The sequence below is a fragment of the Colias eurytheme genome, chromosome 19 (genome assembly GCF_061535395.1).
Source record: "Colias eurytheme isolate Ceu_HAF_F1 chromosome 19, ilColEury1 Martin Lab GWU primary, whole genome shotgun sequence".
Classification (NCBI taxonomy): domain Eukaryota; kingdom Metazoa; phylum Arthropoda; class Insecta; order Lepidoptera; family Pieridae; genus Colias; species Colias eurytheme.
This window is the reverse complement of record NC_142998.1, coordinates 2,319,726-2,424,640: the sequence shown is the minus strand read 5'-3', so window position 1 is coordinate 2,424,640 and position 104,915 is coordinate 2,319,726. Positions and strand designations below refer to the sequence as shown.

At 33.3% G+C, this 104,915-nt stretch overlaps 6 protein-coding genes across 8 annotated transcripts; 3 read left to right on the top strand and 3 right to left on the bottom strand.

The window, feature by feature from the left end:
* Positions 1-5,474: 5,474 nt before the first annotated feature.
* On the bottom strand, positions 5,475-7,852 carry Prps (phosphoribosyl pyrophosphate synthetase). The gene has a single exon (XM_090113057.1). It carries the CDS (start codon positions 7,612-7,614, stop codon positions 6,586-6,588), a length of 1,029 nt encoding a protein of 342 aa, XP_089969183.1. The 5' UTR covers positions 7,615-7,852; the 3' UTR covers positions 5,475-6,585.
* A 312-nt stretch (positions 7,853-8,164) lies between these two features.
* On the top strand, positions 8,165-14,820 carry Hinfp (Histone H4 transcription factor). Its single transcript, XM_090112853.1, has 8 exons — positions 8,165-8,382; positions 8,531-8,770; positions 9,232-9,376; positions 10,281-10,522; positions 10,997-11,206; positions 11,461-11,681; positions 12,573-12,803; positions 13,381-14,820. Exons 2-8 carry the CDS (start codon positions 8,543-8,545, stop codon positions 13,955-13,957), a joined length of 1,854 nt encoding a protein of 617 aa, XP_089968979.1. The 5' UTR covers positions 8,165-8,382; positions 8,531-8,542; the 3' UTR covers positions 13,958-14,820.
* LOC149900020 (spermine oxidase-like) lies at positions 14,817-37,936 on the bottom strand. 2 transcript variants are annotated; one of them, XM_090112854.1, is made up of 7 exons: positions 37,818-37,936; positions 17,938-18,108; positions 17,388-17,600; positions 16,679-16,886; positions 16,144-16,328; positions 15,442-15,816; positions 14,817-15,172 (listed from the first exon to the last, which is right to left on the bottom strand). In XM_090112854.1, exons 2-7 carry the CDS (start codon positions 18,099-18,101, stop codon positions 14,935-14,937), a joined length of 1,383 nt encoding a protein of 460 aa, XP_089968980.1. In that variant the 5' UTR covers positions 18,102-18,108; positions 37,818-37,936; the 3' UTR covers positions 14,817-14,934. The 2 variants fall into 2 exon arrangements, with proteins under 2 accessions (XP_089968980.1, XP_089968981.1); XM_090112855.1 differs by lacking the exon at positions 37,818-37,936 and adding an exon at positions 19,726-19,780.
* Positions 23,178-52,154, top strand: LOC149900019 (uncharacterized). The gene is made up of 4 exons (XM_090112860.1): positions 23,178-23,902; positions 48,223-48,308; positions 51,061-51,367; positions 51,781-52,154. Exons 1-4 carry the CDS (start codon positions 23,358-23,360, stop codon positions 51,884-51,886), a joined length of 1,044 nt encoding a protein of 347 aa, XP_089968986.1. The 5' UTR covers positions 23,178-23,357; the 3' UTR covers positions 51,887-52,154.
* A 1,199-nt stretch (positions 52,155-53,353) lies between these two features.
* On the bottom strand, positions 53,354-63,053 carry Smn (survival motor neuron). Its single transcript, XM_090112862.1, has 7 exons — positions 62,896-63,053; positions 62,318-62,468; positions 59,878-60,048; positions 58,435-58,614; positions 56,693-56,805; positions 54,410-54,558; positions 53,354-53,508 (listed from the first exon to the last, which is right to left on the bottom strand). Exons 1-7 carry the CDS (start codon positions 62,935-62,937, stop codon positions 53,481-53,483), a joined length of 834 nt encoding a protein of 277 aa, XP_089968988.1. The 5' UTR covers positions 62,938-63,053; the 3' UTR covers positions 53,354-53,480.
* Positions 63,054-69,711: 6,658 nt separating this feature from the next.
* Positions 69,712-79,050, top strand: LOC149900017 (uncharacterized). 2 transcript variants are annotated; one of them, XR_016457816.1, is made up of 9 exons: positions 69,712-70,326; positions 70,588-70,738; positions 71,291-71,345; positions 71,636-71,774; positions 72,105-72,233; positions 72,992-73,921; positions 74,200-74,335; positions 74,696-74,803; positions 77,992-79,050. XR_016457816.1 is itself a non-coding variant. In XM_090113182.1 (8 exons), exons 1-8 carry the CDS (start codon positions 69,925-69,927, stop codon positions 74,737-74,739), a joined length of 1,986 nt encoding a protein of 661 aa, XP_089969308.1. In that variant the 5' UTR covers positions 69,712-69,924; the 3' UTR covers positions 74,740-74,896. The 2 variants fall into 2 exon arrangements, 1 of the variants encoding a protein (XP_089969308.1); XM_090113182.1 differs by lacking the exon at positions 77,992-79,050 and having other exon boundaries at positions 74,696-74,896.
* Positions 79,051-104,915: the final 25,865 nt, after the last annotated feature.

Genomic DNA, 104,915 nt, shown 5'->3' with positions numbered 1-104,915 from the left:
AAGATTGTAATTTTCAGTAAAAAAATTAGTAGGTAATGGTATTTTAATTGTTTATGATATGATACCTAACAGATGGCGCTATTTCTTCAAACAGCGATACAGATAAAAAGTAGTTAATTCGATAAAGCTGTTGCATGGCAATTGGCAACATTTGTCCACTTTTGAGTTCGCTTTCTTATTAATTGTTTGATATGATATTATATGGCGCTTAATGCTATAGTAATAAAAGCACCTAACATTTCATATGATCATTCATTTTTATTTTTTGAAAATAATCGTTAAATCAGGTTAAGGAGTTGCGTTCACAGATTACTACAGATATTCTAAAAATGAGATTAAAATTTATGCAATATTCACATTTTATTCTTTATAAAATAAAAGCATATTGGGTATAGCTATACGTCAATATTATTATTTAAGTATATTTCATTGAGATAATATTACTATACGTATGGAGGAGACACCACGAACAAAATCTGTGCGCCATTTTTTTGCTCTAAGTTTTAAAAATTATTATCTAGTTAGGTTCTTACCGATGAAAGTTATTCCTTTGCACATTTCCGTATTATTTGTGCAATATCGTAACACACACGAAGACATATTTGATGCGTTTCACTTTAAAACCATTAAAAAAATCCGCTCAACATACGCCACATACGGAACATAAGTGATGTAGGCGGTGTCGTCTCCATATATGTATATCTCAATGGTATATTTATACTGCTCAGGCTATTTTATAGTGGGCACTGGGTTGTGAAGTCTTATTAAAACACCTCACCTGTTTGGAGAACGAATGTTTTGTATTTGTATAATGATCTTGTATGAGTGCATTATAAAAATATTTTAAAATTTCAAAAAATGTTAGGCAAATATTAAATTCTACAATATTACATTAGCAATATTGTTACGAACCTATGTAAGTATATTGTTAACTGAAAGCAATAGGAAATCTAATTTCATTTTGTTAGAAGGTTTGATATAGGTATTGAAAAATGATAGTTTAGTAGTAGTGCAGTACCTATTTATAGTTTAATTATAAATAGTACATAATAATAAAAATACCACGATAGTAACAAAATTAAACTTTGTGTATCTAATCGAATAATGTTGTAGAGTTCTTTGTGTTATGTTTTGTGTCGGTCAAGGCCCTAACCCATAATAGCTAATAGCTTTATATAGTTCTGTAAATGACCGTTATTTCATGTGGCGCTGCAAGCATTATTGTATTTCTTAAAAATATGATGACCATCTAAAAAAATAGCAATAAGTAAACTTTCGTCCAGAAAAAGACCAGACAAAAGGCCACAATTCTAAAATAATATATATAATATGCATAGCCCCTCTGGTAATATCTACCTACTTACCTATACATATGTTTTATGCTACGATTATTAATAATATGCAATAATATCGGCTAATCGCAGTCATTGCCTTCAACTTCTATATAAAATTATCATTTTGAATTCAACGTCACGTAAACATGTTATTTTGTAAACAGTTTCTATTCTATCAATAATAAAATAATTGTTATTGTTGCTTGCAGAGGTCAAGTCGATATCTTTCACGTAAAATTGCGTCAAGTTATATTTTAAATTAGATCAAATACCTACCTAACTACTTACCTACTTTTGCATTTGTTACAAGTAATAAAAAAATATTACATACTAGCGGTCCGCCCCGGCTTCGCCCGTGGTACATATTTACGTTTTCTCTACATAAGAACCATCCTCGTACTTCAAGGAATATAATAGAAAAGAATAATCGAAATCGGTTCAGCCATTCACACGTGATGCCGTGACAACGCGAAACGGGTGCAGACCCGCCGCCTTTTTAATTTTTATAGCTCCCGCCGCGCAGCGCGTCGAACGCGGCAACTGATACACAAAAATAATCCTTATGGCATGATTCTGTATTCACGCGCGATGACTTATAACGTATTTCATGTATAACTTTGGTGTCTCTACACCGATTTACATGATTCTTTTACTATAACCTGCCCAGGAGTATGAAGAATAATTGTGCCAAATTTAGTTAAAATTCGTCGGGTAGTTTTTGTTTCTATAACGAATATACAGACAGACAGACAGACAGACAGACAGACAAAAATTTTACTGATTGCATTTTTGGCATCAGTAGCGATCCCTTATCACCCCTTCATAGTTTTTTTTTAAATATATTTCATGTACAGAATTGGCCTCTCTACAGATTTATTATAAGTATAGATTATGTAGATATTACGAGATAAATTAGGAAGTGGGTGTAATGTTTTAAGTTTATGTAGGTACTTAGTTATTTTAAAAATGGCAGGTAGCTAATGCAACAAGACTGAAAAACCTATATCATAATAATACTTAATATATTATTTCGTTTATAACTAATTAAATCTTAATGTATAAAGAAAACATGTTTATTATATACGCTTGCTTTTGTTTTGAATGATAAATATTATTTTATAATTTGAACTATCCATACGGCCATACCTATACGATAAAGCAATTATTATTATGTACATAGTACTTAGGTATAATCGAAAATAATGTTTATCAATTGATGAACAAAAAAATCAACAAATATACTAAAATGGAAGTAGGTCTTTATTGGCGGAATTAATTCAAAGCAATCAGCTTTGTTAGAAAGCGACATCCTTCCTTCAATCAATATTGCATAAATCACCACGCATTGTAAGCACACTATTAGGAACGTTTAATACTGCATATATTACTAATTAGTGTTAATGTATTTTACCGTTTACGTCATGCAAAGAACTGCAGCGATATCTGTTTATTGAGATATTATAAATAATTATCATCAACACGATAACTAACTGCGAAACTATTGACGTAGGTAAAATAATATTATGACAACTACTTATACCCCGCCTTCGCTTAAAGTGTAGATAGTTTACAAATCATTTTACGGAATTTAAAATAACCGTTAGGTAGATAGGTACCTACTAAACTTCGCTGCAGCTTTTTCGATTGTAAATAAAGCTAGTATAGTTGTTTTAAGTGTTAACTACTTAATCCTTATTAAAATTTTTGGAATGTATGCAGATGATTGAGTTTAGGAAAACTACCTACCTACATTTCTGTGGCATGTGAATACTTAAGTACGTAATTATTAGATTTGGTCGAGAAGGAATGCCCAGTGCCCACCAATACCCGTGCAGTTCGACGGAACCAGTTATAATAATGTACTCTGTGGACGGAACACTGGGATTTTAGTTGGTAGGTAGGTACTTATTTAAGAATCCCAACATGAGCCGTGGGTTAGCTCATTTTCCGGGGACCAATTAAAAATTTCTTCACTTATAAAAGAGATAATCATTAGATTTATGAAATTCAAATATCGGACTGGACTTTCTTCATTCATTCAGCAAAGCCAAAATATGTGTATTTATTACCTAATAAATAGAAATACATGTGGCACTCGAGGACTGCCGCGGTAAAGCTATTGCACTGCATCACACTGTGCCAGTTGGAGTTGGGTGTTAGGTTTTTTCGTTACAGAATTTTTACATTCGGTCACCTCTTTATATGTTCTATGGTCGCCGCGCTCAAAGTCTGAGATAAAAGCTATGCAATAGCTTATTAATGTTTACCTACTTTCGACTACGTAGGTATAACTCTATTAGTCCATGGTATAACGAAACCGACGGCACGACTCATTTATTGAACTTCAAAAGGAAAAAAGATTGAAAGAAAAGCTTATTATTTTATTCTATCAATAATTTGGATATTGATCAAATTATCTAGGTATAGAAGTTTCCAACTTATTCTTAAAGATTCGTATCAGTTACCACCCAAGCTCCTTCATTTGTAAAATGTACACCACTCTATTGAATGAAACTTTTAAGCTCCATTGCAACCTTCATAAAACTAAAGCGATGTTCTATTTTCTATACGTTTACAAAGAGAAAAGGTAATAATATTTTGAAGTTCTTAAACTTTGCCTTTGGAAACAAAAAAGCAGCAATCAATTGAACAAAGGCGAATTAACGGGACCCTCATCAATTTAGACGCACGGAATGTATAGTCACGATATGCCTAAATAAGATACTTATGTACACATAGGTAACAACAAATAATGTTGCAGGAATATCGCGGAATAAATATTCCGCGAATATAATATAATAGTACATATTATTAAATTTAATAGAGCCGTTGGTGCCGAATGCCGATAAACAATGCTAACGTCACATTGTCTTAGAATTTAGAACGACCTTTTTAGTTTTTTTTTATATCACACGCATGATCACACGTTACCCATGAAATAACAGCTTCATTGACCTCGTCAAATAATTCGAACACTACCGCGTTTTATAAATTATACTACGTAGTTCTATCAGATCCTCAGTCCTCATTCGTAATCAATTAAATGTGGACTTTGATCAGTTTCACGAGACTTTAGGATTCAAATGACAACTTTCCTTTAACATGTAATAAGAGTTGTAGAAATTCGAACTCACGACATAAACGCGGAGTTAAAGTAATACAATAATTGCATTGACATTTTATATGAAACTATAATTATTAATCTTAAATTATAAATCTCGTGTCACAATGTTTGTCCTCAATGGACTCCTAAACCACTTAACCGATTAGAATAAAATTCGCAGACCATGTGCAGTTCGATCCAACTTGAGAGATAGGATAGTTTAAACATGTAGGTACCACGGGCGAAGCCGGGGCGGACCGCTAGTAGTCTTATAATTATGCAGTAGCTATATAAAAGTTCAATAGTTTATATTGAAAAAGCTTATAATACCTACCTATTACCTAATGCAAAACTAGAAATTTTAAATCAAATTAAATATTTATTGATTGATGCATGCTAAAAGAATTTGTTCCATTATTATTTTTAGGCTCTTTGTTTTTTAGTATCATTGACATGTTGATTATATTGAAGCAATTTTCATATTAAAATTACAGATAATTGGATTTTGAAGAACTAGGCTACCCATTATCGCTAAAATTAAACATGAATCTTTACATGTAATTCTGGGCAACAGCTATCAAGCGATAACTTGAGCTGTGTCTTGAGTCTTGAAAGTTGAAATACACGCAAGCGTCTACGACTACGTACAATTTTGTCGTAAGCAAAGTGAGCGAACCAAGATGGATCACTTATTGATTATTTTACGTTTATAAATATGAAATACAAGATATCCAAGGCCACACAGTCATGTCGCTTTTTTGGCTTTACATAATTTATGCGTAGCACTTGGCATGGTATATAATAATAAAACTTATCCACATAACAACTTGTATTCAAATATAGTTGTTTCGGTAGTTGGCTGTAAGCATACACTTTGCATCATTTGAAACCGACCTCGGGTCAAGTAAACTGATATCAATATGATGAAACTGATTATTTTAACGAAAATATACGTATGTATGATAAGCTTGTTACGCTGATACTTGAGTCATAAAAATAGATTTTAAAGAAAACATTTGAGACTACATGGCTTAATAAAAATAAGACCAAATGAAAATTCACTTTTTATTTATATTGTAGTTCATGGACCAAATATACAGATTTAATCTATAAATTTAGAAAAATCTCATAATTTACAGTTATTCCAGGCAACTTTAAGCCATCTACCAATATTTATTAACAATTTATATACCTTTATATGCCACAAAAATAGTTTTAAATTTTTAGTTTAAACAACTAAACAAGATGTGAAATAATTTTCCCTTATACATATTCAAGGAAAAGTTTTTATATAACCTTTATTAATCTGTGCCAGTCAATACATACATAGTTCCAAATTGAAACAAATTACTTCATAGGTCTTTCCAAAAACTACACTTCGATTAAACTGAAACTTTTAATTGAAATTTATTGCTGTTGATTGGCACAGACTATAAATGATAAAAACGATAATGTCTTTTAAAATAATCAAATGAGAGAATGCCAATGAATATAGAATGAACATAACATGCATATGATTTCAAAGAATAGCCAATAATGCAGTAATGGTCACAATTTTTTTATGCACATTATTAAAAATATTTAATACTATAGCATAAATTTTATACGCAGAGCTTGGATAGCCCTATTCTTGATACATCTTATACTTAATCTAAATGAGATTACATCTAAAACTAATTAAATGGGCTCGACATTCTCGCATATTATTATCTTCAAATGAATGTTGCTTATCAAACAAAATAAACATCCCCTTGGATTATATTGACCTCAATATTATAAACTTTGAAATCCAATAAAATTTTAATCAGTTAGATTATTTCAAGTACAATTAATTTGACAGCAATAAACTGGCAGAATGATTTCAACCCATTGAGCCCCGAACGGCCCGATCGGTCCATGACACAATAGATTTTCTATTGTGTCTGTGATTCCGGGGCCTGAGTTATTTAAGCAACACTATTTAAATTATTATGTAAAATAATATTTCTTTAAATTTGTGTACATATGCAAATTTTATTTTCACTCCCTTTACAAGCCAATATAACTGTAGCAGTAAATCTAAATTCGCTCGTAACAAAAGCAACAATCATATTGAAGATGTCAAAGGCCTTAACCTAAGTATGGATAAAATAAAGGAAAAAAATTAAACTAGTATGGAACATTTGAGAAGAGGTACGAAACAGACTCTCCGTTGTGTGTTCGTCGAACAGCCTCCGCCAACATCATGGATACATCAATGCACTGGATTTTGGGACAGTCTTGCATGTGTTTCTCTTGCGGTATAGTGTTTGTTACGACAACAGCTTCCAGGCATGCATTGTTGATCCTGGATATAGCCGGACCAGAGAAAATACCATGCGTTAGGATAGCATACACTTTAGTAGCTCCAGCTTCAATTAGCTTCTCAGCGGCATGACAAATTGTTCCACAAGTATCGGCCATGTCATCTACCAAGATAGCTGTACGATCTTTCACATCACCAACTAGCACCATGGATGCCACTTCATTCGCTTTTTTCCTCTCTTTGTGGATAAGAGCAAACTCTACATTTAGTCTATCAGCAATGGATGTCACCCTTTTAGCACCACCAGCATCAGGGGACACTACGATGCTCGTCTTCCAGTCTGGAATATTCTCTTTAATCCATTTTAGAACAGCTGGTTCAGCGAATAGATTGTCCACAGGTATGTCAAAGAAACCTTGAATTTGCGAAGCATGGAGATCCATTGTTATGATATGGTCTGCGCCAGAGACAGATAGAATGTTGGCGACGAGCTTAGCAGTGATTGGGGCACGACTTTTATCTTTCTTGTCCTGTCTCGCATAGGGGAAGCAAGGAATAACTGCGGTCACTCGAGAGGCTGACGCGATTTTACACGCATTAATCATAATTAACAACTCCATCAGGTTATCATTAATTTCACCACTGCCACTTTGCACAATATAAACATCTTCACCACGAACGGATTCGCCGATCTCCACACATGTCTCCATGTTACTAAATTTTTTGGTTACAACTTTGCTCAATTCCCTGCCCAAGCGGTCGACGATCTTCTGCGCCAGGTCCTGGTGGGAGCTTCCGCTGAAAACTTTGATGTTCGGCATCCTGGATGTTAACGGTGACGGAAGATTATCTAATCTATTTACTACTTCTTCTAGGTTTATAGTTGATTTCATCAGCGCCGGAGAGAAATGACCTCCGGTCCGTCGCTCTCGGTATATACGACGGGAATAAACTCGAGAACTATTTATGTGTGACAGATTAATGATAAGAAATTTATATAATTACGCGGGGGGCTCGCGCTGTGCTGTAAATACGCCGCACTATACGCGCTAGGCACCTCGCACGCACGTTTTTCTAATTTATTGAATGAATATGTCAAGTCAAGACAAGAAACAGAGCAAGGGCAAATACCAGTGTGACCACTTAATTTTTTATAAGTTTTCAAGTAGGTTCTTAATTACTAATCAGTAATAGCTAAACCAGTGGCTACTTTCCCTCCTTTTATATTTATCTGGCACGTAATTTTAACACTACGTAATTATTGCAAGATTTTATTGTAAATTTGTGTTATTTGATTCTTTGTTTATGTATTGTTTACATTCAAAATACCTAATTGCGGATATAATGTTGCGTCAATATTAACCTTAACAAAATATTATTATAATCAGCTGATAAATCTGTGGCACGTTTTTGTTAGTTACCTGTATTATTTCATTGTAAATATTTTTCAATATGGCTAATGTCAAAGTCATTAGTTGTTTTCAAAAGTGAAGCAGTTTGTATTTTCTTCAATTCAAAGAAATATTAGTATGAAATGCCTCCAAGATAAATGTGTTGATAAATAGACAAAGTTAGATTGGTGCTATAATTATACTGCGTTACAGATACCAATTATAATCATGAAGTATAGTGTTTTGAAAAGTTAGAAATTTACACAGCAGGTAAATTTGGCGCCAGCATTAACTTAGTCAGAATATTAATAATTAATTATCCAACATGTGTCTTAATAAAATCCATGTGTTGTAAATACTATGTTTATTATGTTTATTTACTAAAATTTTTGTGTTATTACGCGTTACCAGCGGGCAGCGGCACACCAATATGGCTGAAAATAAACAACAGAGTCTTACAACCAAAGAACGAATTGCTCGATGTATAGAATGGCTAAAGACGCAGAATAATCCGAAAAAGCTATCTTTACAAAATAAAAATGATATTCAATTTATCATCGAGACAAATGCCCATCGAAAGAAGTTCTTTTTAACTGCTGAAGATGACGCGACTGTTCCGGCGGGAGTTGATGATATTGAGCTCGAACCTAGAAATGTGGTATGTAAATATATATTTCTAAGTAGCATACAGTTAAGAAAACTATTAGTTAAATGAGAGATCACATGAATTTTAAAGAACAACATTAAGTTTTAACAAAATAATAGTCTGTTGCATGTTGTGTGTTAATAAATTAATTTTATTGATAAAGAATATAACATATTATCTATATCTGGTTGTTATTTTGAAGATCATCATCAGTCCATGATATTTTATCTAAATGTTACATTGGAAGATGAAAAATAAGACTTTATATGTTTGCAAAATGTAAACAGTGTTCAGAATGTAATTTTTTAAATTATTGATACACTGATATACATGTTTCCTGTCTAATCTAAATATAAGCAACTATTAATAATATTAAATAAGGTTGTCTCTTAATGTATGTTACATTACATAAGATTATTGATAATTATTATTATGTATTCCCTATAACATTTTAGTAAATATTAATTTTACAGCCTGTAAGGGACTTACGCACACAACAGTTATGTTTGGAGTGTGAATGGCCGTCTTGCCAACTATTTTTCTCTAATTATATTGCATTTCAAGTTCATGTGACCAGCCATGTGGCAGATGTACATGTTATAGAGAAGGATGGAGAAAGTAAGTATACAATGTATTTTTACACTAATATTATAAAGAGGAAAACTTTGTTTGTTTGATTGTAATGAATAGGCTCATAAACGACTGGACCGATTTTAAAAATTCTTTCACCATTCCAAAGCTACATTATCCACGAGTAATATAGGCTATATATTATCACGCTAAGACCAACAGAAGCAGAGCCACACGGGTGAAACCGCGCGGCACAGCTAGTTGTTGATAAAATAGTTAAAAATTACACAAAAACGTCTCACAATTATTTACTTTAAAATATTTACTTGCTAATTCTTCATGTACTGACAATGTGAATGCTGTCTTGACATCATATTTTGGTGTTGTGTATTGCAATACAAGTTTTTTCTGTACTAAAATGGATATGGTAATTTGTACAATTGACTGTCATTGATGGTTTATGCTAAAGACATGCTAAGTTTCTGGAAAATAAGGTCAGACTTTTAGTTGATTATATAATATTAAATTATCAATTTTCTAGGATCAATTGTTTATTTTGCTACCTTTTAATTATCATGCATTCAATCTTTAATGCTATAGAGCAGGGGTTCCAGGGGTTCTGGTGCGCCGTAGAAAGGGGGCGCCGTGAGTCGATCTGCTTATATTCGCGAGTACCTTTTTTGACCTAAAATGATGTGGTCCTAAAATGATATACCTATAATTTCTATTCTTGTATTGTAGGTACCTATATCGACTGTTTCCTTTCCAAATAGCTAGGTTGGGTGGGTAGGGCGCCGTGACAAAAAAAAACATGAAACTGCGCCGCGATCTGAAAATGATTGAGAACCCCTGCTAATTAGAGATAAATAGGTTAGAATGTATTCTAACCTATTTAACATTTCTATGATATTTTGTGTATTCCTGTAATAATAAAACACTTTACAATTTGCAGTTGAATATGTATGTTTATGGGATGTCTGTGGGCACAAGACAACAGACAAATATGAGATTGTTCGTCACATAAACTATCATGCCTATCATGCTAAGCTATTAGCGATAGGATTTAATGCAAGAGCCACTTTAAAACTGGAGAGATGTAAGAAAGATTCAACAAAAAGAAATGTACTTCCGCCCTTGAAGGGTGACCATGTTTGCATGTGGTATGAATGTAAAGAATATTTCAATTCTATGCAGGTAATGATTTTTTTATGTAACATAATTTGTGTTTATATAGTATAGTAACTTTACTAGAAATTAAAACAATGTAAATTAGACTTATGGGAGAGATTCTTTCTTATGTATCTGTTTATTGATTAATTTTTCCATCTTATATTTTATTCTTACTAGTTGTAAAATAACATATTTCAGTGACTTGAAATTTTTATGTGAAAGCTACTGTAATAGAGTTCAATCAAAAGCAATTAATTTTTTTGAAGTGAAACTTCTTTATCGGGGTTGGACAAAAATTTTGTGTAACATTTTTGCGTTACGCCGTACGCGTGACATTTTTAAGGTCATAAAGAAGTTTCACTTCTTACGTGTGTACTCTAGTCCACGCATACATTTTTTTATCGTAGAAAAGCAAAGGAATCAGTGGACAAACTGATAAGTATCTATTTAACACTAGCAACACTTGGTTATATTTCAATACATTTATTTTAATTTCAGAACTTCCTCGACCATGTCAAAGAGCACATAAAGAGTTATGACATAAAGGAGATGGTTTGTTCATGGGCGGGGTGTGGAATGTCGTTCTATCACCGCGGCATGTTTGCTACACATGTACGATCACATACAGGGGAACGGTTGATCGCTTGCTATCATTGTGGACATCATTTTGCGCTGAATAGAAAGCTGTTGAATCATCTTTTGAGACAGGTGGGTTAAGTGTTGAATAAATTGTGTTGTTGCGGGTTTTTATTTTTATTTTTTTATTAATAAGTATTGTTCATATGAAATTAAATATTTCGCTGAAAATTGAAAGCGCTATGAAAGATTGTTTGTGTTTTTTTCACTTTCTGAAATTAAAAATAAAAATTTCCTGTCTTTAATGAAAATTTATTATATTAAATTACAACAAAAAATTTAAATTGCAACCAATAATTTATTATACTAAATTTTGTTTAATACAGAACGTGGACCCGTCGCTCGGGCAGCAGTGCTCGATATGCAAGCAGTACTACGCGACCGCGTACCTGCTGCGCGAGCACGTGCGCCAACACGTGTCGTGCTACGCGTGCTCCATGTGCGACATGTCCTCGCCCTCCAAGACCGGGCTCGCGCAGCACATCCGCTACCGGCACATGCGCGACGAGCACGTGCGCACGCACCAGTGTGCGCTGTGCGAGCACAGGTGAGAGCGGGCACAGGCACAGGTGAGAGCGGGCACAGGGAGCACATCCGCTACCGGCACATGCGCGACGAGCACGTGCGCACGCACCAGTGTGCGCTGTGCGAGCACAGGTGAGAGCGGGCACAGGCACAGGTGAGAGCGGGCACAGGGAGCACATCCGCTACCGGCACATGCGCGACGAGCACGTGCGCACGCACCAGTGTGCGCTGTGCGAGCACAGGTGAGAGCGGGCACAGGCACAGGTGAGAGCGGGCACAGGGAGCACATCCGCTACCGGCACATGCGCGACGAGCACGTGCGCACGCACCAGTGTGCGCTGTGCGAGCACAGGTGAGAGCGGGCACAGGCACAGGTGAGAGCGGGCACAGGGAGCACATCCGCTACCGGCACATGCGCGACGAGCACGTGCGCACGCACCAGTGTGCGCTGTGCGAGCACAGGTGAGAGCGGGCACAGGTGCACAGGTGAGAGCGGGCACAGGGGCACAGGGAGCACAGATATGCACAGGTGAAACAAACATGCACAGAAGAATACAGGTAAAACAAACACGCACAATTGATAAGCGATTAAACAAAGCGAATTGCAAATGTGTGCAGGTGAGACAACATGTGATACAGATTTTCGTTAATAAATGTCATAGGAACAAACAAACTCTGTATAACAAACAACTGCCTATATTTGTTTTATTTTTAAGCCGATAAATCCAGCTTGTAAAGTTACTGTTATAATATCTATTTAATTATAATACACTTATCTGAATCCGATAGTAATAAATTTTTACGAGCTCCTAATTTGTACATATCTATTTAAATTATTCCACACTTATCTGCTACTTATTTTCTTCCCATCAACAAATAGATCTAATTTTCCCTAACATTATCACTTTTACAGTGCGAAAACAAGCCACGACCTCAAAAAGCACATGGTGATCCACAAAACAAAAAACCCCGAAGACTCTGACGACTCAGATTATCCAAAGAAAAAGCCGCGTGAAAAAAGGCAATACATTTGCCATATGTGCCCAAGCAATAAGCGGGTTATATTCAGTAGGGGCACGAGGTTAACTACACATTTGGTGAAACAGCATGAAGCTAGATGGCCCTGTGGGCATAGCCGGTTTAGGTAAGTTATTAAAAGAATATAGAAATTTTTATTAAATACTAGCTTTCCGCCCGCGGCTTCGCCCGCGTTTTCAAAGGAAAACCCGCATAGTTCCCGTTCCCGTGGGATGTCCGGGATAAAACCTATCCTATGTGTTATTCTGATGTATAAGCTATATTGTGGTAAAGTTTCATTCAAATCCATTCAGTAGTTTTTACGTGAAAGAGTAACAAACATCCATACATCCATACTTACAAACTTTCGCCTTTATAATAGCAGTAGGATTGTAGCGAGACCTCGCTCTGAATCGCGTAAGCAAAATGATTTCGCTTCAGAGCATATATACAACTTTTCGACATCATTCATCGTGGCCTTATCACCCAGTGAGTCGACTAGACAGGTCGCAATCCTCCCTTTGTCGATGGAGGAATTCCACATTTCTTACTTTACAATTTTCACTTAGCAAACCTTTTCAATGCAAAATATATATATAATATATATATATATATATATATATATATATACTTAAAAATCTTCCATAAACAAAATACAACCTTTAAATTGCAAATATTTTACAAAGTTAAAGACATTATTTCAGGTACCAAAAAAGCGAAGACGGTTTCTACAGACTGACAACAACGAGATTTGAAGTTCTAGAAATTTCCAAGAAGATTGTCGATGGCTACCAAGGTCCTAAAGCAACACTTACTAACAAATTCAATTTTGATATCAAACCAGTTGCAGACGCAACTGCAAACACCCCCCAAAGATTTGAAATAACACTCAAAAATGCAGTTAACGAAGCTTCAGATGACGATTCTGATATAAGTGAAAATATTAAAAACAATGACGTAATTAAAGAAAATACAGACAAAGAAAAAAATAAATTAAAAGAAGAACAAACAGTTGTTACAGAAATTGAAAATCAAGACCCAAAAGGAGTTAAAAGAAAAAATGACAGAAGAGTAAAAGAAAAGAAAAGAGTTCCAAGTAAAAAGGTGAAAGTAAAAGAAGAAAAAGTGGATTTTGAAGAAGATTCGAAATCTACTATGCCAGAATTGCAAAGTCTTGCACAGAATAATTCTTTGGTCATAGAAATGTGTGACATGGATGATAAAGGGAATATTATTAAAACAGAAACTATTGAATCTAATATAATGTACAGTTATGACTGAAAACCTAGGGGAGAATGCTTGTTTTGAAAAATAAGGGGATTATGAAATAACATATTACGTGTATCATATTTATTACTTAGTTAATACTATTTTTTTTATTTAAGAATGTTTGTGTTTGTTTTGTTTCAATTTCGAAATTTCTTTCTTGAAAGCTAAAGATACTTTATTGAAAGTAATTTTCACGACTTGCTGACACCTTTTGACTTATATTTTCGTACATTATAATATGTTATTTTAACTGACAGATAAGCTGACTATGTTCTTTTAAATGTAATTTTGTCCTGGGATACAGAATTATTGGATTCATTAAGATAATTATTGCTGTTATTGTTAGACTATTTAAAGTCTGTAATTTGTATTTATGTACCTTTTAACATAAATGTGTGTGACTATATCTATTGCTAACTAAAAAAAATATAAGTTTATTCCAAGTTGCTAATTGAAAACTTCTTACCTGCATCAGGTTTTAATAAAAAAATATTATAATTCAATTATATTATTTTATTATTCATAAGTTTTAAGTTTTAACTTAACTGTGGTCGCCTAACTTTTATACTACGTGTTTAGTTACTTATATTGTAGGATTAATAATTTGTGTGGGTGATATTAAGATCCAATCGTTTTAAATTTAAAATATTTCTACTGTAAGTTCAACTTGGTGTGAAGTTAGAGCTCAATAACTAACTATATTTCATTTTCAGAAAATAAATGTATTTATTTCTTATATGTATTGTAATGAATTAAAAATGCTTGAATCAAAGTAATTGTTTTAAATACAATCGGTATTATAACAATTTAGAAATTGTAATTTTGTTTTATGATAATGTGATTTTGTTACTATTAAATAAAAAGCCAAACGTATATTTCTCAGTGTTTTATTTCAACAATAACAAATTTTATCCAAAACATATAGTGTAAAAAACATCACAACGAATATTTGATATAGTGTTGTCACTTGCCAGTAAGAGTAACAAAAATCATTTTTTAAAGCTGGCAATCAATCTGTCGGCTTCCCTAAATCCGGACTCTATGGCGCCGTGGGCCGCTGAGTGTCTATGGTGGGAAGTTGCTTCCCCAGCAAAGCAAACAATGGGGAAATTCTCCCCATAATACAAGGGTTCACTTAGAATTACTGCGCTGCCGCCTTTTTCTTCGGTGGCAACACTGCGGTACGAATACGAGCCTCTTGCGAACGGATTTGAAGCCCACTCCGTTCTGAAATATGATAAAGTTTAATTAATATAGTTAGTTCGTTTGAAAATATAATTTGGGATATGTACATTTTTTAAATGAAATAATTCAAAATTCAAATTATGCTATGATCATGAAAAGAGTAGGAAGATATCATATTATTTTTAAATTGTTGTTCTACTGAAGGTACGTAGTAAATTAACTCAAAATAACAAAAATCTTTAAACTCACAAGTTCACCTCACATATAATATCATCTCGCATATACTTAACATGTACACATTGTTACGTTACCTGGTAATAAATTTAACAGGCGAAACATCGAAACTCTTCTTGAACACCACATTCAATAGCTTCTCAACACCAAACTTTACTTCTTCCACGGTTAATTTCTCCATTTTTTCAGCGGCGCTTCCATAAATCCAAGCCAATAGTACATTAGGATGATATTCCACGGTATTAAAGCCAGATATCTCAGTAATCCATTGCTCGTCTTTAGTAAATTTAGCTTTGTCTTGTTCTTGCCAGAGAATAGAAAAGCTTGCCGGGGTCTCAGGCCACCAAGGCTTACTGAATTCAATGTAAATCTTGTCTAAAACACAGAGCTGCAGGTTGTTTATGGCATTAATTTTTTCAGCTGGCAATTGCGGGTTGAAGAGTTTGTTGTGCCTGAAAAAAAAAATACACATAATTAAACTGAGTAGTTTACGCGCCTAGTTGAGTTTCGTACTTCTTTTTACACTACAACGATTGCAGTATGTTTCATATACATAATTATGTTAGGTACTTAATTTCCCAATTGTTTTAATGATATACCTACTTGCAATTTTTTTTAAAGATATATGGATTTAAATCAATATTTTATTGTTAAAGTTTATAGCATTAAAATTGGACAAAGAAATTCGTACATTTTTTTTAAGAAATCTACGAATAAACTGAAACGAAAAATAGTCGTAATACCAAAGCAAATTTCTCACAAGTACTTAAATTATTTACCTCTCCTTCAGAACTCCCAAAGACACGGTAACAATGACGCTCTTAGCGGAGTACAAGCTACCATCCTTGCACTTGACGTGAACGAGGGGGTTCCCCGCTTGGCTCGAGCGCCATTTTATCGTTTCCACTTCCTTCTTGAAGTGGATTTGAATTGGCAACTCTTTGGATGGTTCAGGGTATTTGTTCTGGAAATGAGAAATGTTTGTTATTGAAGTGTGATATGTACATATTTCCGTGTTGAAAATTAATAACTTTAATTTGAACAGCAACAAGTTGTTGCAAATGGCTTGAAAAGCAAACAAACATTGGAGTATCAGATGTTGCCAATTTAATGTAAAGCATACTGTAATGCTAATCGGGATTGAAACTGGATCAATGCCGATCGATGCATAATCACCTGAAATTATAGTTGTAAAGATTTTATCACAATCATATTTTTAAGATACATATCAAGTGTTACCACAAGTGCATTTATATCGTAGACCTTATCGTAGTATCGTATCGTAAGTTAAATAAGGAATAGGTGGGTATTTACCAATAAAACATCCAAGATAGTCCTATAGCCCCTTCCTTTCCAGTTCAGCATGAATTCTCCCTCACAGCCCCAATTTTCTTCCAAACCCTTCAAGGACTTTCCTTTCAGAGGATCAGTTTGACCCCCGACGTGGTTGTTCTTTTCAAACCATTCTACAAAAGCCTGTGATAGTTTTGGGTCCTTTTTCAATGTAGGGTTGGATTTGGCTCTGTAACAGAATTGTATGTTTGTAATTCTTACTAATTAGTTAAAAATTTAGAAAAATAATGTTATAGGTGACCGGGCAAGTAATATTTTCATAAGCCGATTCAATAATCGAAGTTAACTTCGAAAACTACTTTTAGTAGGTAGGTAGCTACTAGACTAGAAAATCTTCACGCTGAAATGTTTTGCTTACTGATTGAAATAACTATAATTTTTCTCAGTGTTAACATAATATTTTGATTTCTGCTGCTATCACTATTAAAACAACCGTGTAAAAACATTCATCGCTATTTTTGCCTTGTGTATTGTAGTTAGATATTTCTGAAATACTTGCTTAGTTAGTTCGACATCATACAAATAAGTCGAGTTTTAGAACGAAGGATGAACCTTGAAAAGAAAAACGGTGAATGGTCATAAACACTTAAATCCTTTTACATCCTATAAGTAGGTATCCAAACATTTTTACTACGATTAAACCTTATATTATCGAAATAAAAAAACTTACGCCTTCCTAACACAGTCAGAGATGGATTGCTTCGTGTTCTTATTAGCTTTAGCCACCTCTCCGTCCAAAGCAGTAAGTATGCCTTCACTCACGTCAGAACGAAGCAGTTCCCCATTGGACAGAACGTACCATTTGTGGTCGGGTTTAGGACGCCCTAGCAGACCTAAGGGATTCGCTATTTCAAATACGATGTTGTCTTTTTCACCGTGACACCTAGAAATGTATAGAGGTGAAATTAAATGCGATTACTCAAATACATAAAGCCGTGTGTATCGTTGGAGGTAAGATGAAAAGAAGGTAAAGAACAAGCTACACAGAAATTAAAAAAAAATTCTCACGATCAAACGATGGGATCATAAAAAAATGATATAAGTAAGTAGGTACGGTCTAGGTATAGGTTACTCGAACAGAAAATTTTCGTAAAACATTTTCAAATGTATAATTAGTTACTACATATTTACTTCACACGTAGATATTCACATAAATAGGAACTGTCTTCGTTCCTAGAATTCTAGAGCATAACTAGTGTACGAAATATTTAATTTTTTACCACGCAGCACCAAGATCCAAGTAGCAGTCTCCATATTGAACAGTCTTAATCCTCCCTCCGATTCTGTCTTCAGCCTCCAGGCCCAGAACCTTCAGTCCTGCATCATGCAGCTTCCTCAGGGCAGCTATACCTGACGCTCCACATCCTATGACTATGACGTCCATTATTTGCCTGGAAAATAGAGCATAATATGATTGTAGGATTGAGGACAACCTTTATTAAAAGATTCCTTGATAGAGACAAAATATATTTTCGAACTTCAATAGTCGTATATCCCTACTAATATTATAAATGCGAAAGTAACTCTATCTGTCTGTCTGTTACTCAATCACGCCTGAACTACTGAACCAATTTGCATGAAATTTGGTATAGAGATATTTTGATACCCGAGAAAGGACATAGGCTACTTTTTACCCCGGGAAATAGGATAGGTTTTATCCCGGAAATCCCACGGCAACGGGAACTATGCGGGTTTTTCTTTGACTGCGCGGGCGAAGCTGCGGGTGAAAAGCTAGTCGTATATAATATAGTCGTACATCAAAATGATGAACATATTAGATTTTTTCGGACTATTCAGAGCTAATTACTGAGTTAGATATAAGAATGTCTGTTTAGTCAATACTCTGCAGTTAGTACATGGACCAATATATTATATCAAGGTATGATCTTTTGGCATGGAACTTCTATCATGGTGTATTCGAAATACATTTCTTTAATAAGTTATATGTACCACTAAGTTATACCACGGTTATATGTACATACCTAGTAATATAAACAAGCTACGACCATAAAGTATGTATGTACATAAAGAAAGTACTTTCTGTACCTTTGACAAGCCGATAGCTGATAAAAACTTTGTTATAAGGACTCAGGAACTAACTTGAAGTCATTTCAGTGGATTGAACTTAGCATAATGAGATATTAATGGCATTATAATTTTACATTCATTTACCTACTCTTACGTTAGTTATGTCATAATGAAATTATGCCGCATATAAATGATAATATGTATAAGTAGATAATTGCTTACTTACAAAAAGATGTAGGTTACTAGTTAAGTATCTAAAATTTGGCAGATATTTGCTCGATAGGTTAGTCAAACAAACATAACAGCTGTTAACACATTCGTTTATTATAATTAAATAAAGAACTAATAACGTTCAATTTAACATAAAAAACATAGCGTATTAATAATATTATTATGTACTAGCAGTCCGCCCCGGCTTCGCCCGTGGTACATATTTACGTTACTCTACGTAAGAACCATCCTTGTACTTCAAGGAATATACTTAATAAAAAAAGAATTAACGAAATCGGTTCAGCCGTTCTTGAGTTATGCGCTTACCAACACATTTTGCGATTCATTTTTATATATAAGATGTATATTAACTATGTACCTACCTACTTAATAAAATAAATGATATTTTTTAAGTGTATTGTATGTATTCCACGGTTTTACAAGCAGAAGTATAAAATATCTAGATATGTACACATTACACATTAATTTGCATTAATTATGTAGTTATGTACGAAACAGATATATCCAAGGTTGTGCATTAAATATGAAATAAAAAAAACTTAAATGATGAGTTTGTTCTTAGATATAAAAAAATTGTATAATATAAGTTTAACACCGGCATTACTCGTACATAGTGATAATAATATGTTGAGAACCCTGTAAACATTTTACTTAGTTGAATTTGGAATTTGCTCACAATTCTAAAAATACGTATAGAAAATTGTAAATCGAGTATTTATATCGATAAATTTAGAGTTATAATTACTTACGCCGCCATTTTTTTAGCTTAATCACTCACACAACCATTCCTTATTGTGAATAAACACAGAATCACATGTGAACGCGAGTTTATCTCACTGACCCCAGCTATTACGTAATTGATTATATTCTAATTATCTTGAGAAAAATACATACGTGTATTTTGTAAATACCGGTTTAGTGACGTGTGATTTTAATTGTAGTTCTTATGACCTTGTGATAGAGTTGGTTTTACTGAAGCGATGTTGGAAGCGTGTAAGTTGAGCTATTATTAAGTCTAGAATGAGTGCTTCTTTGTTAGTGTTATTAGAATTCTTTTATTGTATCAAGAAATACTATATTAGGAATAACATTTTAATCACGTGTCATAATACTAAGGCTTATAATAAATCTAAATGATAGAGAAGACAGATAAATTCGAAAAGAAAAAGAGCCAAGTACTAATTATTATATGTACTTTATTTGAGCAATAGTAGAATTTACTAAGTAATTTGTTGTAAATATTTAAAATCGTAAAACCGATACATCGCTACTAAGTATTTATGCTGTACAACTTATGTTGTATATAAAACTTTATTTTGTATGTTTTTTCAGGAAATTTTAATTTGATGATAGAGACAAATCTAAGAAATTTAATTCCCAGATAGAAGATACAAATTAATTATTCGTCTTCTCAATTAATCCATAATATTCATGAATCATGATGACGCTTAACGAAAAGAAATAAGATCACACGGGCCACTTTTTTGAAAAACAATGTTTGGTTTACCGCGACTTAAACTAGACCTACTGCATTCTTTCATACTTGCCTGTTTGCGAGTATATAGATGTTTAGGGTGTCTGTGGTTTACGTATTTCAATAGGACCATTACATACATAGTACATATAAAAACAAAGTAGCTTTCCGCTGTCTGTGTGTCTGTATGCTTAGATCTTTAAAAATATGCAATAGATTTTAATGGCGTTATTTTTAATAGACAGAGTGGTTCTTTAGAAAGGTTTAAGTATAAAATTTGTTAAGTTTTCTACAACGCGAGCGAAACCGTGGGCGGAAACCTAGTTTATGTATAATCCTATAAATCAAGGGTTTATATTTGGATAAAACGTAGGTAAGTATTATCTTCTTATATCTTTTCTATACATGGAAATTAAATTACATATTTTAGTAGCGTCAGTAACCTGATGTGATTGTGCACGGAACCAATCATTTGAATTTTGAAGTGAGTCTAGCGGCAAATAAAATTATTTACTAAAATCTGTTTGAATAAAAGGTTCAATGAATCGTATTTGGTGACAATTTTGCGCTTGTGAAATATACATACATATGGATAAATAAAAGGAAATAAGGAAGAAAATTTATGTATAGGCTCTAATCTCTACATACATAAATTTTCATGTATCCCAAATTTTCTTCAACCATGGTCACTTAGTATATGCAACGTTATATTGTACGGACAACGTCCTCTCAATGATGTGTAAGATTTATTACCTGAGGACATGGATTCGATTCCCGGCTGTAAATTAAATTTATGTACAGGCAATTACTATATTATTGATATCATTTTATCAGCGAGACCTCCTGAGGCTTATATTGATTTTAGTTAACGTTTTAAATATCATTAATTTACCTGAAAGTTTTATAATTAACTATGTAACAATGTGGCTTCACTTGTAAGGAAACCTGGAAAAACATCCATTCATCAATCTTCACATATTTTCACGTTTTATGTAAATTATTTTTAGCTATATATAATCTTTAGGTTATCTTTAGGTCATAAAATTATGATCCAAAAATGGTGTTGGCGCCATACCTATTAACTTCATACATAATGTTATGTTTTTTCTTAGAACCAGAGAGAAGTAAAGAGTAGTCTTGAAATCGAAAGTTGATTTCATAATATGTAGAACAAAAAAGAACCAATTGTTTACATAGATATTAAATTTTAGTTTTTCAATAACGAATTATAACTTAAATAAATATTCAGGCTTAGAATAATTATATTCAGGCATCATCAGGATCGTCGTATAATCTTAATTCCTATCTCGCTCGTTTTTTTGCCTGGCACCAACAGCTGTTATACAGGTGATGCACGCGTCTCGGCCGATTGCACAATAAACTTATATCTATCCTTTATTTATTAAGTTTTTTATTTGATGTATGTTTGCTTTAGAGCTGCCGATAGCACCTGTTAAATGAACGGCTAAGAACGGTACAGAGTTGGGAGATTTTAAAGAGGGAAGTACCAATTTGGTTTTGTTTTCTCGAAAATTGGCATAATAAGTGAGTAAAATAAATACCATTTTATCAGATAGATAGATAGAATTATAATTCTTACTATAAGTCTGGTTATTATAGCTATTCAACAAAGTTGATGGCAGGTATGTTCGTGGTATAGAGCTGCGGTAAAGGTAAATGTAGAGTCAACAAAAATAATAGATGGACCTAATTTCAGTATGATAAGAAGTGGAAGTGGAAAAGGGTATTACCACAGACTAATAATAATATACTAGGTATTACGGTGCATTTTGGTCAAACGAATATAGAGCTAGAGCAAGAGCAATCTTTCGTGATCTTTTTGTACAAACGAAAACTCGTATTAATTGTTGTTCAGTATTAGAACATTGCATAGAATCTTTTCGAATGCACTAAGAACAACGAAAGCATACTCTTCGCCTTTTTATACTAAAATAATTTGACATATTGGGGTAAGAACTAAGAACGAGCATTCGCTCGTTTGATCTACATGCACTGTTATATTATTGTCCGGTATGCAGCTGAAGAATTGTATAGTTCACTTAATTTTTCATACTGAAAACAATTTCTGTCAAAATTTTTAGTAGCTCTACATTTTTTTTTTCATTCCACATTTTAAGAAACGGGTCGACTTGGTATTGAGATGAACTCTTAAAAGGGAATTTACTTTGTATTTTTTCTTATTGATACATTGATATTTTCGATAGTAAAGCGCGGTAAAACTTATAGATTATAGAATAAATGGAGTGTTCAAATATTTCTCTTGCTGGAACGAAAACACACAATGCAGTTATCGGTAACGTGGTATCAAATTATTATCGATTTAATATTTTTTTGCCATAGAGATAAAACAAGGGGAGGGGTTACACTAAACAGACATGCGATAAATGTGGTACTAATAATTTATTCTAAAACCAAATTAAATTTAATGATTATTTAATCTTTGATATAAGCAATTATGAATAAAATGATATTAATTCGAACCGCTTAAATTAACCGTCGTTAAGGAACCCAATAAACAAGTTTACAAACATGTGATCTTGAAAATCGCATGACGTAAATGTTTAGGCTTTGCAATTCCTTTCTAATGTCAGTTTACAAACATTCTGCACGCCTCTATTCAAACAATCATTATTCTGTTGTTTGTATCAATGTAATGTTTTTATTTCATTCTTTGTATATTGTTGGGGTAACTCAAGTATTGTATGCACCCTGCACCGGTTTGATTGACATTATTACGGCAGGTAGAGCCGAGGGGGGAGCGTCGACTAGCGGCCACAGTTGAATCGCGTCCGTCGTGCTGTGCGGTCGTGTGGTGTATTGCAGAACCGGCCCGAATGCCGGGAAACCTGTCGGCGGGATGGCGGGCCACGGTGTAAGAGCTGCGCTATGTTGAAACATGCGACGCGGCCGCCGGCGGCTAACGATGCCGAACACCGCTATCAGAACATGCCGCGGCGGCCGCACCACCACATACCCCTGAACGTTTCCACCCTGGACTCTTCCAAGCACTCCGTCGGAGGCACCTCCGCCAGCGTCAGCCCGGGCGCGCAACCGACTGCGGCACCTATACCAGTGGTCGCCCCAATACCCGTTGCTTCCCCACCGAAACTTGCCAACGGCAATGCGACGGGAGCGCCAACATCTAGGCAGCCTAGAAGTCGCAGCAATAGAGCAGCCACAGAAGAAGCGCTGACCTCTCTAGCGTTGCTGTGTCTGATCAGCTTGCTGCTCGCGTTGTTGGCTCTGCTGTTTTTGCTCAAAATATCGGCGCCCGCGACGACTGCGCCGGAGGAATTTGCCGTAGTGTACGAAGTGACATTAGCTCTGTGTGCTCTGACATTATCGTTGAACCTTTGCTGTCTCTTGGTGTGTGCGATACAGTTCCTGTTCGCGGTGAAGCTGGTGCACTCCCCGTCAGCGCCGAACGGCCGGTGAGCGAATCAATCAATTTCTTGTATTTTCAGCTCGTTTCCGTTAAGAATACCTTGAAACCGGTCGCGCAGATTACGTTCCAGTACGTTAGGATAAAAGATACGTGTGCTTACGGCATAATTTAAATATTTAAGTTGGGACACGCTTTATCTCTAAAGCTTAATTCAGGTTATCGCAAACGCGTAACTGTAAGGTATTTTGATTTTAATTTCGAGAATCATAACTGTGTGCTAGATTCGATGATTTATGAACGTATCAGAATTCCGAATTAAAATTTCTGGTTTCTAATCGAATATAATATTCAGTTTTATCTTTGCATCTTTATCATATAGCTTGTGGCCTGTGTGACTAGGTAGGCAGTAGGCAGGTGTTAACGGTCTCCAGTGTCGGTTATTTGTGAATGGCGGGTGAAAAAAATGTTCCGCGTTCAACGGTTAATAATAATTCGCTCGCACGCGCTATTTTATTGTTCTGTTATCATTTATAATTAGCGTAACATTTGTTGTTGCATGCAGATTGCTTTGAAAGGTTTGTTTTATAAATTGAGTCGTCGGAAGATAAAATTTGAATGGATAACTGCTACCGAAGTAGAGCCCATCCGGTAGAGTTTTTTAGTTCTTTTGTTTTGATAAGATTACAAAAAAAAACTGTGTTGGAAGTTGTAGGTACCTTTTGAGAAAGTTTTGATTGTAGGGATAGGTAGTTTATAATTAAGACTGTTGGTAAAAAACGAATTCAAAGCAATCTTTATATTATAGTGTATATTATTTTGTGTTTAATTTTACGCGAGTAGATTAAATTAAACACAAAAAATAATACCTACACCACAGACTAATAATAATATACAGTACGTATACAACCTACACCTTATTAAACTTTTAGAATTTTTTATATGATATCACAATTTGAAAACCTTTTATTGAGTCGGATTTAAAACGAGATTTAGTAAAATTGACATTATTATATTTCGAACACTTTACAGCGAGCGTGGTCACACTATTTTAATATTTTTATTAATTCCAATTGACTCTATATCAAAGACTACTATGTATATACGGACACTCTATATTTATATTCAAATCTGATTTCAGTAGTCTATGATATTTTTACTTTTTAACTTTAAAATTTTATTCAATTGTAATATATTATATACCAACATATAAACTTATCCAATCTTATGTACAATTTTACTAAACTTCCTCTAGATAGATTCCCGTTACTATAAATGCCGATAAAAACTTGTATTGAGCAGAACCGGAGGCTTATATATGTACAGGTATAGGTAATAGGTATGTACCGGTAGTCTTGAGTTCTAGACTTCCGCGAGCTGTTTAGGTATTTGTGACCGCATAGCGATGGATGCACTAGATCACGGTTAGTGTTTAGGTTCACTCGTATGCCTTGACTGCGTGCTGTAGGTATATAAATATAACTGCGCTTCCCTGTTTCACCCGCGTGGTTCCACTGTTGTAGGTCTTAGCGTAATGATATAGCCTTCCTCGATAAATGGGCTAACTAACACCGAAAGAATTTTTCAAATCGGACCAGTAGTTCCTGAGATTAGCGCGTTCAAACAAACAAACAAACTCTTCAGATTTATATATTATAAATCTGAAGAGTTTGTTCACACACTGCACAGTATTACAATATTATATTGTAATACTGTGATATTAGTATAGATTTAGGTAGCCTAGGTTTGGCTTGCCCTTTCACGAGAATGTGGCAAAGAAATCGGTACCTAGGTGTGCAAAATTTAGAAGAAGATTGCATTCAAGAGAATAGCGCAAACTGATGGAGACTTATTTTTATACATATTACTTTTTATTGTTGACAGTAAGGAGGTACAATTTTTCTGGAAAATATATAATCAAAGCGAGCGCGTGCTCTTCTTGGAATTAAAATTGATTTATTTAAATTAATAGATGAATAATAACATATTACTTAAACACAATTTGCAGTAAAATTAAACTTTATTTAAAACAAATAAATAAATGATATCGCTGCCTATGCCATTTATAAACAATCTTGCTAAAATGTACCAAAAGTTTTGTATCTGCGTACTTCAACCTAAAAGCAATGAGACGAACTTTAAAAGACCCTTCACAACTCACGTCACACTTCATCAAAAGTGATAAAGTACTTTCGTTTTAATCCCGTGACAAATATTTGACACTTCCACTCGACTTTGCAAGTGACAGACAGACAGCTTTTTGTTTTGTGACTTTAAATACGAACAATCAAAAGAATATCTGATTACGGAATTATTATTTAGTGGAATATTTAAACTGTGTATTTGAAGAATGTTCCTTTTCTTCATTAAAAAAAAAATTATGCGTGTACTAGAGTACACACGTAAGAAGTGAAACTTCTTTATGACCTTAAAATGTCACGAGTATGGCGTAACGCAAAAAATGTCACGCGTACAGCGTAACGCAAAAATGTCACGCATACGGCGTAATGCAAAAATGTTACACTAAATTTTTGTCCACCTCCGATAAAGAAGTTTCACTTCAAAAATTGTATTCAGCCAGGAATATTTTTGAGTCCAAAGAGTATACATAAATGTATTATGTACATAAGAAATATATCAAACATCATTTAATATTGTTCTCTATATTATATTCATCTATGAATCTCTTAAAACCGAATCGACCTAATTTGCTGCATCATGACCGTATTTAAAGTAAGGGAATGCATTAGAAAGATAGGCGATAGGATTGTGCGTGATTGGTACATTTTTCAATGAATAGAACTTTTTCCTTACTTATCCATAGAGCTTTTTCTTAGAACGCTTGGAATGCTTTTTTTCTTTTAAACCTGCTACAGGATGCATTCATTTGTTTGACTACGTCAAACAATTGCTATCGATTATTTACAAATTACAAAACTATATTATTATTCAGTGATATTCGAAATTGTTTAAGTGGTAAGAAATTAGTACAGTGATAGGTAAGAAAGTAAATTTATGTATTTTTAGTTTTTTAGTTTTAAATTTGAATTAAATTTTATTTTAGTAATTAAAAAAAAACAAATTGATCTTCTACTCATTATAAACTGTAGAAAATTGTAAGTACAATCGACAATTAAACAATTTACTCTCATTATTATTGATCTCTCATTCCTATAATTAATTATGATTCGTGATGAAATAATGTAAATTATTTACCTACTTTTAAATTTTCCGTCATACGTAATTTAAAATTATAATGATCATATTGTTGAAAGGTTGTGCATAATTAAATATACTGGTTTATCATATAGTGAAGGGATCGGAACTGTTAAGGTTAATTTACATTTAAAGGTACTTAATATTATATGTTTCAATGATAATTATTCACTACCTACATAGTATAAAACAAAGTCGCTTTCTCTGTCCCTATGTCCGCCATCTTTAAAACCATGCAACCGATTTTGATGCAGTTTTTTTAATAGATAGAGTGATTCAAGCGGAAGGTTTTAGTATATAATTTAGGTATTAGTTTTTAAACAAAGCGAGCGAAGCCGAGGGCGGAAAGCATTAGCTTTCCGCCCTCGGCTTCGCTATACCTATTAAGGTACAAAGAAATTACTTTGAGCATTTTTGGTATTACACTGGTTTAGATACATATTTTTGGTGTAATAAGTAAATTAAGAATTATTGACCTGACTAGAGGTCCGCGCCGCAGTCCAAAAGCCCAGCGGCGGCGCGCCGGGTGCGGCACCCGGCGCGGCGCGGCGTCGCCGGCGTGGGCTAGTTATTTTTAAAGTTATTAGGGGGTGGGCGGGCAGTAGAAAAATCTCTCTTTAAGTTTAATAAAAAAATATTTTTATTAAAATCAAGTAGCTTAACTATTTAGTGATGAACATGATAATTATAAACATTGCCAATAATTTTATTGGCAATGTTATGTCAGAGCAAGCAAAGGAGCAGGTGGGCCACCTGATGTTAAGTGGTCACCACCGCCCATAAACACTTGTAACACTAGAAGTGTTACAAGTGCTTTGCCGGCCTTTTATGGACAAATAAGCTCTTTTCTTGAAGGCCCCAATGTCGTAGTTGTTCGGGAACACCGCAGGTGGCAAATCGTTCCATAGTTTCACCGTACGCGGAAGGAAGTTGCGGGTGAAGCGGACAGTGGTGGAGCGCCAACCATCCAGATGGTGCGGATGGAACTGGTTTTTACGGCGTGTGGTCCAGTGGTGGAACTGTGCGGCTGGTAAAAGGTGGAACAATTCCTCAGAGCACTCCCCATAGTAGATTCTGTACAGTATACAGAGAGACGCAACGTCTCTTCGCACTTACAGTGGATCGAGGAGCCTATCGGAAAGCCTACGGTCATCGACAATTCGAGCTGCTCGACGTTGGATGCGGTCAAGAGGAAGGAGTTGATACTGTGGGGCTCCGGCCCAGAGATCAGAACAGTACTCCATATGCGGTCGCACCTGAGCCTTGTACAGCTGAAGTCGGTGGGCCGGCTTGAAGTAGGTACTGTCTCGATCTACTGAGCACACCAAGTTTTTTCGAGGCTAATTTAGCCTTCGCTTCCAAATGACTGCGGAATTGAACGTCACTCGAGATATCAACTCCGAGGATTCCGATATACTAAGTAAGGGAGTATTTTTAAACCGATGTTCTACGACAAATGGGGTCTTTTTAGCGGTGAACGCGCAAACCTGTGTCTTTAGGGGATTGAACTCTACAAGATTAAGTTCGCCTCAATCCGAGACTTCTTGGAAAGAAGACTCGACTTCAGACACAAGTTTGTTTCGACTCTTATTGAGGTGGGATAATCGATATATCGATATAGTACATCGATATAGTAGACATCATTGTCTACTATATCGATGCGACGTTGCCGTGTTGTAGACAACAACGCGTGCGTGACACATGGTTCGCGCGCAAAATTTGAACTCGGCGCCAATTTTTCTGTGACCCGGCGGCGGCGGCGGCGCGCCGGGGTCTCTCGGCGGCGGCACGCCGGCGTGGCGCGGACCTCTAGACCTGACATTGATAATTGATTGAGTAAAAAGAATAAATAATCGTGAGAAATAAAAATCTTTAAATAAACCCGACTGGAATTTAAAACAGCGTAATAAAAACTACTGGGCACTTTTTATTCGCGAGGATATTCCATACAAACAAGAATTTATGAATAAAAACTAGAAACCTATCTATAATTCTTACATAAGTCTAGCAAGGTGAATGCACTTATCTGGTTTTTGCCTCTGTGGAATGCATATATGTATTTAGACGAATGTCAGTACCTACGTGTTTAAATTTTAAAATCACGATAGGTACATTGTACATTTTAGTAAATTGGCCAGCTAAATCTTTGCAGGTGCTTACTGTTTGAATATTTATTAAAAAGCGCAATACACATTGAGCCCGCCGGGCCGCCGACATATGTCGGCAACTTTTTGTCGGCGGTCTAGTTGGCGGCTTCACTTATTACAAGTCGGAAAATTTGGTCGGCGGCATGTCGGCGGCTTGAGATGAGAAATTTATTTGGCAGTCAGTGATTGCCGTGTGTCGATAAAGGTTGTGTGGTTTTGGATTCCACAATACCTCCTTCTCATGATAAAGATTAATTAACGTAAGACATTTTTCGTCGTCCCACTCCATGTCGTAAAAAATACAAGTCACTACAGGTCGAGCGTCGCCGGGACACTGAGCGCAGGCGTACCCAAGCCGCCAACATGTCGGCGGGCAACACGCGCGGGCGCATGTTGCCGACATGATTCTTTTCATACAGGCCGCCGGGTTGTGTCGCCGGGCTTTGTCGGCGGCCCGGCGGGCTCAATGTGTATTGCGCTTAAGAATATTGCCGGGTTCATAGGCTCTATCAAAATTGCTTAGAGAATACAAGCAGATAATATCCTAAAAAACCAAAGTACCTACTTATCTATTTTTGAAGATGAGTATATTTTCGTTAGTTACTATGCTTTTGTTCAACTATCCTATATTATAAATGCGAAAGTTTGTGAGGATGTGTGTGTGTGTGTGTGTGTGTTTGTTACTCTTTCACGCGAATATTACTGAACCGATTACAATGAAATTTAGCACACATATAGAGGGTAACTTTGATTAACACATAGGATAGGTTTTATCCCGTAAATCCCACGGGAACGGGAACTATGCGGATTTTTCTTTGAAAACGCGGGCGGAAAGCTAGTACGTTATGAAATAATGTTTTGGAATCATACATAATGTTAAATAAATTTTATTCGTAACAGTTTCTTTAACGGATGTTAACATTCGGCACCCATAGGAAGCAACTTGTAATGCAATATGAAAGTAACACTTCCTTATCGCAGAAAATGTAAACAACTGTTACAAAATGCGCCATAATTAGGTCAAACTTGCAATGGGGTTACCAGCGAGTAAAATCATTCTTGAAGATAATTTATGGACGTCATTTCGTAAACTAGATGTAATTTATTATCTGTATTTAAATGCTATTATTTAACTGTTCATTTAGAACATTTAAATACAATTGCAGTAAGTACTACAATAGGTATATTTATAGCTTTACAAGTGTTTTTATATCGCAGGAAAAATAGATTTAACTACTTATTATAAAATAATATATTTTAAATATTTTTAGCATTCAAATATTTTCATATATTTTTTTGTTTGTTTGATTTTTAGAGTTGATCAAACTGGCACCTATAACAAAAAAGAAATGTAGAAAATATTTTTCATGGGAAAGCTATGTAATGTTTGAAATTTAGCATTTTATTATTGCATAATAAACAACTAAAAATATAACCTTTAAAATATCTAAACGATATTAAGATAGCCAGAAACATAATTTATTAGACAGGACGGAATTTTTAATACGTTTAAAAGTTATGTATCAGTGTTGGAATTCGGTATGGTATTTTGATTTTATTTTACCGACTTCAAGAAAAAGTTAAAGAAACAAGTTTACCCCATTAAAACATCTATAAACTGCATAGCCGCTTAGGTACATTTAAAAACATGATTTTTGAAAATTTGTAGGTTGAATAGCAGACCAAAGAGCATATTGTATTGTAAAAACGTTTTACATGTGTAAAAGTAAAAATAACAAAAAAAAATACTGTACGTATATTAGTTCAATTTTGAATTTTTGATAAAGAAACTTTTTTTTGAGTTGAAAAGCTTTAATATTATGTACAATACATATGAGGTTGAGTGCCGTAACTATATCAACTTATAATATATGTATTATGTCCTCGAAGTAAAATCTGTAGCTGTGTACTGATTTCTCTTTTCAGTAAAAATCCGCCTTTCTACTTTATATTTTTATTATTACACTTGTATTATGCTCCACTTTATGAAAATAAATGATAATATTCAAGTTTACAATAATACGATTTTTTAACATGCTTAATGCTTATGCATAAGCTAAAAAAATCTTCCATTTTAAATTTATCGACAGAACTTAATTCAGGATTTGCTAGTCTTAATTGAAGTTATAGAGCACATCTACGCAAATAGATAAATAATATAAATAAAAACTCTTTATTTATATTCTTTGAGATACATAAAATGTTCCAACTATAATATGAATTTTGTTAGCAAATTCACATAACAATTACGTGTTTCAACATTCTTCAAATTCTCAAACTGCCCAAGATGAACCGGAAATAATCGGCCTTCTGACCTTGTACAAGGATCTTATGTTATCTTTGGAAACCTGTTTCAGAACGTTAGATCGGATGTGGAAGGGTTTTTAATCTGTTTCAAATTTAAGGTATGCGCATGGTATGCGTGTGTCGCTAATCAATTAGGAACTTTGAAATAATTTCTAGACTTTCTATGAAGAATACATAAGGCAGTTACATGCTCTAGGTAACATTTTTATAAATAAAAAAAAAATCTTTAATACTTATTTATGTCTCTTTTTTAACAATTATTGTATAAAATATATCAATCATAACCGAACTCGATATTTGAAATAATGTAAATATACCATCAATTTTTAGAACGTAGAGCACCTACATTGAACTTTTTCTACAGAAGTAGGTATATTTTTAAGTGAATAAATTTGTTTTCTCTTGAAGATACCCTTAAATAAATAAATGTTTGAGAGTAGTCACAGTCACGGTCAGGAATAGTGTCAAAGGATAGTATTACTGGCACGAAGCAGGGCAGAACGCGGATGGGGTACTATTGCTTAGTTATCATGTTTCTATTATATTTCTTAGTTCATGCAATGTTATTTATAATTAACACCAAAACAAGATTAAAAGGTAAATAGTTAACCATTTAAAAGTTAAAGCTACCTATACATGTCATTTTTAACTATATTAACAACAAGACAAAATAAGAAGTGGAAAACGGTATCTTACAAGAAGGTGTTATATTTTAGTTTTATTTTATTAAAAGTTTTTACCTAATATACACGCGTTTTTAAACGCATCATTTCCCGCCAATGCGATGCTATCCATCTGTCATCGGCACGTGCTATCGAATTTAGATTTGGATTAACACATTTTCCATTTTTGCAGCCGTAGTTTTACTGTTTGAAAAACATAGTAGTCCGGGATACATCGCCCATTTTTGCAAGTGATTACTATCAAGCTAATTTTTCGTGAGTAGCTTTATTTTGATGAGATGCCCAATAATTTCATGTACAAAACTCTCGATTGTGGTAGCTTACAGAGGTAACAAAGATAAAAATTTTTGATTTGACGGTTCTCAAATATTTATTACGCAATTTGTAGGACAATATGTCTGTTGAATTATATAAGTAGGGATGTAACGATACCGATACCGATACCGATATATCGGCCGATTAATCGGCAAGCCGATATATCGGTATCGCCGATAATAAAACAACCGATACCGATATCAAACAATTCAAAAAACCGCGCCCAATGAACGATGCGGGAGGCCGCCCACGCGTGCGCACTTTGTTTTCTGAAAGAACTCTACCAATAGTAAACTTTTATTAGGTACTGATTGTATGTGTATTACTTAAAGTTTCACTGAATTTGTAAAATAATAATACTAAAATAAATGGTTTTGTTGTTTTTTGATTTGGCATTTTTATTTAAAAGAATACGATTAACAGTTGAGTCTCTGTTAAATGCTGGTAACTTTTTATACATAATTCACTATTTATTTTTCTACCAAGCCATCGATATCGGTATCGCCGATACATTACTACAAATATCGGTATCGGTATCGTATCGGCAAAATCATGTATCGTTACATCCCTATATATAAGTATTAAATAAGTGAAAGTAAAAAAATCAGCTGGTTAGTAATCATTTATGATGACTTCGTTATCGATACATATTGGAAAGGGGGACTCTTTGATCAAACCATAGATTTTGTAGGACAAATATTTTTTCGAATAATTTAGATAATTATCTTGAGATTGAACAAAAAAAAACATTCAGTTAGTAATTAATATTTGAGAACCATCAAATCAAAATATTTTATCCTTGTTTCCTCTGGTAGCTACCACAATCGAGAGTTTCGTACATGAAATTATTGGGCATCTCATCAAAATAAAGCTACTCACGAAAAATTAGCTTGATAGTAATCACTTGCAAAAATGGGCGATGTATCCCGGACTATAGTTCTTTCAGCATCAATATTCATACAATCAATCATGACAACGTGTTAGTCTGTTGAAATATGTACTCCCTTAAAAGGGTAAAACAAATCCAAGTAATTCTAGTTTTGAAATAGTTAAAAAAGAGCGTGTGTGCCGAGCATTATACGTGTCAGAAGTGAAATTTCTTTGGCAAGATTCAAAGATACCAAAATCGTTGCCTTACTCGGACGTGACGGTATTGCCATGACGCGACCTTGCAATTTTACTCTCAACGCGCCTAAAAAAGTTTCACTTCAAAAAAAAGTATGCTTTTTAATAGATAATGTAGAAAATATAAAACGTGATGACATAATATATCACAATTTACTAAGTATGTTTAAAGAAGAAGCTGTAAATTGAATGTGCTCAAACATTAACGAGAAAGGCGTGGGCTAGCTAGTTTTGTTGTGACCTCGCGTAGTTGACACTGGCAGCGTCTAGTTTACGAATATTCATGGGTTTCCATAAAAAATATCCACGAAATATTGAGTTGTAATTGACCGTTATGTTTGAGGTTCATTCACGGTAAAATAAGACACAAAATTGAAGATTGAAGATGGTCATAAATATACTGCAATGTGGAAGAATCAAGTCCCAAATAATTTTCAAATTAATATTTCTAATACATAACATCATTAATGCTACAAAAAAAATTAAGAAAACCACAATAAATTATCAATGCAAATATCAATATCGATTACAAAATAGCTAATACAATAATAATAGTCATTTAAATATATTTAACGGGACTATCCAGTTTTTAAATTAGATCTAATTAGCTGTTTCAGATTCATTTAACAGTTCAGAAATGTATCGCTTTACATTATCTGTGGCTTTACTAAGGCACGGAAATACGAACGGGTTTGTAGACTACAGACTATATAAAAGGCTTCGCGCCGGAATTCCTGTGTGTCAAGTTACTTAGAGAGCAAGTCATTAAGGTGCAGATGATATACCTACGTTTAATGATTTTAAATTGAGCATAACGTCAAATATCTAGTCTTGATTCTTTGAAATAAAATATATGTTATACTTGACAATATTCTTCACAATTTGATATATTGTAGAAATGTGAAATTTTACAATAATATAGGTAGAGTAATTAATTTGTAATGTTTAACGCCAACAAAAAGCGATAATCATGCAAAAACTATCATGTGTGTGTGAGTGAAACTTTAACAATTTTATAGACAATTTAATAACCCATATCCATATTTAGTATATGGCGTTTACTAGTATTGTATTGGATTAATAGGTGTAGTTTTTTTTTCGAAAAAACTTGCTTGCGGATGGTAGTGATGTCGCCTTAATGTGAGAACCGATCGCGATGTAAGTATTAGAATATTAGGTACTAATTGGCCCTAGAATAGGCTTGTCTAGTGTCCAGTTACTACTTTATAGTTTTCAGGATATATTAAAAAAATAATATTGAAAATGATGCTTTACAAAATAAATTACTGAACTTCACGAGGGCTTTATTGTTAGTGTTTGAAATAACATTTTTTTTAGAGTGGTCCAAGACATAATAAATTATTTATAGATCAAAATCAATGAGTAGGTAACCAAATACCTCCATTGTTTTTGGAAACGTTGGCTAAAAATGATAGAGTAGGTTATTATTTCTATAGAAATAAGTAAATTTTGAAATAGAAGTGGGGAAGTATTTACTTGCCCTTGCTAAATAAGTATTGTAACAAACATTGCTAATAGTCCTAACTAACTAGAAGGATAGATAATATTGATATTACTACTGCATAATCTTGTTACCTGACCAATTATAAAGCATATTATTCATACCATATATCTTTATTATTGCATTTGTATTCTTTTACTAAAGAAGCCATGCAAACAACGCAAGGAATATCGCTAAACCTTTTAAAACGTAATGCCTAAGGGGATTAAGATCGAGCTAAATCAGCATGCATTTGCTGACTTGTGTGGAATGCGAATTATGCCATACGTTGTTTAGTTTATTTTTACGTAGGAATTATAGAATGAATACTCGAGATCTGTTAGTCATTTTAATTATAATGTTTGAATGTGTTTCTAGTTAATGGATCTTCTCAACAGCTTTAAATATTCACTTACATAATGGCAATTCTTTGCATATTAATAGAGATTAGAGAGTCGCAGGTAAGATTCATAAATTATACTACACTTACATTAGGCATACCTAATATTATGTTATATGTTGGATTTTGGCCTATAACACCTGATAAAGGATTTAAATTAAATCATAATATTGCATAGTAGGTATTCTGTACAAATTTAATGAATGAATTTCCCGTGGTTCGTTTTAAGTTAACCACATTAATTACGTGCAATGATATTTTATATAATAATTTCATGCGAGATAATAATAAAATGATGAACGTTATATTTATCTAGTGTTTCCATATAATGTGTATATTATGTACCAAAACATGTTCACAAAAGATGAGATTTCACACTCGATTTTGTATTAACGATTCATTTATTTGAGTCACTCAAGAAATTTAACGATCTCTTGGTCTTAGGACCCATCCCCAATTTGACAATACTGCAGTGTGCTAGAAGAACATTTTACATATTATGACATCATCATCAGCCCATATACCTTCCCACTGCTGGGACACGGGCCTACAATGAGGGTACAGGCCATATGTATTGACTATTGAATCTTTTTCACGAAACCCGATTTGTACTAGAGGGAACACTTTTATATGTGCTTGCTGTTACTAGAAGACCCTCTGCATATTAATAAAAATAAATTTCATTCTAAGACCGTGTGAAAATGTCTGATAAAATCTCTTTATCATCGTGTAATATTTAAGCAAATACCTACAACAAATTTGTTTGCATGTAACTATGCTCATTAAATAAATACTGATATGAATTTTTTTTTCAATATTTCAGTTATTAATGATTTTAGTAGTTAAAAAGGACTCGGTGCAATATAAACAGGTTTGAAGGAAGCATAGAAACCAAATTCCTTCGAAGCATCAACGAACATTCGTTTGGACTTTGTTACAAAATTACATAAAAATAATCTTCATAAATGTTAAAAATTTAATTATATTCAAAGATTTATTCATCACCGGAATTAGTTTTGCTTATTAGTTTAATACTAAAGTTGATTACTTTTTTGTTTCGTCTCATAGTGTGACCACAGATAGATAATATAAATATACGGTCTACTGTAATGATACATTCAGGTGACCATAAACAGAGCATTAATTATAAAATTACTCTATGAAAATATACGCAATTTCATATCCCTTTTTTAATTTATGATCCAATTTTATGTTTCCTCTAATTTTTATGACCTACACTATTGTAGTTAGAATGATGAGAAATATTCAAGTATGTAGGTACTCCAATAGGTGATTAGGATGAGAGCTTAAGATAATAGAAGCTTATCCGTTCGTTAATACTTTTACGACTCAAATTATAATTTTAAGTAGCCATTATAAGATGATTATGGCAATTCCTTCGGCCTTGGATGTTGCAGGTAGATGCGCGGTATACATTCATAGTTATTTTTGATTTTGCATTTTATAACTTAGGCAGTTGGAAAAGGATTTAATTTCGTATAAATATAACGCTAAAACCTTGAAAGAATGCGATGTTTGATAATAGGAGCGGCCTTTTGCAATTTTGTACAATGGGTGGGCAGGTTATTTTTTTATTGCCCGATTTAAATAGGTACACTTGCATAGTTTAGTATCTATTAGGAACTCGTAGAACCAACTACATATTTTTGTAAATTCTTGAAGAATAATGTGGTAAAAGAACTGTAGAAAACTGTTATACAATACCTACTATAACATCGTCTTTTGTTTCTATAACTTTTCAATTGTCATATTTCGTAAAATCTTGCCATACACGCGTGAAATTTCACAGTAGTAAGTTACCAACAATTGACGATCATTGACATTTTATAACACATTGATAAAACAAACACTAAACAGATCAATGTTGTCATAAGAGGTTTTGATTACCTTTATTGTGTCACATCTATCGAAAGTTGATAATGTAATAAAAAACAAACTATTAATGGATTCTATCCTATCAGTGAAAAAAAAAGACCATAATTTCAAAAATCAGGAGCATGACACAAAATGATAACTTACTGTCTAAAACTAATTAAGCAAAAATGAAACATGAATAAAATTGTAATTATTAATGATGCTTGAAAAAATACATTATTTCCGAACGAAATTCAACAATGGCGGCCGCGGCGTGACGCGGCAAACGCTTCCCGCCATTTCACCACAGATCATACACACGCACCAAAATAAAATCCCACGAGTCGAAACCGACGAGGAATGTTCGCGATTACTTTAGTATAAAACGTACGTACCTGTTACTTGGAATTTCTTGTAGATACTTAGAGTAGAACCGGTCGTCAGCTGACAGAAGTGAATTACAAATATGGCCGACCGTCGAGTGCACCAGCGTTGAACTGATAACACAATCTTGACTCATGAACATTTAAATTTTCATTTTATTTACCGATAATAACAATGATTAAGGATATTTAAACATCACTATCAGAGTAATAGATTAGCATAGATCTTAGGATATCTAAGCAGCTAGAAACAGGAAATGTAGTGGAGTAGTCCAGTTATTTTAGTTATTAATTTATTTATAGTATGGACTCGGTGGTATTTTAGATAGTAATTGTGCTATTTAACGCCTTAGACAAGTCTTGCTATAAATACTTAGGTGTACGGAAGATATTGTAATAAAATTTTTACTTTTTTTAACGATAAGATAACAGCTAACAAGTATTTAATGTTTATGTATAAATATTATGAGTAGTTATTTGATACTTTAGACGCTCTTGAAATAACTCTATATCTTACAAGTTACAAGCCAAGTACCTAACAAATTAACTGGTGATCTGTAAAAGGAATATTATATGAGACTAGCGGCCAGCCCCGGCTTCGCCCGTGGTACATATGAAAAATAGATGTTGGCCGATTCTCAGACTTACCCGATATGCACAGAAAATTTCATGAGAATCGGTCCACCCGTTTCGGAGGAGTATGCAGACTAACATTGTGACACGAGAATTTTATATATAAGATTATGTACGCTCTATGGGTAGCATAAATTATAGTAGAAGAGCATAAGACAAATAATAAAGGAAAGGAAATACATAGATAATATTATTATGAAGTTTAATAGATAGATTGATTGAGGACGTCTCTCCCGCATATTCGCAGCCTCCCTGATACATGCAGAGAAATTTACCAACTTTTGCTTATCTCGACTTGTTGAACCAGAAGACAAAGTCTTATTGAGATGGTCAGGAAAAGTAATGAATTACCATTAGTTAATACCTCATACCGCTACGATTCACCTGTGTGTTTGTATGTATAACTGATTACTTTTAGACTCGATTTTTATTTTTTATCCACTTTAACCGGACATATTTATCAAGATCGGTGACAATACAATAAAGTCAATACTGAATTCAGTTTATATTCTTAAAGTGTGTTTTTAATTCAGTAATTAACAATAAAATGATAGTAAAAACTATAAACGATGCGTATTTCTTCATTATATTATTAACATTATGATATCCAGTAAATTAACAAATGTCAAAAATGAAATACCTATGAGGAATTATAGAACGAAACATTATTTTAATTAAAAGTAACTAGTAAATAGTTACTTAAAAATAAATTTATAGTCATCTCCATACCTTTACAGTTCAACTATCATATGCAGTTTTAATTTACATAGATTATAAATAATCTATTGTTCTCCATAATCTGTTTCACATGCAGTTGTGTTATAATCAGAACATATAGGTCTATAAACGACATTGTATCTTATTATTATGTATCAAGGTCATTGGTACATACCATGTACATACCTACAACCCTCTTGAAAAATAATAAAGTTGACTAGCTGTTCCGTGCAAAGCTCATGTGTTATCCTGATACATTAGCTACAGCACTGCCAAGTATCATCAAAATCCGTTCTGTGATTTTTACGTGAAAGACTAACAAACATACATCCACAAACTTTTACGTTTATTATAATATTACTAGCGGTCCGCCCCGGCTTCGCCCGTGGTACATATGAAAAATAGATGTTGGCCGATTCTCAGACTTACCCGATATGCACAGAAAATTTCATGAGAATCGGTCCACCCGTTTCGGAGGAGTATGCAGACTAACATTGTGACACGAGAATTTTATATATAAGAAGAAAGAAGATACGTATGTAGTAGGAGACAGGAGTAGGATAGGATTAACAGCTGGACATCATGTGATATTAATGTGAAATACCTTCTTCAATGAATTAGCTTAACATCTCATTTGTAAGATCACTAAGACATATTGAAATCCAGCGATCTGTAAACGAAAGGATCCGCAAGATGACCCCAAATATTTCAGAACTAGCGGTCCGTCCGGCTTCGCCCGTGGTACATATTTCGCAATAAAAGGTAGTCTATGTTTTTTCTCAGGGTCTAAAGATTATCTGTGCCAAATTTCATCAAAATCGGTCCAGTAGTTTATGCGTGAAAAGTGAAAACCATACATACATAATTACAAACCTTTCCTCTAAGGCCTGAAATAAACTATCGTATAAGCCGAATTAGGTATATTTCCTTATAAGGTGTGGTAATAACCAATTAAAATAATAATTTTAATCAAGTATGACATACTTATTAATATTCAATTTACCTTGACATTTAATAGTTTTTAAAATAAATCTCACGAATTGGTTTATTAAATGCCTCTAATGTTATATGTAAATGTGTAGGCCTTTATCTCAAGAGCTACTGAAACCAGTTTCGATACAGCAATTACAGAGGTGTTTCCATTAGAAATATAACATTTTTAATGATGATAACCGCTCGTCGGTCGTCCGGCGAGTTACATTATCTTATAGAATAGAAGAGTCATGTAGAGCCACCATTTTTATTCTGTGGTAGAGTGAAGAGTAGAGAAGAGTGGTATTTTTACACGTATTCACAGACATTGAATTTATTAAATTTTCCGTAATACATAAATTTATCCAAAAACATTCGGTTTTTTTTTGTCTCGAGCCTAGTTAGTTTAGGTGCAGGTTCCACCTTTAGTATTGCTTTAATTTTAAATTTTTATAATTGCATATAAACCGCATTTCATTCCAATCTACCATTAAGGGCCGATTTTTCAATGCTTGGATAAAACTTATCCGTTCAATAAAGTATTACACGATAATATAAAAATGTCACGTAAACTGTCAAATACGGGTAATTAGAATACGTTTTTAAAATGGTTGTTTTATACATTACTAGCGACCCACCCCGGCTTCGCACGGGTGCAATGCTGATACTAAATACCTGTGCTAAATACACTACAGAAAAACTGTGAACGTTGTATATAAAAACATAGCGGCACGCTCCGGCTTCGCACGGGTATAAAAATATATGTCGGGCAGCCGGCCGGTACCGCCGCAAATGCTACGTCCCGCAATTTTTAAATCTGTAATATCTTCGAAAATATTCACTTAAATCATACGGTGTAAAGGGCCATATAAATCTATATTAAATGAACAATGTATTCGAGGTATTTAATTTGTTAAGGATTAATGCTGTATTGGTTAAAATCGCATCGAAAATTAGCCATTATATTTTGTCGTAAAAAGTAAATGACAAAAAAAAGTTATTGTGGCTTATCCATAAGAGATAGACATATACCATCGCGGACTTTTCTGTAGATCTTTTCAATGTGTATAATACTTAGTACATTATTTTGATAAAACTCGAAGGGTTCAGCCTGCGTTTGCAATGTAAGCGGAAAAAATGTAATTTTTTACGACATCACATTAGAAACCTCAAAAATAAAAGTACTTCTCCACTATTAAATGGATGTTATTATACATATAAACCTTCCTCTTGAATCACTCTATCTATTAAAAAAAACCGCATCAAAATCCGTTGCGTATTTTCAAAGATTAAAGCGTACAAAGGGACATAGGGACATAGGGACAGGGAAAGCGACTTTGCTTTATACATACTATGTAGTGATAGTGATGATGATAGTGATTCGACGAATAAGTTTTAGCCAAGCATTGAAAAATCAGCCCTTATAAGTATAGATAATACGAATACTATTACTGATTCTGTATCAGGTATCTGTTCAAAATAACCTTAGGTAAAAGTTAAACTTATAAGTAGGGATGTAACGATACCGATACCGATACCGATATACCGGCCGATATAATCGGCAAACCGATATATCGGTATCGCCGATTATAATACAACCGATACCGATATCAAACAATTCAAAAAACCGCGCCCAATGAACGACGCGGGAGGCCGCCCGCGCGTGCGCCTTTGTCTACCAATAGTAAACTTTTATTAGGAACTGATTGTATGTGTATAACTTAAAGTTTAACTGACTTTGCAAAATAATAATACTAAAATAAATGGTTTTCTTGTTTTTTGATTTGGCATTGTTATTTAAAAGAATACGATTTACAGTTGAGTCTCTGTTAAATGTTGGTAACTTTTATGCATAAATCACTATTTATTTTTCTACCAAGCCATCAATATCGGTATCTGTATCGGTATCGCCGATATTTTATTACAAATATCGGTATCGGTATCGTATCGGCAAAATCATGTATCGTTACATCCCTACTTATAAGTACTTTGTCGTCACAATACTTTAAAGAAAGGAAAACCAGCAACACCATCTGGTTACCGAGCGAGTCACTGATACGGATCAAAATTCATTTTAAGGACATCGGAAATTAGATTTTATATTTTCAAGGAAATATGAGAAAGGTAACCGCGGCTGTACACACTCGTCGAGAGCCTCTCGTCGAGAGCCTCGGCCGAAAAGACTCTCGTCGAGAGCATGCCTGTACACACTCGTTCTAACATTTGAACTGAAGACTTACACGAGAATGGACGTAGAAATAGCTGCTGCTATTTGTCTTTGTGCCGTGAGCTATTATAATTTTTTAAACATTTACTATAAAAAAAAATTCTCAAACCATGGAGAAAAAGAAGATGGTGGATGATTACTATGCACCGCAGTAGAAACAGGGAAATAAATATAAAAACTTCCTGAATAGTTAATGTATTTTATTGTATTTTTAAGGAATCAATAGAAACGCTTCTTTGTTTTAGAAGTAAAATGGAAAATCAATTAGCTGAGTTGGTGGCAGAACCTTCTGGCCAATCCATACTTATATTATAAATGCGAAAGTAACTCTGTCTGTCTGTCTGTTACTCGATCACGCCTTAACTACTGAACCAATTTGCATGAAATTTGGTATAGAGATATTTTGATACCCGAGAAAGGACATAGGATAGTTTTATCCCGGAAACCTACGGGAACCATGGGAACGGGTTTTTCTTTGAAAACGCGGGCGAAGCCGCGGGCGGAAAGCTAGTTTAAAATAAATCCATAAAAAATAAGTTCCATAAAAAAGGTTCTGTTTGATAGCACTCCAAAAACTGTAATTCTCGTTCATTAGACCACATAGTGAAACACGTGCATTCATAAATAACGTCAGCGAGCAACTATCTGAACGAGTGTGTACATGCTCGCTCTCGTTTTCCTCGCGAGACTCAACGAGACCCTTTGACTCGGGCGCAAAAAACCGACCAGCGACCGAGACAGCCGAGGCGAGACACGAGAGTGCGAGACAAGACGAATGCACCATGTACATACTCGTTCTCGGCCTGTCTCGGTGTGTCTCGGCGAGTGTGTACAGCCGGCATAAGACGTAGGGCGAGTGATTGCTTGATTGATCTTTATTCAGAGAGTAAAAAATAGAAAGAAAAATGTTATAATTTTACTATAGCTTTACACTCGCGGATTCGCCCGCTTATAGTGTATAACCTAATAAATTATATTATACTAAAACTACTAGTATGTGCTAAAACCTTCCTCTTCAAATTACTTTATTTATTTAAAATAACTCATCAAAATCCGTTGCGTAGATTGATATTAAATAATTGTATTCTTCTTAAAGCTATGATAAAATCTAATAATAAAATTATCCTAGCTTTACCTAGAAATGCTCTACTTACTCAAAACTCTCTTAAGCTAGGTCATAAAATAGGTCAGTCAATGTATTTCTAAGAACTAAGAAGTCTTCATTTATACGAATATTCAATATAATATTATCTAAACTCATGCTATAAAGAGCTTCCTCGAAAGTTTTTTCATCTTTTATTGAATTCCTACTTTCCGACTAATATCCTAACTAATATTATAAATACGATAATAGCTCTGTCCGTGTTTTCTTCACGGCTAAACCACTAAACCCATTTGGATAAAATATGGTACAGAGATAGTTTGAAACCTGAAAAAGGACAGATAGGGTTTTCCTTTGACTACGCAGGCGAAGCCGCGGGCGTAAAGATAGTAAGTACATATAAACAGATGTCGTAACGGTTATACCGCATGTCACGGTCTAGGGCTTATAAGAGGGTCTTATAACGTTTCTTTAGGGTTTAGATAAGCACTAGATTAAATAGATAAGCAATACAATGTGAAACTTTGTTTACGTGCAAATAAATTAGGTATTTAGTTTTATACTTTATTTTCGTGTATATGAATCTACTTCTACTAATACATATTATAAAGCTGAAGAGTTTGTTTGTTTGAACGATCGAGGAAGGCTATAGGCAATATTACATCACTAGCTGCTCCGCGCGGTTTCACCCCCGGGGCTCCACCCCTGTTGGTCGTAGCGTGATGATAATATATAGCCTATAACCTTCCTCGACAAATGGGCTATCTAACACCGAAAGAATTTTTCAAATCGAACCAGTAGTTCCCGAGATTAGCGCGTTCAAACAAACAAACAAACTCTTCAGCTTTATAATATTAGTATAGATAACGCTGAGACCAACAAGAGCGAATTAATGCGCGTAAAACCGCAGGGCACAGCTAGTCAAGAATAAACGTTGTTTTGTTCAATTTAGTTTCAAAGCTTATTTTTGTTATTAGCTACTTTGACAACTATTCATTTACACCGACTAAAAAGCATAATAAATTATAAAATATACATTGTTTTACTGTCCAATCTCATAAACCAATACCATTATGCTTAAGTGCTCTTTTGAGGAAGCAAAAATTAATTTATTCAGGCGTAGGTTGTAGCCGGCGCTAGTAGCCAACAAAAAATATTTAATCATAATTACTCGGACTTCAGACATAAAAGGTAATGTTACAAAACACCACGGGTTTGCCATAATGACAGTTATTATGTATCATACAGTGCGACACAAAAGAGATGAAAATAAATGAGGGCGCCACCGTCGCTCATATAGCAACACTGATACTGCGACGCAAGCGATCTTGATACTATAGAATAAAAATCCAAAAATCTATATAATATAATCTAAAATAAATACCGCGATTTAAACCGTTATAATTGTTTCATTGTAGCAATAGTGTAATTTAAGACAAAAATACATTAGTATTTTAATTGACCTACCTAGGTCAAATTTTACTTAAATGTATTTGGAATTAGTTATTTTATAAAAATCGGTCAAGTGTTTAGACTGCAGAGGCGCACATAGAATCAAACATACAAACAAACAAGCATACATGCAGCTCAAACACATTACCCTCTTTCTGGGTCCGTCGGGTAGAAAAAAACAAGGCGATTTGAAAACCACATATTTTTATTTTTTTTGTAGATAAATTTTGTACATTAATATAATTCATCAAAATCTAAATATTCTACTCCTTCAAAGGACTGATCATCACTCTGTTTCGAAGTACTGGCAAGAGGGTACGGGGCATCTTCAGTATCTGTAAATATGATACAGTAAATATGATTTTTTTTCTTATGGTTTGATTGATTAATAGATAGATAGCTGTATGAAAACAGTAATCACTATACTATGTAGTAAAATCTAAACTAGGTATTTTATTTGAGGCTGGTTGGATTGGATATAACTTCTTGACTCAAATTGTGCTGGTCGCACTATAAAAACTAGTTTTTGTTTACATACAAATAACCTCAAATTAAATTGCGAAAACGTAATAATCGCCATACATACATACATTAAACACTCGTTACTAATGGAATATTCTATTTTACGTAGTACTGAGCAAAAATAAATGGAATCTCACCGGTATATTCTGCTGTACGTTTGTAAACGTTTTCCAAATCAATCAATAAATTTCCAGCTTGAAATTCGGACAAACACCGAATAAAAACTTTATACACCACATCACGGACACCGCTACGTTTAACCTTTTTCATGATGTCTCCTTTTTTATTTAAATTTCTTGTTCTAAATAACAATTTTATCTCAATAATTCTCCACTTCACGAAAAAAACAACAAATTTTTATTCAACTTGACAGCTACATTGCCAATTCAGGGTTGCCAGGTAATGAAAAACGAATTAGTTCCAAAATAATTAATTTCATCTCTTTTATGTCGTACTATACATGAAATGTCACTGACTTGAGAACAAGTATAACCCGATTATATTGATTGTGTGTACCCACGTAGGAACTTGGCGGAACAAGAAGTGATTTAATTTGTCCGTGTTATGCTTAGGGTTGTTAGGGAGTTTTTGTATAATATTCAACTGGTTTTTCATCGTTTTTGCATTGATTTATCGTGGGAAGTGAAGATTGCGTAGGTGGGAATTGATTTTGCATGCGAGTTTGGAAAGGTTTACGCAGCGATAATTTGTAAATGGTCGTTAAAGTTGCAAAACCCATGTGTGATGTACATGGGATATTACCTAATCTGTAATTCTCTGTAATATTTGACCCACTTTCGTTTACGTGAATTTAAACAAAACTGTTAAATTGATTCTGACGGAAAATTGGATTGAAAATAAAAAGCTCTACATATTGAGAGGAGATAACCTTTTGTCGTTTTGCACATGTCGGATAAAGAAAGATTTTGAAATAATAATATACAGTGAAACCTGGTTAAGTGAGACATCAAGGGACCTGCAATGTCGTTTCACTTATAGAGGTATTCCACTTACCCAGTGTCTCAGATATACAGGTATAAATAAATATCTGTCTCATTTACAGAGGGGTGATAACGATTGTAGCTTTCGTTTTGACATTTTTCAAATAAACATCTGTATGATAGTAAAGCGAAACTAAAACTGAAGGTAATTGAAGCTCAAAATTTGTAATTACGTACTTGGGGAATTACGTGTGGAATTTGTGGGTTGAATAAGAATGAGTAAACAAAAAATGTTGTCTCAGTTACAGAGGTTTATGCATATAAAATTTACTCGCTGTCTCAGTTACAGAGGTAACTATGATGATAAATCGAAAGAACAAATCCCAGATATAGAGGTTTACCTCGGCCCACTAACAGAGGTAATTCAGTGCCAAAGTGTTGGGACCTCAGCATGAGTTCCAGTTATGGAGGTTTCTCACTTATCCAGGTCCCACTTAACCAAGTTTCACTGTATTTACGTTTAATATAGGTACTTGTTTGAAAGAAAGTCCTGTCGTAGTTACGAAATTTTTTATATTTTTTAACGTAAACTCATTTTTTTTTAAATTCTTACTCGCTTTTTGTAAAAAATGTATGTCAATTGCCATGAATATTAGCATGATAAGAATCTAATAGTTAGGTATTAGATTTTTTTATTTGCCTCTAATATTAAAAATTAGAGGAGAATTATTTTATTTAAAAAACAAGCATAATGAATCTCTGTTTTTTAAATCATATCCCACGCAGCTTTGGACTCCGGTGAGCTTAGAGGTTTTTCAGTTCGTACATGTTTCAACTTGCATACGTTTGTAAATCATTGGTTACTCACATACTTGATACGTAGGTAGGTACCTACTTTAACGAATGTAAAATTTCATTTAATTTTCATATGTGCCGACTGCCGAATTTTTCCATAGGTACCTACTTAGTTAAATAGAGATAAAGATTAAAATTAACATAGTTAACTAAGTAGGTAAATAAAAACAATTAAGTAATACTTTTACTTTTATTTCTGTTTAATTTTTATGGATTTAATAGAATTAAAATAAGATCATTCGTGTGTAGTCGCTTATACCTATGGCTGCATAGAGTAAATTTTAGATTAGAGTGGTAGAGTACTAACTACCCTACTTACTATACTAATGTAGACACCATTGGTAGAGCAGAGTACTAAAATTTGGTAGAGTAGTTGCTAGTAACGCGGGCAAGCTACTCTACCACTGTCTTTCTCCCACCCTGGCGTGCACTATAGGTACTCTACCAACTACTTGACCGATGTACTGGTTAGTATAGTAACGACTATGCTCTACCTACTCTACAGTTAACCCGTGTACAGCAGCCAAAGTATATTTTATGTTTCAAGTTATTAGTTAAGTTAAGTTATTTTGATATTTTAGTTTTATAGCATTTAAATGCGTGTTTTGAATTTTAATTTCTTATGTGAAATACCTAACTATAAGTTTTTAAAGAATTTCGAAAAAATTAGATCACGAGGTGGGTAAGTGGCGAAAGACGCGGGTTCGAATCAGGTCGTGTTAAGCTTTAGCAAACCTACATGAATCCTACAAATCTTCTTATATATAAAAATGAATCGCAAAATGTGTTGGTAAGCGCATAACTCGAGAACGGCTGAACCGATTTAGATATTTCTTTTTTTATTATATTCCTTGAAGTACGAGGATGGTTTTTATGTAGAGAAAATCTAAATATGTATGTACCATGGGCGAAGCCGGGGCGGACCGCTAGTTACGAATAAATATTAATAACTTGGCCACACATGATAAGTGAATAATAAGATAAATCTGTTTTCAGAACAAACAAGTACCTGCAGAAGTCGGCCATTACAAGAATATGCGCCGTTGGAGGCTTTTTTATATCAATACCTGTGTTTTTAACAGGTTGGTGGATGTTTTATTTATTTTTTGTGGTTAACTATGATGTATCGAATTATCAGAGCAAAAACCGTTCGATCTGATTTGTGTTAACTCTTACAAGAGTTATTTTATGAAAAATATTAAGTTATTGTTGATAATTATGACACGGCCGCGGCGCACGGGTGACTTTATATTTTACCTTATGTCGTATAGGTTCGATTCCTAAAAATGGAAAAATATTGTTTGAAAATGTTTTAATCTTTACCTAGATTTTTTATGTGCTAATTTATAGTTGAGCCCAAGAAGCTTATATCTTATACACTGGAGATTTCGGTATGAAAATTTGACGTGTAACAAGAAAATTGTTGTGTTTTATCACTTTCACACCTAACTTGGTATTGCCACTGTTAATACGAAGTTTTCCCAAGGCTACTATGTATGCTGTAATATTCTGTACAAAAGGTTAGTTTTTGTACATGAGTTTGTTGATAAATTGCCAACAACGTCATTCAGAAGCATTGTTGGATGAGACAATTATTATTTATGCTAAATAAAATAAGTATCTGAACCAATTATTAAAAAGCGATACTCCCTGATTATGGGTAGTTACCATAATACAATTGTAGCAACTCTCACTTTGACAATATGGCATAAGTGTCAAAAAAATTGCGTCGCTTCGAATATTTAAGTTAATATTGTTGCGTATTTAATAAATATTTTCCGAATATAAATAATGTATTGCATTGTGAAAAATTGCAGAAGTTTTTGGACACCAAATTCTGGCATAAAATTTCACAGGCAAGTGTATATTTACGCTATTTACAATATCCCTCAATACTCATGCATTTACCTGTTTAGAATCATTTTCATGGCAAAAATCGTCAATTTTATCATCAGTTTAGTAATCAATCATGCTAAATATCTTCTATCTATCTTCTTTTCCTAATAATTTCATCATTTTTCAATAAACCAATTTAACAAGTAAGGTAACCATGATGACGAGTTTTTACGGATAGCGAAGAGAAAATATTGTAATAGTTAACAAAATTATGATGAACATTTAGAACACCATTTCAAAGATTTTTATACTAGTAATGAAACAACGCACGACATCGATATTGCACTCACATGTGGTTTTATGTTTGTTCTTCTTTAACATAGAAATCAATAGTTCTTTTAACTTACCAAATTTTTTTTGTTTTACTGATTTCAGCTTTCCAAAAATGAAATAAAAAGAAATAAATGGCTGTCCATAGTGCCATCAAGGGTAAAATTTATCAACATGCCAGAATATGCAGTTTGCATTTTAAGCCTGAGGATTACGGTCCAGAAAAAAAATACCTTTTGAAAAGTGCTATACCTTTTTATTTACCACATTCTTGTTACTGCGTCTCAACTGTGGATAAAGTAATTATAATTATATTATAATTAACCACCATGAAACCATTAGTAACCGTAAGTACAGCTCCTGAAAGACTTAGAACTTCTGAGAACTGTAATATCGTTACCACACATCAACACTAGCGATGCAACTCTCCCTTTGGAATATTGAAAGGTTTTAGACTGAAGCTTGAGTAACCAAAACGATGTTTTAATGTAAGTAGCACTCATTTTAATTAAAAAATCGTAGTATGAGATCAAAAGTTATCAAGCGTTATTTAAAACTATCATTCTCTACCAATTAAAATGGTATGTACCTATAAAGATGATAATTATTCATGTAAGTTGACCAGTAATATTATAAAATAAATACATACTGTTAAAAATAAATGTCGTTATTATTCATAGACCATGATTTTTAGTTTTTTTTATTTCGTAAAATCTTGAATATACAAACCAGTGTGGTCACCCACAGAAAGAGACAAAAAACAACACTGACGTCATTCAAGGTTATATTTTCTTGTGACAAGTTAATGGTCATAGTGCAATCTCCAGTGTATTAGATATAAGCTTCTTGGTTGAGCCAATTTAATAGGCAACATTTGACGTCTATCAATTTTATCTTCATAGGGTGGTAACCTGCTTAAAAACATCGATTAAAGCGAATTAATCGATACGGACTTGAAACAATTGTCAATCGAACTTGAAACACATGTCAATAATTTATGATGATTTTTATTCCCAAGTAACCAATGCATTCGATTCTAGATGTCAGATTTCGATTTTTAGAGTAACGTCTCTGGTATTTATAAAGAAAAAAGGTTTATTGACACAAAATTGTAGCGACGTCAGTTCTTTAAATAAGAAAATGTTTATTATGTTTAGAATGGTTTATCAGTAAAATCAAATCTTAAAATTAGTTGCATCGGTCATTATTATTATAAATATGTAATCGTAATTGAAAAAAGTTAAGCAAATGTGCAGTTCTAACAAAACGAAATATCATGTTATTCTATGTCGTCGTTACTAGGTTACGTTGTTGAATTTTGTTGAACTGTCAAATGTTGCCTATTAAAATGGCTCTACTATAAGGTATTTCTAACAGTTGTTTATTATCCTTTAATAAAACCTATACCTACCTACCTATATTATCTGTGGTTTCCATAGCCATTACAGTTTGCTTAGTATTAAGTATATCAGACTAGATGGCGTTGTACGTCGACGAATTAATTTTTATTTCATATCAATTCACCAAATATTACAAACAATGTACTTAGTCTTATCAAAATCTCAAGTAATATTTTTCTCTTTCACCACTACCATTTAAACAATTGAAACAAAATTTAAAATTTCACTCACTCAGCATGATACTAAAAACATGTCCTTACCATTACAGGTATAATCCTATACACGTTCATCCAATTCCACTCAACGCCAGCAATAGTGACATCTGTGTTTATCGGCGTCGGGATAATCTTCTGCGGTTGTGCGATGGTCCACAACGTGTTTGTATGGCAGAAGGAAAAGACGAACTTGGTGAAGGCATTTCGAGCGCAAGAAGTTACAATGAATACATCGAACGGTGTGCTCATGAATGGGCATTTGAATAACACGGGAGCCGGCAATGTAAGCTTCCATAGCATGACTGCACCGTACACACATCCGATTACGCTCTTGCAGCAGGGAGGCCCCTATATTATCAGGTGATTATTTAAATACATAATATATTTATAAATTAGTAGAAAAGTTAAGTTTTTAGCATTATCAATTTATAGCTTTGCCTTTAATTTCATCAAATTTGTATAGGAACTATGTTCAGTTTTCCTATTATAATAATATACTCTTGCTTTATCGTCTTTGAACAACTACAAAATGTTCATGAACGTTGGTAGCACGTACCATCAGCGACTCGTCAACTCCTTTGCTGACTAATGTAATAAAAAAGTTTCAATACCGTTAACACAAAATAATATCCTAAATATCCCAACAATCAAATGCCAACTTTAAACATCCATGTACCTCTATATTTATTTAAATTTACCATGTACCTCTATATTTATTTTAATATTACATATGATATGTTTTGTATTTCTAATGTATTCCTATCTTATTCCAGACCACCAACCAGCACGCCGCCTGGTGAGGGAGCGGCTACACCAGGCGTTCCAGCTGCTACCATAGACCTTAGCCACGATACTCACGAACTTAGCACACTTGTATGAATACAGGATTAAATGTACCATGATAAGACATAGAAAGAGAGATTATACTATGTGATCCAATTGAGAATAGGAACGTTAATGATCTTTGCGTCAAATGTCAATTTGACACAAAGATCTAGAGAATAAAAAAAAAATGATTTGTTTTCCTGAAATTAAAAATTCTAATTACATTTGCAAGAATGTAGTTACAAATATAGGTGTAGCTCCTGATTGCCTGACTCTTACATAAAATTTTAATACAAAAGTTATTGCTTAACTTAATATATAAGAATATCAATAAATTAAAGCCATAAAATGGCGCTTAATCGTACCTATTCTTAGTTGGATCGCATAGTATGAGTCCAGGCTTTAATGTTACACAATTAAATTTTGGTCTCAACGTACGTCATACTGTTTAAATCAAGGGTCTGTTTATATTGTTCATTCAAACACTTCTTAAGGAAGAGCTTTTGAATCATTAACGGTTGTAAAGGGGTCAAGTAACAGTGGTCTATTGAAAATAATTTTTAGACGAAATACTAAACGAAATTTTGGACGAATTAAGTAATATCCTAAAAACTACGAAAATTGAGACACTGTTTAGAAATTTCACAAATTTTTAATCAAGTCCCTGATATCCTGTAAGTATAACATATTTTGGTAGAAAATGTCATTTCACCTGAAAGAAAAGCTAAATATTATCCAGAAGTAATATACAACTGGCCGCAAGTCTTATATCGATAATAACATCATGGTTCCACCTTAATAATGTTAAGTTATTGTTAATTGTAATATAACTGTAAATATTGTTTTATGAATAAATAATATAATAATTAGATTCGCCATTTCTAATTTAATTTAATACGGTAGGTATTTATTTATAATGACTTAGTTTATGCCTTATTTATAGATTTTTGTAGTGATACCCTTTTCAAGAATGGGCATCTTTATTTTTGATTATTTTATAATCTATGACCATAGACCAAGGAATATAATAGTTAGAAGAAGTATAAAAATCGCTTTGAAAACGTAGGACACTTCTATGTTTTAAAATATAATTTAAAACATTTAAGTACGTATACCTACACAACTATTATCTTCAATCTTCAATTCATTAGTGACAGAGTGCCATACCACAGACAACGAAAATAATTTTATTTTTAATTTTTTTTTTGGTGCCAGAAATTCGATTATTGACCATTCCTTGTCTATGGTCGTCGATCATAATTCTTCTGCATTATAATTTTGTTATGAACAAAAACCCAAATACTCTAAAAGACCAATATTTATATAATTATATTTTTGCGAACATACACATTTTGCATACAGCAACAAATAAAAATTTTCTTAATAAAGAAATGAAAATGTTCTTATAATTTTCAATTTGTAATATCCATATTTTGAGTGTAAAATTAACAGTGTAACAATGTTCTAATAATGATTATTATTATCAATGTTATAAACCCACCAATTGGTAAAAAAACTACATTTTGTATCCATACTGTATATTTGTACATAGTTATAAAACACAAATCTGGAGGCATAATTAATTTATTTAACAGGTTTTTAATGTTAGTTAAGACACTTAATAAAAGTGATTTTTAAAAAATGTCTATCATTTATCACCTCTGCTTTCCCTGGCCCTGTAAACAAACAGTTTCATTCAATTCAAATTTTGATTATAACTACATAAATTGTATAAAACGCATGAATTAACAAAAAAAAAAAAATTGAAGAATTGCCACGACGATTTCTAAACATTATTTCTTCGCTTCTCAAGCGATTACTTTTTGAAAACGTTAAAAATGTTAAATTTTATGATATTTCTATTTCTAAGAGCAAATATTTTAACGAGAAATTATCAACCTTTATTTATATTTATTCATTTATCAATCCTTTATTGCACTTAAAGAAAATAACAAAGAAATACAAACACTTAAGGATAGCTTAAACTAGGTACAAATTGCGTTCTTATCACTTTAATATTATTAATTGTATCAATTTGAAGATTCGGTTGGTTCTAATAATTGCCGGGCACAGTAAGTGCATTACCAAAATTCTTTGAAGTTCTATTTCCTTTTAAAAATAAAGGAATGCTTCCCTTCAGCAATATTTGCTGCTACACACTGGTTCAGGCATATCAGCCAACAGTTACCTGATACCACACCCCGGACACTCCATACAAAATTATCGTTTTGACAGTCAGTGTAGAGACTGCAAATGTGTGTGTTAACGCTTTATGGTTGGCACATTTGTGACTAGCGTAAAAAAAAAATTCGCGTTTTTCTGATAAAATACATCCGTAAACAGCACAATACCTAACCATTTTCTACGAAAAACGATAATCACAAATCCAAAATAATACTCAATTTGATAAGTGTTGTCAATCTTTGTTGCGTATCGTCCTTGCAGAAAAATGCGGACCATTTTTAGACTGATCGTGCGGGGTGAGGAAAGCGTTTAATTTTGGCGGGAGGCGGAGAGTGTCCGTTCTGTAGCGTTTAGCTACTATTATGTATTCTGTGCTGATACACACAAACTCACCGCTTCATGCCCTGGTACAGGCCGGTGTAGTAGCCGCTCATGTACCAGCTGAGCAACATGGAGGACACCGCTTGTTCCTCAGAGTCCACGTCACCATGGGACAGGTGTAATGGAGGGGGTGGGGGGAGCGGCATGTCCATTGAGTTTAGCTGGAATGTTTTTATTTATACATTAACTACCTTTCCACCCGCGGCTTCGCCCGCGCAGTCAAAGAAAAACCCGCATAGTTCCCGTTCCCGTGGGATTTCCGGGATAAAACCTATCCTATGCCCCGGGGTAAAAAGTAGCCTATGTCCTTTCTCGGGTATCAAAATATCTCTATACCAAATTTCATGCAAATTGGTTCAGTAGTTAAGGCGTGATTGAGTAACAGACAGACAGACAGAGTTACTTTTGCATTTATAATATTAGTATGGATTTACAATAAATAATTTTACTTATAGTCTAAGATCCCACTGCAGGATTAGTGCGTTCATCGGTTTTTTGCTGAAAATCGAATTTTTATGTATATTTATAATTAGGAGAATATATATCGACTAGGTTGCCAGTCAAAATTTGGCCGCAAGCATGTTTAATTAAAATTTTTCTAATCGATTTTTGGGAAAAAAATTCGTTCACTTGTTTTTTGAATAAAATGTAGTCTACATCACGTCAAATGATATAAAAATTCTAAAAAATCACGGTTGCCGCTTTTCACCTGGCCGCAACATCTTGGCAGCCTGGTGCAAACAGGTACGATTTCGATTCATTTTTACGTTCATAACGCACATTTATGAATCATATATCAAATTAAAGCTAATTTTTTTCTATTTATTATCATATATGGTTGCCTAATTAAATCCGGCAAAAAATAAGGGTTGCTGGCTTTTAAAAATTATAAATATAGGATTAGTGCGTTCATCGTTTTTTTTGCTGAAATCGAATTTTTATGTATATTTATAATTAGGTGAATATATATCGACTAGGTTGCCAGTCAAAATTTGGCCGCAAGCATGTTTACACTCAACCTTAAATATTCAACATCTTTAACAGCCGGCAACCCTTATATTATGTACATATCAGAGGCGGCTCGTGACAAAATTTTATGGGTGTTCACTTGAAATAAAACACTGAAAATACATGGTGTAAAGCAGTACAATTTATCAAAAAAATTACTTATAAAGAAAATGCATACGTGATACGTCTTTCTTTTTGGTGTGCAAAAATATCTATAACTTAAAGCGACAAGACCGATAGACGCCAATTGCAGTTCATTCAACAAATGGTACCGAGATTGTGAATGTTTTTTCATCTTGATTGAAAGATGAGCTAAGTCGTCAACGCACGTTTCAGTCCAAGCACTCTCACCTCCGCCGGCCGCGCCGGCTTTAAATAAAAGACACGGAAAACAAAATAGTTTGTTGCTTTCATCACAACCACACAACCACGGTGTTTTCACATATTGTTCAGATTTAAACACACGCGTATATGTTTTCGTTTTTGTCGTACATTTTTGCGTAAGATCAAGTTCAGGCCGTGGCGGTCCCTTAGCTTTACATTCAAGCTGAATTTGTAACGTTTTATCACACTTTTTAATGAACGCCACATTATAATTATTGTTCATTTTAACACTCACAAGTAATACTGATATAACTACAGGCTATTTCAACACGTATTTTATAATTTTAATTAGAAAATTGCATGAATCGCGCGCGTGCATTGAAGTTGACTCGAGTGTTTTGTTTATATTGTAGAAGTGGTAACTGGCAACCTCGCGCGCAATCGCTGTCCTGCCTGGCGGTAAAAACGAACCGGCAACGTTTGCGGGTGCGGCGCTCCGAATTTTGCTACTTTTCCATAGAAAATCTTTTGTTTCACGCGCAGGGCTCTGGCAAAACCCTCTCTTTCACTCCTATTGGATTTCGTATTAGGAAATGTACTAAATCTTTTTTCATTGGAGCGCAATCGTGAGCGCTCCGCTTCGCGCGTTACATAATACAGTAGGTATTATACAGGTGTATGGGATGATGGAATGATGGATATATTCATTGGTATTAACAGTAGTTTTAAAGATAACGATTGATTTTAAATAGTAATAATTAATGGTAATAATTAAATTAAGGACTATGATTTTATTATAATTATTTATGGGAGTTCACTGCACCAGCGCTCCTTAGGGCGAGCCGCCTCTGGTACATATAAGTGTATAATGTACATACATGTACATAATTTTTCAATTATTAGTCTAGTAAAAAAGCCTTTAAAAAAAGTTACAACAATATTAGAATTTAAAATATTACTCACATTTTTCAGCATAGACATATTTAGCATTGGTATGTCTGGTAAGTCGAATTTATTTGCAGGCTTTTGCTTATTCTTCTTTTTACCAGATTTTTTCTTATTTTGGCAGAATGTATCTGAAAATAGTACACCCTGTATAAATCAGATTTTTATGAAATATGAAATAAATGTAGAGAAAAATTTAGATTGGAATTGGATAGTTCTTATAAAATGTGTGTACTTATTTAATTATTAAAGACTAGCGGTCCGCCCCGGCTTCGCCCGTGGTACATATTTACGTTTTCTCTACATAAAAACCATCCTCGTACTTCAAGGAATATAATAGAAAAGAATTATCGAAATCGGTTCAGCCGTTCACACGTGATGCCATGACAACGCGAAACGGGTGCAGACCCGCCGCCTTTTTATAGCCGCCGCGGCCCGCGAAGCGCGTCGAACGCGGCAACTGATACACAAAAATAATCCTTATGGCTGCATGATTCTGTATTCACGCGCGATGACTTATAGCGTATTTCATGTATAACTTTGGTGTTTCTACACCGATTTACATGATTCTTTTACTATAACCTGCCCAGGAGTATGAAGAATAATTGTGCCAAATTTGGTTAAAATCCGTCGTGTAGTTTTTGTTTCTATAACGAATATACAGACAGACAGACAGACAGACAGACAGACAGACAAAAATTTTACTGATTGCATTTTTGGCATCAGTAGCGATCCCTTATCACCCCTTCATAGTTTTTTTTTAAATATATTTCATGTACAGAATTGGCCTCTCTACAGATTTATTATAAGTATAGATTATTAAATTATTTACAAGTTTGTTTTTTATACAATGAAGTGATATTTAAATAAATAAATAATTTAGTCAAGTTTTTCATTTATAATTCGATTTTTTTATTACTTACAATCAGTAGGTAATGAGACGCAAATATGAAAATTGTGAAAACTAGTTATTTATACATTATTGAAACGCAAATTCTTTGTTTATTGAATCAAAAACTTAACCTCAGAGCTAATACATTTAGGTGGTAATTGTATATTGATAGGTATAAAGCAATTAATGGTATGAGATGACATCTTTGCTAAGTTATCGAGTACAGTAATACCCTGACTTACACAATAGGTGAAGTCGAATTCACGTAAGAGTGGAGACTACATCTTCATTAAAAGATTCCTTTGTATGATCATATAAAGTCTGATATAGGTAGGTGAAATATCTTTGTCAATTCACAAATCTTTACATTCAGATATTGATAATAATTTAGTTTACATTCCAAATTTGTTATTTTTCATGTATTCTTAGATACAAATGCCTCGTTATTTTCCATTTGTATGATGCGAGGTGGTCAGCAAATAAAACCGCGTAACTCAGTATTCGCGTAAATGGGGTAGCGTAAGTCTGTATTGCATTTACTGTATTGCATATATATACATTGCAGGGTTTTATTGTAGACGAAGCGGTTGGCGCAGTGGTAAAGTAACTGCCTACTGAGCCGACGGTCCCGGGTTCGATCCCAGGTCAGGGCAAATATTTGTGTGATGAACTCAATTATTTGTTCTTGGGTCTGGGTGTTATTATCTATATATGTATTTATTAAATATTATATTTATCGTCGCCTAGTACAACACAAGCCTTAATTGAGCTTACTGTGGGACTAGGTCGAATTGTGTAATAATGTCCTATAAAAAATAAATAAAAGTAAAATTGTATTGCATTTATGCTAAACTTTCTACAATCTTACTTGTACTCTGTGGACTGGCTGCTCTATCGTTATACTCCATATCCTCAATATTCGGTGACTGACTCTCGAAGCCATCGTCAGCTCTGTCCAGTAATGCTTTCTCTACTTGTAATGTTTGTGCATGCCTGTCTAGCGATGGATTTAATGTGTTTACGAGGACCTTTTGTAAATTGTTGTAGCCTGGAATAATAGAAGTAACAAAATCTTTAAATAAAAAAACAATAATAGTATGGGCATATTAATGTTTTCATATAAAATAAGCAACATTTTGTATATAGACATCTTTATCAGATTAAAAATATTGATAAAAGTACTAGCAGAATATGGTTAGGCTCATTCATTATTCAGTAAAATCAATCTAAAAACACAGACCTATTGTCTACAAATCAATCAAAAGTAAAGAGGTGAAATATAATAATAGTCCGGGATACATCGCCCATTTTTGCAAGTGATTACTATCAAGCTAATTTTTCGTGAGTAGCTTTATTTTGATGAGATGCCCAATAATTTCATGTACGAAACTCTCGATTTTGGTAGCTTACAGAGGTAACAAGGATAAAAAATTTTGATTTGACGGTTCTCAAATATTTATTACGCAATTTGTAGGACAATATGTCTGTTGAATTATATAAGTATTAAATAAGTGAAAATAAAAAAATCAGCTGGTTAGTAATCATTTATGATGACTTCGTTATCGATACACATTGGAAAGGGGGACTCTTTGATCAAACCATAGATTTTGTAGGACAAATATTTTTTCGAATAATTTAGATAATTATCTTGAGATTGAACAAAAAAAAACATTCAGTTAGTAATTAATATTTGAGAACCATCAAATCAAAATATTTTATCCTTGTTTCCTCTGGTAGCTACCACAATCGAGAGTTTCGTACATGAAATTATTGGGCATCTCATCAAAATAAAGCTACTCACGAAAAATTAGCTTGATAGTAATCACTTGCAAAAATGGGCGATGTATCCCGGACTATAATTAATAATTGTGCAATGCTCCTACATTAAAGAAATCTCAATTCATCTAAGTTAAATCATTGGGTCAGTATTTTAAAACAAAATTGCACTAAGGCCTATTTAACCTCCATCCATATTTATTATTTTATAGCCCGTTATACTGGAGCCATTAAAGCATAAAAATCCTACTAGTATTATAAATGCAAAAGTTTGTGAGGATGTGTGTGTGTGTGTTTGTTACTCTTTCATGCAAATATGTACTTCTGAACCGATTACAATGATTTCATTGAATATCCTCATATTTTTCAAACAAGAATTTCACACATATAGAAGGTAATTTGGATTAACACATAGGATAGGTTTTATCCCAGAAATCCCATGGGAACGGGAACAATACGGGTTTTTCTTTGAAAATGTGGGCGAAGCCGCGGGCTGAAATCTAGTAATAATATAAATTATGACAATAATACTTACCTAAAAACTGTACAATACATTCCTTATCATTAACAATAGATAGTATAATAGCTTCATATTCTAAACCATCTTCTTCAAACACAGCTCTGCAAGGCATCCCTGCTTTCCAATTGGTTTTAGATGGCCTAAGTTTTTGTGGTTGAGGCTTTGTCGATTTATTTTTTGAGGTACCTGTAAATTATATTAACAAGATTTGAGTGGTTTAGGAATCAAGTTAAGATTGATTTTAATCTATTATTGTTTTAAATTCAAGTAGTGCAAACAGGTACAGTATGATTCAAACTTAATGGCGGGCCGGACCATTGAACAATCTGATCCACAGAAAACAATTTAAGATATTACCGGAAAGCAGCTGCAGGCTCACATTTTCATAAAAAGTATATTAGTAAAAGTATAGTAGTATTCCTTTGTATAATTTTTTAAAATTGGATATAGGTAGGTGAGATTTCTTTATCAATTCACAAATCTTTAATTTACATTCCGACTTTAATAATATTTAGTTTACATTTCAAATTGTGCATGCATTCGCAGCTCACTTTCGAACCGAAATTAAGTTTGAATCAAACTGTATCATATGAGGATACAGTCATGTATTAAATACACTTTTATCAGACTTTCAATGACATTTTCTATACTTAATTATTTACTTACAACAATTACAACATTTTACCATCTCTTTATACAGGGTGTACCAAAAAGTAGTGATGAACGGAAGCTGAGAGGTAGAGGACCTAGAGGGCTATCCGAATCACCCCCATGTATGTTATGCGATTTTTCGTATTTTCGGAGTTATGACGTTTTTTTTCAATTTTTCACCTATCGCCGAGTACGATGATATTTTCACTCATGCTGACGTCAATGATTGCGGAAGATGCTTGATTTTTTTTGTGTGCTAAGCTGAAAGATAGGCCAATTCAGTATGGTAACATTTACTATCGTTAGATCTTTGAATGGAATAAAAAAAAGAATTAAATGGCAAGAAAGATAAAATTACCCAATATGTTCACCACTTTAAGGGCCCGTAAAAAAATAAAATCACATAAAAAAAGTTTTCCGTTTGACTTTTAAAAACTTGCTCTATCTATCAGATAGCTACCCTGAAAATTTCATTTAATTATTCAGAAGGCTTCAATCGAAAAATTTAAATCTAAATGTGGTAAGTGCAAAAATTGAATTAACTTGATGATCATTAAAACCAATAAATAGGTGTTTAATTACCAGAATTTTTTAAAATAACCCCGCTGTTGCTCAATGCAAGTGCGACATCACCGTAAAAAGTTGTCTTTTAAATGTCTGAATGCCCTTTTATCATTTTTAATGGTTTCTTCTGCTACTATGAATTTCCGGGTTATTTCGTCCAAATTGTGGCATTTTCTCAAGTAGCCGAGGTCTTTTTAGTATTCCCATTGAAGCAAATCAATGGGGTTTAGGTCGAGGGACCGTGGAGGCCAGGCTTTAAGGCAGGCATCACCGGCGCATGCGCAGGCTGCAACGACCAATCCATCTTTCAGGGTATCTTTGCCCTTTAGCCTGGCCTGCACGGTCCCCGGACATAAACCCTATTGATTTTTTTCCTTGGGGATACTACAAAGACGAGAGACTGCCACAATTTGGACGAAATAACCCGGAAATTCATAGTAGCAGAAGAAACCATTAAAAATGATAAAAGGGCATTCAGACATTTAAAAGACAACTTTTTACGGTGATGTCGCACTTGCATTGAGCAACAGCGGGGTTAATTTAAAAATTTCTGGTAATTAAACACCTATTTATTGGTTTTAATGATCATCAAGTTAATTCAATTTTTGCACTTACCACATTTTGATTTAAATTTTTCGATTGAAGCTTTCTGAATAATTAAATGAAATTTTCAGGGTAGCTATCTGATAGATAGAGCAAGTTTTTAAAAGTCAAACGGAAAACTTTTTTTATGTGATTTTATTTTTTTACGGGCCCTTGAAGTGGTGAACATACTGGGTAATTTTATCTTTCTTGCCATTTAATTCTTTTTTTTATTCCATTCAAAGATCTAACGATAGTAAATGTTACCATACTGAATTGGCCTATCTTTCAGCTTAGCACACAAAAAAAATCAAGCATCTTCCGCAATCATTGACGTCAGCATGAGTGAAAATATCATCGTACTCGGCGATAGGTGAAAAATTGAAAAAAACGTCATAACTCCGAAAATACGAAAAATCGCATAACATACATGGGAGTGATTCGGATAGCCCTTTAGGTCCTCTACCTCTCAGCTTCCGTTCATCACTACTTTTTGGTACACCCTGTATGAAATTAGTAAGTTTACAATATTTATGAATAGTTTTTTCATTTTTGTATGTCTATGCATCATGTTATATACTTCTCTACTTCATACTACTATAAACTAACAAATAAAATCTCTATTCCAATCAGTTTTTAAATTATGTTTTTAACAAACCTTGCTTCACAGGATCACTATTTGACTGTGTATTTGTGGACATCGCAACCCGCTTAGCTACCTCTGCATTGGCTATTCTTATTGCTTTATCATATGCATCGTTAAGCTTGCGATCGTCCCACACATATTCCTCTTCTTCTTCCGATTCTGACTGAAATAAAAATATATTTAGAATTTAGAACTTTTTGACGTGACAACGTCTTATTCGATAGAGCCGGCTGCACGCACGAAAAAACATGACTCATGCGGCGTTACCTCGCTCTGAGGCGTTCCATGTAAGGCTTGAAGTGCAAGCTAGAGCGCGGAACGAGCGACAAAGAAGCACAATCGGACGTTGTCACGTTCAACTATCGCCAGTAAACCGACTTTACAGACAACCAATTTTTTTTGTTATTACTGTGACATATTATATTACATAAAATGCTATTAAGGTGTCGATAATTATTAAGAAACATTCTATAAATAATACTGAAAACTAGATCTAAAATATCACAACGGTTTAAATAGTAAAAAAAGAAAATATGATGCACTTCATGTTTTCAAAACTATCGTGATTGAAAATTTATGTTTGTACTCACCACATTCATTCCTTTAACGTACAATACCTCACTTTTAGACATGTTTGCTATTTTTATAATAATTTTTTCATGAAAAACTAAGACACGTTCAACTTTTAAAATTTACAAAAGTGTGTTTGTGAATTTTGTTTCAAAAATTTAACAATCCAAATGACAGGTCCCAGAGGTTTGAAGTTAAAGTTGACATTTGACATTACCGTACACTCAGAGCACCGTACATAAAACTGACATAATATGACTACACGCTTATTGCCATTTCCCAATTCCCGATTTATAAAGTTAATTTACACCATACGTAATCTTTAAAAAAATAATTATAAGACCAAGAACATCGAAATTAAAAGCTTATATCTAAAACACTGGAGATTGCACTATGAACATTTACTTGTAACAAGAAAATATGACGTTGAATGACGCCTGTATGTTTTTTTATCCCTTTCACACCTAACTTGGCAAGTTGGTGTGAAAGTACTTCTTGCGTACATCCATATACTTAGATCATTAATCCATACTAAATAAATCAACAGTAAAAAAACCGTGTATGCCGACTGCCGAGTGTACATGTCAGAATATTCTTTAACAAGATTTAAAGATACGATATCGTCACCTTACTCCATGACGTGACGGTATTGCCATGACGCGATCTTTTAATTTTATTTGAAGTTTCACTTCAAAAGAGTGATTTTCATTTAAATTAACCGACCCGAGCCCATTTTGCTAGGCGTAGGTACATTATGTTTGGCCTATGTTGTGTAGTTCTCTGTCTCAGTTTTTATGATCCGATCAGTACCACTCAGGACTTACGAAGATTGACTTAGAAACATGAAAAAATATATAATATTTTAAAAATATTAGTACTGAAGATAGGCACCTAGATTACATTAATTATTATAAACTGTTTTTTCTACTCTAAATGCACATCATCTGCAATATTAATTATGATTATCGCAGAAATATCGGCCCTGTGACTTTTTAATTATTGTGCAATAATTTAATATAATACCTAATTAGAATAGAATTCAGTAACGAACAGACAATAATTAATAATTATTATTATGCAAGTTACGGCCCTGCCTTCATACGAAACTTGATGAATACGCCGTTCGCACGGGAATAGAATGTGGGTCCTATTTCCCTGAGTTAGCATCCAAGCTTACGTCTTTATAATTATTAAAATGTATAAATTCATTCTTTAATTCCGGTCTGCATCGTGCAGACATGGGTGTAAAAGTCTCATTTTAGTAATTAAATATAGTTTCTAAGTATATCTGAGTTTCTTTTGGGGCCTCCGGCTGCGGGAAATGTAATTGGCGCAGTCGGTAGGATCCTCATAAAACGTGGCATAGATAGTAACCTTGCTATCGCTACGGAGCTGAGGATCCAGAATCTACGGTTCCTGCGGCCTGGAGGCTAAATCAAACATCGATCCCAAAAAGTAACCAGATTTGGTAAGTACATAGAATAGTTCTGTGTTGCTTCCTTTTACAGTTTATATTATTAGTCCTAATTTCCTTTCCATGATTTTCCATCCGTGAAAGTCTAATTCCCGAGAGCACTACATTGAGTTAGGCTGTTCGTGGACTAGTTTTAAATAATAGTAGAGATTTACTTTAAAATTATAACTAGGTATAATACTATATTATTAACTAGATTAGATACTTATTAACTAGATTATAAAGTTATATTATAAAGTTACTGCTGAAGGTAGTGAATAGCCTAATTTCTTAATCAATGATAAATTAAATAAAATAACATACCCAAAATTGAGTAGGTAGGCATTCAAAATTCATTAATAAATAATTTCAGGATCAAAAAGACAAAACCACTCTATATAATAATTTGGCATTTGCGACACAATAATAATTCTACAAGCTTTTATTTGCGGTTTATAGGAGGCCTTAGGTTCAAGAATTCAATGTTTGCGGCCGATTTCGATTGAAAAAGCGTTAAAAAATTGTGAAATATAAATTTTTCATTTCATTTCATTTAATATTTAGAATTTTTGTACGAAGAATAAATGCATCTTATTTACAGAATAAAAATAATTTTAATAATTAGTAAAAACTAAAAATGATAGAAAAGCATTTAAGTAATTCGAAACCCTTTAGAGGTTTACCTTTAACACAAAATTATTTGAAAATGCGTGAAATGAATATACACCAATTATATCCAACTGAGTACGGCCCTGACTTTTATTCCGAGAATTATTATTCGTATAGTGAATCGCCTTATCGGTATACATATGATCCGAACTTTACACACTATGTTGGTTAGCTTTACTGACTGTGAAGATTAGGATCGATCATATTACCGGTACATATTAATTTGGATTACAAAGATGCTATAAAATATGACAATTTCATTAAAGCTTTTTAAAAAAATCAGCATTCAATTTATATATATTCAACTATTGTAGTTAATGATATAAAACATCCATCATAGTATTCTTTCTCAGATAGTAGAAAATCAATAGAAAATTAATTTCATATTAATTCAATTTAAAAAAAAAATTAACTGACAATAACCTTATATACGTAAAATTAGCTTATCATCATTCAATGTCTAAATATGGAAACAGCTAGGAAGATGATTAAGAAATTAGGTAAGATTTATAATAAGAATCAAATATAAGAATTAAAAGATAGGGAATATTATAATATACTTAAGCCTGGATACTACTTTTCGAATAAGCAAATTGTAATAATTTTTAAATTTCCATTAGTTTCTACAGATATTCTTGATTTATTTCATTTAGCTATTTTTCCAAAAAAAGAATAGGCAGGCCCTCATCCCTTCCTATCCATATATAGCAACTAACAGTAACTCATTCTTGTACATAGAGGCTGAATGCCCGAAGTATATATATCTGGTATCTCTGAGAATCGAAAAACAATCAAATTCAGACGAAGCCGGACTGTATTCAGGACTTCATTCAGATTAAGAATCAAACCTCAAATAGTTCCTGCAGCTGCGAGACGACAGTTATTTCACTCTCAAAAGAAACGACGCAATTATTAGATGAACGACACATACTTAACTATCTTTGCCACGCTCATCTAAAATCTTACTATAAATGCAACAAGAGGACTTCGTGATACTCCAAGGTACATTCATGTTAACTATACCTACTGGATGTATGTTCGAGTCGGAGAATTTCAAGATCTATAATGTAAATGACAAAATTAAGGAACAGGCACTGAAGATAAAGATATCAAGGACATTAGAAATAAATAATATACAAGATACGCAATTCTCAACTCAGTTAATTAAGAAGATTTGTTCAAAATCCAATAGCAAGTTTTAATGCAAACCCCTATAGAAAAAGATCCTGTAATATTATATCAAACCACTATCCCTATAAACATAATTCTGGTTGGTGCAGTCTTAATTTTGGCCATTTGGAACACGATGTGTCGCAGATCGACACATACTTTATAGAGGACCACAGATGAGCAGATGAGCCCCAGCTTCCAGCAACATTTTTTCACAAAATTCAAAAATGGTCGCTGAACTTCGGCGGGAGGAGTTACGGCCCTGCCTTCATACGAAACTTGATGAATACGCCGTTCGCACGGGAATAGAATGTGGGTCCTATTTCCCTGAGTTAGCATCCAAGCTTACGTCTTTATAATTATTAAAATGTATAAATTCATTCTTTAACTCCGGTCTGCATCGTGCAGACATGGGTGTAAAAGTCTCATTTTAGTAATTAAATATAGTTTCTAAGTATATCTGAGTTTCTTTTGGGGCCTCCGGCTGCGGGAAATGTAATTTGCACTTCAAATGATAAATCAAACAGAATGCCTCAGTATACTTTTAAAAACACGCAATATTTTATAGCATTATAATAATCACTCTATAAACTACTGAACGACAATATATCACGTGACATCATTATTACACAAAAAACGCTTCCTATATTACCAAAGAGATAAAATTTCAGATTTATTCAGCGGTGAAATATTCAAATGGGGTCCTTATCATGTCGCGAAACGGTCGCTCATTACCTGGCAGATATTTTTTGTCGGATCCTGGCCATGACGGGTACAAATAGCCGCTGCCAGATTTTCCGATCCTTTAAATTCTTTTACATTTTTTGGGACATGACCTACTAAACCGATTATTCGTGGGAGCTTAAAGAGTAACGGAAATTATGTTTTTTACAGGATTTTTTTATTTATGTCTTATAATATTTTGTTGTTTCAAATATGTACCATATTTATGAGATTAGACTGAATGGAAGAAAGTTATGTGGCTTTTTAACTCATCTGGATTCTTAAAATTCGAATAAAAACATCTAGTTAACTACCTACATATTAAACAAAACACACTTTTGACATTTTCTTTTATTTTACAATAACATCGAGAATAAGGTCCATGTGTAGAATTTCGAAGAAAAGTCTGTAATAAGGAAATTTAAAATAAAAACACAATGCCAAAAATTTAATCCTTTCATACCAAAAAGTATAACGTAATCGCTGTTCTTGTGGAAAATTGAACAAAATTGGCTCACCTACGTACCCTTTTCAATTGAATTGAATAGCTGTCGCCTTTGTGCCTTTCGTATGTTGAAAATTTTACACGAGGAAAGAAAGGAACATTTCGTGGCCTCCTATGACCCATAATCGCGTATAGTACGCTATAAAGCCGGTCGGTAACCTAAATGAAACTGAGAAATACACTCCACGCGCATTGGAGCACTTGATTAATTAGTAATGGAGTTCTGGAATGTACTCTATATAATATTGAGTGGGGTACTGAAACGTAGTATTTTGTATTTCGTGCTATTATCTAGTTAGCTTTTTGTATTATGTAAGTATGTGAAATATCGTTTATCTGGTGACGTACGGGAAGCTCTATGTTACTTTTAATAGTTTTTCTTATGACATCGTTGAGTTTTACAGATAGATAACCATCTTCTTCTGATCCATTTATGATATAACAGCACCAAATTCGCATTATTCCATCAGGCCCCGGAATCACAGACACAATAGAAAATCTATTGTGTCGCGGTCGAATCTGGCCGTTCGGGGCTCAATGGGTTATATACATATTACATATAAAGTTTTTGGTGGTAATTACACTTGAAGCTACTTGAATAATATGAACTCAATACAATGGAAATTGGAAAGCATAAAAAGCAAAAAAAAAATATGTATATTTTGGATAATTTTGTCACGGTATCGTCCCTAATCATATTGTAAAGGAGGTGGTCACATTTTTATTACCCACACGATATTGTAATCTTTGCTCCAACTATTATTAGTTAACCCATCCATGTAACATTATCATTTTTTTTCTAAAATATTGTTACCCTTTACTGACAGCTTGATGGATGTTTTATGTATAGTGTAAGAGTTCTAATACCTTAACTAAAACTTGCTAGCTAGCAATTATGTTTTCAAGTTACGAATAAAATGTTATTCATGGATTTGAAATAATGTTCTAAAATGTTTGAAATCTGCTTGTCGCATTTCGTTATACCTACTGCTAAGTATGCATTTTATGCGGTTTCAACTTATTTAGGAAAAGTCTATAAGTAAGTATCTTCAGTTTATTTAAACCATTCCACGGACCACGACATTACGTTAATTATTTCAGAGTGGTGATTATTATTACCATGCAGAATTTATCTATACTAATATTATAAAGCTGAAGAGTTTGTTTGTTTGTTTGTTTGAACGCGCTAATCTCGGGAACTACTGGTCCGATTTGAAAAATTCTTTCGGTGTTAGATAGTTCATTTTATCGAGGAAGGCTATAGGCTATATATCATCACGCTAAGACCAACAGGAGCTGAGCCACGCGGATGAAACCGCGGGGCTCAGCTAGTACAAGATATAAATGTTCACGTGTACTTTTGAAGTTTCAATAAAATTTCCTTTCACTTTCCGGATATACCTAATTATTATTTTTAAGCTATTGCATAGCTTCTATCGCGGGCCTTGAGCGCGGGGACCGAATCCAGAAATTCCGTAACGAAAAAACCTCACGCTCCCCACTCCGACGGGCTCGGAGGTGTGGCTTGAAGGCATGCTATGCAATAGCTTTACCGCGGCAGTCCCCGAGTGCCACACGTCTTTTTTTACAATACTAATTAACGACCATAACGTGCGTATCTAAAGCATGTACATAATATAAGTATGGACAGAATAATGTGTCCCTTGCTTTTTCATATAACGACCCTTATTTAACATCTTCTACTGCGCTCCGGCATGTACTAAGCGCCCACAAGGGAGCGATATCGCATACATCGAGAAGCTATAGAATATGCGAGTGTTTGGTACTTACATTAATATATTACAACATGATGGGCCTATTAAAAAAAGTGTTCCTACACAAATGTCGGTCAACCCAATCTTAATTCGAAGTAAAGGAAACTGGAAACTTACAGAAGATATTAAACGCAGCTCATAGATTAGTGACGTGACTAGTGCGCTCTTTTTTCCATCACTCTCATTCTTAGATCATTAAGTAACTCTCATTACTCATTAGTCATTAATAGCATTTTATTTTCAAGCCGTGATCGGAAAATCGACAATAGAAACAAACCAAATTCAAAATAACATTTCATTATCCCGAAATGCATCTCCTTGACGTCGAAATATAAAAGCCAATAACATTTTTTGAGAACAATAATTTAAACTACTTCACCCCGTTAACAGTTATTATCCCAATGCCATTCCAATGCAGAAGACTGTGAAAAAGACCAATAAACAATAAAAACTGGCTACGCCGTCCCTAAATGAATTTACAAAAAATGGCAATACAGATCTTGATTTTCCATGATTTGACAGAATTGAATTGAAACTGACATTGACAGCTGACATTAAAAAACAAAACGGAATTCCTGTTTACAGCATTTAAATCTTCAAAATTTCAAATATTCCTATTAAACAATTATTGTTTAAATAAATCTATAAAAAATAAAACGCACATTTTTTTTAGTTACATTATTTTTTTCCAATAAGACTGTGACAAAGATTGCTTACATGACAAGCATACGAAGGTATATCGAAAACAAAACAAATGTCGGGTTCCCCAAAACAAGAAGATGTAAATATGGTGTCGGTAAAAGGAGAAAATGTATGCGATATGGGTGAATACCAGTCGATTTATGAAAAGTTGAAGAAGCTTCATGAGATAGCTAAAACAAATGAACCCTCTACTTCTAGTACAAATAGTAATGACAATAAATTGGCTCCAAAGCGCAAAACAGATTTTGAGGTTTTAAGCGACGATAGTGCGTTGAATGTTACAAATAAAACGAAACGCCGGCGATTTTCGGACACTCAAGATTATAGCGAAATTGGTGAATTTGATGTAAGGGATTTTTGCTCAAAGAATAACAACAAAATGTATGTTATATCCATATCCAATTTACCCGGCGAATGGACGTATGACAAAATTAAACAATATGTCACTGATGAGGTAAGTTTTTCCATTTAATGTATACTTTTATGCTTGCAAAAATGCAAAAAATAATTTATTGTAAGTATAATATTATCCATTACTATAAATGATGTATTATTGAACTCACAACTTAACATTTTTTAATAAACCTGGTTGTATACACCAGATTCCTGTTGTTTATTCAATGTTAACTCATAATTATTGCTTATCGGCACTTGTTTATATACATTTATATGTGACAATGACTCCCAAAATTCATGTATTTTCTGTACACATTAGTGCGGTGTGAATGTGGTAAAAATGACTGATTCAAGAACAGACAGGTCAGATTATCAGTTGCGATTAAGGTTCACAAGTGAAGACCAGTATAAAAGTGTTCTCAGTAAATTAAAATCAAAGGAAGTTGAGGGAAAACTCAAAGTGGATGTTGGTAAGTGATAGAAATAATTTTAATGAACTAGCTGTTCACCCGCATTGCTCTGCTCCTGTTGGTGTTAGGGTGATGATATATAGCCTATAGCCTTCCTCGATAAATAGGCTATCTAACACCAAAAGAATTTTTCAAATCGGACCAGTAGTTCCTGAGATTAGCGTGTTCAAACAAACTCTTCAGCTTTATAATATTAGTAATGCATAACTCAAAGAAAGAAGAATTTTTATCATGCTGTCATATCATGCAGTAAAATGAATTTGGTATCTTTGAATCTTGCCAAAGAATATTCACTTCTAAATTGTGTGCTCGTTCAACACACTGTTTTTTTTTGGAATTTTTAATAGCAAGGTTGTTCTGATAAGATTTATTAGTAAGGGTATGTAGATATATTATGAAATAGTTTTATTTATTATGAAGTGGTTGTTTTAACTAAATAATAATAAATAAAAATAATTCATCTCTCATTGTATTCACTATAATCACTACTATCCCAATTTGAAAACGGTCCTTTTTGGAACAGTTGGTTAAAAATGTTTGAAATCTTTTTAGATGAGGATGATAGTGACAGCGACTCTTCAGAAACAACTTTTATTATTGAAAAGAGGTGAGTACATAGTTGTTATTAGTTTTGAAGTTTTAAACAATAATGGATGCTTTGAAAATTGCAAAAAAATAAATTATATACATTAAAATAATAACCTTTCTCTTGAATCACTCTGTCTATTAAAAAAAGACCAATCAAAATCGGATGCGTAGTTTTAAAGATTTAAGCATATAAAGGGACATAGGGATAGAGAAAGCGACTTTCCTTTATACTATATAGTGATAGTGATAGGAAAGAAGTATAATTATATTAATTTGTCCATGTTTAATTATATTAAGTATTTTTGCCAGCGATATAAAAACGGAGGATAAACCATGGAAACTGGATGAAAGCGAGTGGGAGCCAGAAGGTCTCTATGGGCTGAAACCAGAGTTTCTACAGAGTTTAAATATAAAACCACCACTCACTAAATGGATTCATGTGACAAATGTGAGATTTTTTAATTTATTTACTCGTTCCTGAAAGGAATAAGATAGGAGTCAGTAAAAAAATCTAATTTTTTCTCAGTTAATAAATCATGAAGTTGATAATTATAGACCTATAATGCGTTTTTTCATAGCTTTGCTCATGTACATTTCATTTTATCACATCATTAAAGTGGTTTCTACATTTCTTTTTAGTTTTAAAAAGCACCTTCAATTCATCGTAATTTATCTTTTGGTAAATTTTATGAAAAACAGCTCTGCAATTTTGCCGTGAAAATGGGATGTATATACATAAATATTTTCCTCAGTTAATAAATCTATATCTTTTCAATAGTTTAGATGTGACAAAACGGAATTGAGAGATGTGTTTGAAATGGCTGGTCGGGTTATAAGCTGTGTAGTGGTGAATACTATAAATAAATACGCCAAGATTATGTTCAGCCATCCTCTTGAAGCAGTTCAGGTAAGTTTTAATTTTTCTACAAACAAATAAAAAACTGAAATCTCGATTTTGTAAAAGCTAGACTACACGGCGCGTTGCGTAGACGAAATGCGAATATTTTAATGCTATTGGTCTCGTCAACACAGTCACAGGTGATGTCCCCTCGCAGTATTATTTAAACGCAGCCATAACGCTCCGTCGTCGCAGCGGTGACAGTTGCTGCGTTTTGTGAAATAAATCAAGTCAATTTCTTCAATGGTACTCATTATACTCTGCAAATAAAACTAAATATAAAATACTTAAAAATAATCATCGGCGGCGTCGTAATTAATACATCACGCCCGCTTCATCTTGGGGTCTGCACCATCGTGCGTGCATTGCGTCAACGTAGCGCACCGTGTGTATATATTATGATTAATAGTACATAAAAAAACGCAGCGGTAGCGTTGCGTCGACGCAACGCAGCCGCAATGCGTAGTGTGGACTTGCCCTAACTTGTTATTTGTACAACTGACGCAATGTATATATGATTCTTAAAACATTGAAATCTTTTCAAACTTCTAGCATTTCTATGACGATACATTTATTAATATCGTTAAAAAATATAGGCAGCAATAATAGATCCTGTTTCCATTTTTGTGAGGTTCTAAAGTTCATGTTTGTAACAAATGTAATATATTTCATAACTACAATTTAAAATAACTATTACATTATACAGTTACATCTACCCAAAAACGAACATACATCACACCGTACTCATAACTTTTAACTTGTTCCAGGCAATTTCAATGTTAAACGACCAAATTTTTTATGGCCAAAGTTTGAAAGTGTCATTAGATCCGTACGCGGAGATCGCTCTGCCGCTGCCCAAGGGCCTGTTAAACTATGGCCTTGGTTTCGGGGAATCGGGAAAACCCCTACGCGATATTGTTTCGGAATACGAACAATTTGTCATGGGGCAACCTTCAAATATTAACCCCTCCCTATTTAGCCAGGAACGGAAAAAGTCCCCGGAACCTTATGTTCCCGTTAAACTTAGCGATAGCTCTGAAAATCTGGGTCAATTTGGCCCGATTGGACAAAGGAAAACAACGAGTACAGATGACAGTAGAGTGAATAATTCGAAACAAGCAACTTATCCGTTCGCGAATAGTACAATGCCTGGAAGTAGTATTACATATGTGCCAAGGCCTATAAATGGGCCAATGCCTGGCGCAAATATTCGACCAGTATTGCCAGCTCAGAATATGGGGATACGATTACCGGCACCGAACGTGCCAGTTCCAACGGGTTGCAATCCTGGTACTAATATACAACAATTTCACGGTCAAAATTACGCAGTTCCATTTGGTCCTAACCAAGGGATACCTATGCAAGGTCATAATATACCGATGTATGCTCCTGGACCTAATTTCGTCGGTTCAAATTTTCAAAGTCTTCCTCGACCAATTGGTCCCAACTTTCCTCATGCACAAGGAGGTTCCAATTTCCAAAATTCTGGGCAATTTCCTAATCGATTGCCTCTAAATAACGGTCAAGGGCCGACAACTAATGTGAATGGCCAGAGAATGCTTCAACCGGGACAAAATCCATCTATGGTGCCACGACCTGTTGCTCCAAATACTTCAGGGGTCAGAGATCCCAGAATACCAGAAAAAGGTGTATTGGTGCTTAAAACAAATGATTCTACGACCTTACAGATTACGAATGTAAGTTCACTTGGATTTTATAAAATCGTTGTTAGCTTACAATATTAAGACAATTTATGTCTCGCTTCTTAAAAAAATGTTTATGAAAATATTTATTTCGATGATTTTTGTCCAGTTATAGCTTAATTTATCGATTAGCTTACAATGATTAATAATACATACTTGATTTTAACCAACAATTAATTTTATTTTAGAGATTCTGAAGTATATATCCTTTATATTTTTTATTAGAATACTCATATTTTACTTAAAAATATTATTTTTTCATCCTTCTGCAGCTACCACCAACAGTAACGTATGCCAGTCTTTGTGGTAAGTTGTCAAAAGTAGGACAAGTTGTATCTTTAGAGTTCACAATACCCGGATGCGCTATGGTCAAGTTTGGCAACCCTTCGGAAGCTGAGAGGTGTTTCCGTATCCTTTTTAAATGATTTTTTCTTATTTTTTTACGGGATTTTATTGTGCGGTGTTATTGAGCTTAAACCAATATTAGCCTTTTTTTATTAAGAGCTGCCTGTCTGATCTTGTATTGGGTTTAAAAAAATTGGGTTAACAAACTAAAGATTTTAGCAATGATTTGTGTTTTGTATCATTTCTATTACTTTTAGTTTGGAATGAAAAACTATACAATTTTCCAGGTTATACTCTTAACTTATTTTTACAAATAATAAGAATAAATTGATATGTATTTGTTTTACATCAAACTTATTTTTATAGGCTTTAAATCGATTATAGAGACTTGTTATTGATAATAAACTTAACTTGTATGTACAGATTATTTCAGCCCAGCGAGATTTGGCAATGAACTTGGAAGATGAGTGATCAATTATTGGTTTCTAGGACATTCTAGAGTGAACCATTTATGGTATTGGAATTTGTATGGTAAGATATTTTTTCCTCGCTTTTAGACACGAATTTGAAGTGTGGTGCTTAAAGTCAAGGACACATGAACTATTTGTGAATAATGATGAAAAGCGTAAGCGTGAATAATTTTAAAAGTGAATGAACATTATTTGTCAAAAGTGAAAGGAATATTAGTGTTGACTTATATACTACTAGCGACCCGCCCCGGCTTCGCACGGGTGCAATGCTGATACTAAATACACTACAGAAAAACTGTGAACGTTGTATATAAAAACATAGCGTCGCCCGCTCCGGCTTCGCACGGGTATAAAATAGATAGCCGGGCGGCCGGCCCGGCCGGTACCGCCGCAAACGCTACGTCCCGCAATTTTTAAATCTGTAATATCTTCGAAAATATTCACTTAAATCATACGGTGTAAAGGGCCATATAGATCTATATTAAATGAACAATGTATTCAAGGTATTTAATTGGTTGAGGATTAATGCTGTATTGGTTAAAATCGCATCGAAAATTAGCCATTATTTGTCGTAAAAAGTAAATGACAAAAGTTATTGTGGGTTATCCATAAGAGATAGACATATACCATCGCGGACTTTTCTGTAGACCTTTTCAATGTGTATAATACTTAGTACATTATTTTGATAAAACTCGTAGGGTTCAGCCTGCGTTTGCAATTTAAGCGGAAAGAATGTAATTTTTTACGACATCACATTAGAAACCTCAAAAATAACAGTATTTCTCCACTATTTAATGGATGTTATTATACATATAAACCTTCCTCTTGAATCACTCTATCTATTAAAAAAACCGCATCAAAATCCGTTGCGTAGTTTCAAAGATTTAAGCGTACAAAGGGACATAGGGACATAGGGACAGGGAGAGCGACTTTGTTTTATACTATGTAGTGATTGACGATGTATTAAAATACAATGAATTGATATGCGATTATGTCCACTTTTTTAAAGTCGGTAAATGAGGGTAGTTTGAAAAAGATTCCGCCTTTCATAAAATGTATGGGAATGAGTAAAGCGTGTGTAAAGTGAAAGTATTGAGAATGGATGGTTGGTTGGTAAGAGAAGCTAGATAGAATTAAAGAAACAAAGACTTGTAGAGACACGAGGTGTTTTTATGCGAAAAAGTTGAACTTTTGACAATACAAATAAAGAAAACTTGTGAAATAATGTGGTAATGTATAACAGATTAACATTTGTAATATTTTTAAAGTGAAACTTCTTTAGGCGCGTTCAGAGTAAAATTTCAAGATCGCGTCATGCCAATACCGTCTTTGAATCTTCACAAAGAAGTTTCACTTTTGACGAGTGCTCGGCACACATACCCTTTTTATTGTTAGTTATACTTATTATTAAATAATAAATACTAATAATATTAAGATTGTTGGAAACTAAGCGAATGTTTTATATAATTTGTGCTGTCTCTTTCGCGCTCGAATTAATGGTATTAACAAATAATGCAACAAAATATACTAACAATAGAAACATGTTGACTAATCAAAATATAATTAAATAAAAACTGTAAATATTATATAATTAGTTAGGTAATATTAACCCAAAAGGGAGCAAGAATGTATTTTTTATCAAATAATTCTTGTAATTTAGAAAAAAAATGAATGTTAGTTTTTTATAACATTATGTAAGAAATGCTTTGCGATGGCTTTTAACTGTAACCGTGCCAATATTATTTATGCTATATATATGTATTACTATACGATTGATTTAAGTAATCATAAATTAATTTACGTCTGAATTAGATTAAGATCTTAGATTAGATTAACATTAAGATCGGATTTTCATAAGATAGTAAGTTACTATATTCATAATAATAGTATTTTAATATCTATTTATTTATATCTTCTTATACATCTTCTTATATGTATATAAAAATGAATCGCAAAATGTGTTGGTAAGCGCATAACTCGAGAACGGCTGAACCGATTTCGATAATTCTTTTTTTATTATATTCCTTGAAGTACGAGGATGGTTCTTATGTAGAGAAAACCTAAATATGTACCACGAGCGAAGCCGGGGCGGACCGCTAGTATACTATATTAATATTAATATTTTTAGTTAGGCTATTACATTTATCTAACAAGTACATATTTTATGTTTTAAGGAATTTTTAAGAATATATATGACCAATATAAACATAAATCATAATGCCTTTAAAATACAAGTCTATGAAAAGCGTCCGGGAAATAAAACTGCTCAAAATTATCTTAAATATTAACCTGTACATATTATCAATATTCTCATGCTTAGGGCTGTGTCAAATAGAACGCGTACCTAACGCTGCGTTATACCGTTATAGCGTCGCGTTTTTTTTTCAAATAAGTTAACTTTAACGTTAACTAACTTTAAGTTAATATTGGTACGTAGTTATATTTTACATCTTTAAACTGTATTACATTGTTGTCATAAAATAATAAAAAAAAAACTTAATAATAAAAATAGATTAGTTGCACTACGCATAATGCAACGAACCGTTCACAAAAGCGTAGTGCAGATCGATAGCTGTAGATGTGAAAATTCTGTTCATTGTTGAGATGTCCATTTGTGAAAAAAATATATTATATTAAAGCACATGTTACAAATGTTTATGGGTGGTGGTAAACACTTAACATCAGGTAGCCCACCTGCCCCTTTACTGGCTCTGACAAAAATATAAACAATTCTCGGCGCGATAACGGTGCGTTAGGTTAGCGCGCTAAGTACGCGTTCTCTCTGACGCCATTAAGTTTAAAAAACTACCCTCAATATATGAATCTACTTATTCATAGCCAAATCATAGCACCTAGTATAAGTATTCTAGAAAATTCCGCAGCGATGTTTAGGCAATAGTTAGGAAACTGGTCTATTATACATAATTAGAAACGGGTCTTGATACATGAAATCTCTCTGAGGTGTCGTAAAGCTCACAAAACGGGTATTTCACTTTTAAATTAGTTCCTACCGTCGTATTTGTTTATGCGATAAGTTTTATATTTCTTTTTAGAATTTAGTATTGTATTTTTATGTAGATATGTAATATGTTAGATATGTTATTAGATATGTTAGGAGTTAAGCAATTAAATTATTATTTTTTTAAGTTTTGTACCAAAGATAGGTAAATAAATATGTATTATTTTATATCATAAGAATTAACAAAAATATGAATTTAAATTCGGTAAAAATATTTTAACATTTTTCAGGTTTCTCTTATGGCCGGTTCACATGTGCTTAGCACTAAGTGCTTAGTGCTTGTCACACCACTAAGCCCTATGACAAGTGAGAAGTAACTGTTTACACGTAGAAGCTAGTAGAATGTATTAGGGACTAGCCATTCGAAATTATTTTTGTAAAAGCTGACAAATGTATTAAAAAATATCTTTTTGAATAAAATTTAACAAATTGTCGGACGCGTCGGACGATTTTGTGTTATAATACGTATTGGTTTATCAGCGTGAAACTGATGCAAATTTATCCCAGACTTATAATATCCTTAAAATTTCATCACAAACAGTTAAATGGATTGTTTTTCAGAGTCGATAGATAGAACAAAGTACGCATTTAATTCAGAGTGATTGCCTAGTTACTAGCATGTTATGTATTAAATTAATACAATAATTATGTTATATTTTGATATTTTAAGCTATTGCATAGCTTCTATCGCGGGCATTGAGCGCGGGGACCGAATCGAGAAATTCCGTAACGAAAAAACCTCACGCTCCCCACTCCGACGGGCGGAGGTGTGGCTTGAAGGCATAGCATGCAATAGCTTTACCGCGGCAGTCCCCGAGTGCCACACGTCTTTTTTTTATTCTACTATTATTTAATTTTAAACAATTGCTTTGATTTTAGTTTTTAAGACAGTTTTGTAAGTAAATATAATTTTTATATCTATTGTTTTAAGTGTAATTTTATGATTAATTTCTAAGAGCTTAGTAATAGATTAATTTTAATTAAATTTTTACTCTTAGCATAGATTAATTTAAGTTTTAACAAGCATTTTACAATAAGTCAGTAAGTATGTATATATTTAAGTTAAAGAATGTCATTAAGTTAAAAGTTAAGAATCGGTAAGTTTTGCACTAATAATAAGTCTACTTTTATAATAAATTATTATAATAAATTAAATATTATTATATTAGGTTAATTATTATTATAATAAATTAATAAGATAATATTCTAAATTGTATGGGAAAATTAAAAACCTACTTCATAAGATTTTTAGTAAATAAGTACCTAAGAAATTTAACGTTAAGTTGAAAAAATAAAGACTTTTTTTGCAAAATTGTGTTTTATTTAAACTGCACATCCTGATTATTAAATAATTAATGATAGAAATAATTTGATATTAAGTTACTAGCTGACCTGATAGAAGTGGTTCTGATAGGACATCTAACAAAAACTCAGCTATTTGTTAAGAATCCTTATCGATTTTAGAGTGATTTTGACTTGTTTCTGTAATTCTTTAGGAGCACGTTTAACGAAACTAAATTAGTAACAATGTGTTATAATATCTTAAATTAAAGATTCATTCAATATCTAAAATATGTTCGAGACAATTTATTGATATTCATTGTCCAGTTTGTTTAATAGCCAATAACCTGAGAGGTGTTTCAATTTTTTCCATGCGGGACGTTCGTGTCTTTGTAGTTTACACGGAATTTAAAAGAAGAAGTTTTCTTATAAAATATACGACAGTAAAGACACTGAGACATCCTAAAATATGCTCGAGGCAATTTAAGTACTTTTATTCAAAAATTCAAAGAAAATCTAAGTTAAAATAGCCTTACTTTGATGAAATTTTATGTGTATTTGGCGTCGAATTTTTATAACATACAACAGAGTAAAAAATAAATAAAAAATACACATTAAATGATAGATTTATGCTTAAAAATTTGCAATCAAAAAAATACATATTATATGATTTATGAAAGTAATGGAATATTTTAAAGTTCTCTAGAATTTTCGATTATATGTATACGGGAGCGCAAACGCTGTTATGGCACTCACTTGGCAGACCGCGCTCCGCGCTTTAGGAAGTAGGACGTGTTGCGCTGCTCCGTCAGACACAAAATTACAAAAGTACGTTTTTCCCGCGCGTAGTAGTCGGGAAGCCCACGATACTAGATTAGAATTGGTGGAGTAGACGATACCGAGATAATAAGGTCCTATAATGTTTCCACTTTGAGCGCTTTCAGCCTTTGCTACTCGACACACGATGATCGCGTTAGAACGTAAAAATACTAGCTTTCGTCCAGCGCAATTTTGTATTAGGACTCTTAATAATACACAAAATACTTTTGTGTTTTTTTATATCGAGTGTCGGACTTCGAATCGATAAGTCGAAGGTTTGAGACCAGACGAGCGCGCAGGAAATAAATTGATTTTTCAATTTATCTGCGCATGTTTTAACATCACCACCGGTATGTCGAAGAATCAAAAGTTCGACGACATGTGTCATCCGCCAACCCGCACTTGGCCAGCGCGGCGTGGTGGATATGATGGATATGAGGGGACTGGGGACATGGGGTATAGGCCATAGCCTGTACCCAGTACCCTCATAGGAGGCCCGTGTCCCAGTGGGAACGTCTATGGATGATGATGTAAGGAAGGCAATTAAGATTTCTAATTAATAATCAAAATATACTTGTACTATATTTCACACTTACCTGAATGTAATCTTACCATAGAGATAATCTATTCAGTATTCATATCTAAACTTCCGTAAACAAACCCGCTTCAATTGAATTCAATGTAAAATGCGGTAACCGTCCCAAGTTTACTATTAAAATTAGGTGTATAAATCCCTGATTATTATCAGTTCCCTTAATTATAACGGGCCTATAACGTTGCTCTTCGCCTTAATGACGTGAATTTACTCATGGCTGTTAAGGGTTTAGGAATTTTGGCCGAAATCCTGAAATGGTTGGGTTTGATTGATATCCGTGTTAGTAAGTTGCGGTAGGGAGTCTTTAAGCAATTATTTTTAAAGTGAAACTTTTATTACATCGTCTCAAACTTTTTGGTCTGTGTAGCGCATGTCGCGTGTATCGTAGTAGGTATACCTACTCGGCAGCCGGCCGTCACGCGACATGCGCTACACAAAGCAGTGTTCGGAACCGTTCGAACAGTTTCACTTTTACCGTGGTTTCATAAAACCACACAACATTTTTTTGTGGGTAGGTACCTACTAGGTAAAGAAAATAAGATTTTCTTTTTGGGTGTGAAATTTTTAAAAGCAATCGTTTTATTTTTTAAATGCAAGTAGTTTGTTATAATATTTAGTTTTTAACGTGATAACGTTTTTAAAATCGTTTTAGTCGGGTGACATGTTCAGAAACTTGTGTCACACCAAAACCTCACGAGCGCGATCGCAGGTATAACGAGAGAGAGACGGACCGATCTCCCGTCTCATCTCGAGCGCTGCCACCAATAAGACGTTATCACGTAAACATCTCGATCGTAAACCTACTTTACAAACAACCAATTTTTTTGGGTTTAAATTGTGCTTCAGAACTCGTTAAAAATTAAAATAAGGTGAATTAAGTTTAATATAATCCATACTAATATTATAAATGCGAAAGTAACTCTGTCTGTCTGTCTGTTACTCAATCACGCCTAAACTACTGAACCAATTTGCATGAAATTTGGTATGGAGATATTTTGCTACCCGAGAAAGGACATAGGCTACCTTTTATTGCGAAATATGTACCACGGGCGAAGCCGGGGCGGACTACCTACTAGTTAATAATAAAATGTACTTATTATATTATGCTTTCGTGAAGTAAAAATTGGTCACTATTTTATAGATGTGGATTCTCTTTAAATGTGAGTTAATCAAAAATAGGTCAAAAAATTTAATTTTAAACAAAAAATGTAATTTTAAAATCGACAGTGACTTTGTTTAATGAAACGTCTATTTTTCTTTCTCCCGAGTACAGACGAAATTAATTTGATTCTTGACGGACATTCTGTTCACTTCCTTATAAAAGAAAAATACTCGTCTGTTTTTATACAAACCAATCTCAGATTTTATTGTATTCCGAGAAAGTCTCAGTTTTCCTTTATTCCTACTAGGTGACGATGGAAATTGGTAAAATGTCTTTATAGAAAATTCACGAATATCGAACCTCATCCTTTTCCAAGTAAAAAAAAAAGAGAGTGAGTGCCGAGCACACGTGTCAAAAGTGAAACTACTTTGACAAAATTCAAAGATACCAAAATCGTCGCCTTACTCCATGACGTGACGGTATCGCCATGACGCTACCTTGAAATTTTACTCTCAACACGCAAAAAGAAGTTTCAAATGTTATAAACCCTGATTAATTTGAACCGCTAGTAATAAAATCGGAAGGTATTTCTGAACCGTACATAAAATTTAAATTACCTATCTTCGCCGGGATTAATTGGGTCCGCTAAAAACACTCCATTAATCCTACAGTCAATTGGCGGAAATTCGGACCGGGCCTTTATTACTCCTTCACTAAAAATTGTTTGAGTTAAATTGGTTCCTAAATGCCTTAAGGCTGCAGTCTAGCAAAATTGCGTTTTCAACAAGTTATTTGACAATTTTTTCCCGGCTAATGAAATGATAAACTGAATTTTTTTTTCTTGTTTATCAATTAGTGTTATATACGCAATGCGCGTAAATTTTTTCACATTTATAAAGTTACTTTATGTTACCTTAATCAGGCCTTCAAGATAAGTCTCTTTCCCCCAAAGACATTTCGAGCTAAGTTTGTGCACTCACTACGTTGCAACCGATCACAATTTATACAATCTGATCAGCGCATTATTATCCTTATATAGTCGTTATTAAAAAGTGCTGAATACAATTTCCGAAAAACTTATGATTTTCCTAATTAGAACGTTATAAATTCATTAAATTTCCCATTTTTTGCCTTACAAAATCTATTGATAAATACTGCTAAAAGTTATTTTTTCCATTAATTTATTCGAGTTGGTTGAAGACCAATGAGTATTAATCCTTTAAAAAAATTTTTTTTTGAATTTTGATAATTCTTTAAATATTAAAAAAATATTTAAAATAATTATGAAAAATCCTAGCGAATTTCTTTAGTCGCGCTCCTTGGGCCGGAGCGTTCTGACGTGTGCTCTACGCTCGATTTTCCTTCATACCGAAGTGAAAGTTGCTCTACTTCATTAAATTTAATATTTTTGTTAATTGATTATTTTTATCTTAGTTCTGTGCAAATATTCGTATTTTTAAACATTTGATTTCGATATGGAAAATAAACGAAAAAAATACGCGTGTAACTACTAGAAAAAAAAATTATCTTCGAACATAAAGTTAATGAAACCAAATAGATTGCAAAGGTGATTGGCAACAATTTCTTTATTTTACGGGGTGTCAGTAAAGGGATGTATATTTCTTTATAACTACTTAAAGTAAGCTCATAAATTTTCTTATAATATATTTTTTTTTGAAGTTCCAAAAATGAATAAACATTTTTGGAACTTCATTTTCGTTTCGTTTGAGAAATACGAAATATAATATAAACTTGTATTGAGAACTTGAACTTCCCAAGTTCATCCGGGGAAATCCCCATACGGGGAAAATGATTTGTTTACTCCAAAATTATATGCCGAGGTGTTTTAATTTTTTCTTCTAGTCATTTTCAACGTAGCGGCATGTTGTTTGATTATTAATTTTGTAACTTAAATACAGGATGTTGGTTTTATATTCTGATCTTACAGACGCGCTGACAAATTTAGTCCGCCATTTCTAGTTTAGTCCACCAACTCTAAGTACCAATATTAAAACGAATGGATTATCATCACATCATCAAAACTCAGATGTAATGGAAGATCACAATAACATAGAAAATTCAGTGGGTGATGAGAACTAAACAAACACAAGTAACAGAGACGCGAAGAATAAAAAAAGAGGACGAAAACGATAATTCGTTGATGCTTTCCCTTTTCGACGTATTGTTAGGGTACATCACCAATCTGCAAAAAACAAAACTGATGATTCCCAATTGCTGATTTAAAATGAAAAAAACAATTAATCGACAACAGTGGTGAAAATTTGCTGATCACAATGAAACATCCTTCAGTGGTAGCAGATTTACTCATTTAAAATGTATCGGTGAACAGCGTAAAGGAGAGGAGGACAGGAAAACATTATGAATGTGGATGGTGGATTGTATACAGGGTGTAATCGTTAAGTATGTGCAGGCGATTATGACGTTATTGTTGCAGGTATCAAAAAACTTAAAACTGATATCGAAATTACTTTACCTAATGAGCAAAATGACAATAATAACTTTTTAAAAGTATAACGAGAAATATCTAAAATTTACTTTATACACTCCCATATCAAAAAGGGAAAATGGGACTAGTAGAAGTTAAATGTCTAATTCCGGCAAAAGACATGAATGCGGAAGATGCGGTTAAAAATAAAAAAAATAATATTTGAAATACAATGGAAAAAATAACACTTTTGAAATACAAAGAAGCAGAAGTCTTTTCTGTTTGGACTGGAGTGAATCATTCGTTAAAAATAGAATATATAAAAAATTATGTAACGTTTAGGCAAAATAAAATGATGGACCATTATCAAGATTTTACATAAATTGCCTACTGTCAGAATTGATTGATTCGAGACTTCAGCATTCGATGCCCATCAAGGACCCATCCTATATCATTCAAGCGATTGAAAAAAAAAAGAGATAAATCCAGTGCAACCGATAAAGCATCAGAATGCTAGCAAAAGATTTATTAGGTTTATCAATATAAATCTATATATTATACACTAGCTTTCCGCCCGCGGCTTCGCCCGGAAAGTCAAAGAAAAACCCGCATATTTCCCGTTCCCGTGGGATTTCCAGGATAAAACCTATCCTATGTCCCGGGGTAAAAAGTAGCCTATGTCCTTTCTCGGGTATCAAAATATCTCTATACCAAATTTCATGCAAATTGGTTCAGTAGTTAAGGCGTGATTGAGTAACAGACAGACAGACAGACAGACAGACAGAGTTACTTTCGCATTTATAATATTAGTATGGATAATATAATAAATCTGTAGAAGACGCGAAGACCGACATCCGCGCGGACGGAGTCGTGGGCGGAAGCTAGTCAGAAATAAATATCTTTTGTTTTCATTTGCGTATTTTTCTATTTTATAATTTTTTAACACAAACATTACATTTTTTTATTATATACAAAATTTGTTTATCCGTTTTATTAGTTAAACTGAACAACTTTCACTAAGAAACTTAGGTCGAAAAAAATGTATAGAGTTATGCATTTTGTATGGAAAGCTTATTTTTTTTTATATTTCGTCCAAATTTCTTTGTAAAAGTTGATCAGTTATATAAACATGAAGTTGAAGATATCAATAGAAAGTATTCGCAAATTTTGTGTACTGATAAAAAAAATCACCCGGTGTAATTTTCACGAAAATTGTTTCAAATTGTCATTTTTGGTACTTATTACGAATATTAAATTATGCATACGAATGATTTAATTTTTAAAAATTAAGTGGAGCAACTTTCCCTTAGTACATTTGTATTATTTACATATAGGATGACAGGATGCATTTGTTTGCACTACTAGACCAAGCCCTTAAGCCGGCTACTCATGTACCTGTCGCAGGGGCAATATTGGAACAATCTCGGTTGGACGGCGCGGGCGGTCGGAGCAATTTCATCTGTTCTCTAAATTGCCCCTACTTGCCTAAACACATCACAATTAAGGAGCCAATTAAAACCGGCTGCTCACCTTCGATAATCAATTTTTACTCAACAAATGTTTATGTAATAACATAATAGTTTAGTTACTTTTAAACTTCGTTTAGTTTTTTATTTTTATCTAAATTGAAAAAAAAAGATTGTGGCTACGACAAAATTTAAACTTTGCTACATGCTGGACATGTTATGTTATTGGTATCTCAAGAACCCATATCGTCTTGAGGTTAGGTATTTCATAAACCACTGATCGATTTTCTTTCCGGCATCTCCTTTGAGACTGAAAACTTAACAATCTTGTTTATTGAAACCACGACCCGGTCGTTGGTTTTGATAATCACTGTCCCTACTAAGCGTGTTTTGTTGCACCTTAGAGACAGAGCTTAGTTACTTAATAGTTTAGTTATTATTTTTATGGCAGGTTTTTATCTTTGCTTACCTACAAAGTCTTTACCATAGGTCTTAACCATGTCTTAACCGATAATTCAATACGTAAATACCTACAGTCCTACACGTCGAATTGATTGCCCTTTTCGAACCCACATAAAGCAATTTTTGCATTCACAAAGCGTTAACAGAAACCCCTGAATAATTATGATAATAGGGCGGCTCGCATTCGAACAATAGCCGAGTCTTCAGAAATAATATAAATATCATTTATCGAGCTGACTGAGCACAAATCAGTACAATGGCATCTTGTAATGGGCCAATATATAAATGGCGATCATAAATTGTTACATCATCGCTTCATTGCCTCCGATTTGTTTGATGTCGATGCCAGGTGAGGTTAGATGCTTCGGGAATACCGTTTCTTCCCTTATTTAATTATTAGGATATTACTTATGTATTGGGGAATAGTCAAGTCCTATTTATGTTGTAATGATTGCAAATATACGGGCGAAAAACAGAAATAATTGGAAAACATTGTTTGTATTTTATTCCAAACATTTTATTAATAAACAGTTAAATGCAAATGGAATATTTCGCGCGCAATAGATAGATAATATAATTAAAAACATATTAAGCTGATATAATACAACATACACACACACATTTCACAGATATTCTAATATAATATATTATCTGTGAAATGAGTGTTGTCAGTATATTATTATTAATATTTTAGTTTTAGGTTTTGATGTTAACTAAACAGAAACAATTTAACACACTACGAATACTGGGAATTAATTAGAAATCCAGAACATTCCATCGGCATTCATAATTGCAGTACAGTTTATAACTACGTCGTTACTTATCGATGTAAAGTTTTCAAATTAACGAGAGTTTGTTAAGGGGCCCTTGTAGAGAAAGTTTAGGCATTTTAGGAACTGAGACGGCTCGCGCCCGCGTTGCGTTGGAGCCGGCGCGACATGAGCTCCGGTGACCTATGAAGGCGGGCGATTACGCCACAGTATAAATAAATCAGTAGTTCGATTTTATTTGCTATCGTAGGAATGTTGTTGATAAATAAATTTACTACTTATCCTATACCATTAAACGAGCAATATTTGCATATTTATATATTTGTTTGTATATATACAGTGTGGAAATTTTCGATGTGCCCTGAAAGGAAAGTACTTGAAATACTAGGGATAGAAAGTTTTTCTGAAAGGAAACATTCCTTTTTCAAATTTTATTTTATTATTCAAATCGATAGAAACAATATAAAAGATAATTTATTGTTAATTTCTCGTAAAAATATTTGCTCTTAGAAATAAAAATATCATGGAATCGAACATTTTTATTGTAGAATCACCATCATCTAAACATAAAGAACGCTTCTGGTTTATTGGTCTATTTTATAAATACATTTAAAGTTATAAGTGATAAGTACATTGATTTATTTTCTTCTGAAAATATTGGTAATAATAATTAAAAGTATAACAAATAAAAAGGCAAAATAATAATTGAATATAAGTATGTAATAAGTATGTTAGTGTATTCAACCAACTTAAAAAAGTGTGACTATTTTACAACAATTTGAATAATAATCAATTAATGATTTGTATTATTGTATACAATATCGAAGCTTTTTAAGAAATGTATAAAATACTTTTTTTATGAATTATTAATTATTATCATACATCATAATATTATGTTACCGGCAATATATAAACCCTTCTTAGTAAATGTATGTTATTCCGAGAAACGGTCGGAATGAAATAAATTATATTCGTCACATTACCTATGATATCTATAAATCTGAACTTTTCCTAAGTAGCAAATGTGGGTGGTTTTTGGGGTAGCGATTAACCAATATGAGGTCAAAACTAAAATCCAAGATGGCGCCGACGAAAATTTGAAATGTTTTCGTCATGGGTGTCATTTTCAAAGAGTTGGAGTAGCTATTAATCAATATGAGGTCAAATCTAAAATCCAAAATGGCGCCGACGAAAATTTGACATCATTTCGTCACGGGTGTCATTTTCATGGTTTTTGGGGTAGCTATTAACCAATATGAGGTCAAAACTAAAATCCAAGATGGTGTCGACGAAAATTTTACATCTTTAGGTACAAAAACAATGAAAATGACACCCGTGACGATAAGATGTAAAGTTTTCGTCCGCGCCATCTTGGATTTTAGTTTTGACCTCATATTGGTTAATAGCTACCCCAATAACCATGAAAATGACACCCATGACGAAAATATGTAAAATTTTCGTCGGCGCCATCTTGGATTATAGTTTTGACCTCATATTCGCTAATAGCTACCCCAAAAACCATGAAAATGACACCCATGACGAAAAGATGTAAAATTTTGTCGGCGCCATCTTGGATTTTAGTTTTGACCTCATATTGGTTAATAGCTACCCCAAAAACAATGAAAATGACACCCGTGACGAAAAGATGTAAAATTTTCGTCCGCGCCATCTTGAATTTTAATTTTGACCTCATATTGGTTAATAGCTACCCCAATAACCATGAAAATGACACCCATGACGAAAATATGTAAAATTTTCGTCGGCACCATCTTGGATTATAGTTTTGACCTCATATTCGCTAATAGCTACCCCAAAAACCATGAAAATGACACCCATGACGAAAAGATGTCAAATTTTTCGTCGGCGCCATCTTGGATTTTAGTTTTGACCTCATATTGGTTAATTGAAAGAAAGAAAGAAAAGAAAGAAAGAAACATTTATTTATCAAGGACAGCACAACACACACACATATAAAACATAAAGAACCGTAAGAGATAAATAAAAAAGCACCACAACAAGAAAATAGCAACAATAACACTAAAATTAATAACATAAAAAAAAGCACGTAGAGAAAATAAAATTGACAATCAGTATTATTATTAAGGTGTGTCATACGATCCTGACAAAAAGGAGACAGCTCAGCATATGCTGCAACGTTCTGGAACATTGCCAGCGCTGTTTTTCAGTGCCCCCCTTTATAATTATGAAGGCTTCGAGTTGGGACGAAAGGAGTAACTAAGGTTTACATATATACATAAATACACAAAAAAAATAAAAAAAAAATAAATGAGATATAATAACTTATAGATAGGTACGACAATACAACGCGACTAACGACGAATATAAATACATAATAAATACACAAATAATAAATATTTCAGGACAATTTTCACGTAAATTTAATATATATAAATACCACTAAAACTGGATTTGGTGAGCTAATAATATACTTTTAAATTTAGATTTGAAAGTATATAGTGTTCGTAGATTCCGTAACGGTGGTGGCAAGTTGTTCCAGCATTTAGTGGCGTTATATTTAAAGCTACCCTTAAAACAAGCGGAATGGTGTTTGGGTACGAGGAGTTTGTGTGCATCCCTGGTGTTGTATTTGGTGTTTTGTTCACTCCTCCAGATAAGTTTTTCGAACAGATAGTGAGGCGATTCTGTTTTGACAACACCAAAGAGAAGGGATGCAAAGTGCAATTGCCTGCGGTGCTCCATGTTTAGACATCGCGCATTATTAAGATAGGGCGTGATGTGATCCCTCGGTGGGACATTCCAGCAGAACCGTGCACATGCGTTCTGCACTCGCTGGATTACACGTTTTGTGCGACCTAATAACCGGTGTCCATACATAACATCCATATAATTGAACTTTGATAGAACTAGACTATCACATAATTTGAGTCTGAGACTGGGTTCAATATATTGTCTGATGCGATATAAAACCTTAAGTCTATAGAAACAATTAGCTGCTGTAATGCTAATGTACTTCTCAAATCTCAGATTCTCATCAAAAATGATGCCCAGGTTTCTAACCTCCTCAACACGCTGTATAGGTACCCCGTCTATGCATAAAAATACTGATGGCAGCTTATTTTTTATTATTTTGACAGTAGAGGGGGTTCCGAGTATCATATATTTGGTCTTATTGGGGTTGAGAACAAGGGAGTTATTTTCCGACCATATTCGTATTGAATCCAAATCTGAATTCAGCTTTTCTTCTGCAACTTGCGTCTCATGTGGGCGGAATGAAATATATAACTGTACATCATCTGCATAAATGTGGTACCGACACGATTTTATTCGCGTCACTATGTCTGCACTGTACAGTATATATAAGAGGGGCCCCAAAATAGATCCTTGAGGCACTCCTCGTGTTACCGCTCCACATTCAGAGAGCATTGTTCTTCCATCCTCCTCTGCAACGGAAACAGTCTGAGTACGTGACGATAGGTAGCTATTAAACCACTTTACGGTCAATGAGCTTAAACCGTAATAAGTGAGTTTAGATAGCAGCAAAGGCACGTTTATGGTTTCAAATGCTCGCGTGTAGTCCAGTAATACCAGGAAAGTACCTTTGCCCTCATCTTGAGCCGATAATATATCGTCTACTACGTCCGTTATGGCTGTTGCAGTACTTTTGTTTTTTCTAAAACCAGACTGACGATCTGGGAGGATATTATTGGTCTCTAAGAACTTCATTAACTGCTTATACACTATTTTTTCAATAACCTTGGAAAGGCAAGGCAGTATACTTATTGGCCGAAGGTCCTTCAGGTCTTGTGGATTATTGGTTTTCGGTACAGGACGAACGAGAGCACTTTTCCACAAACCAGGGAAGATGCCAGTGTTCAGAGATTCATTAATAATATGCGTTAGTATCGGTAAGGTAGAAGGTAAAGTGGATTTAAACATGTCTAAAGATATGTCATCAATTCCAATAGCTTGAGACTTTAGTTCCTTTAAAGTGCTCAACACCAATGACTCATTTACGTTCGTAAAAATGAAAATAGCATCACTGTGTCGATTAAATTCATAATATGTTAATAAGGAAAGATGTAATTGGGCTTTACCAGGGACATTTAGAAAGTGGCTATTTAACATATTGGGATTATTGAGATGAGAGGGTAACAGTGAATCCTTTTTAGAATTGATGGTAACATTGTCTCTTATGTGTTTCCACATGATCTTAGGTTTGTTTGAATTAGAATTAATGTATGAATTAAAGTAAGCCTGTTTTTCACGATTTAAAGCTAAGCTGGTGAAATTTTTTAAATCCTTGTAATAATGTTTGTGTGCATCCTCCTTAGTGAGACGCGCTCTAATTCTAGCCTCATCGCGTAATTGGAACATTTTTTTAATGTTCTGTGTAATCCAGGGCGGCCGTTTCGTCTTGACGAAAATCCTTTTCTTAGGTGCAAATATATCATAAAGAGATATGATATATGAAGTCAGCATGTTAACCATTTCATCCACGTTATGAAAAGAGAACAGAAATGACCAATCGATATTATTCAGAGACTGATTAAAGTTATCTATGTTAATGTTCGCTATAGGCCTGAAAGTGATAAATTTAGGTTTAGCTTTATTCTTATAAATATTGAATGTGCAGGAAACAAAAGCATGGCTGCTGAGTTCCTCTATGTGGTCTACCGCTAAATTACTCACAGGAACATTTGTGCATATTACATCTAATAAAGTTTGGTTTAACCGTGTAAAATTGCTACCCCAAAAACCATGAAAATGACACCCATGACGAAAAGATATAAAATTTTCGTCGGCGCCATCTTGGATTTTAGTTTTGACCTCATATTGGTTAATAGCTACCCCAAAAACCATGAAAATGACACCCATCACGAAAAAGGTCAAATTAACGTCGGCGCCATCTTGGATTGTTGTTTCATAAAAATAATATTTGTCATACTCATTGAATACAGATCAACCAACATCATAATAGTCTTTCTACTAAAGTACTTCAAAACTTTGCCGCTATTCCTATTCAACAACCCATAAAAAAGAAGATCTCAGGCAAGGTAATTTTTAAAACATAATTTTAAATCACTACATAGTATAAAACAAAGTCGCTTTCACTGTCCGTATGTCTCTATGTCCCTTTGTACGCTTAAATCTTTGAAACTACGCAACGGATTTTGATGCGGTTTTTTTTAATAGATAGAGTGATTCAAGAGGAAGGTTTATATGTATAACAACATCCATTAAATAGTGGAGAAGTACTGTTATTTTTGAGGTTTCTAATGTGATGTCGTAAAAAATTACATTTTTTCCGCTTACATTGCAAACGCAGGCTGAACCCTTCGAGTTTTATCAAAATAATGTACTAAGTATTATACACATTAAAAAGGTCTACAAAAAAATCCGCGATGGTATATGTCTATCTCTTATGGATAACCCACAATAACTTTTGTTTGTCCTTTACTTTTTACGACAAATAATAGCTAATTTTCGAAGCGATTTTAACCAATACAGCATTAATCCTTAACCAATTAAATACCTTGAATACATTGTTCATTTAATATAGATCTATATGGCCCTTTACACCGTATGATTTAAGTGAATATTTTCGAAGATATTACAGATTAAAAAATTGCGGGACGTACCGTTTGCGGCGGTACCGGCCGGCCGCCCGGCTATATATATTTTATACCCGTGCGAAGCCGGAGCGGGCCGCTATGTTTTTATATACAACGTTCAACAGTTTTTCTGTAGTGTATTTAGTATCAGCATTGCACCCGTGCGAAGCCGGGGCGGGTCGCTAGTTACAAATAATTGTAATATCAAACTTATACATTACAGTTGATTTGAAGAATAAAATAGAAAATTTTATTTTTTTACATTTTTAGTTCTTTCGATTCCCAGTCGAAGAAAATGAATTTTTGAAAATCTTTGAATGCAGTTCTATTTCTTTTTAAAAATAAAGAAAATTTGCTATCTCCAGTATTTCTAGTACTTTCACCCAGGGCCCATCGAAAATTTCCACACTGTATTTACAAACAAATATATTATGCAAATATTGCTCGTTTAATAGTATAGAATAAGAAGTTAATTTATATTTACAACAATAATCCTAGGATAACTTATAAAATCAAACTTCTGATTTATTTATACCGTGGCCGTGCTCGCCGTTTTACTTGCCGCTCGGTTCTAATACGCGACCGGCGACTACAACGTGGTCGGGAGCAAAACTAGCACAGGTCCTCCCTCGATGACGTCCGGCTGGACTCTGGCGGCACTGACGTGGTGCGCGCGAGTCGCATTTTACGTATTATATTTTATATAGAAAAAAATAAGGGCTAAATTATAAATCTATCCAAAAATTTCCCTGTAAAACCTGATTAGTAAATGAAATGTAAAATTTTCATAAACATAGCGTTCCCCTAATTCTCATAAAACTGATTATGCTTTCAAAATCGATGTTACTTCTGATTTTTTTTTGATCGAGTTAAATGTTTAATATTGTGTTTTTATCCAAAAAAGTCACTAGATCAAACGTTTATCTGTGCTATATATTTTTTTTGGATTTTAAATATGATGATTTCTATCCAAAAACCATGATTTAGAAACATACATTTTGGGTAATGGCGCCTTAAAATATTAGTCTACTTGATAAGTTGAAAATGGCGTAAACTAGAGATAAAGCTCTTAAAAATACGTGCGATAGCTCATTTGATTCGGAATGACGTCTAGAAAAATGTATCGGAAATGTTTATTAGCACACAAAAAATTGCAAAAGTTATAGGCAAATTATGTTTCAAAAAAGTAGGTATTTCGTTTATTGTTAATAACTCCGAAATTATTAACATTTCAGAAATTTTGAAAAAAGATTCTTAAAGAGGAGGAAATTTCCAACGAAAATCTCCCGACTCCCGGAATCCTATCTCCATTATTTATAATTTTAATTTAACGCTGAAAATAGCCCTCCGCGCGGCATTTTTAGTTAGCGCGCGCGGCTTCAAAACCGAGCACGTCACACTAATTATTTTTTTTAAGGTATTAAATATTAATTTAAAAATTTAAAAAAATTATGGTGTATTCCGAACACTTCAAAGAATTTGCTCCCGTTGGAAATTTTACTTAAAGTTAATTTTTCAACAAATTAGACAAATGTTAACTAACGAAATTTTTTTGAACTTCCGTCCTTATTGCACATTAAAAAAAATTTTTAAATAATTGTCGGTAAAATTTTTCACTTAGTGGAGCCCTTCATATAAATATCCTTAACAAGATCGCGCCATAAAAGTTTAAAAAATGTTAATACTTTGTTTATAATAATTTTTTCAAGTTAACAAAAAACTAGAAATTTCTAGTTTTTTGTTCAAATTACTTAACTTGTACTACTTAAATTAGCTTTTACTAAATCAGGCACACTTCTCGAACTACCTGAAATGTTTTTATCGACATCATTTTGCTTTTGAATATGCTGTAAAATATTAAACTTAGAACAGATAATTATTTTTCTTTTGAAATATTACCGAAAAGCCGATACAAGAGAAGCTATACAGCCGTACAAATAAAAACTTGCTTATTCAAACCTTATGCAATGCATAGATATGATAAGAATAAATAAAGAATAAGGATGTCATAATTTCTTACAAATAAATTTAGAATAACGTCGATGTATCTATGCTCACGCTATGCAATAGGCGCGAAGCGGCAACGTCGCAATTCATTCACAAAATTATGAAAAACATTGAAATTGTCTACGGTTAAGCCTTGGTGCTGTCATTTTGCTGACGCTCGTTTGACTTCGTCGAATTTGTTGTGAAGTTTCATCATACGATGTTCTGTTTATTTATTTTTTAAATATTTATTGGAAATAATTTAAATATATCATTAAATATGCAAGCAAATGATAGATAACGCGATCCGCTATACGAAGATAAACCCACCTTGAGATAGAGAGTTGCCAAATAACTGGTACTCAAAACATACAACTCCAGGCTTAGAAGATTTATATTTTCAACGAAAGTGTATATTATTGTGATAAGTTTAGAAATAAGTTTTATGTATGTATGGTTTGGCGCATGTTGTAAATAAATAAATCATTATAAATATCAAAAGGGTTTTTCATAATTTCGTATATTTTGACATTTCATACAAAATTTTCCATTTCAATAGGTACGTAATGAAATTATTAATTTGCTCAACTTTTTCTACTTCTCGTATTACTCTCATTGCTATTATCTCAAATTTAGATTGAAAATTGCTTCTAAAACTTGTAAAACACAGCACAATGTACTAAAAGATATGTTATAACTCGGTTATGTCAGACTTATACTAGGGTGGTAGCCGTAATAAGGACGGAATAGCATTAGTATGAATACTTATTACGAAGTTATACTAGGTTACATTTATTTCGTGTTTATTTGTATGATTTTTCCTTATTCTTAGTTTATTCTTTGCATAAAATGTTATGACTCGTTTATTTGTACGGCTGATAGAGTTCAAGAAGTGTGCCTGATTTAGTAAAAGCTAATTTTCAGACTGTTTGTATGCATTTCCTGAGAACATTTACTATGGTGGTGTTTATTTTTTTTACACCATATGAAAGTAGAGATTTCAATGAATAAAAGGCACCCCAAGTTTTTGAAAAAAGCTGATATTTTGACGGGTGACTTTTCGATTGAAAATTAGGTTGTTTTTTTGGTATTAATTCAAAATAAGGCGAAAAAATAAATATTTTCAATCAAATAAATTACAGTGTATTTGGGACACAATAAAGTAAGTTTCCACCAAATTTCGTAGAAAAAAAATAAATTTTGAAGTAGATAGAAATAAAAGACCAAAAACTTGGTTTTTTGAATTTTTCACCTAAATTTTTAGGTTATGTGAAAAAATTGTGAATACAAAAGTTGTAGAACTTTTAATTACCTACAACTTTGCCATTGAACTTTTTTCTATAGGACTTGTAGTTTTGTCGGAAATCGAGAGAAACCATTTTTTTCTCTTTAAAGCTCCCCCCTCCCGCTTCCCGAACTCGGATTGACCGTAATTTATTTTTCCTTACATTTTTATCATATTCCCCTCCTTTTCTAATGGGTTTCATCCGACTGCGATTTTTTTTATCTTTTCATTATTTTCAAAGGCAGACCAGACAGTTTTTTTACCCCAGTGTATAGATTAAAAATCTGCAAACAATTCCAAATGTCTAAAACAATATTCATGATAACTGTAATATTTTTGTCCAACTACAAACACAACAAGAACTTCCAAAACTAAATTACGCCAAAATAGATGTAAGGAAACACCCTAAAAACGGTCGTAAAGGTTTTATCCGGACTTCTTACTGGCGTTTCCGTGTAATTATAGGCCAAGTGAAACTTATTTTTTTGGGCGCGGGACCCCACTTAATTATTCACTGTCAGGTTTTATTAATTACCTCGTAGTTAATCATGGAAAGATGTATTTGGCGTATGGTATGCGGAATACGTAGTGGGGAATAGATTTATTATGTTGACTTTTGGAATTATTTATTATGGCGACATTTAGTTCGGATTGTTTGTTCGTGTTTCTTTTATTAATACCTACAATAAGGGCCGATTTTGCAATGCTTGGATAAAACTTATTCGTCGAATAATGTATAAAACTACCATTTTAAAAACGTATTCTGATTGCCCGTATTTGACAGTTTACGTGACATTTTAATATTATCGTGTAATACTTTATTGGACGGATAAGCATTGAAAAATCGGCCCTAAGTGGTCTATTTATTCGTTAGTTATGAGTCTTTATTATCTTTATCTTTATTATCTTTTATGAGTCTTTATCAAATAAATTAATGATTAGTATTTTTGTTGTCTCTACCTCTAGGTGCTCTACTTCCTTTCACATGATATACATACATAAATATGGACACGGGAATCTACACACTTCGAAGATTACTTTCAATTTTAGGATAATTTTGGAAAAGTGACTAACTTTGTTGGAAGATAATTTCACGATGAACGAGTTCTTCTTTATTCTTCTATGTGGTATCTTTCTTACATATTATTATAAACCTAACTCATCAATAAACGTTTCATAAAATCACCTCAATCATAAACGTTAGTAATATAAGGGTAGTTAAGTATAAAAATTAAACTAATAAGTTAGAAATTCTTCATAAAATATGATATTATCAATTTAATTAAAAGCCCGGCACACGAGTTAAAATAAATTGAACTTTATTTGAAACGAGCGTCACAGAATATCAAATCTAATAAAGAGAGAACTGAAAATTTTTGTTTGACGGCGCAATGAAATGCTTTCGCATTGGCGTTTTTAAAAGCTCCTTTAGCACTTAAATTTGTTTCAAATTAAAATAAAAAGTATGATTTAAATTTGCTGCTGTTGCTGATTGTGGTAAATGCATGAGTTATGTAGGTACTCTTGTACTCGGAAATCGGGCAGACGAAGGCTTGAAGGAATCTTTGTTTTTTTTAAGCGAAGGAGATCCTTCACAGATGTTTTAACTACTCTCATTGGCATTTCCTTAATTATAATAATAATAGTTACCTATATGTGCAGGTAAATATAAATTATAGACTCTTATTTTATTTCGCATACGCACACAACGTTTATTATAGTCCTTTCCATCTAAGATGATTTCTGTGACACATCGATTTTTGACACGTATAGAGATGTCGGTTACTGAAATCGTATCAATTGTTTCCGATAATCGATAATATTCTATATGGAAATGAAATCGATTTGAATAAAGTATCAAAATTAGTTTTTTCGGCATTTCGCCAACAATTAACTAAGGAAACTTAGCAAACAACAGCAACAAAAAGTCAACAATAACAATTAGTAACAATAACAGAATACCACGTAAAGTATCAATATAAAAATGCAACTTGTATACAAGGCTGACGCACTCGTACAGACGATTGACTCGATTGACAAACGATCACAAGATGGGCGCCGATTATATGATTTTCCAACTCTATGATTTTTCAACGATCCATTTCATGTACACGAATTGCGTAGGTATTATATTTTTGTGTTATTTTATTTTATTTTTCATTATATTAAACTAAACAATATTGTTTTTTATTTATAAGCTTACGATGTTTCATTTTTATATTTTTGGTAATAATGCCGCCATAAAATAAAAATATTATGCACTACAATTATTTTGACTTTTTAAACATAAAATACGTAATTCGGAACACGATGAAGTGTCACAGGAATCATCCTAGGTGAAAAGGACTATAGTTGTGTCATCTGCGCCAATAATAGAATCTTATGAAATTCCAATGTTTAAGATTTAAATTGTAACCAACCTTTTTTTTAATTTAATTTTTTATTTTTTCCCGCGTTTAAAAGCGCCAGTAACAAATTTACAAAGCGCCCAAGCTACTGACTTTATCTCATCCAGCTTTAGTGTCCCATAAAGGAAATTGAGTTATACCGAACCTCATACTTTCCGATGAATATTGACTATTACGACAAATCGAGTTATTATTTCACTATCAAGCGACTCACTTTATGCTTAATTCGAAGTTTTGTTGTGTTTTAATTATTATTATGTTTTGTATATCAATGAAATACACGTTAAAGAATAAAGTTTAGTTTTTTCTATCCATCTATTTACCGTCTACCCGCTGTAACTTAGAAACGTATAAACAAAATCGCATTAAAATCTTTTAAAAATATGTATTACACTGTTTCACAATTTAATATGGTTTCCATACAAAAACATTACCCTTCCAATAAAATAGTTTTTACAAGATAGCTGATAGTGTAATGTCTGAAGTAATGGCTTATCCAGGTAACACACGACCTCTCATCGATTCTTACATATTGCTGCGGAGTCGTTTTCAAAATAATTGTACATTACTAAAAAATGTTTGTCCCCCTAAAAAATCTTCGAAAAAAATATGGTTACGACTGAAATAAATCATTGTTAACGTTTTACAGACTAAACTTAAGCATACTGCATATCATTTCTGATAAAAAGCAATGAATTGCGATTCAAATTCTTACATAAATTTAATGTGAAAATAAAGTAACAAAAAAAGCTCCATACATTTTTTTATTGTCCCCTATGTGGACGACAATGAAAACCAATATTTTTATCAGAATTTTTGTATGAAACTTCCTATTTTTTTTGTATCATAATTAAAAAGCAATGTTTGAAGTGTATATCTGATAGATTAAACTATTTAAATTACCTTAAATAAACGAAGAATTACATATTATAAAAATGTCCCTATCAATCGTTACAATTTCGTGACACTGATTTATTGACATAATTAACCAACTTCTTGTATCACAAAGAAGAGGAATCTAACTCTAATCATTGGCAATACTGGTCATGTCACGAAAAGTAAGGTCACATTAACGCGTCGCCATTTTGTTCGTCGTCCAGACATGGAAGAAGTCCAGTAGTGTGCTGTGCAAAAAATTTAGTTACAATTTCCTAACGACGTATTCTCAACAAAAGTAAGTACATTTTGAAGAATTCACCTACCGCAATTGTAATATACTTAAATTATGACTAGAGTAATAGATTACACTTTCAATCTAATGGTAAATGTGATTATGTTTTGTGTAAAAGTATTTCTTAGGTTATTTTTTACATGTTACTGACGAACAATTTCTTGACATTTACTGACGTCAGTAAATTGTAGACGGTAAAGCTGTGGTCTCATGTGTAAAGTATGAAAATAAGATATTAAAATGTGTGTTAAATTAATGTAACGAATAAAAATAAAGGAGAAAAACAATAAATCTCTCAAGATTATTTTTTTGTAACTACAGGCCATACTTTTTTAAACCATGATGTAGGGTTAGTAAAGTCGGGCTTAGGGACTTGACTTTTCCTGGGATCTGATAACTTTTTTATAGTGAAAGCGGATCAGTGAGTCTTGGCCTCCAATTTTACAAGTGGTTTCTGATGGGATAACGCTTGCCTTATTGCATTTAGTGTTGATTGCTTTTCCACCCACACGAGTGATGCTTACTTTTGTTTTTATTTTTATTCAAAATACATATATCCAACAGCTTTTTTTAGTTTCAGAATGCCGCTAACCGGTGCCGAACGGCAAAAAAATACATTGAAAAACTAAAAAAGCAAAACCCTGCAAAATATGAAAAGAAAAGGAAAATAATTTGGAAAATCCAAAAGTGCACGCCTCATAATTTTTTTTAAATAAATATTTATTAATTATTATTTTTGTTTATTTAATAACAATTAAACCACATCGAATCAGACCCTGAAAAATGAAAGGGTTCTATTCCTGAGCATACTCAAGCGTAAGAGAAAAAAAAAGACTCGATTAGTAAAGTATTTCGGTCGCTATCGTGTTAACAAGAAAAAGGATCCGCACATACAGACACACGGACGTCCAAGACAGAACTTTTTTAAACTGTTTTTTAACTAGTTTAAATAACAAAAATGACATCAAAAATATCATGAACGTTAAAAATAGTGTTTTTTCTTAATATGTGTGTGTATGTATTATCTTACAAGTGCAATGTATGATACATAAAGACATTTTAAGTTTGAAAAATCAGATGTTTTGCGCGAAGTGACAGTAGTACCCACCTCAACGCTTCGCTTATGAGGCGTGCAAAACACCTCGAGAAAGTGAAACAAAGACAAAGAAAAATATCAGATCTTAATGACAGTGAAAAAGAAGCTCGAAGACAAAAATGGAAAAAAGCTAATGATAGAAGAAAAGAAAAGGAAAAGCAAACAGAGAATTATAAAAATTGATTGTTTGTTGATTATTTTGTAACTAAAAATATATATTTTTTTTAACTAGTGACTTCTTACTTTTTTATATGTAATATTACCTTATTCTGAATACAGCCTTACTTTTACAACTTCCTGACATTTCCTAACGAAACAATTTACTGACAATTTCGTGACGTACAAATATTTTGAAAATGACCCTGCGATAAATCACAAAATTCTCTTGAAATTTTTATTCCTAACCCGTTTTCTGAGGTATTGTTTGTCATCAATATTTTTATACACCTGGGTACATGAACATGAATTTTTATTTTGAAATGTTAATACAAAAGTCGTTTCGTTAATTTCGATTATTTTTTATACTTATAGACCAGTGCCAATTCCTTCAAAAATTATTTTCTTTGTTTTTATTTAATGTATTTGGTAAAATTATTTATTTGCAGAAATACTCAAACAATACAAAAGTATAATGTTCTCATAAAAAAAATAAAAGGAAAGGTACCTACAATGGTCAAGCCAGCTTTTCGCTAAACATAATATAAAAGATGCCAAAGTTCGGATGGTGGAGCCGGTTTTTCGCGTTTTAAACATATAAAAGACATTATATAGTACACAGGTTATCTATCACTAAATAACTAATAACTACCACTAAATTGATCAAACACAGACCACTGGCTCTTGCGAACTAACATCTAATCAAACTGACAATTATATTTTGAGCTATAATATATTAAAAATGAATCGCCAAATGTGTTGGTACGCGTAACTCTATAATGGCTGAATTGATTTCGTTAATTCTTATTTTAAAATATTCCTTGAAGTACTGGATGGTTCTTATGGAGAGAAAACGTAAACATGTACCACGAGCGAAGCCGACCGGACCGCTAGTTATTAATATTATTAAATCTAGTCACATACAGTTAAACTGTATTTTAGACATTAAAACAACTTTCAAATCTCTCTAAAACACTAAATATGTATACGTACTTAATTGAAAAGCCCATCGCGAGGCCCTAAGGACCCTTGTACTTATGAACCCTTGGTGACACTTGTACCACTTATGCAGTCTGTCGTCTAAGCGTGCTTCTATGATTTTCATTTCAAATATTGAAACTTGTAATGAGGAATTTTTATTAAGCTTTTTTAGAATAATAATTAGCGTAGGTAGGTATAGTAGCGTAGATTATTGAAGTGAAACTTCTTTATCGGGGTTGGACAAAAATTTAGTGTAACATTTTTGCGTTACCGCCGTACGCGTGACATTTTTGTGTTACGCCGTACGCGTGACATTTTTGCGTTACGCCATACTCGTGATATTTTTAAGGTCATAAAGAAGTTTCACTTCTTACGTGTGTACTCTAGTACACGCATACATTTTTGAAGTGAAACTTCTTTATCGGGGGTGGACAAAAATTTTGTGAGACATTTTTTGCGTTACGCCGCGCGCGTTACATTTTTTGCGTTACGCCGCGCGCGTTACATTTTTGCGTTACGCCGTACTCGTGACTATATACATGTTATATTAAAGTGATCAGCAAAATCAAAGGGTTTGTTTTAATTCTAATTCCAGTGAATTTCTAAAAAAAGTAAATAAGTAATTATATCTATTTTTCTAATACTTAGGTGTAATAATGGTATTTATTTTTCTAAGTTATTTATGATTAACCTCACTTTTTGATTGTATTTTTCAATACACTAACACGTGGGTGGAATTATGGTATCAATTTTTTCTAATACTTGAATGTTGATTGTGGTATTTATTTTTCTAAAATTGTATTTAAAGTTAACCTCAGTTTTTGATTGAATTTTTTAAAACACCAACACGTGGGCGTGATCATGTTATTTATTTTTCAAGTTATTTAAGCTTAACCTCTGTCTTAATATGTATATATTATGTACTATGTGCGTCATTAATTTCTGACTGTTTCGAGATTTGGTGCAAAATAAAACAGTGTGTAAATAAAATTAAACAATTGAGTAAAAGTATAATTTCATAGATAACACGTTGAGAAGTTCCCTGTATAAATATATAATATACATATCTTGTATAAATACATACATAATATGCCTATAGATCTTTACTCAATTGTTTTATTTTACAAATTTTATTTACACACTATTTTATTTTGCACCAAATTTCGAAACAGTCAGAAATTAATGACGCACATATTATATATACATACTTACGTTTTAATATAGAATATTTTTTTTATTTTACAACCTTTACAACTTGATCATTAGGAATTTATTACCTCTATTGTTCGAACAAAAATAAGTTACCGACTTTAAGAACGTGCCGACAATGTAAGTACACTATTGTTTCTTAGAAAACATTTTAGGAGTATACGATAATAAATCTATGACTCACGTAAACACGTGTTTGCTTGATTGGTATCAGGTGTTCAATTATAATTTTATGAATTCAAAATTTATAAGAATAAACCTCAAACTCTCTGTCCAATCAAAATCCGCCTAAGTCGAAATCCTTTATAAGCTGAAAACGGCAGTGGCCGGCGTAAATATTCAAATAGGTAGCGAGGAGCGAAGCGACGAGCATCTTAGGTTAACTTTTGAACTACCGCACGAGCCGAGCGAGCGAAGCGAGCGAGTTGCAGCAGCGGCCGGTGTAAATATTTAAATAGGTAGCGAGGAGCGAAGCGACGAGCATCTTAGGTTAACTTTTGAACTACCGCACGAGCCGAGCGAGCGAAGCGAGCGAGTTGCAGCAGCGGCCGGTGTAAATATTTAAATAGGTAGCGAGGAGCGAAGCGACGAGCATCTTAGGTTAACTTTTGAACTACCGCACGAGCCGAGCGAGCGAAGCGAGCGAGTTGCAGCAGCGGCCGGTGTAAATATTTAAATAGGTAGCGAGGAGCGAAGCGACGAGCATCTTAGGTTAACTTTTGAACTACCGCACGAGCCAAGCGAGCGAAGCGAGCGAGTCGCGGCAGTGGCCGGCGTAAATATTCAAATAGGTAGCGAGGAGCGAAGCGACGAGCATCTTAGGTTAACTTTTGAACTACCGCACGAGCCGAGCGAGCGAAGCGAGCGAGTTGCAGCAGCAGCCAGTGTAAATATGTAAATAGGTAGCGAGGAGCGAAGCGACGAGCATCTTAGGTTAACTTTTGAACTACCGCACGAGCCGAGCGAGCGAAGCGAGCGAGTTGCAGCAGCGGCCGGTGTAAATATTTAAGTAGGTAGCGACGAGCGTGTGACTAACGTATTTCTTTAATATTGTATATAGTAAATTATTTTTTGAAAAATAAGGACATAAAGAAGTTTCACTTCTTACGTGTGTACTCTAGTACACGCACACATTTTTTTTACATATCCTTGTGTTGTGTGGTTTTTATATTTGTTTGAAAGGCCTTAAAAACAATTTGTGAGTTTTAAATATAGGTACCTATTATTTCTATCGTATCTACTGTATGCTATGTAGCCTTGTATGTCAATTGTGTGTTTAAAAGCTACCATCTTATCAAAATATAGGCAAAGGTATTCTTATGCATAACTTTATAATCTATAAAAATAACAACCATTTTATACCAAGTTAATTTAGCTCTTGATAAACAAATTATTTCAAAAAAGCACTCCAAATCACTTTTAAAAATACTTAGGTATGTAAAAGAGTTCCCAATAAAGCGTTTATTAATAAACTCTACCATTTAAAAACCAAATGAAGCGCAAAATGAATCAATCGTCTACAAAATGGTTATACTCAGATTTCGGTTTACTTGAACGTAATGAGCCGTTAATTTTTAATATTTCACCGCTAATGGCTTGCGACAGGTAAAAATGAGGGTAATTAGAAGAGCCGGGAGTGAAATATAGACGCCATCTGTGTTGTTGCTTTGTGGAGGGACTATCGTGTGTAAGAAAAACACAGAGGAATGTATTTATTACATGTCTAGTATTATATGAGATTATAAATTAGAATAGGTATAATCATTAAAATATTTTTGAAGTGAAACTTCTTTAACGGGGTTGGAAAAAAATTTAGTGTAACATTTTTTCGTTACGCGTGACATTTTTCCGTTACGCGCCATCTTTTTCTTATCCCTACCACGCGTGATTCGACGTATTTCTGTAAAGTTGCATATAGTTAACTAATTATTTTTTTTAAAAATAAGGTCATAAAGAAGTTTTACTTCTTACGTGTGTACACTAGTACACGCACACATTTTTTACTTCTAAAATCGTACATAAACGTATATGATTGATCAATCCCCCCTAATTCAAAAAATGTTATAAAAAGGCAGAATAATATAATTGCATATTATTACTTAGTAAATCTAAAGTTTATTAGGATGTTAGTATCCGAATCTGTGAATGGATTCGTTTCCACGTAAAAATATCGAAATATTTCATGAAGTTTTTCAACAAGTGAAACTGCGGGCTCCTACTTGTCATTTATATCTAAACCTTTTCCACTTAGGTTTAATACATTGCCTAGTAAAATAATTAAATCATACCCATATTACAACTAATTGAAGGTAATGGACGACGTGGGT

Excerpts from the sequence above, each read along its gene's own strand:
- Prps (XM_090113057.1), bottom strand. The coding sequence starts at position 7,614 with ATGAAATCAACTATAAACCTAGAAGAAGTAGTAAATAGATTAGATAAT.
- Hinfp (XM_090112853.1), top strand. The coding sequence starts at position 8,543 with ATGGCTGAAAATAAACAACAGAGTCTTACAACCAAAGAACGAATTGCT. Across the intron at positions 8,771-9,231 it reads AGCTCGAACCTAGAAATGTG|CCTGTAAGGGACTTACGCAC; the intron begins GTATGTAAATAT and ends TTAATTTTACAG. Across the intron at positions 9,377-10,280 it reads TATAGAGAAGGATGGAGAAA|TTGAATATGTATGTTTATGG; the intron begins GTAAGTATACAA and ends TACAATTTGCAG.
- LOC149900020 (XM_090112855.1), bottom strand. Across the intron at positions 16,887-17,387 it reads TCTGACTGTGTTAGGAAGGC|AGCCAAATCCAACCCTACAT; the intron begins GTAAGTTTTTTT and ends ATTCTGTTACAG. Across the intron at positions 15,173-15,441 it reads CCTGTTAAATTTATTACCAG|AACGGAGTGGGCTTCAAATC; the intron begins GTAACGTAACAA and ends ATCATATTTCAG.
- LOC149900019 (XM_090112860.1), top strand. The coding sequence starts at position 23,358 with ATGTTGAAACATGCGACGCGGCCGCCGGCGGCTAACGATGCCGAACAC. Across the intron at positions 23,903-48,222 it reads CCGTCAGCGCCGAACGGCCG|AACAAACAAGTACCTGCAGA; the intron begins GTGAGCGAATCA and ends ATCTGTTTTCAG. Across the intron at positions 51,368-51,780 it reads GGAGGCCCCTATATTATCAG|ACCACCAACCAGCACGCCGC; the intron begins GTGATTATTTAA and ends ATCTTATTCCAG.
- Smn (XM_090112862.1), bottom strand. The coding sequence starts at position 62,937 with ATGTCTAAAAGTGAGGTATTGTACGTTAAAGGAATGAATGTG. Across the intron at positions 54,559-56,692 it reads ATATGTCTATGCTGAAAAAT|CTAAACTCAATGGACATGCC; the intron begins GTGAGTAATATT and ends AAAACATTCCAG. Across the intron at positions 53,509-54,409 it reads CTGTACCAGGGCATGAAGCG|GGCCAGGGAAAGCAGAGGTG; the intron begins GTGAGTTTGTGT and ends GTTTGTTTACAG.
- LOC149900017 (XM_090113182.1), top strand. The coding sequence starts at position 69,925 with ATGTCGGGTTCCCCAAAACAAGAAGATGTAAATATGGTGTCGGTAAAA. Across the intron at positions 71,775-72,104 it reads AATGGATTCATGTGACAAAT|TTTAGATGTGACAAAACGGA; the intron begins GTGAGATTTTTT and ends TCTTTTCAATAG. Across the intron at positions 73,922-74,199 it reads CGACCTTACAGATTACGAAT|CTACCACCAACAGTAACGTA; the intron begins GTAAGTTCACTT and ends ATCCTTCTGCAG.